This window comes from Crinia signifera, chromosome 6 (assembly GCF_055691185.1).
Source record: "Crinia signifera chromosome 6, ASM5569118v1, whole genome shotgun sequence".
Lineage (NCBI taxonomy): Eukaryota > Metazoa > Chordata > Amphibia > Anura > Myobatrachidae > Crinia > Crinia signifera.
In genome coordinates, this window is record NC_139222.1 from 206738318 (window position 1) to 206882496 (window position 144179).

The following is a 144179-nucleotide window of genomic DNA, read 5'->3' on the forward strand; positions in this document are numbered from 1 at the left end:
AATGTGTTTTGTTCAATTTATCTGAAGTAACAAAACATATTGAGATTTATTAGAGTATTCACTTATTACTTTGAATAGTTCTGGTAATGGGTGAGGTACGTGATACTGGTGCTTGGGTTTCTGGTAGTCATTGAAATATTAGGGACATCTCAATGCTCACAATTCTGACACTTGCTAGGTAAGCCTTCTAACTTTCAACATCAGCCCCTAACTCTAACACTGAAAATACCTGCAGCCTATCCTTAATTCTTTTCCTTCCAATGCCTACCTCAAAACCTCTTTGTATCTTACCATGACACTCCCTATCTGTAGCATAACCTTAAACAGTTTGATGGAGGATTGTACCCCTATTACCCCCTAACTATCTTTTTTGTAATTGATCTATGTTGGGGTCACTTGTGGTGAAATTGTGCGTTGGTCTGCTGGAGGATCCATTCCTGTGGAGGACAGCTGTGCCACATTTTTATTTGTTTCTCATTTTTACGGGTTTCAGTACGTTTCCCTCTTGTTCACTCTGGAGGTGTTGGGCACCTTGTTTCCCTGCAAAGTCCTGGTGGGATTGGGGTTGGTGTGAACCTAATTTACCCCTTCAAACGTGGCTATTATAGGTGAAGATTTAACTCTGCAGGTGCCTATAACCTCTGAAGGGGTTAAAAGAGTTAGGGTTGGGATCGTGGCCTGTCCTTCCCAGTATTCTCGTGTCTGGGATCCCCTCAGATTCCTAACATGGACCTACTATGGTGGCTGCTACTAAAAGGGATGCTACTATGGAGGACACTAATATGGGGGACAACTAGTATGGGGGCTGTGTCAGACTGGGGCATGAAGGGCCCACCTGGGAAATGCACTCACAGCTGCCCATCAAGGGGTGTGGTCTTTTTGAAGTGGTGTAGCCACCTGACCAGAGAGGAGTGGCTATACACTATGCGATTTTGGGCCAATTTAATCCGATTTCGGCACTTTAGGCCGATAATCGGGCAAAATCGGCCCAAAATCGCAGGTGCGTGACATCTGATCCGTAAATCCCTGACCCTGATAATAATGCACATAGGTCCCACAGATAATAATACAACAAATAGCCCCTCCCAGAAATTACAGCACATAGGTCCTCCACACACAGATAATAGTACAGCACGTAGGTCCCCGCATATATTATACAGCACATAGGTCCTCCCCACCCAGATAATTGTACAGCACATAGGTCACCTCACATATAATACAGCACATAGGTCCTCCCCACCCAGATAATAGTACAGCACATAGGCATCCCATTTAATACAGTACATAGGTCCCCCCACTCAAATAGTACAGCATATAGGCCCCCCATATAATACATCACATAGGTTCCCCCACTCAAATAGTACAGCACATAGGCCCCCAATATAATACATTACATAGGTCCCCCCACTCAAATAGTAAAGCACATAGCCCCCCCCCCCATATAGTACATTACATAGCCCCCCCTCTCAGATAATAATACATCACATAGGCCCCCCCATATGGTACATTACATAGGTCCCCCCACTCGAATTTTTGCTGCTTAGCAAGCCAAGCAGAATCACACACCCCAGTTTCTTCCAATTCTCCTGCCTTTATGGACCCCAGTTCTGGTTTAGATAATTTCCTTACACTTTAATTGATTGCTGCGGGGAGAAGAGGCCACCATTGCTGCCACCTCTGCTGACACTGTCACCAAGCACACTAGCGCCCTGTGCTCAGCAAGCTGGAGGCCACTGCTACACACAAGCCCATAGTGGCTGGCCTTAACATGACATCACACATCATGATGTTTTAACATCCCCTGTGCAGGCCCTGCCCTCTCAGAGGGAGGATAAATTAAGGCAAGCCTGTCATGCACAAACACAAGTTTTAGAAAAAGAGAAAAGTTATCTTTTTTTATTTCAAGGTAACAACTGAAACACACAAAAAAGACACAATGCTTCTAATGGGGTTCTTTTCATGGAGGGGGTTCTCTCTCTTTCCCCCAAATAAGTCTCTTCTATTTCTCATGTCTCTACCAGTTCCTCCCATGTCACTCTATTCTTCCTTTTTTCTACTATTCTTCCTCTCTTCATCTATTTCTCCTGTCTCCCCATAATTTTTACACATATTCCTCGTATTCACCATTATACTTCCTTAAAGTCACCCCATCTATCACTGTTATTCCTGTCATTCTTTTTTCACATTTCTTACTTTATTAGTATTCTTCTATCCTCCTCTTCTGTCTTCATTTTTGATGCGGCTGCTGGGTGTGTGTGTGTGCAGGGTTGCTACCTGGATGGTCCTGGGGCTGAGGCTGGTTGTTGTTTCCTGGACCCAGCAGCTACTCCTAGCACAGATTTCCGAGTGCTGCGCCGGGCGTGTCCGCCGTGCGACGTCATGATGCTGCAGACGTCAACACACATGACGTGACTCCGCAATGCTCTGGGAATGGAGCCTGAAAAATGTCAGCAATTTCTACAGCCTGCTGCTGCCGGGTCAGTCAATAGCTGATGACTACCCGGCGGCAATAACTACTATGCTGGCTAGTCTGCTGTAGGCCCTGCCCCCTTGCACAAGGGGGCATGGTTATAAGCCAACGGGGCCCACCGGGGAATCCCCTGGTACCCCGCTAGGCCAGTCTAAGCCTGCGTGGGGGCAAATACTAAGGCTGCGTCTACACATTGCATTTTTGCAGGATGCAGTGGAACAGGATCTGTTTAGCAGGATGCAGCTTCTTGTGTCAACACATTGCATTTTAGAAGGATGCAGTTTTAGGCAGGAATAAAATAGGGTCTATCGTATTTTCAGAACCAGTACCGGGCATTTGGAGCCACGCCTGGTTCCCAAAATATGGGGGGAAAAGTGAGTGTGGGTCCCCCGTATTTTAGGGACCAGCTCTGGGCTCCACAGCAGGGGATGCAATCAGGGCAAGATTAAGGCGGTGCTCAGGGGGGTCAGTATCCCTGGCCCCCCTCTATCTAGGGCCTCCTGTGGCTGGCATTTTTTTTAGCTAAAGGTTTTGTGCATGGTAGTGCTGCAGCTTCACCTATCTGCTGATGTGACAATAATTAATGGTGCTGATAATCAGGAGCTGAGGCACAAGTCTGCAGTGCATTACTGGGAGTTGACCAAGGCCCTTATTCTGGTTCACTTGCAAAGGCAAACTCCTTCTCAAATGGACAAAATCATGTGCACTGCGGGGGGGGCAGATGTAACATGTTTAGAGCACATGGTTTGGTCCATTTGAGAAGGAATTTGCCTTTGCGAGTGATGTCCATTGGTGGTGCACAAAACAAAAATGTATTCATGTCATAAAATCTGTGAAATAGAAAAAAAAGACCAATGAAAATGTAAGAATAGTGAAAGATATTTTAAGCACTATTCTTCCATTTTCACTTGTCTTGTCTGTTTTTTTTTTTATATATATATATTTTGCAGATTTTATATGTCATGAATAAAGGTTAATTTTAATTAAATTGTCTAAATGCACCACCAATGGACATTATTTCCTATCTTTGTATTTTAGCTTGAAGAAGTATAATACAAGTAAAAAAAAAAAAGAAGGTGTGTACCAAACTGTTCTGGACTTTTTCAAAATTTGGTGTATTTCTAATAAAACACATAGTTACTATTTTATAAATATGGTATATAATTTTATTTACATGAACATTGCTAGTTGTTGAGGGGGTTATTGGGAGGGCGAGGAAGTGAGTATTGGGTATGGGGGGTATATTGGGTGGGTGGATCTCCAGGAATCGATGATGCATGAGGTGCAACTCTAGGTGGGGGGTCCCAGAAACTTTTTAGGCAGGAGGGATGCAAAACATATAAGTACACCACTGACCCTCAACATGGGACACATATGAACTGCATTGGTTCTGTGGCTGACTGACTTCAGGTCTTATTTCAGCTTGTTAATCAGCAACAGAACTTATGTTATTCATACATTAAAGAGTTATTGGGGTAACAGTGATTGTACGGCTGAAATTTTACTCACCTGAGTAAAATCCCTCCTTGCAAATGAATGTGCAAATGGATGTTTACATCTTCACATCTTTTCACTGCTATGCAAATATCTTCAAAGCACATCGTAACAGGCTCAACATCTAATGAGTTTTACACTGGGCACAAGTCATTTTAGGCTCAGAGTAGCCAGATACTTAGTGGTGTGATGGAAAAAGGCATATCCGGCCTGGGGCTGAAGTCACACACCCTTCCCTTCAGGACTAGCACATACAAGTATTTGTAAATTTGTCTCAAGAAGACCTGCATTTAATCTCACCTTCATGCTCCAATTTGACACAAAGTTTGATAACTAGCAATTATATCCACTTCCACACCCCCCAGCAATTACAAAATAGGTAGAGGGACTTCTTGCCCGGCTATTGTCATGCACTCTGGAAAATGGTGTGTGGCTTCATGGACATGATGCGATTGGGAAGTCACTCCCCCATTTTCATCACTGTTGTGGACATGGTCATCACTCTGAGAGTTGCTGGCGTGCTCTCTGTCCCTCTCTCCCAGTGAATAGATGCTGTGCACAATGGCAGCAAGTGATGGGGAACTCCAAAATGCCCCCCCCCCCTCACCATGGGACACTGCTGCATGTGGGTTGCACATGATAAAAAAGTTACAAAAAATCATGACTGTCCCATGAAAATCCGTACAGTAGGGAGGTATGCACCTCTACTATACTCATGGTAGCGGCTAGTTCCTATTACGTAAATGTAATTTGGACCACATGATAGATGGAACATACCATGTGGCAGCAGCAAGATTGGTGGAACACCAACTTTACTATCCATGACTCCACTGGTTTCTTTCAGTAACCAGGTGGTGAGCGAAGCAACCCGGACCAAAGCGTGGCAAGCAAAGCAAGCCTGCGAGGGTACACTTTGTGTGTCCTCTTAGCTACTTTCAGGCTCCCGCTGCCATCCCAGCTCACATGGTATGTTCCGTCAGTGGGAACATATACTCAGGAGGATACATACACAACCCTATATTCATACCAGCAACAGACCCTCCAACATGAAACCTTCCTACAAGTAGCTAATATTCTGCTCCCAGACTTCCCACTTTATTTTTGAGAATCCGTACAGATGTTGCATTGATGAGAACGTTGTTTCAGTATAGGTGACAGCAATCAAATATAATTGGAAAGGGAGCAAAACATTTTCAACCTGATGGGAGAAATCTGTGTAATGGGTGTGATGAAACGAGATGGACCTGGACTGAGAACCTTTATATTCACCTCTCATTTCTCACAGTGTAATGTACTTTTTAATCCTTGTCCCATTTTATACACTAGAGCAGCTGTGCGTTATGTGTATTGTTATGTACTGTTATCAGGTAATTCTTGCAATATCATATGTATTGAAGAGAAGCAGGTAATTGCCATAGTGTGTGTGACAGGGGGGAGAGCCAGGCAGTAGGGCTAGCTAAGTACCATGTGTATCACTTATGCTAGTCCATAGTGTGAGGTGTTATAGGTGTTGCTGGTAATGTATCAAGGGGATAAAGGACTGGGGAGGTACCGGCGCACAAGCCATTCGCACTGAATATCAAAAGAAATAGAGCATTAATGAATATAAATGTCCACAATATTAAGAATTGGGTGCCCAGGTAAGTATTATGGCAAGTGGATGTGCTCCCCAGAGAGTAAATGGTAAGTAGTACTTGAAGGAAAGAGAAAAGTACTCTTGAGCTGGCGTGGTTTCTGGGAGCCGGGAAGGCTGTGCAGGCTTTGCTGGTGTGGGGAGCGCTGCTGGAGAATTGAACTGCCTCCTCATAGAAAGCCGCCATTCAAAATGGCATGGACAACGTTGCGTTTGTTCTCCTGCTGCCGGGGGTGGACTGTGATTGACACTCCTGGGGAGGAGGAATGGTACCCTTCAAATTCGGTGATTGACCAGCTGAGCGCTAGGGGGCTGCAGAGACATCCTATACCTATCGAGGTCCCAAGGCTGTGACCCCTATTAAATAAGGTATATTGATAGTGCTGGGGGGGCCGACCACTTGGACCTATGGACGGTGTCTTCAACTGCTTTCCTGTATCCAGCCGGGAGTGGTAACTATTCATACCTACCTTCAAAATTTGGGCGTAATAGGAATGGACTCTCCCTATATACATGCTGCTAATTTGTGGATAGGGGCAAAGTTTGATTTGAAATTGTCTTACTATGTAATGTTTTTAGACTATGTATTAATTTCTCTTTATTTATTAAACATAAACATATATGTACAGATCATCCAATTCTAATATTTTTTTGGACAGTAATTTTCATTTTATTTGAAGCGCTGCTATCCTCCCTTTTTCTCTTCTCCATATATTGATAGTGCTGCTCTGAAGAAATAGTGCTGTGACCGGATCCGATATGATTTCCCGGCGGTCGGGATCTCGGCGGTCAGAATCCCGACACTGGAATCCCGACCGCTGAAATCCCGTCAAGGGGGGGACATGGATCGCCCCCCCTTGCGGGCTCGCTGCGCTCGCCACGCAGCGGGCCCGGTGCCTCGCTACGCTCGGCACGCTATTTTATTCTCCCTCTATGGGTGTCGTGGACACCCACGGAGGGAGAAAGTTTTCGGGATTTCGGCGGTCGGGATTCCAGTGTCGGGATTCCGACCGCCGGGATCCCGACCGCCGGGAAATTAACCGCATCCCCTGTGACCTGATAGAGATAGTGCTATTTTAAAATATGGGCATTCTAGCCATAGTACTGGTTCCTGAGTGAAAGGACAAATGCTGATTAAAAATACAACAGAGTTGAGTGCTAAAAAAAAAAAGAGAGAGAGACAGCGCAGCTTTAAAATCATTTGGGAGTTCTCTTCAAACACATTACTGGCTTCTGAAGTAAAAGAGACAGTGCTGTTCTGTAAACATTAAAGCACAGTATTATATAAAGCAGTCTGCTACTTGAACAATAAAAGGAGATATAATTGTGGTGCATGGGATTGTGAATATCCTTCTACCTGTAACTTATTAGTCATTTATTACGACCATGGGAAAGACGGGACAAGCATCAGCGTACATTTATAGCTCGGATGTTACACTATAAATACCGAGACACTGTGCTTCGTTTGGCACGGACACCGGGGCCTTTGATGCCTAAATGATGCCCTAGGCAAGATTTTGGCTGGTGCCCCCTAGCACCGCCACTAGTTCCACCTCTGACCCTGCTTCTCTTTCCCAGCACCATCAACCCTCATCATAGCAGTCATCATTTTGGTGCCCCTACAGTACCTGCAATATTTTAAATAGAAACAGTGCACACATTCGGTGCGCAGCCCAAACAGGGGTGTGTGCTTGCTGGGAAGGGGCATGGCCACACAATAGTACCCCCAATTCAAATTATGCCACACAGTAGTGCAACTTGATTCACATTATATAATGCGATGGTGTCCCTTATTCACGTTACATCACACAGTAGTACCACTTTACCTTATATACATTACTCCTCACATTATTCACATTATACCAGGGGTTCCCAATCTTTTTTGATTCACGGCACCCTAGAGTATCAGAATTTTTTCACGGCACCCCTAGGCCCAAAAAAAATTAATTAAAATTGGGTTTATATGTGATTCTTAGGGTCAGTTATGTGGGAAAGGGCAGGATTTGCTTCTGTTTGTACACATTTTATTATTGGCAGCCACCAGCATTGCTTTTGATCATAAATAATTAACCATTAATGATTTGAGTTGGTCCTGGACTACCAACCCAGGGCACCCCTGCATGTGTCCCGAGGCACCCCAGGGAGCCACGGCACACAGTTTGGGAACCACTGCATTATACCCTTAGAAAAAGATCCTGAGAAAATATTGTATTTTAAGCACCTCCATGGCCACACTGCAACCCAGCACAAAGCAGTGTGTGCTGGGCAGAGGAAAAGAGCTGCAGCTGCTGCTGTCACTTAAGAGGAGGTGCCCGGGAGCCTCACTGATTTTGGCCTGGGTAATTTGTACCCCCTACCCCTTTCTCTCGGCACCCCTGATAATACCACACAGTAATGCACCTTACACATGACACACATTAGACTTTCTGTGTTCAGGGAAAGGGGGCATGTTGGGTGGACCAGTGCACAGGTAATGAAAATTATATCGCAGTTCTACAACAGTATGTTCAATCTACAATAGCTTAAGAATTATTGAGAAGAGAAAACAACGCTCTCTAAACATTAAGGGAAGTGGAGGTGCGCCCTTGAGAGTAATTTGGAGTATGAAAAAAGAAAAGACTCTCTTTTTTTGGGGGCACTCTTGATTAAATCTCTAACCTAGGATGATCAGTAGATCATTAGTACCAGGTTTGCATATGGTTAAAGTCTGAAGTGGGATGTCCTCATACAAGCTTGGCTATCTGAGTTGTGGTTTGAGGGGCTAGTAACACAATGTCTGAGGGGTGGATGATCCCCCCGGCAAATGGCAAGGGTTAAAAATTAGCTTTTATTATTCACTTAAAATAGGTACTAGACAAGACGTTTTCACAGAAATTGACACACAAACATTGAAACATACTGTATAAAACAAAAAATGATGATAATCACACTAGTATATTGTTGCCTTGGGATGTGTGTAGTCCTCTCAGGCCCTGGCACCTATTCTAAATATTTTGTAAGGGTTAATAAGGTGTCCCAATTAGATAATACGAGGAGAAAGGGAAAAAGCAGAGAAGGAGACAATATGGGGGACATTTACCAAAATGGATTCGTAGAAAAAAGGTGTATTCGTAGGGAGAAATACACCTTTTTTTTACGAATTTGTATTTTCGGGATTTACAATCCCAAAAATACAACAATTCGTAGTCCTAAAGATGGAACATTCGTATTTGTAGTTACAAATACGAATGTCTACACCATCGATAGAATACGACAGAAATCACCATTCAAAGAATGGTGGTTTCTGATTTACTAAGCAGCCGTACTGATAATACGGCTGCTTAGTGGTGTAAAACACCCACGCAAATACGACAGGAAAATAGAACACCATTTTCATGTCGTATTTGCGTTTTAGCCTGCACGGATCAGTCAGATCCGTGCAGGCTACAGTGTAAAAAAATAGAAAAATTAAATAAATAAAAAAAAAACCGGCGTGGGGTCCCCCCCACAGCCGAAACCAGCACCAGGCTGACAGAGCCTGGAGCCGGTAATTAAAAATCAGGGAACCCAACAAATAGGGGTTCCCCGATTTTTAACAACCAGCCCCAGGCTCCTGCTCTGGGGCTGGTTCCCAAAATACGGGGGACAAAATGACTAGGGGTCCCCCGTATTTTAAGAACCAGCCCCAGGCAAAACCAGCCAGCAGGCTAATGCCACAGCCGGGGGGAGACTTTTTATGCAAGTCCCCCCGGCCAAAGCATTAACACTACCGACCAGTCAGCCTGGCCAGGGGCCCTGGGGGAGAGGGGACCCCCCCAATAAAGGGGTCCCCCCCTCCAGGACTTACCTGACCAGGCTGAAGCCTGGTGCTGTCCTCGATGCCCCTGGGCGGTGGGCATCGAGCTGATGGTATGGTGTAAAAAATAGAATAAAAACCATTGTCTTTTACTGGTGAACTATGAGTCCCAGCAAGCCTCCCCCGCAAGCTGGGACTTGGAGAACCACAAGTCCCAGCCTGCGGGGCATTAAAGGGCCCGCTGGGTCTTGTAGTGCAACAGTAAAAGAAAGAGTTAAATAAACACACTGACACACGTGAAAAATAAAAGTTTAATACATACATAACACATACATACTGATACTTACCTTTCTTGATCCCGTAGGTAGCCCTGGTCCTGATGTCCTGTGTCGTCCATGTCGGCTGTCTGCGTCGTCCTCCAGGTCCATGTCGACGGTCCGTGTCGTCCTCCAGGTCCATGGCGGGGTCCGGGTCCGAAGAAATCCATGTTGGAGCTGTGGAAGGAAATCCTACTCACCTGTTCCTGCGCTGAAGAAGTCTTCTCTTGATCTGACGTAGTCCAGGTAATCTTCATGCTGTCGCCGGTCCCCGCTGTCTGCGCTGTCTCTGCATCGCGCTGAGGAGAGATGCTGAGATGTTTCATATTCGGCGCCTCTCCTCAGACTGAATTCTATTGGCCGCCTAGCGGGCCAATCAGGAGCCGAGAAAGTCGGCTCCTGATTGGCCCGCTAGGCGGCCAATAGAATTCAGTCTGAGGAGAGGCGCCGAATATGAAACTTCAGCATCTCTCCTCAGCGCGATGCAGAGACAGCGCAGACAGCGGGGACCGGCGACAGCATGAAGATTACCTGGACTACGTCGGATCAAGAGAAGACTTCTTCAGCGCAGGAACAGGTGAGTAGGATTTCCTTCCACAGCTCCAACATGGATTTCTTCAGACCCGGACCCCGCCATGGACCTGGAGGACGACACGGACCGTCGACATGGACCTGGAGGACGACGCAGACAGCCGACATGGACGACACAGGACATCAGGACCAGGGCTACCTACGGGATCAAGAAAGGTAAGTATCAGTATGTATGTGTTATGTATGTATTAAACTTTTATTTTTCACGTGTGTCAGTGTGTTTATTTAACTCTTTCTTTTACTGTTGCACTACAAGACCCAGCGGGCCCTTTAATGCCCCGCAGACTGGGACTTGTGGTTCTCCAAGTCCCAGCTTGCGGGGGAGGCTTGCTGGGACTCATAGTTCACCAGTAAAAGACAATGGTTTTTATTCTATTTTTTACACCATACCATCAGCTCGATGCCCACCGCCCAGGGGCATCGAGGACAGCACCAGGCTTCAGCCTGGTCAGGTAAGTCCTGGAGGGGGGGGACCCCTTTATTGGGGGGGTCCCCACTCCCCCAGGGCCCCTGGCCAGGCTGACTGGTCGGTAGTGTTAATGCTTTGGCCGGGGGGACTTGCATAAAAAGTCTCCCCCCGGCTGTGGCATTAGCCTGCTGGCTGGTTTTGCCTGGGGCTGGTTCTTAAAATACGGGGGACCCCTAGTCATTTTGTCCCCCGTATTTTGGGAACCAGCCCCAGAGCAGGAGCCTGGGGCTGGTTGTTAAAAATCGGGGAACCCCTATTTGTCGGGTTCCCTGATTTTTAATTACCGGCTCCAGGCTCTGTCAGCCTGGTGCTGGTTTCGGCTGTGGGGGGGACCCCACGCCGGTTTTTTTTTTATTTATTTATTTTTCTATTTTTTTTTACACATTGCAGCCTGCACGGATCTGACTGATCCGTGCAGACTGCTAGAAATAATTCGTATTAGCGGCCGTATATACGGCCGCTAATACGAATTCCTACGACATCGGTGGGTTACAAAGCAGTCGTATATGACTGCTTTGTAAATCCCCCTCCGGAACACGACTTTGCATACGACTTAAACAGTCGTATGCAGTCGTAGGGAAAATACCAATACGAAAAACTAGGTTTTTCATATTGGTAAATTTCCCCCTATGTTTCAGATACACAGTCTATCTGGCTGTCTCCCAACAGGTTGTATGTGGTGAACCAATCTTGAACTGAGTCAAATTGGTGACAGTTTCCCTTTTCAAGTTTCTCTTGGAGAAGAGAGGATGATATTACACAACAAAATGTATCTAGTTACACTGAAAATATTTGCGACAGTATCAAAATAGTTTACACTGGAAATATTTGCAACATTATCCCAGGTATCACAATATCGTATTACAGCTCTAGAAAGTCTGGTGTAGCGTTCCAAATCTAGAGGTGATCATACTGAAGAGGTGAAGAATATAAACAAAGATATCACATAAGTATCTCTTATATATTTGACTACATCTGTCACTCATCCCCAGAGTGTGTCTATAACGCTGGGCGGGGTCACACACCACCCAGTCTTATAGACACACGCCAAATAGCCAAATATATATGAGGAAAAACCCTGTACGCCACACACTTAACCCCTGCAAAACAACATCACGCTCCCAGACCCGATATGACACACATTAGGCTTAGGCAAATGACACATTACGCAAATTCAGCCTGATACGCTCCCGGACAGTCTGCCCCGGCTCCGGCACTCAGGGCAGCCTCGCGTCATCACAAGTCTCGCGGGACACAGACTGTGCCGTTACAGACGTGCGCCCGCTGCCTTCTGCTCCACAAACTCTGTGCTTAGCCCCGCAACGCCGCTTTGAGCCTGCACACGCTGCCTCACACCCCTGCCTGCCTGCGCCCGCAGCCTGCCACCCCCGCTAGCCTGCGGACGCTGCCTGCCACACCATCCGGACCCACAACGAATGTGGCTGATGCCTGCCACCACCTGCCGCCTGCACCCGCTGACTGACACCCCCTCCTGACGCAAAACTACTCTGCCCGATGCCTGCCACCACAGCCCGCCTCAGCACGCCACCATTGCCCGCTGTGGACACCAACAGGCCACTCCCCTCTAAGCACCATGTCTGCCGACACCAACCCAGCACTATAACAACAATGGATAAAAGGTACTGTCGACACACAATTGTAACACCCCTTCATGCACACACTACACACACACACACTTTCTTGCCACCACTATAACACCAACCCATGCACTTTACACCTACCTACACTTACAACACAGCAACCAACATCCATAACACAACATACCCCCCACCCCACAACACCACCACCACCGCTCCCATTAGCGCCCACAATTGCTTTGTAAACAAAAAATTTGTGGCACCTATGCATACCCGCATGGATGCAGGAACAGGGTTCCTAAAGGAGCCTCTCCTTGCGATGGACGGAGCATGGAGGTGTGTGCATGCACCGTTACGCTGTGAGCCACACCACTTCCACAAAACACCCTCACCGCACTGCCCCTCGCCCACTGCCATGTGTACCCAGAGCCTACAATTGCCTATCCCCATCCCAGAATGATCATAGGCCCCGACTGCTACGCCTCGAATTGCATTGTAAAATGCACACATTCTGCAACAATGTATAACCTGCTGGACGCAGGGACATGGCTCCTAAAGGATCTTGTCCGTGCAATGGACGGAGCCTCGCTTTTCGGAACATGCGCTCTTATGCGCTGACCCACCTACCTCCCCCAAACCCACTCACCGCACTGCCCCTCGCCTACTTACATGTGTACCCATAGCCTCAAAGCTATCTTTCAACCACTATAGCAACAACACCGACACTCTACAGCCAGGGAAACTAGCATACACCAACCCACCAAAGTCACCCACCCAACACATCACTTCCCAATAACACTATCGCCCCTATCTAAATATTTTCAACACTCTGTTACCAACACTATAACAAACACCACACCACTCTACAGCTACACAAATAATGTAACACAAAACAAAAAAAATCTGCAAACACAAAAACAACTTACACCCCCAACACCATCACACACCCACACAAAATTGGCCCCACTACCAATATCTTAACACCACTCTATCAACACCCCCTGCACTCAACACCTACAACAACTACCCAACACAACCCTTCACACATACACTATCCACCCCACACACCAAAGTCAAAGCACACTCACTATCTTTGCAACACTATACCAATAACGCATCCACTCTATATTTATCAGTCTAAAATCAAAAAACACGTGCCCAACATCCCTAAAAACACAACCCTTAACACCAACATCTTACACAACCCCACCACAACCTACAAACACACACAATCTCTTTACACCACTATTGCACAAACGCAGACACTGTACACCTATGCAAGATATGCAGCACAACACTCATTATCTAACCCACCTTCTATAGTACAACAATTACACCCTACTTTAACACGCTAACAAACACTTGGAAAACGCTCACACGACAACTAGCAACTAACATAACACTTCTCTTACCCCCCCACACCTCCATTTCCCACACACACCTACTTACATACAATAAATTATACACACATACACCCAACTAACTACAAATAAAAAATAACAACACCATCATACACAGAACACCGTTACAACATTTGTTTCATTTATAACACACTATCAACACACACCACCCCTTACACTTACAACTACTGCACAACCACCTCATCCACCAAAAAAATACACACACAGACCACACATTTATCTACATCTTTACAAATACATTACTAACATCCACACTACAAATATACATCACTATTCTTCAAATATAACACTTTACAAAGTTACATTTAATGACTATGTACACCCACCAATTGCATCTCTTTTCTATATTTCTTAAACAAACCACACCTACACCAAAATCATTAACACAAGCTCACTAACATAAATCACATACACTTCACTATCCACCATTCATGCAACTTCTTGTAATGTTTAACTGAGGGTTGTGCACTAGTGCACCAGGGAAAAGGGAGTGGGAGGTCAGGCGTGAGCCCGTGGCCGTGACCGCTGTTTAGGACGGCGAACCCTACACTCTCTCTGTTGAGCCCCTCGGACTGATGGCAAACCCCTGCAGATGCTAGTCTTCACCTGTTGCCGCCATGTCCGAAGGAGCGAGTTATGCCCGCTCCAACCCCGATGCAGCTAGGTCTATGTTCAGACAAGGAGCTTGCAATCGTCAGAGGTGGGCACAAAAGGACAAGACTAACTAACGGGCCTAAGCTGGTAATAACCCCTATCTGCGGGCACCAGGCCAAGGACGGGGGTTGCGACCCAGTCGCAAACACCTGAGAGAGTAAAGGGAATCTCCAGGGTAACACTACAAAAAGAAGGAGCGAATTCCCAAAACCAAAACACACAGAAAAACCCTGCCTACAGAAAGACTAAAAGAAAAAGAATAACACAGGGAGTAGAACCTGGTAACCACCAGGAAGGGTGACAGGCAGGACCCACCGCGGGGAAGAGGCCTGAACCCACAAAATGAAACAGACAGGCAGGTAGTCAGACAGGTGATACAACGGTCCACTAACTGCTAATGAATAAAGAAATATATACTGGCTCCACTGGAGCACTTACACGAGTTGGAAGGGATATAGTGGATCTGAAGGCAACAGCTGGAAAAATGCCTGAACGAATAAGTCCCATATACACCAACCAGGAATAGGGTCTGGAGACAGAACACCAGGGAGGCAGCAGGCACACGGAAGAGCCTCTGCCAGGAAGACCAGGGAGCTGACAACACCGGAGACCAGAGACAGCTAGGTAGAGCTATAACCGGCTTCTGTGTGCAGCAGACGCCGGCTTTTTATTTGAATCTGGTGCCCACTTGATGACGCCGGTGTGTGCCGCTGTCAGCTGCCGGGCGGAAGTCCGGGTGCGTTGCCTAGCAACGCCCCGACGCCCGGCGTCAGCTTGCGGCCTGGGACGTCGCCTAGCTACGTCCCCCGGCCTGCTGTAGTGCACGCCCACTGCCGACCGTCCGGAATCCCCCGCATCCGGATGGCGGCTACTGCAGCGAGGAAAGCGCCGGACCGCGTTCCCAGCGCTGCTGCGGTGAGCCAGCACCACCGCCTGTCCGGGATCCTTGTCACCCGGGCGACGGTGTCTAACACTTCTACAATTAACCACAACACACCTTCATCTACTATACTCCTAATACAACACAGCATCTTGACATAACACAACCACAATTAAGTCTAAGTCTCCTTTATGTACATCATTAGCTACAATTACAATCACTATCTTGCTAAACCACTCCGCCACACAACCAAACAATATACTCCACACATTCAACACACACACACAACAAAACACACCACTATTACACACTACAAACTCCCTCAAACACACTTCACACACACACACACACACACACACACACATTACACACTTCAAACAAACATGTACAAGAGTACTCACCATACACCTAACCAAACACCCACTACTCTACTACACTTTATATACACACATACAAACACGCTTTTCAATATATACAATCACTGCATCTACAGTCTCTCTACAGTCTCTCTACAAATAAATATGGTGTGCTTACACAGCTTCTACTGCCCCCACTAAAACCACACAATGTAAGAGACTTTACACACACACTCCACTGCAGCACTCAATACTGAACTTATCAAATACATCTCTCAATTACTACCACTATCTCTTATATATTTAGCTACATCTGTCAATCAATTTGTGAGTGTGTCTATAACGCTGGGCGGAGTTATACACACAGTCACAAATTGAGCACCTGGAGCAGCCCCCCCCCCTCATATATAATTTGCATACATTATAGCTGCACACATTACAGCCCAGATCTAGCTAAATATATAAAATATTTTCACTTGCATACTCCCCAGGGAAGCCGCTGGAGCTCCTGTGATGTCACCGCACCCGTACCCTCTCACCCATCAGGGGAGCGGAAGATGGAAAGGTCAGAGCTGCCGCCATCATGTCCGGCCCACTGGCTACAGCTGCCCAAGTGTCCCCATTGTGCGCACTGCTGCGCCCTCCCTCAGCCGTGTCCTGCTGCGTGACCGGGTCTCTCTGCTCTCTCCCTGCCCGGCGGTGACTGCGGAGGAGGAGGATAAGCAGCACAGTGTCTGGCCTACAGATGGCCGCCACCACCGCTATTGCCGCTGCGCTGGTTATGCTGATGCCACCTGCCTGCATCAACCCTCTCCCAGCCCACCCGTCACAGCTGATGCTGCAGTGGAGGAGCGCAGACTCCTGGCTGACAATGCCGTGACAAGTGTCAGAGATACGGGGGGCAGCCACAGTATCCACCCACGTGCCACTACCCCACCCACAATACCACCAAGCACACTACCCCACACACAATACCCCCACACGCCCCCTCTACCACGCGCGGCATACTCAAGCCCGCCCATGCACCACCCACACCCCACCAGACTCACCCCGTTCCACATCACACCCACACCTTGACTGTCACCAACGCACACCACACAACCCCCACTCCTACGCCCTTCCCCAACCCACACACAACCATCCCCCACCCAACTAAACCACCATCGGACCCACCCCTCCATCTCCAAAGCACTAAACCAAAACAAGACCACACACAGGGCCCACCTCCACCCCTGCAACTCTACTACCCGCACCACACCCACACACCCCCCTCACACACCAATAACAAACACTCTCCCCCACCTGCCGCAACCCCACACCTGCCAATAACCCCCACCTGTGGTACTAAAGCTCACACCCATGGCACCCCGAAGCAAGTCCTCCTCAACCTGCAGTACCCCCCTACCCAGCTGCACCAACATCGCATCCCCCACATGCAGTACCCATGCATCCATTCCTCCCCATACACACCACCCCCGCTCCTACACCCACAGCACGCCCCCGCACCTGCTATTCCACCACACACAGAGTATCCCCGCACCTCCACTCCCCCACCCACACCACCCCCAAGCACCCTTGCACCCGACCCTCACCTACCCACCGCACCCCCACCCGTAACAACACCGCCCCTACCCCTCCACTACCCACAGAACCCCCGCATCCACGTGCGGCAACACCGCACCCGCCCCTCTCCATCCTGCAGTACACCCACACCCTCCCCTACAAAAAGGGCCTCACGGGTTAAGGGGGCGGAGCCCTTTACGACGGCGTGAAGAGCGCCCGTAGGGCGCGATGAATCACCTAGTATTTACATATGTATCACAGTGTGTCGTTTCATAATACCCCTGAAATGTGCAGACCAGCGCAAGAAATTGTGTGTGCTGGTTTCCTTAATCCTTATTGTGAATGCTGGTTTAGCTCGCACTGTTCATAATATAATTTTTTATGAGTGGTTTAATCTCCCTTTGGTTTGACCTTTAAATCCTGGCACCGGGTTCAGGAGTAGGCAAATGTTTAAACTGTGTCCTACTTTCATTCAAAAGTGTGTTTGGGAGTAATGGGCCCCATACATCAGCAATCACAATTAATGGATTTCCAGATCCAGGGATTTTTTGGCCAGATAAATGGATTTTACAATCTATCTGACTTGCCCACACATTACAGATTTATTTCAGTGATCGGCAGATTTTTCCATCTAAAGATTGCATCTTCATATCTGGAAATTGCCCAATCGATTGTCATTTCAGCTGTTCATAATGTAAATAGATGAAGACGAAGAATTGGGAATGCCCACATATATAAAAAAGATCCGCAGATAATACCAGATTATTAAGCATGTTTAAAAATCTGATTAAGCAATCGATTGGCGATTTTGATTGGGATTTCCAAAAGGGGGAGCCCACACATCTAAAATAAATTGTGGCAATCATCTCCATATCTGAAAATTGTCACAATTAATTGCTGATGTATGGGGCCCTTAACTTTAGAAAAGGTAACGGCAGTTTCCTGCCTCCCTCTCCCACAAGGAAGAGAGGGAAAGTTTGTAGAGGTAATCTGGGGAAAAGGATTTGAAAGAAAAAGGAGAAAAGGAGAAAGAAAAAACTGAAAAAATGGAGAAGGAGAGAAAAAAGGGGGCGAGCGATAAAGTGGAGAGAGACAAATGGTTTAGACAGAAATGGTCTATATTAATGGCTACCCAGAGTGAGTCTGTAGGCCAGATTCTCCCACACACCCTGAAGAAGCCCGATTAGGTGAAACGATCATTGGTGGGATCTAGTGGAGTGACGCTATCAGACAGCGCTATCAATATCAGATATCAAAAATATTTTTACATGGTGGGAATCCATTGTTGATGTGTTTTACTTTTTGTAAATAACGGCTGAACCACTCTGCATCTTACCAAAGGACTCACACAGTAATAATATATCAGATTAATAGCTGCTGAGCTTCTAGTGTAGCTGCAATGTGGATACATTTGTTGCCAAACAGACAAAATATCACTCTGGTGAGTTTGTATCAGACTATCATATAAGAATTCTATTGGAGTGGATTGAGTAATTAATACCAATGTATATGTATCCTCCTGAGTTAAATATGAAGAGATCTGAAAATCAGGTTCAAAATAGAAAACAATACTGTAGAGAACAATCTTTGAGGTGATATTGGTGATGCAGCCTGGGAGCCGTTAATACGGGTTTGACAGGGAAGACAAGTGTCTTTGTAGTACAGAACACTGCGTATAAAAAAATATGCCGGTGGAAGTGTGTTCCCGGCACAAGTGCGCCGCGTGTAGCAGAATATATTATCTGCCAGCAGCAGTTTATTCCGGGCACGTTGTACTTATCTTGCTGCAGAGTACAGTGTCTGCCAGTGGTGGCAATTCATTAAATAGAAAAATTGTATTCAAGGAACCAGAAGTGTAAGCTTCACAAAAGCCGGGTGCTGTTAGGCTTTCTCATACCGTGTGCAGGCGAGACTGTGATCGCTGCCTACAGTGGCTGAATGGAGTCAAATGGCCGTTTCACATTTCTTGCCTCAGTGCTGGTAATGTAACAGAACAATACCTGAGTAACTGATAAAATAGCTGCCAGACAAAAGGATATATCTAGGTCAGCAGGTAATCTGGGAGATAATAGGTTAGACCTCCCAGAGGACTGGAGCTACAATAGGTTAGACCTCCCAGAGGACTGGAGCTACAATGGGTCTCTACCGCACTATACTGGCTGACATAGCATGGGGATATCTGACCCTACTCCCAGAGTAGACTTTATGGCACCAGGGGGGATTTGCCAGCCAGGTATATAAGGAGGTTTTTTGTGGGGGAAGAGGACGGGGGAATATGGGAGGGGGAGGGAAATGGAGTAAATCCGCACTGGTATTTATTTGGTAATTAAAGAAGGTGATGAGTGATCTGTAACATTAACTGACTAAATTCCTAATAACAAGGAACAGTGGGTCCCAGAGCACTCAGACAGTATATGTCATGTGGTGCCTCTGTGCGGGACAGTCAGTGGTGCACCCCGGAGTAATAATTGTAGTTAAACAATGCCAAGGGAGGAGAATGCCAAGCGTAGCTGTCACACGCAGCCGCGGCGGTGTGCGGCGGGCTTACTACTCACCCGTTCGCGCCCGCCGTCGGCTAGCGTGTAGTGGTCTCCAGGTCAGCGGCAGCAGGCAGCGGCAGTCTGGTGGGCAGCAGGCAGCGTGGGACGCCAGCAAGTGTAGCGGTATGTGCTGTAGGGGCACCGGGAGGCCGGCGTCGCCATCTTGAGTAAGGGCAAATAGCAGATTGGTCCTTGTCTGAGGTTTCCGCCCATACTGACCTGACAGCCAATGGCAGCCGCCCTCTAGGGATATAGGGGATCTGCCTAGGCCTGTTCAGTGTCAGTACAAAGAGTCTCCAGAGGCGTTCACAGCTCCCAGCTGACTCCGGCTCTCTGACTCACCTCTCCTGACTTGGTGCCTTGCTTCAGTGCTCTGTGTTGGTCTCGATTCAGCTTAACCCCATCGCTGCCAGATCTCTCCACAGTCTGGTCTCTGCCTGCATCCCTGAGCTTCCTGGCCTAAGTTCTTCAAGTCGTCTGCTTCCAAGCAACTTCCCATTCTTCTGTCATCATCCATCTTCTTTCAGTCTTCAAGGATCCCTCATTACCATCAAGTACATTCTCTTTCCGGATTTCTCCATTTCCCAAGACCCCAGCCTGCAGTCCGCAGTGCCTGAACTGTCATTGTTTAAATGAACTTTTTCTTCTTTACAAAGTGCCGTGCCGGCTCAATTCTTATTACTGCTAAACTGCCACTTAACAAAGTATTCAAGCGTGTATTGTTCTATTTATGAATTCTATTATTAAACCTGCACGATTTAATCCTTCCTCCTCTGGTCCGTCTCCGGTTGCTACACACCACACGACTTCATCCAGCCCTTCAGTCGTGACAGTTTGTACTGACCCGATGGAGTCGGGTGAAGAACAGGCTTCCATGGCGGACGCACTTCACAGCATCATGGCTCGTCTGGAGCAAGTGGAGGCTACCCAACGTCAAGTGGCCCAATTCCTTCAGGTCTTGGCTCCGCCCCAGGCGGCTCCCTCAGTTTCTGTGGCTCCAGCTCCAGAGGTTCCAGTCCCTGTTCCTACACCTGGACCAATAGTTCCTCATCACATGCAATTACCAACCCCCAGCAAATATGATGGTTCTCCGAAAGGATGCCGTGGGTTTCTGAACCAATGCGATGTGCATTTCACCTTACAGTCTTCTCACTTTCCTACTTCCAAGGCAAAGGTGGCTTATATTGTGTCTCTCCTAGCAGGGTCGGCTTTGGACTGGGTGTCCCCTCTCTGGGAACGTGCTGATCCCCTGCTCAATGACTATGAAGCTTTTATTACCTCTTTCCGTCACATCTTCGACGAACCTGGCAGAGTGTCGTCTGCCGCTACTGAGATCCTGAGAATTCGCCAGGGTAGTCGCTCAGTGGGACAATATGCTGTGCAGTTCCAGACTCTGGCTTCGGAACTAAAGTGGAACGAAGAGGCTCTCGTCTCCGCCTTCTGGAATGGGCTGGCAGGTCGTATCAAGGACGAATTAACTACCCGTGACTCTCCTGCTACTTTGGCTGAACTCATCTCCTTGTGCAACAAAGTAGATCTACGGATGCAGGAGCGTCAACTAGAGAGAAATCGCTCCGACCGTCTCCGCCCTCGTCTCACCACCAACGCTGTTCCTGTTCCTAGACCTGGGTCCTCCACAACCACACCACCAGACGAACCCATGCAGATCAACCGCTCTCGGCTTTCCTCTGAAGAAAAATCCCGTAGACGTCGTGAGAATCTTTGCATGTACTGCGGTTCTTCCGTTCATCTGTTGTCTTCCTGCCCACTGCGCCCGGGAAACGACCGCTCCTAACCTCCCCGAGGGAGGCCAGGTTAGGAGTTCTGCTTTCATCTCCCTCTTCAACTGTGCCCACCATTCCCGTTACTCTTGTTTGCCCTCAGGGAAAAATCAAGGTCCAGGCTCTACTAGATTCCGGAGCAGCCGGGAACTTCCTTTCTTCCTCTTTCGTTCTTCAACATTCCTTGACGGTGCAACCTTTGGCCCATCCGTTGGCTCTCACTGCAGTAGATGGGAGTCGCATCAGCAGCGGGCAAATCACCCTTCAAACCGATCCAGTGACAGTTCTCGTCGGTGCCTTACATCAAGAGACTCTAGAATTTTTTGTCCTTCCTCAGTCCTCACACCAGGTAGTCCTGGGCCTACCATGGCTTACTAAGCACAACCCTCATATTGATTGGACCAGTATGGAGATCACAGCCTGGGGTACGAACTGCCTAACTACTTGCATGCCTCGTGTCATTCCACTTCATCAAACCAATCCTCAAGAAGTAGGAGGTTCCAGTCTTTCGTCTTCACCAGCTCCACCCTTGTCGTTACCCACACCATATCTTTCTTTTTCTGACGTCTTCAGCAAAGGAGGTGCCGATACCCTGCCGCCTCATCGTTCCTGGGACTGTCCGATAGAGTTGATACCTGGGAAGTTCCCACCACGGGGTCGCATCTACCCCTTGTCTTTGCCAGAGACCAAAGTCATGTCTGACTACATTCGAGAGAACTTGGATAAGGGGTTCATTCGCCCGTCCACTTCGCCAGCCGGAGCGGGGTTTTTCTTTGTGAAAAAAAAGGATGGAACCCTCCGCCCGTGTATCGACTACAGGGGCCTGAACGATATCACGATCAAGAACCGCTATCCTTTGCCTCTGATCACTGAATTATTCGACAAAATCCGAGGGGCTTCCATATTTACTAAACTGGATTTAAGAGGGGCGTACAACTTGATCCGTATACGATCTGGAGATGAGTGGAAGACGGCGTTCAACACCCGAGACGGCCACTATGAATACCTGGTGATGCCCTTTGGTCTTTGCAACGCTCCAGCCGTCTTCCAACAATTTGTAAATGACATATTTCGAGATTTATTGTATCATTCCATTGTGGTGTACCTCGATGACATTCTCATCTTCTCATCGAACCTCCATCTCCATCGGCAAACAGTAGCTGAGGTCTTGCGGCGCCTTCGCCAAAATAAATTATTCTGCAAGCTAGACAAGTGCGTCTTTGAGGTTACCTCCATTCCATTCCTTGGCCACATCCTCTCCAGCACTGGGATAGAGATGGATCCAGAGAAAGTAAGAGCCATCTTAGACTGGACAGCGCCCACCACGCTCAAAGGCATCCAGAGGTTCCTGGGCTTTTCAAATTACTATCGTCGTTTCATCCGGAACTTCTCTACCCTTGCTGCACCTCTTACTGCTCTAACCCGTAAGGGTTCTGATCCAAGTCAGTGGTCACCTGAAGCCTCTCAAGCCTTCCAACAACTAAAGGATGCTTTTGTCTCCGCCCCAATCCTTCTCCAGCCAAACCTCGACAAACCCTTTATTCTTGAGGTGGACGCATCCTCAGAGGGGGTAGGGGCAATCTTGTCGCAGAGAGGGGAGGACCAGGTGCTTCATTACTGTGCCTTCTTTTCCAAGAAGTTTCTTCCAGCGGAGAAGAATTACCCCATTGGAGAGCAGGAGTTACTGGCAGTCAAATCAGCGTTGGAGGAGTGGCGGTACCTCCTGGAGGGGGCACGACATAAAATTACGGTGTACTCCGACCATAAGAACCTCTCATTCCTCAAGCAGGCCCAATGTCTTACAGCTCGTCAAGCCCGCTGGGCCATGTTCTTCGAACGCTTCGATTTTCAAATCAAATTCAGACCCGGGACGATGAATGCCAAGGCCGATGCCCTTTCACGCTCTTTTGAAACTTCCGCTGATCTTGAGACTCCTCCTCGACCCATCCTCGATCCTCTGGTCTTTGCTCAAGTAACAGTCCAGCCTTCACCTCCACCAGGCAAGACCTTCGTTCCTCTCAATCTCCGGAAGAGAGTGCTGTCCTGGGCACACGCTTCCCGTTTCGCAGGGCATACCGGGGCACAGAAGACCTTAATGTTCCTGTTGCGGTCATACTGGTGGCCTACCATCCGTCGCGATGTAAACTCCTTTGTCGCTTCCTGTGTAAAGTGCGCCCAGCATAAGTCCTCCAGAACGTCTCCTGTCGGTCCTCTTCTACCTCTAGCCATACCAACAGAACCATGGTCCCACCTGTCTATGGACTTTATCGGCGAACTTCCTCCCTCCAAAGGGCATACAGTAATTTGGGTGGTGGTCGACCGCTTTTCAAAGATGGTGCACTTCTTCCCATTGAAAGGTCTTCCATCTGCTCCAGTGTTGGCTCAGCTCTTCATTTCCACCATCTTCAAACTCCATGGGTTGCCCAAAGAGATTATTTCTGACCGTGGCGTGCAGTTCGTCGCAAAGTTTTGGAGGGCCCTCTGTTCTGCTGTTCAAGTCAAGCTCAAGTTCTCCACTGCTTTCCACCCACAAACCAACGGGCAGACAGAACGAGTCAACCAAGACTTGGAGGCTTTCATTCGTTTGTTCATCTCTTCCTCTCAAGACGACTGGGTAGACCTTCTGCCTTGGGCGGAATTTGCGCACAACAATTCTTATCATTCTTCCTCTGGCACCACTCCCTTTTTCACTGTCTTTGGCAAGCATCCCCGATCTCCGGAGTTCTCAGATCTATCATTGTCCGAAGTCCCTGCAGCTGCTTCTTCCCTACAACGGTTTGCAAAGATCTGGTCAGACGTCCATACAGCTCTCCTCAAAGCATCCGCTCGATATAAAAGGATGGCGGACAGGAAAAGAAGAGCGGCTCCTAAGTTGAAGGTCGGAGATCGAGTATGGCTGTCTACCCGCCATATACGCCTTCGGTTACCGTCCATGAAGCTGGCTCCTCGGTTCATCGGGCCGTACCCCATCACTCAGGTGATTAATCCGGTGGCCTACAGACTACAGCTCCCTCCTTCCTTAAAAATATCAAATTCGTTCCACGTGTCTCTTCTGAAACCTTTGCGTTTGAACTTATATCAGAAGAAGGTGCCTAAACCGCCCAAGATTGGCTCGGAAAGAGAAACAGAGTTCGAGGTGAGGCGCATTATCGACTCACGTTGCCGCAATACCCATCTTCAGTATCTGGTAGAGTGGCTTGGATTCGGTCCTGAAGAGAATTCCTGGGTTGATGCTGCAGATCTTCATGCTCCTCGTCTGGTGAGACAGTTCTTTCAAAGAAATCCACACAAGGTGCGTAGGTGCCCTGGGGTCACCCAGAAAGGGGGGGGTACTGTCACACGCAGCCGCGGCGGTGTGCGGCGGGCTTACTACTCACCCGTTCGCGCCCGCCGTCGGCTAGCGTGTAGTGGTCTCCAGGTCAGCGGCAGCAGGCAGCGGCAGTCTGGTGGGCAGCAGGCAGCGTGGGACGCCAGCAAGTGTAGCGGTATGTGCTGTAGGGGCACCGGGAGGCCGGCGTCGCCATCTTGAGTAAGGGCAAATAGCAGATTGGTCCTTGTCTGAGGTTTCCGCCCATACTGACCTGACAGCCAATGGCAGCCGCCCTCTAGGGATATAGGGGATCTGCCTAGGCCTGTTCAGTGTCAGTACAAAGAGTCTCCAGAGGCGTTCACAGCTCCCAGCTGACTCCGGCTCTCTGACTCACCTCTCCTGACTTGGTGCCTTGCTTCAGTGCTCTGTGTTGGTCTCGATTCAGCTTAACCCCATCGCTGCCAGATCTCTCCACAGTCTGGTCTCTGCCTGCATCCCTGAGCTTCCTGGCCTAAGTTCTTCAAGTCGTCTGCTTCCAAGCAACTTCCCATTCTTCTGTCATCATCCATCTTCTTTCAGTCTTCAAGGATCCCTCATTACCATCAAGTACATTCTCTTTCCGGATTTCTCCATTTCCCAAGACCCCAGCCTGCAGTCCGCAGTGCCTGAACTGTCATTGTTTAAATGAACTTTTTCTTCTTTACAAAGTGCCGTGCCGGCTCAATTCTTATTACTGCTAAACTGCCACTTAACAAAGTATTCAAGCGTGTATTGTTCTATTTATGAATTCTATTATTAAACCTGCACGATTTAATCCTTCCTCCTCTGGTCCGTCTCCGGTTGCTACACACCACACGACTTCATCCAGCCCTTCAGTCGTGACAGTAGCGAAACGTACGTCAGAGGACACCGCCGGGACACGTGGTGTACACACGCGACCGGCTTTTTCTCCAGGCAGGGACACCAGCAGCCAGCAGCGAGCGCACATAACCCGGCACAGCAGCAGACTTCACTCCGGTATTCATACACCACACCGGTGGGGTCTCTTCAGGTAACCACTGGTCTCGACCAGTGGATCTTTCCTTCTCCTGTATCATTGTTATTTTCATTGCCTGCTGTACCGCTCATATCCATACCACACTCTTTTCACATGCTCCTACTAGTCAGCATATCATCTGTCATAAATTACACAACACACTGCTGCTAATCCCTGCCTTGTTGCGAGACAAACACCTGGTTCAGGAAAAATCCAATGATTTAACACTTTTTCCACTACAAGCAGACCATAACCTGGTGCCAATCAGGGGATTAATGAGGATTTCAGTTGCCTTGAGCCTGACCAGGGTCTCTATATGCTTCTAATATTTTTGCTGCGCTTTTTTATATTTAATTTCCTTAGTACAGGAACTCTTGTATTTTAAAGCATACCTAATAAAAGCTATATTTTATTGTTGAATTAACCCTCCTGATCTGTAACACCAGGTATATAAGGAGAACAGTTTCTCAATTGAGGAAAATTATATTCTGGTTTATCCTAAATATCAGACATCAGAGAAAACCCTACCAGGGCAGGGTCTGTGTGAGCCAGTACCCCAGGCTGGGGGGGACAGGACTGTCTAGCTAATGGTAGTGGTAAGGCTGCAGGTTACTGAGATTTCTATTTCAGGGTGCTGACTGCAAGAGTCTGCTGGAGGATCTATACTACCAATTATCCTGTACCATGTGAGCATCTTTTTCTGTTGTGCTGTCATAATAAAGACCTATTTTTTATATAGTCTTGTATGCCCGAGTGATTTTAGATCACCGAGAATAACCATTTTAAATAGAATTTGACAGCAGATGAGAACCACTTGGCTTATCTAGTCTGCCCCTTTTTTAAACATGTTACCTCAAACCATATTTGATCCTTATTCTTTTGTAAGGATATCAATATGCTTATACCAAGCATGTCTAAATTGTTCTGCTGTATTTGCCTCTACCACCTCTGATGGGTGGCTATTCCACTTATCTACTACTCTTTCTGTGAAGTAATTCTTCCTCACATTTCCCCTGAATCTTTCTCCCTCTAGTTTCAGTGCATGTCCTCGTGTTCTGTTGCTCTACTTCCTGTGAAGAATGTCTCCCACCTGTACCTTGTTAAAACCCTTGATATATTTGAAAGTTTCTATCATGTCCCCCCTTTCCCTTCTCTGCTCTAAAGTCTACATATTAAGATCTTTTAGTCTTTCCTGGTATGTTTTGTGATGTAGGCCATGCACCATTTTAGTTGGACTTCTTTGTACAGTCTCTAATGTATTTATATCCTTCTGGAGATATGGGGGGGGATTTACTAAAGGAAATTTGTAAAAAATAGGTGTATTTGTATCCGGAAATACACTTATTTTTGACATTTACAATCCCGAAAATACGGCAATTCGTGTTCGTACTGATAGCACATCAATACGAATACGAATTGCCATATTTTCGGGATAGTAAATGTCAAAAATAAGTGTATTTCTGGATACAAATACACCTATTTTTTTTACAAATTTCCTTTAGTAAATTTCCCCCATGGTCTCCAGAACTGGACACAGTATTCCGAGGTCGTACCAATGACCTATATAATGGCATTATTATTATTATTATTATTATTATTATTATTATTATGGCTTTATTTCTACTGCTGATACCTCTCCCTATGCAACCAAGCATCTGACTTGCCTTCTTCATTGCTTTGTTACAGTGCCTACCTGCCTTTAAGTCCCCTGAAATAGTGACACCTAGATCCCTCTCTTCCTCAGTAGTTTCCATTATAGTGCCATTTATACTATATTTAGTCTTTGGATTTTTGAGACCCAAGTGCATGATTTTTCATTTTTTGGCATTAAACTGTAGTTGTCATGCTTTTGACCATTCTTCTAATCTACCTAGATCATCAATCATTTTTTTTTACCGCTACTGGTGTGTCTACCCTGTTGCATAACTTTGTGTCATATGCAAAAAGTCACATTTTACCCTTAATTCCATTTGCAATATCACCAATAAAGATATTAAAAAGCACTGGTCCAAGTATAGATCTCTGGGGTACTCCACTTGTAACCTTTCCCACCTTTGACTGTACTGCGTTTACTACAACTCTCTGATTTTTGTGTCCTGCAAGATCTTATCTTTTCAACTATCTTAGAATCCAATCAAAAGCTTTCAAGTTTATTTAACAGTCTGTGATGTGGGACAGTGTCAAAAGCCTTACTAAAGTCTAGATAAGCTATATCTACAGCCCCACCTCAATCTATTACTTTAGTCACCCAGTCAAAAACGTCAATAAGAGTTGTTTGACATGATCTTCCCCCAGTAAACCCATGCTGTTTCAGATCCTGGAAATTACTGGTTTTGAGATATTCTACAACTCTTTGTTTTAAGAGTGTTTCCATCAATTTCCCTACTAGTGATGTAAGACACACTGGTCGATAGTTGCTTACCTCTTCATTGCTTCCACTTTTTGTGCAGTGGGACTACATTCGCTGTTTTCCAGTCCTCTGGGATTACTCCAGTAGCTAGTCACTGGTTGAATAATTCTGTTAATGGTTTTACCAGCTCCCCTTTAAGGGCCTTATTCAGATCTGAGCTCAGTACAATTTTGTTTAGAAAATGGGCAAAACCATGTGCACTGCAGGTTGGGCAAATGTAACATGTATAGAGAGAGTTACATTTGGGTGGGGTGTGCTAAAACTGAAATCTAAATTGCAGTGTAAAAATAATTTGTAAAAATTTGTACTGAGCTCAGATCTGAATAAGGCCCTAAGTTATTTTAGTATCCTTGGATGTATCCCATCTGGCCCCATTGATTTATCCACTTTCAGTTTTGAGAGTTCTATGAGGATTTTCTCCAATGTAAATGTACTTGTTTCTCCCTCAGTTTTCTGACTATACTTGCAACTTAACTATGGCCCCTTCCCCTCTCTTTCAGCAGTGAATACGGTGCACCCCTGAGAGTAAATAGTCATAGAATTAATGAAAGGAAGAATAAAGTACTCTCCTTTGTTTGGGGGCACGCTTAGAGAAAAAGATTTCTTAGATTTATTTAATGGTTACAATATTTAAAACATAACTTTTATTATTTATCTATAAAAAAATTGTTTTTTTTACAAACTGACAAACAAAACAAAAACAATTAAATGTGGAGTGCATCAAGGACACAACTCAAATGAGTTCATCCAGCATTGGGTAGCTGATAGTAGTTAGAGATGCACTCCACTACCACCTCAAATCTGAGATAATAAGTACTGTATAAATTTAGCCCGTAAATTTGGGTATTGGTACAGAGGTCTTGTCAGTTGGTGATAGCAGTTTGAACACTGTTAAGTCACATCAGAAATTATTATAATGGTATGTGGGTTAGACCTCAACACCTATTGTGGAGGTCGGCATTACACAGTGCAGACAAAATGTAGCAGCGGCAGCCTATGTCGATTTATAGAGGAATTGAAGAAATTGAAAAGCAAGTAGAAAAAGCCCAGTTGTATTTGCTCGGGTTGTAGTGACCTTCTAATAAGACAATGGGTAAAATAGTTGTTTACTAGTTGTTGCTTAGCACTAGGACCGTTTCTACAGGCAGACAAGCCGTGTAACTGCACAGGGCATTGTACCTGCGACCACATGACTGGATGGCTTGTCTGCTGCTGACTGCCACTGCCATCGCCACCAGGACACCAGCTCCCCGTGACACGCTGTTGAAACGGGTAAGTGGGGTTTACTGCTCCTGATGAAGACGTGCTGATACGTCGAAACGCGTTGAGCCATTTCGAAGACCCTGACATCTATTGAAGCCCTATCTTCCACCTGGGCCTAATTGAGAGCCCAACACCACCTTGCACCAGGCTCAAAAAGCAGTGAACTCACCCCGGACCAGCTTCCACCATCCTGGGCCTACAGGTCCACACCTCCTCTGGCAGCGATTCACGGCGGTGGTTACTCCATCATCCACCCACCATTCCTGCTCTATTCCATCTGAGGCACAGGTCCACACCTCCTTTGGCAGTGATTCACGGCGGTGGTCAATCCTTCATCCACCCACCACTCCTGCTCAATCCACCTGAGGCACTTTGGACCAACAAGCTGGGAATTTCACCGGAACCATCTCCAGGTCCCCAGATGAGACCCTGATGCTTTTATCATTAATGGTGGTAACTATAAACCAGTTTATTGGCCCATGAACTACCTCATTCATTCTCTGGAGCCATGTGCATGCATTGACCATTTTTGAAAATCCCCCCCTTTTTATTCATTGCGCAATATATATTTTTTAAGAATCTTTATTATACATTTTTTCTTAGAGAGTACTCTCTTTATTTGTTGTATGTGAAATAAATGCATTTGTATTTTATTATATAAACTGTGTTTGGTCATCATTCAGAATAACCCAGCGCTGTATACCCCCTCTTTTCTGTTTCAAATTACAGGGAGCCTTACACACTCCCATATACAGCAGCTTTAACTGGTTTTTAGGGTTCACCTTTCTCTTTCTAGTAGTTAGAGATGCACCCCGCTACCACCTCAAATCTGAGATAATAAGTACTGTATAAATTTAGCCCGTAAATTTGGGTATTGGTACAGAGGTCTTGTCAGTTGGTGATAGCAGTTTGAACACTGTTAAGTCACATCAGAAATTATTATTATGGTATGTGGGTTAGACCTCAACACCTATTGTGGAGGTCGGCATTACACAGTGCAGACAAAATGTAGCAGCGGCAGCCTATGTCGATTTATAGAGGAATTGAAGAAATTGAAAAGCAAGTAGAAAAAGCCCAGTTGTATTTGCTCGGGTTGTAGTGACCTTCTAATAAGACAATGGGTAAAATAGTTGTTTACTAGTTGTTGCTTAGCACTAGGACCGTTTCTACAGGCAGACAAGCCGTGTAACTGCACAGGGCATTGTACCTGCGACCACATGACTGGATGGCTTGTCTGCTGCTGACTGCCACTGCCATCGCCACCAGGACACCAGCTCCCCATGACACGCTGTTGAAACGGGTAAGTGGGGTTAGCATGGGGGATGGGAGGCGCTCACCTCTGCTGGCTTTCATTTCTATTTAAGTGGCGAGTGCACAGTGCACCTGTAAACCCCTGGGCAATGAGCATATATACCCTCCCCATGCAACGATCATGTAATCCCCCCTTCCAAGTATGTAATCCTCCCATGGCAACAAGCATGAATCCCCTCATGACAATGTGTAACCAGGGCCGGCTCTACCACTAGGCAGCTTTAGGCAGCTGCCTAGGGTGCCAGGATCTTGGGGGGCACCACTGAGTCTGAATCCTGGGATAAAGCCAGTTATCTATGAGGGTGCAACACAGAGCTCTAGTGGTAGAGCAGCAGTCACACTAGGATCCCACTGTCAACTGCACAGGTGCTGCTGTACATGCAGTTGCCCCTCCAGTGCTATTATTCCAGAGGATGGCGTCTCCATTGCCTCTGGGAGTTATGTCCCTGAGTGGGAAGAAAGTTGATGCTTTGCCTAGGGTACAGAGAAACCTTACACCGGCCCTGTTTGTAACGTGGCGGGTACGTGCGTACGGTGGTGGTGGGCAGAGCCCACAGCCGGGACCGCTGTTTAGAACAGCCACGGCGCACCCTACACTGACTCTTTTGGCCTTCTCGGGCAGGTGACCATAGACTGTGGATTGCTAGGCTTCTCCTGTAGTCGCCGCATTTGAAGGAGCGAGTTATGCCCGCTCCGACCCTGATGCAACCAGGTCTTGCGAGATGACAAGTCTACGGCGACCACCAGAGATAGTGCCAAGAGGAGATATAACTAACGGGCGCTAACTGGATAGAACACCCTGACTGACAGCACCAGGCCAAGGACTGGGAGTGTGACCTAGTCACAGACACAAGATATAAATGTAACGGGGTGCCACCAAACAAAACATGCCAAAGCAAATACTGAATATACATAAACTGACGGTACCCCAAAACAGGCGTAAACCCACAGCCGTGGGCCTCTCCGTATCAAGGAGAGCTAGACCAAGACAATAACTAGAACCAAGGGCAGCTTGCCCACCAAAATAAAAGAAAGTAACAGAACCGGCAGCACGGGATGGAGAAGTGCAGGCCGGGAATGTCTGGCAGGACTGGACGACAGCAATGCTGACCGGGACCGGACAAAACCAGAACAGGATAGGACCAGGTCGGGACTGGATCAAGACAGGACCAGGACGTGACCAAGACAGGACCTAGACGTGCCCGGACAGGACCAAGACGTGACCGGACAGATCCCAGATGTGACCGGACAGGACAGCAGTGCAGCCTGCATGAAACAATATCACCGGCGGGGCTGAGCTGGGCCAGATCCCTGAAAAGGGATCCTCTGTCCAACCAGCCCCCGCCATGAGGCGCTGCCCGGAGTCCCCTGGTTGCATAGCAACCACCGGGCGACACGGCCTGTCTGTCCCCAGTGTCCCCGGCCTGGCGGAAGTGACGCGCCCCAGCCCGGCGGACATGACAATCCCGGCACTGGTGCCGCCGGGCGGAAGTACCCGGGCCTCCCTTCTCAGGGTGCCGGGACTCTGCCGCAGCACTACTCATGTCGGTGCTGCTGACACAATGGTCATGTTATCCCCCCTCCCGCACAACAAGCATGTTATCTCCCCCAGGCAACAATTATGTAGTCCTCCCATGGCAAAGAGCATGAATCCCCCATGGTGATGAACATGTAACTCCTGGCAATTAGCATGTAGATAAGTGGCACTTATGTGGCATAATGTGTAATGGGCATTACAATGTGTGGCATAATGTGTAATGGGCATTATGGTAATGAGCATAATGGTATGCGTTAGGTATAATGTGTAATGGGCATTATGGTGTGGGGCAAAATGCGTAATGGGCATCGCGATGTGCAGTATAATGTGTCATGGACATTACGGTATGTGAGGCATAATGTGTAATGGGCATCATGGTGTGGCATAATGTGTACTAGGCATTACAGATAAGCAGTGTATATTGATTTAAGTAATCTGTCACTATTTGTCTTGGGGGAAGGAGGTGATCTGTATGCCTACTGGGTCACTGTGTGGGTGTCATGGCTCGGGTCTCTGGTGTTTCCAGTTGTGGCAGCAGTGAGCCAGTGGAGGGTTCTGGTAACCAGAACACAGGAGGTCTCAGGTAATTGTAGTTCATATACACTGCGCACTACAAGCACAGCTAGGTGGGGGAGTTGACAAGATTCTAATCAGAGGTGCGGAGTCTAACACCCCCGACAGTTTTCACCAGGGACCCCTGCAAGGAGGTTTGGACTCTGCTACATTTGGCAACAAGGTTGCAGCCCTCTCAACGAGTTTCGAAACCTAATTGGGCAATCACAGGACATGGTAAGTTATTAGTGATTGTGTACTTGAGACAGTGGTACTTGGGACTTGGACCGGATAAACTAGGAACTGCTGATGGTTTGTCTGTATGGACTGCGTCGGCATTGGAGCCGGAGATGCTGGTCGACGACCTGGGAGCTGGAGGGATGTCGATGGCCAGGGAGCCGGAGATGCTGGTCGACGGCCTGGGAGCCGGAGGAATGTCGACGGCCAGTAAGCTGGATATGCTGGTCGATGGCCTGGGAGCTGGAGGGATGTTGACGGCCTTGGAGTCTGAGGGATGTCGATGGCCTGGGAGCCGAAAGGATTGTTGACGGCCTGGGAGCTGACAGGGTTGTTAACTGCCTGGGAGCCGAAAGGGTTGTTGACACCCTGGGAGCTGACAGGGTTTTTGATGGCCTCGGAGCCGACAGGGTTGTTGACTGCCTGGGAGCTGAAAGGGTTGTTGATGGCCTGGGAGCCGACAGGGTTGTTGACAGCCTGGGAGCCGCAGACAGACACTGAAGACTTTTAGAGTCAACGCCTGGAATCGATGATGGTAACGGCTTTGGGAGCCAATAGCAATGTCTGGAGCCTTAGTCCGCTGACTTCTGGAGGTACTCAGGGATCAGACTAGTTGTTCAAGATGAGGAGGAAGGACCAGAGGCCTCACCTATATCCCTCCTGCCTGTCTGTGATTGGTTGCAAGTTGCAGCATCAAACAACTCCAGGAGGTACCTGTGCACACATTGATCACGTGATTCAGTTCACAGGTCAGAGTGTCAAGGTCACAGGGAAACTATTGGGAGAGTCAGTCATGTGACTACAGGTGTCATGGCGGCACTCATGCAGCGTGGGACTGGCTTGGGATCGGCGTGGGATGCTGTCTAGGTCCCAGGGAAACACCATGCAGATCTTGCTACAGAAAACACTTGGAGACAGCGCAGTACAGGGACTTGCACCACAGGACGTACCAGCGCGCTGGTAAGCAACGCGGTCGCGGATTTGAACACCTGCTGCGATTTCTGATAGTGAGCCTTCATGCTTATATGTCACTGTGTTGCCTTCAGCCAGCCAATTTATGCGAGGGAAAACAATGCCCACTCCTGCAGTAACCAATGTCTGGTCTTGCAGGTTACAAAAGTGGGGTGTACAGTAATTATTTTCCTGCTAGACCACACTCTTATAATTAGACCATGCCCCATAATTAAACCACGCCCCTTTTGTATGGGGGGGTTTGGCATTTTTAACTCTTCCTACTCGGAGCCGAACTGTCTAGAACAGCTCTTAGCACACATTGCTAGTGATCACTCACCACAAAGCTCACATGTGTAGACCCCTTTGGGATTTACATTGGAATATGACAATACCGACAATATCGTGCAAGGCCAAGCCCAATTTTTTGTTGCTGCTGCCCCTCTGCCTGCGGGGAATAGATGCTGCGCCCCCGCCACAGGACACTGCTGGCCCTGTGCGGGCCTTGGGAACGTCCCCAAAAACCGGGACGTTCCCGCAGTAAACACGACAGTTGGGAGGTATGTGATGGTTTTAAAACCATTTATGTTTTTTATTTGTTGTTAGTGTTTTTCCGATTCGATGGAGGCATTCCGATGTTTGCCATCATTGAATGGTAAACATTCAGTGGTGTTTCAATGCTTACACTAGGTTCCGCACCAGTCCCATGAGTGGCCAACCACGCTGCAAAGATTTTGCAAATGCTTAAAAAATGTATTGCTAATACAAGAATCAAATGAATAGTTTTCTCTATACTCTATAGAATTCCTTTAATACGATGGTTAGCTGCCATTCATCGCAAAATTCAATGGCGGAAGCGGCCTGGGGGGCAGATTTATTAAGCTTGGAGAAGAGATAAACTGGAGATAAAGTGGAGAAAAGGTAAAAGGAGATAAAGCACCAGCCAATCAACTCCCAACTGTCTTTTTCAAACACAGCTGATTGGCTGGTGCGTTATCTTCTTTTACCTTTTCTCCGCTTTATCTCCAGTTTATCTCTTCTCCAAGCTTAATAAATCGGTAGTGTCTAGATCTGCCCCTGGGTTCCGATGTTAATCTCTATGTCTACGGTAGTAAAGGCATTAGACCACTAGATGGCGCCCGACCTACTCATAGCCGCTCTATGTGACTGACACTTTGTTATACTGGTCATGTGACTAGAAGACCTGCCCGTCGCATCGGCGCTTGTTGCTAGGTGGGGTGACGTCACAGACACTGGGTGACAGCCGCCTCTTGCTGGGGTTATTTTCCGGGACGGAGCGGGGTCAGCGGAATCCGCAGTAATCCTCCGTCACCGAGCGGCCGGGGAGTGCGGGAGAGGTTGGGACACCGACCGCAGCCCTTGCGCCGTCTCTCCAGCCCCGTCTTGTGAACTCATACAGCGGATGGACCCTGTGAGCGGATGGTGAAAAGTGCGCCGGAGGTCAGAGGCTGATTGCGGCAGGAGGAGCGGGCCTGAGCGCTAATATGGAGCTGAGAGTCGGGAACAGGTACCGGCTGGGCCGGAAGATCGGCAGCGGCTCTTTCGGAGACATTTATTTAGGTGAGAAATTAAATTGCGGATTAGGAGATGACGGGGGGGCCCATAGGGGTGTTGGGGCCCCTGTGTGACCCGGTGGTTCCGGGGTACTAGGTGGAGGTCGCTGCTGGTTATGTGTTCCGTGTAGTATTGCTTTGGGTTAGGCCTAAGCTCAGGATGCTGGTGGGGGAGGGGTATGCACCCTCCCCTACTCCTCACTCTGATGTGTATATGGGGTACATGGGTTTCCCAGTGTTACTTTTGGGCTGGGTCAGGTTCACTGACCCTCACTGTATATGTGGTGGGTGATCCCCGCACTCGGTGTATGATATGTGGGCGCACATATCAGACAGAACGATTCCTCTGACTTCTAACTAAAACCTTTTTGGAAGGAATAGTGCTGGTTATTTGGGGGTGATGTTTCTCCTTTTATCTTTGGAGAGAGGAGACTTGTGTTTCTGCAGAGGTTGGCTAATGTTTTAGCTATAAGATATGTGGACATAGAGTATTTTTCTTGGACCTTTTATACAATTTATTATAGTCTGATAATTTGTGATTTCTTTCTTTTTTTTGTCTTTGTGTGTGGACCAGGCCCTTCATTTTATCTGCTACATTGGTGAAGTAATAATTCATAATGTGTGCACCAGACTTTTAATCTAATTATTGCCATGAGCTAGATCAGATTTTCTATGTGCTGTTGGAGTGTATTTTTTTGTATAGAAAAGGCCTGGATTGGTTGTCAACTGTAATGCTAGGTACACAACAGAACGATCATGAGCAAATCGTGAGACGACCATACAATGGTCACACGATCTGCATCCAATATAATTCTGATCTGTACCCAGTTGAAGGGTTTGTTTTCAAATCCTGACTACAGCAGGTATGATCTGAAAAACAACCAGCGAGGACGCATATTGGTATTGGATCTAAAACATGACAAATTGACATACAATTGGTCAAGATTGTATTGAAATTGGTGGAATTTAGGCCAAATCGTTCTGGTGTGTACCCAGCATAAGAAGTCTGACAGCGGCATCCTGCTGAATGGAATACCTGATAGTGACTGAGATAAGTATACTTGCTCTCTTCTGCCACAAACCTCCCTGTTAGTGTCTGCTTCCCCCCTCCCTCTAACCCTAACTCCCCAATAGTACCTAAAGCTGGCCATACTTCGGGAACTGCCCGCCGGTGACTGGACTGCATACGTTACATCAGGGCTGGGCAACACCGGCCCCCCAAATGTTAGTGAACTACACATCCCAGGATGCTTTGCATTAGTTTTGCTATGTGGCCATGCTGAAACTGATGCAAGGCATGCTGGGATGTGTAGTTCATCAACATCTGGAGGGCCGGTGTTGCCCAGCCCTGCGATACATAGTATGCCGTCCTTTAGCATATGATGTATTGTATGCAACACCAGCAAGTGCTGCCAGATCCGGTAAATCTTGCGTGCGGCATTTACGATCTCCGGAATCTAAAGGCAAATACAATGTACGCACTTCTCACCCGATTTCTTGGTCTGGTGCATCGGTATCAGGTCAAAAGGGCCCAAATCATATAGGTTTATGGGCAGTTATCACCTTACCAAGCCAACAGCGCCACATACCTACGATCAGGATACAGGCTGCCATTATTCTGGCATCAGTGTTGCAACTGCCTGTTGGGATTTTGACCACTGACATGGCATCCCCTAGGGCAGGGCTGGGCAACACCAGCCCTCCAGATGTTGATGAACTACACATCCCAGGATGCTTTGCATTAGTTTTGCTATGTGGCCATGCTGAAACTGATGCAAGGCATGCTGGGATGTGTAGTTCATCAACATCTGGAGGGTCGGTGTTGCCCTGCCCTAGGGCCTAGGCCTTATTTTGTATCATTAGTGCAGACAAGGGCTAATAAGGCTCACACACACTAGAAGATAAAGTGAAAGATATCTTTCAAAATATCCTCTAGTGTGTACACTTAATGTCGTTAACGATGTGCGCTCCCGTACATCGTTAATTCCCTCCTCCAGCATGTTCAGGCAAATGAGGTACCCCCTGCCGCCGGTAGCTAGCTTCTGAGCCAGCATCGGCAAGTGTGTATGGACTTCAGTGGTGTTGACCCTTTGCAAATAATTATTTTGTTGTTTAGTCGCTGTTTGCGACTGCATGATTTCTGCTTACATCCTCCAGAGGCAACGGTATGGGCACATTAACCAGGAATTTGCATGGATTTATCTGATTTAAGGCCCATACACACTTGCCAATTTTCAGGTCAAAATCGCCTAGTGTGTATGGGGCAGAGATCACCCACTAGCGATGGTGCACGCTCCCGCATCATCGCTAGCATGGTGGTTCATCTGCTGGCCACCAATGTAATATATTTAAGCCAGTACATATACACGTCGCTGGCACAGGCCAGCAATGTATATATTATTGGCACCACTGCCCACCAAATATAGTGTTTATTCTAGCACCCGCTATCTTTGAAAACCCATGCAGTTCCTCTTCCCTGCCTGGGGTGTCGCTGTCTGCTGTGGTTTTTCTAGCACAGGTCTGGTTTGCATATCTGTGCTGATATACAGACCACACTGTGCTAGAAGAACTACAGCAGACAGCAACACCCCAGGCAGGGAAGAGGAACTGCATGGGTTTTTTGCCTTTAAATATACATTGGTGGCATTGGACATATAAATATAATAAGCAATCAGGGCTGTTGCCACCACTAGGCATCTTTATGCATTTGCCTGAGGGCGGCACTTGGTAGCAGGTCAGTGGCGTGGGGCAAGGTGAGAGGCACCTGCACCCCGTCCCCCCTAAAGACAGATGAGCCGCACCGCACCACCGCTGACTTGCACCGTCGCGGCCAGTAATGTAAATATGGAATTCAAACCAGCCCATTATGTAAATAGCCTTTTATTATGAAAGATTTTCAGTAAAGTCTTTCGCCTCCTGAAAATCCCTTGCTCTTTGGGGAAAATCAGTGTGTATGCACTACTTTGAAGATAGATAGAACTATCACATATTTTGGCAAAGTCTTTTGAAATGAAAATCTTCTAGTGTGTATGGGCCTATCTTAATCCATTTAGTTTGGCCACTATAAGTAAAGCATTTACTCCCTATCAACAACCAATTGAATAGCTCCGTAGGATGCCCATTACATATTGCCAGCCTAAAGGCCCATACACACTTAACGATTTTCACCTGAAAATCGGTCAAAACTGCAGTTTTGAGTGATTTTCTTCTGAAAATCGCCTAGTGTATATGGCCCGCCGATGGAAGACTAGCGATGATGCGGTTTACCAGCATGCCAGCGATGACAGCTGCTTTCTCAGCCATCATCACTGAGTGTGTACAGCAGCCAGGCTGAAAGCTGAGCTGCTTTCAGCACGACTGCTGCCCTGCGCCCTCCCCCAGCTCCCGCCCCCGGCTCTCCCGCGCTGTTGATGGAGCATACTCACCGTCTCCTGCCCTGCTCTGCAGCTGCCACATACGCCGCTCTGCCTTCTCCCACGCTGGCGCCGGCCTGCAGCTCTGCTCCCCCGGCCTCACATCCCTGCGTGATGCCCCGCCCCCTGCACTGTGTGGAGCATACACTGAACACCAATGATTTTTCTAAAAGCAGTAATATATACATGGCTGACACAGGACAGCCATGTATATATTACTGTCACCACTGCCCACCAACGATAATTATAAGGCAGTAATATATACGTGGATGGCACATGCCAGTCCTGTATATATTTCTGTCACCACTGCCCACCAATGATATATATTGCAGTAATATATACATGGATGGCACATGCCAGTCCTGTATATATTTCTGTCACCACTGCCCACCAACGATAATTATAAGGCAGTAATATATGCATGCATGGCACATGCCAGTCCTGTATATATTACTGTCACCACTGCCCACCAACGATAATTATAAGGCAGTAATATATACATGGATGGCACATGCCAGTCCTGTATATATTACTGTCACCACTGCCCACCAACGATAATTATAAGGCAGTAATATATACATGGATGGAACGTGCCAGTCCTGTATATATTACTGTCACCACTGCCCACCAAGGATAATTTTAAGGCAGTAATATATACATGGATGGCACATGCCAGTCCTGTATATATTTCTGTCACCACTGCCCACCAATGATATATATGGCAGTAATATATACATGGATGGCACATGCCAGCCATGTATATATTATGGTCACCACTGCCCACCAACGATGTTTATAAGGCTGTAATACAGATGGGACCGCTCTCCCCCTTGCCGCCAGCTTGCCATATTGCTGTAGCTGGCAGGAGATGGTGGACGGTGGGACGAGAATGTTGCACGCGAGCGTCTTCTGCGCGCACGCCCCATTCTGGCAGGCAACGCGGGACGGCACAATGGGAGCCGATCCGATGCAGCGGCCCCATCTGTATATACATTGTTGGCACAGGCCACTGCCCACCAATGTTTATTTTTATGGTGGCAATGTATACATTGCCAGCAATGTATATGTTGCAGCCACTACTGCCCACCAATATACATTGTGTAACGTATACATTGCTGGCGCAGGCGAATGGATTTCTCCCTATGTACAAGGCTGCAAATACTCGTTGCCATGCACATGGGAGGGATTTTGCCTGACCGAGGTGGCGTTTACCTGATCGCTGGGCTCCGAAAATACGCAGCCCAGCGATCAGTTCTGAATCAGGCCTCAAGAACAGGAATGCACAGAATAATATGGCCGCTGTTCCCACCCTTGGAATTCAAACCCACCCATTATGTAAATAACCTTATACTGAAAGATTTTCAGCAAAGTCTTTTGCCTCCTGAAAATCTTTTGCTCTTTTGGGAAAATAGCTCAGTGTGTACGCACTACTTTGGTGATAGATAAATCTATCAGAGATTTTGCCAAAGTCTTTTGAAATGAAAGTCTTCAAGTGTGTATGGGCCTTAATATACACTTACACTTCTCACCTTTTGAGTTTATTTAATTTATTAATGATGCAGTTGAAACTTTGGTCTGGAATTATTTTTGATCTCGGTGTGTGTGTGTGTGTGTGTGTGTGTGTGTATATGTACAAGTGTTATGGTGCCTATACACTTGTGCAATAGGATGCAATGCGATTTCCCATCACATCCAATCGCAACTTAACTGCTTTTTTCCAGCAACCGATGTTGCGATCCATCTGCAATGACCCATTAGGTGCTGGAAGAAGGCGGGGGCTGTGTAACGGCGCAGGCAGCAGGAGGGTGGTGTTAGGGTTAGCAGAAGCTGCCTGCAGTCTAATGCCGGGCAGCTTCTCAGCACCCACTTCGAAGCTGCCCAGCTGTTCCCGACCCCGGCGTGCAGCCTGCTCAGCGTGACCTCTGACCATCGTGCTGTGCAGGCCGCAGCGTCCGGTCACATCTGACCGCTCCCGGCCACACTGTAAGCCCTGGCCGGGCCAGCTGATGCTGCCACTACCCACTCGGAGGCGCACCCGCACGCTGCTCTCTGTCACGCTCCCACCAATGAAAGTAATTCTGCGGGGCGGCAACAAGCAGCGCTGCTCTCTTCCCCGATCCCGGCTGCCGTGCGCCCGCGCATGTAATAAATCTGTGGGGTGGACGGGGCGTGTCCCCTCCCTTTTTTTTTTTTTAAATGGAGGCCAATCCTGAAAATCCTGGCATTGAGCGTTTTTCAATCCCGGAACCTGGGGTTGAAGAAATGCTCCGGGATTGGTATCCCTAGCGGTGGTAGACAGTGGAGCGGTGGCGGGCAGCAGAATTTAAAGGGGAGAAAAAAAAACATGAGCTCTCTCAGCCAATCAGAGGGCCACCCAGTCTTTTTTTTTTTTTCTTCTGCCACCAGCTCCACTGACTACCACCGCCCAACAGCCCTCCTGCCGCCAGCTCCACTACACCGCCAGCGCAGATCACATTGCAATCGCACATGCAATAGATGTTATGTGCAGCACATAATATCTGGTGACGCAAGATTTGACTGGTGGACCCTTGCATCGCATCGGGTGACACATGCGATTACATGAGATTCATGCAATTTGTCAGGTGACTTATCAAAATCTCCTGCCATATCTCACATGTGTATGTGCACCATTTTAGTTCCGCTCTGTATATATAGGCAGGTGTAGTTTTTATTGGGACACTGACAAGGTTGTAATCCAGGTCCTGTTGGTCTGAGGGTGAGCTTTGCACATCCTGTGGTAGGTTAAATTAGAGCTACTGAAACAGATCAAATAGTTCTCTTGCTTTTGCACTTCCCTGTCGGCTGCACCCCTTTTGTATTGTTCTGTTTGTAACTTGGCTACTATGCTATACACTAATGAAATCTGGGAAGTAGTTATGATTCAGTCTTATGATGGGTGGTATTTTTATAGACTGCTATGGAGTTTGTTCATTGGAAATGACACAACTTAATGGTTGTGTGTAATCTAGCCTATAGCCTGTATGACCATATCCTGCTCCGCTAATAATGGCTTGTATATCTAATTTGCAGGCACTGACATTGCAGCAGCTGAGGAAGTTGCCATCAAACTGGAATGTGTGAAAACGAAACATCCACAGCTCCATATTGAGAGCAAGATCTATAAGATGATGCAAGGAGGAGGTGAGTGTTAAAGGTGACCTGAGGCTGTCATCTGTCACTTCACTAGAACCTTGTGCACTCACTGAGGTGTGAGGTACTTTGTGCCTGATACCTCAGTTATAACGCAAGTTCCTAGTGGATAGTGTGAGTCCAGGGTATGTTACTCACTACTATGTATGTTTTCTAGTGGGAATCCCGAATATAAAGTGGTGTGGTGCAGAAGGTGATTATAACGTCATGGTCATGGAATTGCTGGGACCAAGCCTTGAAGATCTCTTTAACTTTTGCTCCAGAAAATTTAGCTTGAAAACGGTGCTGCTACTTGCTGACCAGATGGTAAGAGATGGTAGAATGGCTCTGCTGCTTTTTATGATAGTGTACATTTGCATTTACTGAAAATATGCCGTAATTTCGTAAGAGGCTAAAGCTTAAATTGCCGTTTCTGGATATAGGAGGTGATTCTGGTTAGTTTGCAGAAGCAAACTCCTTCTTTAATGAACAAAATCATGTGCACTGTTGGTGGGGCCGATGTAACAGGTGCAGAGAGAGTTACAGGTACTTGTGTATTATCACGGCGCCCACAGTTTCCATCGTAAGGCATTGTACAACCAAAAATCGATGCAACGCGATGGGACCCGATTTTTAATTGTACAGGCACCTGGATGCCTGATTCCTATGTTAAATACCAGCCCCCCCCCCCCGACCCGATTTTTGATTGCACACCCACCCTGATTGGTAATGACTATTTTAAATGTCCCCCCATTGTTAACGCCACCCCACTCTCAACGCCAACCCGAAGCGTGGCGAGCGCAGCGGTACGCGTCCTCTGACCTTTTCATACCCCCACTATCCACGTCGGCGTGGAGTTGATTATATATAGTATGGCGAGCCACCGAGCCCGAAGCGTGGCGAGCGGACGTGGATGACTTCACATATATTCTGCGTCCCCGCTGCGCTCGCCACACTATATAAAATCAACTCCACGCCGGCGTGGATAGTGGGGGTATGAAAAAGTCAGAGGACGCGTACCGCGGGCTCGCTGCGCTTGCCACGCTTCGGGTTAGCGTTGATAGTGGGGTGGCGTTAACAATGGGGGGGGGGGGCCATTTAACATACTCATTACCCATCAGGGTGGGTATACAATTAAAAATTGGGTCTGGGGGGGCATTTAACATGGGAATAAGCCCAAATCGGGCATCATCGCATCGCATGCAACTCAATATTAAAATTATATTAAAAGTATACTCAGCCTGGGGAAAGGCTCAAATCGGGTCCCATTGCATACCTTAATTAGTGGTATGCGATGGGCGCCGTGATAATACACAAGTACCGAGTTACATTTGTTTAAGTTATTTTGTTTGTTTAGAGTAAATACTGGCTGCTTTATATTTATGGTGTGTACACACGGTCAACATGCCGTGCGATGCGAGTCCCGATGCGATCTGATCGCATCCCGACTCACACCCGGGGCCACGACACAGCAACAGCTTCCCGCCGCTGCCCCCCCATGCATACATCAGAGGCCACACACACACACCCCCTTCCCCCTCTATACGGCGGACTTCTGGGTCACTGTGCATCAGCCCTGCAGCCCCAGGAGAAGCCCTTCTGGCCGCCGGAGCTATGTAAGTATAAAGGCACAAAGACTATATAGTACAGATCTGCACTATATAGTCTTGCCTGCCCTCACTATGTCGCTTCGGATTTGCGCTCACACGGGAGCGTGCATCGACAGCACATCGGGCTCGCAAGCCCTAAAAAGTACACAATCTGCATGCGATATGGCTTCCGATGTTCACTATATCGGCAACATCCGAAGCCATATCGCACCGTGTGTACACACCATTACACTGCAATAAAGATTTCAGTTTGAACACAGCCCATCCAAATCTAACTCACTCTGCACATATTATATCTGCCCCCATTTGAAGTACACATGGGTTTTGTCTAATAAAGAAGGAGTTTGCTTTTGCAAACCATCCACAATCATCCCCATATTTATTTTCCTTTTAATTACCATTCTCCTAGCAAATTTGTACTCCGCTTTATCTTGTTATAGATTCTCCTTTAACAATAGAAAAGGTTTATTCTTTCAATTATTGTGGTTTTTCATTTGTCATTTGCTACTGCCAATATACAAAATGTAGTGATGCTGGTGATTTTGTTACTGAGGTGTAGGGGGGGGGGGAATAATAATACATGCCAGTGAGTTGGTACACACAAGTAAACAAAATGATTACTCCGTTTTACAAACCTGTATGTAAGAGCTTCAGAAGATTATCCAAATGTAACATATTTGAGATAAGCTTGTGATCCTGGGAAGAGATTTCTGTTGGGTAAATCAGCTTCCTGTTTGGTAATCCCATTAAAAGACACTGCAGTGTCTTATTCTCATGTGACAGAAAATGGCTGCTAGTGGTGAACAATAACTAGCAAACAGCATGTCAAATAATTAAAATTCATTTGAGGTGAAGAAAATGTTTTTTTCTATAATATATTGCCTCAATCTGAAACTTTTATATTCAGGGTTACAATTTTAGAATGTGTTAGATGGAACAAGTAGCTAAAGGATTAGAGCTGTCGTGTGGGTTGGAGAGTTTCAGCTCGCCGACTCCTGTAATGGTGAGCTGAAATGTGCAGTGTCCCTTTTTGGGTGCCAAACTGCAATTTTTCACAACGCAGCCTGGACTTTAGTCGGGGGTACTTGTGTATTTTGGCGGCGCCCCCGATGTCCATCGCGCAATGTGTACATCGCATGCCATGCGATTTTTACCCCCTATGCGATGAAAGATTGTATAAGCACCCTAAAGGGTGCTTTTAAGCACCCTAATGGGTGCTTACAATGTTAAATGCACCCCCACGCCACCCCCCCACTATAAACGTGAACCCGAAGCGTGGCGAGCGGCGGCGGTACGCGTCCTCCGACCTTTTCATACCCCCACTATCCACGTCGGCGTGGAGTTGAGAATAGAAAGTGTGGCAAGCCACCGAGCCCGAAGCGTATCACAGGTATCCGCGTCCCCTCGCGGGCTTCACAGGTGTCCGTGTCCCCTCGCGGGGCTCGCTGCGCTCGCCACACTTTCTATTCTCAACTCCACGCCGGCGTGGATAGTGGGGGTATGAAAAGGTCGGAGGACGCGTACCGCCGCCCACCGCGGGCTCGCTGCGCTCGCCACGCTTCGGGTTCATGTTTATAGTGGGGGGGTGGCGTGGGGGTGCATTTAACATTGTAAGCACCCATTAGGGTGCTTATACAATGTTTAATCGCATCGCATTGTATGGCATTGTATGCCATATACAATGGCATACAATTTAAAAATTGTATGCCATTGTACAATATCGCGTTGCATCGTATGCCTTATGGTATGCGATGGGCGCCGCCAAAATACACAAGTACCTAGTCGGGTTTAACAGATTTGTGTGGGCAATCGCGGTGCTTTTGAGTGTGTCAGACACAACCGTGGAATTGCTGCAACTGGCACACGCATGTGCAGCCCATTCGCATAGATCAGCCTGTTTGCATAGACTGCAGTCATGCCCATTGGAACGCCCAGCTTTTTGCGGGCGTTCCCATGCTAATGCACCGATATGGTGGTGGGGGGGGGGGGGGCAGCTGACGTCAGCGCATGTCATCTGCCCACCCGCTTTCCATACAGGCACTTACAGATCTAAGACACCAGAGCGGTGTCTTAGATCTGTGAGGGCTTGCAGAATCATTTGATAATCAGCGACCATTGAATGATTTTGCCGCCGCACGCGAGGCTGCTAATGGATGTTTATGCTAAACATGACAAGGTTTGTCTGTAAACACATTGGTCCAGCCGACGCTGTGTTGTAACAGAGGTGGAATTTAGGAAGAAAATTCCATAAAAGCTGCCTCTGTAGAAGAACATTGGTATGACATTTGTGACAGATAACATTTCTTCCACACACTGCACCCAAACAGCAGGATGAAATGGCTGCCAAATTTAGAGACAGTGGCGTTTGAACATGATTGTTTGGTGGCTTAGTGTATGGCCTTAAGGAAGGGTCATATGCTTGTGTTTTTTTTTTTTGTTCTGCTTTCAAGAGGAAGTTTGCACTATATTTCAGTGTGGCTAAAGTGAATAGATGATTGTGTGTTTTGGTTTTATGTCTACTAGTAGATAACAAGTTTTACCTCTTTCTTAAAGGTGCCCATAGACTGTTTTATGCCCATGCAATGCGTGCTCCAGCACACATCGCATAGCACAAAAAAGAATGTGCAGCACATGCGATGCCATCTAGTACAAAAAGCAAGCTGCTGTGCCCATACACATACCGATTTCAGTGTGCTGTGTGTTTTGAACTTTATTGGTGCCGTGTGGTTTTGGCACTTGTAGGGGATGCGATGTGATGTACTGTGCGATTTTAGCCCTTTTTTTTTTTTTTCAAGTTTATAGTCACCTAATGGACATCGCATCTCATGTACTACAAAAGTGATGCAATGTAGCACAAAAAGTACTGCCAGCACATACTTTTTGTGCTATACAATATTGTACCTGCGGGGATGTGCGTTGCATCCCCGAAGGTACACAGTGCGATTCTAACCAATGCGATGCGTTTTGAACTTTAAAAGTTCAAAAGTAAAATCGCAACTTGTATGCGATCTAGTTCAAAACACACATAGCACATCGCTCCGTGTATGGGCACCATAAAGCAGTGCCGACGAAAAAAAAATATTTATATATTTTCCACATCTGCCCTGTAACTTTAGTGTACTGTTATTATATAATATACATTATACTTCAACTTACATATAGTTTAAACAATCATGTTATTACTCATCTGTTTTTACAACTACAAATATACTTTATATTTTAGAATGTATTCTACTATGACAAATTTCTGCTCTGGCAATCTGTATTTATTCAGTACCCAGCTGATTCTTACATAAATAACGTAAGGATTGGATGAACATGCCAAAAAACAATTACGTTTGGGTACATTCAGGGGGGCAGCACAGAAGTTGTAACATAGCAACATAGTAATTAAGGTTGAAAAGAGACATTAGTCCATAGAGTTCAACCTATTGACTTGTAACTACTGAGTTGAGTAAATCCTATATAGGATTCCTGTTAGTGAACAAGTCATATCCCAGTTCCTTATGATTCCCAATCCTGTAATTGAACATACAAATCATATCACCTCTCAACCTCCGTTTCACTAGTGAAAACATATTCAGACTGGTTAACCGATCTTTGTATTCTACAGCATATAATAACTCCATTTAGCCTATAAGTAGCTTATTCATTTTTGTTCCCATAATGAATTACTTTACATTTGGCAACGTTAAACTGCATTTTCCACCTTTCCAGTTTACTTCAGTCACTGTAGTCTATCCACATCCTCTTCTGAGTTCATTTCCATACTCAATTTGGTCTGTTTTACTCACTATGTTACTTCCTATTTTTTTTAATGAATATATTAAACAAGGTGGGTCCCAATATTGAACCTTGTGGGACTCCACTTTGGACACTTTGGACCTTACCCTATCTGGAATGTATGCCATTTACCGCCACTCTCTGTCCAGGATTGTGCAACCAGTTTTTAATCCAATGACAAATTTTATCTCCTATCAGTAAATTACTTAGTTTTATTAATAACCTTTTATGAGGCACTGTGTTAAAAGCTTTAGTGAAATCAAGAAGTATTGCATCAACAGATTTCCCTAAGTTCAGCCCCCTACTGACTTCCTCATAGAAGATAAGTAAATTAGTCTGACATGATCTCTTTTTGATGAACCCATGCTGAGCCTTACTTATCACCTTCTCCTGTTCTAAGAAATTTTGGATACTATCTCTTATTCCTTCTAAGATTTTTCCCCACAATTGATGTAACGCTGACCAGTCTTTCAGGGTTAATTTTGCTATCTTTCTTCCATATTGGTACTATGTTAGCTATGCGCCAGTCCCTTGGTACTGTCCCCAAGTTTGATTCCTAGAATATCAGATATAACTGTAATGCTATGACTGAACTCCATTATTTTAGTATCCATGTGTGTATTTCACCTGGGTCAGGAGATTTGTTACCATTTAGGATCTGTAATCTATTTTTGACTATTTCCTCACTCAAACATACAGTTTGGGAGCAATCAAGAGCCCGAGCATTTAATCTGTGGGAGATCCTCTGAAGATTCTTCCCTTGTAAATACTGAAGCAAAAAATGAATTGAATAATTCCGCTTTCTGTTTTCCTTTTATAACCAGGGTACCCTGCTTGTTTTGTTTTTATTGGGCCAATATTTTCCTTCCTTAACCGTTTCCTGGTCATATAACTGTAGAATGTTTTGGGTTTAGATTTGCTATCTCTGTCTATTTTACGTTCAGTCTCTAATTTAGCCATCTTGATTGTATTTTTACATTTATTACATTCTTTATATGCAGCAAATGCTTCAGGTGTCCCTTCTTCTTTAAATGCTTTGAATGCACTCATTTTGTTTTTAAGCTATCTGTTTTCTTTTGACATTTATTCTTTTTTTTTACCCTAGTAATAAATGTATCAGTGCACTCCTACAGTATTTTTTAAAGTTTGCCACCTTTTAGTCGTATCCATACCTCTAAATAATTCCTTCCAGTTTATATCCTTTAAGGACTCCTCAAACTTACCAAAGTTTGCTTTTCTGGAATTTAAGGATCTAGTTGCTCCAATATAATTATATTTGTTAAAATTTAAATTAAATGTGATCATATTGTGATTACTGTTCCCCAATGTCTCCCTTATGTTTATGTTAGTAAGAATGTCCCCATTGTTGCTTTTCAAGAGATCCAGGATATTGTTATTTCTGGTTGGACTTGAAATAAATTGATACAAATAGTGGTCATTCAGGGCATCTAATAAAAGATTTCCCTTAGCAGTACTACTTGGCCTAACTTTTCAATTATTTCTGGATAGTTAAAGTCACCCATAATCATAATAATGTCCCTTAAGCTGGCCGCTTTTCTCACCTGTCGCAAGAGGTCTTTTTTATCCTCCGTGTTTATGTTGGGTGGCTTATAACATATTCCTACTATAAGTTTTTTTTACCCCTTTTTGAGATTACCTGTGGTTTCTATTCATACCAATTCTACTGACTCCATTGTGCTCTTGTATATGTCTTCTCTGTGTATGGTTTTAAGGATGGTTTACATATAAACATACTCCCTCCCCTTCTACCTACTCTATTTCTAAACAGACTATAACCTTCTATTGCTGCTTTCACACCACAAAACCTGCTTAGACCCGGTATTTAAAACATTACTTAAAACTGGTTAATGTCCCTTTCACGCCGCACATATTACCCGGTATCATACGGGGTATAAGCCGATGTGAGGTGTGAAAGCAAGGGGCCACTGATCGGCAATGATGCCGTTTACCTGATGAGGTTGCCCCGGGAACATGGTGGAGTCCGGCGTGGCCGCTGGGCTCCGGCACACTTATTGCCACTGAGCTCCCGCTCTGCTCATATCTAATGAGCGAGAGCCAGTTCAGTGAATATTTAATGAGCAGGTCCCGCCCCCGGCATATGAAATGAGCGGGCCTGCTTATTACATATGCCAGGGGCGGGACCTGCTCATTAAATATTCACTGCACTGGCTCCCGCTCATTGCACAGAGTGGGACCAGCTCAGTGATCACTACTGCCAGGGTCCTAAATACCGTTTCAGACCCTTTCACACTGCCAAAAAAACAGGTCTGAAACAGGTAGGACACTGCTTTTTACCCATTTAAGAAATACCAGTATTTCTTAATTGGGTAAAGCACCCTGGAGCTTTCACACTGCATCTCTAAAAGTTTTTTAAAAGGCAAAAAAAAAGTCAATATGCTGTTTAAGAGCTGCAGTGTGAAAGGGGTATGAGTTAGCCTCCCACTTATGTGATTCGTCCCACCAAGTTTCGGTAATGGCTATGAGATCAAAATCTTCCTCCAAAACTAGGGTCTCTAGTTCCCACATTTTACCAGTTAAACTCCTAGCATTCAGATAAAGTCATTTCAGATCTTGTTTTTCCTTTGCCCTCGTTGTGTTACCTGTTTACAGATGCAGAAGGTTCCTGAAATGATAAATCTGTATCATGGGAAATATTTGTATTTGGCTGTTTGTCTCTCATACACCTTCGTATACCTTGTTCCCTTCTTCCTCCCTTCCACACTACACTGACTTTGTCATTGATGCCAATATGCACCAAGAACCTATGCACCAAGAACCTAATGGTTAGCATTACTACCACACAACACTTAGATTATGGCTTTAACTCCCACCACAACCCTAATAGTGTGGAGCTCATATATGTTCACCATGCGTGTGTCAATTTTCTCCAAATACTATGTTTTCCTCCCACAATCTTAAAATATATGGGTAGGCTTATTGGCTCCCTACAAAATTATTCCTAGTGTGAATGTGTGTAAATATCGTATGGAATATAGATTGTAAGCTCCCATGGGGGGAAGGACCAATGTGACTGGCCAAATATTCTCTGTAAAGCGCTGTGGAATATGTGTGCACTATATAAATAAAATCCACAGGATGATTGAGAGTAAAGGCGCCTACACATGGGGCAACTTGTACTTAGCGATGTGTGCTAAGCGATCTAGGTAGGCGACTTCCCTTGAAATTCTCGGTGGCTACATTTCCCATATACATGAAGCCATGTGTGCTGAGAGATCTGTGCTAATCAGTGTTCTTTATGCACTTCTAGGAGAGCTATCTAGATTTTGCCTGCATGGGCCAAAGATCTGAGCAGGCGATGGCGACTCGCGGTATCACGCATTGCCATCTCTATGGGGTGTACACAGAGCAATTTGTGCATTATTTATTATTCTAGACAGATCGCTTAGAAAGTAGGCAAAAATCACTCCATGTGTATGGGGTATGTGGTCTAGGTCAGTGATGGCTAACCTTGACAGTCCAGCTGTTAAACTACACATCCCAGCATGCCCTGCATCAGTTTTAGCATGGCCAAATAGCAAAACTGTAGCAGGGCATGCTGGGATGTGTAGATCATTAACATCTGGAGTGTCAAGGTTAGCCATCACTGGTCTAGGTCAACCACTAATGGTTGGCTGTGACTAGGTAGACACCTGGAAATGGTCGGCATTGACAGAAGGTCAACTTAAGGTTGACACCCACAAGTTCGACATGCATTTTCATTGTTGTTGTTTTTTTTGTGTAGACAGACTTGGTTCATACTTCACTATCCAAGTGGGCATAGAGTGAGAAATATAGTAGTGTGCTGAGCGCAGTGAGCATCGTACCCGAAGAATGGCGAGGAGATGCGGTACACTCATATGGTGTTCGTGTCAACATAGACCCCAAGAATTTTTTTTTTTTTTTATTGTGTTGACCTTTTGAGTGTTGGCTATGTAGGCTTATGGTATGTAGACCATTTTCAGATGTTTACCTAGTCACCGTCGAGCTTTACTGGTCATCCTAGTGACTGTCGACCTAGACATTGCCTACCCACTATACTGTAACCATGTATGGACCTTCAGGCTACTTCTCACAATGGGGCAGATGTATTAAGCCTTAACAAGAGATAAACGTCCAGCCAATCACCTCATAACTGCCATGTTACAGGCTGTGTTTGAAAAAAGTCAGTAAGGAGCTGATTGGCTGGACTTTTATTTCTCTTTATCACCCTTGCATTTATCTCTTGTTAAGGCTTAATACTACACTAAATACACTTGCACTTAGCCACTCAGACCGGCTATGGGGGTGTTTACGGCCCACGTGCCGCAGGTTCCCCACCCCTGATAGAGTGCATCAATCATGCACAAAAAAGCATGCCACATATAATTGTAATCTGCATGTGACTTGTGCGCCCTATTGCCATCATTTTAAACACCTTTTGCTGGAGGGGAGGTTTACTGGGTAGGGTAGTATTCATGATGGATACATGTTGGATACTAGTGTGTTTCGTATATGAAGGGTCTAGTTAGAAAGGCTCTGCTTAAAATCAGTAGCGGCATTAAACTGAAGGAAAACCAAAGGCAAATAACAAACCAACATTACTACAGAAGGACTGCATTACAACCACAAAACTCAGGATCATTATGTTGCCTCTCCTCCCTTTTCCCATGAGAACAAAAGGACTGTTCCCAGGCCTACACCTCATGGTGAACAGGGAGCTGTGAAGGAAAGCGCCAGGGCCAGTCTACGTAGCAACACTTCCAGTGAATGTACTCCCCACTTTCTCTCACTCACCAGTGCAACCACGATGTTTAGGACTTTATCAAAATTATTCTCATATTTTCCCCCTTTAATTTGTTCTCTGCAAAGATGTTTTAATCATGTCATCATATTTTATTTTACCCTCCAGCAGTGTATTGCACACCCTGCCAGCAGTGACCTACGCAGTGCACCCCAGCTTGTGGTCTCTGATGGTTCCTCTGCGGGCAGGATCTGCTTCATCTGGATGTTTGCATACACTGTATATCCTACTACTACTACACAAGCTCCTGCTTTCCCATATGTGCATTGGGTCACCTCCCACAGTGTAACCTTTTGTAGTGCACCCAACTTGGCTGCCTCATCTGGTACACCTGTGGGTGGGATGAAAAATACATGAACCTGGCTGTCGTATTGGGACCCTACTCGACACAAAATGGGTGATTGCAGTGTAATTTCTTCTAGGGGTAACCTATTCGACCCAGGGTGCAGTCCGGTGCGCCCAAGATGGCTGCCTCCACAGGTACCTTGTTAGGGTGGAATACACAACTCATGGAAGTTATCCAAAATGCTTCCCCCAACACTATATTGTGCCTAGCGTGCTCTCAAGACTTTATTTTATGTCTGTGTGGCTTATCTATTGCTGTACTTCCCAAATCCTATGTATTATGTGCGTTATTTTGATGCCTGTAAAGCACATTGAGTCCTGTTGGAGAAAGTGTGCTATATAAATAAAACTTAAAGATAAAACCTGTTTGCTTTTTGTTAATCTCTAATCCTAAAAGTACTAATTTTAAATGGATTAGAATCTAATTTTTAGAATTTTTTTATTTTTTTTTAAACTCCTTGTAATTCTTCTGTTTTACAGATAAGTCGCATCGAATACATTCATTCCAAAAACTTTATCCATCGTGATGTTAAGCCTGATAATTTTCTGATGGGACTTGGAAAGAAAGGAAACCTTGTCTATATCATTGACTTTGGTCTTGCAAAAAAATATCGAGATGCTCGAACACACCAGCATATACCCTACCGTGAAAACAAGAATTTAACCGGCACTGCCCGATATGCATCTATAAACACTCATCTTGGAATAGGTAAGTATGTAAACTGGTCTCCAATGTAACAGCTAGAATACTGTGTAGATTAAATCTTCTAATTATGCACGCTATTACTTGGTCTTCTCTGTGAAAAAATTTGTGGATCCTGAGGACCTAACACTTTATACAGTTGGGGTACTTAGCCAATGTTTCTGGGTCCGATCACATAGTATGCTTTTTAACTACCCCACCCCCTACTGTCACTAAAATGCCCCATATGCACCTTTTGAGATCACAACATTAACCCGGTTAATTGCCAGGTAGCTGCTGGGTCAAGGTGCTGTGTGGAAGCACCGCACCTAATAACCCTGGCGATTCGACCTGTTAGAAGAAGGGTTAAATGCGGGTTGCCCATTAATATGAGAAAGTGTCATAGCCTTGTCAGAAGCAGGTTCAAGGTCCTGGGTCCGACCTTTTATTGTGCTCTGAAAGCGGAATTGGGGGGAGGGCTTCATGGAAAGAGGTGCGAGAGAGAAAGGGGGTAGAGCAAGAGGGGGGTTGCAAGCAGGAGTAAGAATGTCAGGCAGAGGCGAGATGAGAGAGGGTGTCGGGGAAAGAGCGAATTAGTGTTTTGGGACGAGAAAGGGGTTTGAGAGTGTCAGAGGGGGTGGATGGTCGAGAGGCAAAGCCTAAATTAGAGGTGTGGAGAAGAGAGGGATAAAGAGAGGTGTGGGTGAGAGACAGAGGGGGCTGGGGCAAGAGCATGGGGAAGAAAGACAGCAGGGGTGAGAGATGGTGGCAGGGACAGTGTTGTAAGAGAGCACGGGGGAAAGGTAAAATAAGAGAAAGAAAAGGGGACAAGGAGAGTGAAAAAAGAGGAAAGGGATGGTGAAGAGGAAATAAGGGAGCTGACACATGTGAAATGACGAGAGGCGAAAGGTGGTGAGGCAAGGGGGTGGGGGTGCACATCTTGTTCTTGCCAGCGTTTGCCTGTTATCTGGCCATCGGGATCCCCTACTCCCTGACCATGCTGCGAGAGTTGGTGAGGCGAAAGGGAGTGATGTGTTCTACGTGGACCCCAAATTCACCTGCTGCCCGGCCATTTTGTCCCCTTGGACCCACTCATTTTGGAAAACTGAGTCCCTGGGCCGCAATTCAGGGGAAAATTCGTTATAGCATATATGTGCAATCACTGTTTTACAACATTTAAACTACTGTAAATTAAAATCTGCTTTGTCGAAAAACACCCACTAGATTGTTGAATCTGTGGCTGTTTTGAACAGTCCAAGATTGAATACCGACTGTCGAATTGGCTGGTATTTCCAATTGTCGGAAATAACATTAAATACCCCCCATAGTAACACCCTTTTGCTTTCTGATGGTTAAACGCACACAAACTTGGCATGCTGCATAAAATTATATTTGTATTGAGTGATCTTCAGGCTGTGTGTATATGAAACCTAAATGTATTCTGTGTTTACACTTGAGTCCTGTCCCTGTGATGTCTCTATTGGATCTGGCTTGTATAGACCCTTTATAGACACTGGGAATTTATTTTGAAGCGTCCGATTCTAAAACCTATCGATTTGGATCGTGTTTATGCTCTAAGACAGCCTGTAATATGGCAGTTAGAGAGATAAACGTCCAGCCAATCACATCCTATCACCATTGCATTTATCTCTTGTTAAGGCTTAATACATCTGCCCCTTTATCTGTTCAGAGCAAGTTTAAAAAAACACATATCCACATGCATCAAGTAAAATGGAATGGTCATACCACAAATTACCTGCAAATTGTTTTGTTTACGTATTCGTTTTACTTTCTCTCTTAGAGCAATCTCGTAGGGATGATCTGGAGTCCCTGGGCTATGTGCTGATGTATTTCAATCTGGGTTCCCTTCCATGGCAAGGGCTAAAAGCCGCCACAAAGAGGCAAAAATATGAGCGCATCAGTGAGAAAAAGATGTCAACACCCATAGAGGTTCTGTGTAAAAGTTATCCTTGTAAGTTATTAAGTGGAAAGACGTACCACTCTCACGTTGTTCTGAAATCACTGTTAAACCTAATCCCCCACACAGCATTACTAATGTATGTGTATCTGTGTACTGTTATGTGCGGCTATCGAGGTTACGGATTTTGCCTATCTGAATCGTCCTTATCCCGCATTTTTAGTTGTGGGTTAACTGTGCTTCAGAGTCCAGCCCCTTTAGAAGCATCGACTACTTGAATGGAAAATGTGGATAATTCTACATCTGGACACATTTACAGTCAGCTGGCCGCACTAGTACCAGTGAATATTGAAGTGAATTGACCAGAACTCCAAATTGCTGGAGCACATTCAATTTAAGCACCTACAGTTGTGCTTTAATGGATTCTGATTTAGTCATTCATACTGGGTCTGTATTGGTTATTGTATTCTCTGCTTAATAATTGTCAAACAGCTTAAGGAAAACACTTGATTACTCATTATCAGATGGGTTGAAAATGTCCCAGCTGCTTTTCTCCGTTCAGTCATTGGTCTCAGTTTTTGTGTAATGCCACGGAAGATTCTGGTAATTTTGTCCACACCCATCTTCACAATTACTTGGTGGTGTGTTTTTTTTTTTATGTAATCTGTGTTCCCACAGCTGAAGATGAAGGAGCTTTCCAAATAGGACATTGTGCAATGTTTTGGAATAGTTCCATGTTCACATTTGACTTTATTAGTCTCTAGATGGAGCTAGAGACTTATGGCTAGGCACTGCATTTTGTGTTGGTGGCCTCGCCTGTTGCTGCACAGATACATGGGTCACCAGAAATATCAGAAATATTGGGGGTGATTCAGGTTAGTTTGCAAAAGCAAACTCCTTCTTTAGGTATGGGTCGACACAACTAAGGTTGACATGCATTGTTTCGACCACTGAAGGTCGACATGGGCTTAGGTCAACCGAGCCATTAGGTCGACACAAACATTATGTTGACGTGGACAAGGTCGACAGTCAAAAGGTCAACATGGGTTTTTCTGGGGGGTTTTGTCCCAAATGTCGACATGGACAACATATCGGTGCACCGCCTGCGCTTGCCATGCTTTAGGCGTGGTGCCATGCTACGCTTGGCACACTATATTTTATTCTACCTCCATGCTCTAGTGGATGGTAGGGCATGAAATACCGCCTGTCTGCTCCCAAAATGCATTCATCCTTAGGTGTGTCGACCTGATGACCATATACACCTTTCTTTAATGGACAACACCATGTGCACTGCAGGTGGGGCAGATGTAACATGTGCAGAGAGTCTTCCATTTGGGTGGGGTGTGTTCAAACTGAAATCTAAATTGCGGTGTAAAAATGAAGCCGCAGTGTTTACTCTGCACAGAAACTAAATAACTCTCCCAACGTAACTCTCTCTGGCACATGGTTTTGTCCCTAAAAGAAGTTTGCTTTTGCAAACCAACCTGAATCACCCCCATTGTACGTAATTCACCAACTCTATCTTTGTAATTGAAATATTAACACTATTACTTTAAGGATTTGGAAGTTTTTCCTTTTTAGTTCATTTATTTTTGTTTTTTCGTCCCTCTGTTTCTAGCGGAGTTTGCCACCTACCTAAATTTTTGCCGGTCTCTACGTTTCGATGATAAACCAGACTACTCATACTTAAGGCAATTATTCAGGAATCTGTTCCACCGTCAAGGTTTCTCCTATGACTACGTGTTTGACTGGAACATGTTAAAGTTTGTGAGTAATATGCATTCTATTTGCTGGGATGGGTGTCCGCTAAGGCTAGAGATGGTACTGCTCCGTTTGTAATTGCTTCTATTCTCTTTTAATGCTCTAGTCCAGGCATGTCCAACGTTGGCCCTCCAGATGTTGTGAAACTACACATCCCAGCATGCTTTGCAATAGTTTTAGCATTATCTAATATTAAAACTTGAGCAATAAAGTGACTGAGTGCAATAGGTGCGCAATAATAACTTTTACAGCAGCAGGTGAAACAATCTAGAGGTGTTATTCTAATACCACCTCAACAAAAATGGATAGACATGTGTAAAAAGAAGAATGTCACACTGCGCTAGAAAAGGTTCTCCTTATAGTCACCAAACAAGGGCACAATTCCCAATTAGAGTATATGCTGAAGGATTTTCTTCACGACCCAGAGGGTCAAAGTTCCAATAGAAATGCTTGTTGCTAAATTCCTCCAGACATGCAAGAAAAAGAAGGTACACTAATAGTGCATAACGTTTAAGCAAGACACTATTTAATAAAGATGTACACTTACAATTTAGCTGGGGGTTAAAAGCATATAAAATAAGCCCGGGACACTGTCAGAAACTCGCTTGTCCAATGGAAAAACAGTCCAGATCCGGAGCTGGAGTTGCCGTCCACAGGGGTGCTGAAGTGACTGGAGTCCAACGGGGTGGGTGAACAAAGTGTGGCAAGACACGCCAAACTAATTTCGGATCACAGCGGATCCTTCATCAGTAGCGTGTCTTTGCCTTGCCACAGTGCGGTATAAATACCGTCTGATGTTTAAATTTCCTGCGCATCCTGCTTCCGTATTGACCGGAAGCAAGATGTCTGTGCGTTCCACGCGTCATAAAGCGTGCGTTCCACAACAATAAAGTCCTCCGTTATCGTCAGAAAATGGCTGTGCGTTCCATACTGCATAGCGTGTGCGTTCCAACCCACGCATGCACTCCAAACAAATGGCTTGCATAGGTGGACCAATTAAGTCTGTGTTTGTCGCATTGCTGTATTAAAACCATATTAAATATATACAGACAAACACTACAGGATGACAAATAAGTGTTAAAAACTCCATAATTCATACATTTATGTAACATATAAACAGATATGGGTAAAACAACCTTATGGAGGGACGGTCATTAAAATTAAGATAAAAACATAGATAAACGGAATTCAAGATAAAAAATCAGGATAAAAAATGCTTTAATTCGAAATCACCGTTTAAACCCTTGGGAACAAGGGTGTTCAAACGGTGTATCCACCTCATTTCGCTCTGGGCTAGGCGTTTATCTAAATCTCTTGTACGCCATTTGGGTGTAATTAATTGAATACCCCAAAAGTTAGTGATAAAGCATTCCTTAGAATTATGACAGTCTTTAAAATGATTTGAAAAAGTATGGGTCACTAAACCTTTACGGATATTGTAGATATGTTCCGCAAGGCGAGTTTTTAATGGTCGGCTGGTTCTCCCCACATAAAACAATGAGCAAGAACATTCCAATAAATATACTACATACTTTGACTGACATGTTATAAATTCATTTATTTTAAAAATCTTTCCATTAACTTTAAAATCAGGTATTTTTTTAATAGTTCCTTTCACTGTTTTGCACATAAGGCAATCGCCGCATCTATGAAACCCTTTTGTGCGTATGCTATGTCGGGGGGCCTCTTCCAGGGTACTTTTAACTAGATGATTCCTTAGTGATGTAGACTTTCTGTAAATAAAAACAGGTTTATTTGGTACCAAGTCGCCTAAAATTGGATCTTGTTTAATTAGGTGCCAATTATTTTTAAAAACACGTTCAATTTTAAAATGGAGATTATTAAATTGTGATATAAAAGCCCATTTGTATTTATTATCATTCTCAGTTTTTGGCGTTTTGACTTTTAGAAGTTCGACTCTCTCTACTTGTCCAATTTTGTTTTTAGCGGCTTCAAGGGTTTCTTTGGCATACCCTTTTGCTGATAATCTATCAGCGATCTCATCTATCTGTTGATTACATATCTCTGGGTTAGAGCAATTCCTTTTTGCTCTAGTGAATTGTCCAAAAGGTATTCCTTTTAACCAATTTGAATGATGTTGGCTGTTGATGTCTATATATCCATTTGAATCAGTTGGCTTCCGGAATATTTTGGTGTTAATTGTTTCATCTTGGACATAAATAGTGAGATCTAAAAACGAAATTTCTTGTATGCTAGAATTAAAAACCAAATTTATAGAAAGGTCATTTTTGTTAAGATCATCACAAAATTTTAAAAGACTATCATGACCGTCCCTCCAAATAAATAACACATCATCAATAAAACGTTTCCACAGTACCAGACCCGCCCCCAGCTCTCCGTCATGCCATACCTGGGAATGTTCCCAGAAGGACATAAACAGATTAGCATAACTGGGGGCGAATCTGGTACCCATGGCAGTTCCCACACACTGCAGGTAAAAACAACCATTAAAATAAAAATAATTGTTTGACAGAATAAAATCAATACTTTTCAAGATAAAATCCTTCAAATCATGTTCTAAAAGTGATTGATTTAAAAAGAAGGAGACTGCGCGGAGACCAATATCTTTCTGTATAATCGTATAAAGTGTGCTAACATCCGCGCTACATAGAATGTCTCCTTCTTGCCAACAATATTGGTTCAAATTTCTTAAAACGTCTCCGGTGTCTTTTAAGTAGGCGTTTGTTTTCAAAACAAGGGGTTGGAGATAAAAATCTACAAACGTAGACAAATTACTAGTAAGGCTGTTACATCCGGAGATGATAGGTCTTCCCGGAGGGTTTGTCGCATCTTTGTGCACCTTCGGGAGGACGTAAATAGAAGGGATGGATGGCTCTTTAATGTTAAGGAATTCAAATTCTTTTTTACTGATGACACCTTTTGCTAAACCATCAGAAGTTAATTCCACTAGGGCTTTAGTTATACGTAGTGTGGGATCACTTTTGAGTTTTTTGTAGGTGTCACCTGTGGAGAGTTGTTTTTCAATCTCCTTCATATATGAATCTTTTTTCATAACCACAACACCACCTCCCTTGTCGGCCGGTTTTATAATAATAGATTTATCATCTTTCAAAGTTTGCAATGTTTCCATTGGACAAGCGAGTTTCTGACAGTGTCCCGGGCTTATTTTATATGCTTTTAACCCCCAGCTAAATTGTAAGTGTACATCTTTATTAAATAGTGTCTTGCTTAAACGTTATGCACTATTAGTGTACCTTCTTTTTCTTGCATGTCTGGAGGAATTTAGCAACAAGCATTTCTATTGGAACTTTGACCCTCTGGGTCGTGAAGAAAATCCTTCAGCATATACTCTAATTGGGAATTGTGCCCTTGTTTGGTGACTATAAGGAGAACCTTTTCTAGCGCAGTGTGACATTCTTCTTTTTACACATGTCTAATATTAAAACTGGCAAAGCATGCTGGGATGTGTAGTTTCACAACATCTGGAGGGCCAACGTTGGACATGCCTGGTCTAGTCCTATATATTTAATAATGTATGTTGGGTTCAGTCAACCAACTATGTTGGTGTTTTACTTTTTTGTTCTGTTTTAGTGGAATGGTATTTAACAAGTCTGTCCTAAGACTGACCTGATGAACTGTGAACTTATGAACTGTTGCATCAAAGACAAGTAAAACTCTTCTGATTATGGAGTCCATTAACCCTGGGTGTTTTCTGAGCCTCCATCTGTATGTCATCTGCAGCATTTTGAGGGGTAGTCAATTCCGGGTCACGACTGTCTGTACGTTCCGACAGCCATGACCCTGGCCCGTTTTAGTTTTGCTCGACTGCAAATCGGCAGGCATGTCCACACAAACAGACGTGGATTGTTTAGATCAGGCGGTGATCGCGACAATTCACAGCTGTTCTCTGCAAAACGGGACCGACAGCTTTTAAAGTCGGGCTGTTCTGTCGATCTGCCTCTTCGATGCTGTCGGGAAAGACTGTATTGAATAGGCGCCCGCTGCTATTTCCCCTGCTCTTTAAGGGAACATGTTATGCTTGCTGATTATTATATAGGTGGGTTCTAGGTACTGGATACGCCATAGTTAACTTGCTGTGTTCAATATCCTTTTACTAATTATAGTTAACATATTCTAATGTTAATCATTTTAGAATTTTGATCCAGACCTTTCTTTTAAAGACGTGTGCTTCAGCAATGTGGTGGATATCCAGCTACTAATGTTTTGTTTTCTAATGATTGCCCCATCCCTTAATTTCAAATCTTATACAAAGCACATGATCCTTCTGTCCATTTGGAAAATACCCACTATTGTGGTGTGCATGTGAATATACTGATCATGCTAACTGGGCCCCATTACACTGGCACGTTGTTTTGTTTACATTTAGACATTTAATTGTGCGGCCACTGATCTCTTAACTTGACTACAAACAGCAAGTCATGTGGTCGGTTAATGTTTCTAGCAAACTTGTTATTTTGTCTTTGTTAGTTCGTTCAGTTTAATCAAAGGTTACTAACCAGTAAGGTTGGTTTAAGGAAGAAATAATTAATGAGTAGTCCCTTTTGTATGAATTGTCCAAATACATATAGTTCTTGTAAAAGGGGTGTGTGTGTTCTTATTTTTTTCTTCTTTTCTCTTCTCTTAGGGTGCAAGCCGTGCTGCTGAAGATGCAGAGCGCGAAAGGCGAGAGCGGGAAGAACGGCTAAGACACACACGAAATCCTGCAGCTCGAGGTTTGCCCTCTACTGCTTCAGGTCGACTAAGGGGTACCCAGGAAGTAACTCCTCCCACACCTCTCACGCCCACCTCCCACACAGGTATGTCCCACACAGTGATGCATAAACTCTGCCTGTCCTGGATTTGTGAGGCATAAATAATGGCTAACCAGAGACTCTGCATTTCATTTTACTACAAAAAAGTTCAGTTTATCCATTGTCTTCATCATACTCCACATCACATAATCTCCACATACACTTTTGAATTCACCTAAAATGTTTCAATTTTGAACACACCGTAACTTTTCTTTTTCCCTTTAGTCTGTTTTCATGTCATGTATGCAGGTTAGTGTCACATCATTGTTGCTACACATAACCATTTTATTGTGCAACCAGTAAGTGTTTGCCTAAGGCAAATATTCATTAAACACACAAAATAGCTTATAGCTAACACATCTTACAGCCATACCATGCGCAGCAATTCATATGCATTAGGGCTACGGAGACATTTCTGCCATGCTCCTTGCATAGGAGTGGTTATAGCTCACTGTTACCTGCTGTTTCCGCTGGGGCACAAATGGTTAACTTTCGGAAACATAGGCTCCTTCTTCCCTAGATCTCAACCTCTGCTTTGATGTAAATATTTATTTTAGTGCCCTAAGGAGCTGGGCACAGCGCCTGTAGCTTTGTTGATTTGCAGTGTAAACTGGTAACCCTGTTATGTATGTTGGCATCCAATCAGTAGCTTGGTGTAGTCTAGGAGCTACCAGAGTGCTAAACCCCCCGAATGATGTAGAGCACAATCGTTGAGGAAAAAACTGGTAAACAGTTTTTTACCAACTGGTGTTCGTATGCTGAATGACTAACACTGAGAGGGTTGTTCGTTGTTGTATCGTTAATGACAAATAAAGTATTCTATTCTATTGAGGGGGATCATTGGAGGAAAAGTAGTATTCTACTGATATGCATGGTTGGATCTGCTGTGTGACAAGGGAGCGGTGTGCTTTCAGTAATGCTGTGTACACACTGTGTGATTGACTATATAGTCAAAATCGATAGCACGTTAGCAGATGGGTTTGCCGCACCCAATCACTGTTCGTCCCTGCAGCATCGGAATTGAAAGTAGAAATAGATGGTGGAGCACCGTCTATTTCTACTATGTCAAAACACGGGCCATGTGTATGCCTCCCTGCCAGATCGCCACCAGATCCGCCTGTGTGTAATCACCTTAAGTTTGGTCTGTCATTAGTTGTTATTTTTTTTATAGTTTGCACAAGTAAATAGGATGTTCTGTTATTAATCTGAATTACTGTGTAACGGTCTTGCTGCAGCCTAGAATCTAGTCCTATATGTTGATCACATGTTTTAATGTATATGGGGGGGGGGTTGAGGATGATGGGTCTGTCAGAAAATCTCCTGCTCACTGTCTAACAGGCTGTATTGCTGTCAGCAATTCCCCACTGGGAAAATTCCTGGAAATATGTATATTTCATTATATGGAATTTCCCCAGGGTTGGAGGAAAAAATTGTATGATTGCTCTTACTTAATAAATTATTTTTCTCTGAATTCCCTGGGGGTCATTGTACTTCTGTCCCTTACTGTTGCTTGAAAGTTGTTTTGGCTGCTGTCAAGCCAGGGCCTTAGATCTCCTCTTTTGTGTGTCTGTATGTTTGCTTAATTTTCTTCTCTCCTGTCCTTAGGTCTTTGTAGTATGAACTGCCATCTCAGGGTTATAGGGGAGGGGGAACATGTGCTTCTGAAACTTAACTATTATTCAACCAATCTCCCTCAATTAATTCCCAGGGAATTCAGGGTTTAGTCTCTATCTTGTGGTATTTATTGGTAAGAAACAAAATCCCAATCTTGTGCTAATATCTCCAACGCTGCTACATACTTAGGCTACATTATTCTGTATATTTTCTTCCTAAATTCATTTTTGTTGATGTTTGTTTGGAAAATTTGAAAATGGTGGATTGCTGCTCACTTAATACTATTGTTTTAGTTCCTTTTCATCTGAACACTTTGTGATTTTTGAGGATCAATAAAACCTATTTTGAAAAAGAAAAAAAAAAATCCCACAATGTGTAGTGATGATTGCATTTTTCTCACACTTACTCCCCAAATAAATATGGGTTTTTCGGTCCTTTACCTTCGCCAATATGGAGATCCAAGTATACAGTTAATAAGTGGAGGTTGCGATCCCTTCTGATGGTATAATAGTTTAAGCCACATCTCAACCTGGAAGCTGCGGAAAAAGCTATTTTATTATCCATTGGCGGTTGAGGTTTTGGGGCACGAGCTCTTCTGATGTAGATGAGCTTATGCTGTATTACAGATTGAGTCTCAGATATCCAAAGTACTTGGGACTAGAAGTATATTGGATTTTTCCATATAATGTAACCTATGCATACCTTATTGAGACCCAAATCTAAACACAGATTTAATTAATTTCATATACAGCTTATTCGCACACTAGCCTTATGGTAATTATATACTTGTTGTGTATGAAACAAAGTTTGTGTACATTGAACAATCAGAAAGGTCATGATCAAAAAAACTTTTGATTTCAGATTGTCAGAAATTTGAGACTCAACTTCTGCCTCGGTTGATCAGGATGACTTGTGGTTGGGATTGCGTAGCTGTTAATACATTACACAAACAGATGGAACTTTTAAGAACAGCACTTAGAATGCACATGTTTTAAAGTCGGATCTGTGTTTTTGGAATCTGCCTTTAATGCTGTTGGAAACTGAGATTGTATACACCCCCCCCCTTAATCTTTCCTACTAGCACTTGGTGCCTACCTTTTAGCCACTGTTGTGAAATGTTTGGTCGCCAATCTATCTCTCATCTAGTTGTTTGGATTACAAGGTAGAGTTTCCCTGCGGTGTAATCACTAAGGTTTCTGTAAGTAAAGTCCACAAATACAAGGTAGTGATTATGTGACTAGAACTCTGTAGTTTGTCCTGCGGTGGCGATGTACAGGTCCCATGGGTTTAATCACTACCTTGTGGCATACGTAGATTGTCTGGCTACAGTTCTGCATCTGGTTAGTTTGGGGTTACCTTATAGTTAGTGGAACAGGTGCGTGTGGTTTTTTTGTTTTTTTTTTATACATTTTAGAGGGGGGGGGGTGTTTTTTGTTTCTTTGCAATTGCTTTAACATGTATTGTTTTACTTTTAATAGCAAACACCTCCCCCCGACCTGTGTCTGGTATGGAACGTGAACGGAAAGTGAGTATGAGACTGCATCGTGGTGCTCCTGTTAATGTCTCCTCGTCCGACCTAACTGGGCGACAAGATACCTCTCGCATGTCAACTTCACAGGTATGAAGATCCCCTGTCTGCTAGACTAGGGGAATAGACGCTTCTTGCTTTTGAGCTTGCTACCTGGCCCAGGCGTGACTGATTCCTTCATCTCCGCAATGCTATCCTTTTTATTGCCAGTGGTTAAAGAAAAGGCTTGAAGGGGAAATCTAACCCCCTTTTCTAAGTGTGTTTTTGCTTTTCTCCATAATCCTTGCATGTAGAGTTTCTGCTTCTTTTCATTCATACCTATTTATTAAAGCTCTTCTCAGCAGTTAAAATGTATTTGCCAATAAAAGTAAAGCTCTCTATAAAACAATGTATATAAGAAAGGTAAATCGCTACCAAAACCTCTCGTTTTTAACTTCTATAAGGTGGTTCTTTTTTCTTTTGATTGACCCTTTTTATTTCAGCTTGTTTTTACCTTTTTAGAATAGTGTTTTTATGTTTAGCCCATTCTCTTGTGCATTTTTAACCGGTTACTGCTTTAAATCCACAAACCTTTTTTGTGTATGGATCTTGGACATTTTCAACACCGACTCTCCCAATAAATAATCATTAACTTCTGCCACTGAATATGCTCATAAAAAAATATGATAAACATAGAGAATGGACTAAACATTCGTCTTTTTCCCTGGGAATTTCTGCTGGCTTTAAAACCGTTTTACTGGCCATGTAAATATGTTCTATATTTACTGACCTGCATGAACAACATGTGCAGTGCTATCCTCACGGACAATATTTGAATTCTGGTGTGAGCACTATTGATGCAAATATCAATATCCTTTATTACCTGTCAGATGACTTAAGTATCTGTTGCTATTTTAATTCTAAATACTGGTAAGGGAAAACGAGCGAAACATGTGAGGGGAGATCTGTATACCCTGTAGCAGCTCACAGATGGCAACCTGCTGCCTTTCCACTACACGCTTGCATCCATAGTTATCACATAGAATTTTGCAACTAACAAAAAAGCAAGTTTAATTTGAACTTCCTAGGTTTGGGGCTAGGACAAACAGTATGCTTTCCTAGGCAGAGCATGCAACCGGAGATTTGGTTATTAGGGGTATGGTGCTACCATGAATTATTGGGTCTTTTGATAAATTCCATTTACATGTACTTCATGCAGTTATGAGAAACAAAATGGAGACTAGTCTTAGATCCTCCATTTCTTGGCCACTGCTTCACACTTCTTTCTGGCTGGCGCTCTGTGGTGTATGCTAAAAACACAAAGCTTATGTACAACTTAAGCACAGTTAATGGATTGTTGGGACAGTGACGAGCAGCTGTCTTTTCCCCCACCTCAGAATAGCATTCCTTTCGAACATCATGGCAAGTAGCTGCTCGCCCCAGTCTTTCGGTTGAAGGCAGCACTGGGTGAGTGTTCATTAGAAAGCATCGCTATGAAATGCAGCCATTCCACTTAAAAAACAACATAAGAAGTGCAGTAATCCGACTTGATTTAAATACATGACTTAACCACATAACCAGATGTGAATTTTGTTGTTGGGAAAAATAGTTTGTATTTATACTGTGGGGTTTTTTTGTTTTAGTTTTTGTTTTTTTACTAATATATTTTGGCTTAATTAATTTTTTTCTAGAGATTGAATGCAATCATTATACTACAATATAATGCAAACATGGTGTATGCTGCTAATAATACTAAATTAAAAAAAACGGTACATTTTCTGACTGAGTAATCAAAAGAATAAAACTCAATCTATTAACAGTGCTGGCCAACATTTTGGAGGGCCAGATAGCTCAGGGCATAAATACATACATGTAGGGCCGGATTCAAATAGTCTCATTAATTAGCAGTGTGAGTAAAAGGGTGGTAGCCTGGGTTATTAGGCATGCGGCTATCCAGTTACCCCTTTTCTATGGCAATATTGCAGCTAATGGGGGGTTAATTGAAGTAATTCTACAGAAAGCGACATTAATTGCCCTTATTGCAGGTGCCGGAAATGCAATAAGCCATAGCACCAGATACTTTTTTTTGGAAGTTACAGGTTAATGCACATTGGGGGTTAGGGGGCCTCTCCAATGCCTCTGCCTGGCTCATCTGATTCTCCAAATGTACTATGTCCACCTCCTCCCTCTTACAAGCACTACACTGGCTCCAATTCAAGCTCCTTGCCCATTCCTCTCCCTCTGACATAACTGATTGTATCGCTCTTTAAGGGGCATACACAGTTTACATGTGGGCTAAACTTTTGTGCTGTGCGATTTTAGTTTGGGCAATTTCCTGTTGTCTAGATTGCCTATAGATCACCCATACACATGCATCAATTTAGCTAAGCAACGCAAGAGGAGGGCTCACACGGAGAGGCAGAAGGGTGTTATGAAGCTCCAGATCAGTGGTTCCCATCCCTGGTCCTCAAGTACCCACAACAGTGCACATTTTCAAGGTCATCCAGCAGGTGCACTCCTTATTCAGACACATTTTAAAAGATCCACAGGTGGAGCTAATTATGTCACTTGTGATTCTGTGAGGAGACCTGGAAAACGTGCACTGTTGGGGGTACTGGAGGACCAGGGTTGGGAACTACTGCTCTAGATCCCTCATTCTGTACACAGGGAGCAATGTGACGTTACTTGCTCAGCAAACAAATAGATTTCCCTTTCATCCATAGGGGATGCTGGAGTCTCTTAAAACAATGGTATATAGATGGGTAATTAGGGGAGCTGGCACTTGTGACCGGGAAAGCCGATCACTCACTCTGGAGATCCAGAATTTTCTTTTTTGCTTTCACTTTTCCAAGTTCTGCAACAGGCTGACAATTAGCCCCTGTCAGTCTGCTACATGTGAGCTTCCAGGGAGACTCGGTCCCACCCTTCGGGGTCTGGAGCCTGCGTCGCCGGCTGCAGGGACATCATTCCCTGGGTGTCTCGCATCCCACAATTCACTGTGAAGATGGAACCCCAGCAGCCCGCCATCTCCGGCAGCATGGCTGAAGTTTGAACCCGGGCTATACATACCAAGCTTCCAAAGGTGTCTTTATACAAGCAGGAGGAGAAAAGGAACTTCAGCTGCGCTATTTCTCCTCAGCAACAACTGCTATATGTGGCTGTTCCACCCACCTCCTGTTAAATGAAGACTGAGAGGGGGACAATCCAGTAGCAATTAAATGCTGCTGGTCTCATCCAACTGCTTAGTAGACAAGATACAAGGATCAAATCCACTGGGTTCAGATCTTTAAAACCTTTTATGTGTTAGTCATATAATCACTATAACTGTCAATACTTGCTGTGTTTATAGAGATATATATCTGCCTATTTTAGTTGGGTATCTGGAGCATCACATTTGTGGGTTTGATTTATAGTCCTGGCCAGAAAAAGAGAGCGGTCACATGAAACTCGAGAGTTGATTCGTGTTCTTCGAAAGAGGGCTATTCCATGTGAGAAATTGCCAAGAAACTGACATTTTCCTAGAACGGTGTGTACTACTCCCTTCCGAGAACAGCACAAATAGCAAGTACATTAGAGTCTCTAATTTAAGAAATAGACAGCTCACCGGTCCTCAACTGGCAGCTTCATTAAATGGTACACGCAAAATGCCAGTGTCAACATCTACATTGAAGAGGTGACTCCGGGATGCTGGCCTTCTAGGCAGAGTGGCAAAGAAAATCCCATATCTGCAACTGAGCAATAAAAGAAAAAGATCAATATGGGCAAAAGAACAGGACAGAGGAAGATTGGGAAAAAAAGTGTTATCGAAAGACAAATCCAAGTTTGAGGTGTTTAGATCACACAGAAGAACATTTGTGAGACACCAAACAAGTGAAAAGATGCTGGAAGAGTGCTCAATGCCATCTGTCTAGCATAGTGAAGAGAATGTGATGGTCTGGGGCTGCTTTGGTGCTGGTAAAGTGGGAGATTTGTGCAAGATAAAAGATTTTGAATAAGGAAGGCTATCACTCCATTTTTCAATGCCAATTTCCTCTGCCAACAGGATAATTACCCAAAGCACACCTCCAAGTGATGCAAGCACTGTTTAGGGGAGAAGCAGGCAGCTGGTATTCTATCTGTAATGGAGTGGCCACTCACCAGATCTCAACCACATTGAGCGGTTGTGGGATCCGATTTGAAGACTCCAACTGTATTTTTTCTTTTCTGGTTGTCATCACACTACCTGATTGATGTATATATTTTCAACCTAGACATAACTTTCATAAATTTGGCTCTATAAGCCACTTGATATGCAATTAATCATACTACTGATATGCAAATTTTCAGCTTTAATTGTAGGTGCTAAGTAAAAAATATTGTATGATATCTTTAGGATTTGCAACCAATTTCATAGAAAGTCCCCTATTTTAAGGGGCTCAAAAGTAATTGGAAATATTAACATTATCATAAATATTTGTAATACTTTTTGAATCTATTGCAGGCAATGCCTGCCTCAAGTGTGGAACTCGTGGACTTTTTCAGATGCTGGCTTTCCTCCTTTCTTTAGAAAACTAGAATACAAAGCCCCTTGTTTTAATGTGGTCCTTCTGCATACAATATATTGGGGATGTGCAGCAGGTTCGACCCCCAAACGTACATCGGATGTCAAACAATTCCAATTTGGCCACTTTCCACCTGACTTCTCGGCACGATCCGTCGAAATCTGGTGAGAAGAGGCCAAATCGGACAATTGAAAGGGTGCCTTTATTCTTTGCCAGGCCTTTACTGCGGATGTCCCTGGTTGTAGTTATGGTTGTTTTTATGCCTTTAGGATTGTCTTCTGCATGTAAAATGCATGCTAGATCGGGTTGAAGATCATCCTGTTATGGGTGTGAACCATAAGCCGAGAAACAGGCCCAGGAGACGCTGACGCATGCGGAATGAAATGCCGGGTACTGCCATCTGTCCAGAAAGGAGGAATGGCGACTCAGCCGCCCGCCTCTGAGTAACACAGCCATTGCAGAATATTCTACTTTCTGGTTTGCTTTTGCAGTATCATTGTCCATCTGTACTGTGAAGCACCATCCAATCAGCTTTGCAGAATTTGTATGACTCTAAGCAGACGGTATATTCTTAGATGCTTTTGAATCCCTCCAGCTGCTTATGTGCTCTGTCAAATAATCAATAAACACTAGTGACCCAGTGCCATTGGAAGCCATACCTGCCCATGCCATCACACCGCCTCCACAGTCTATTACAGAAGATAAGGTATCCTTAGGATCATGAGCTATTCCAATACTACTTTTTTTATTATTTTTTTATTTGTTATCATTCTGATACATGTTGATTTTTATTTAATCTGTTTAAAGTTTGCTGTCCATGAACTGGGCTGGCTTCTTTTTAGATTTTTTATTTTTTTTTTGCCAATGTTTAAACAGGCTTTTCTGTTCTTCTAACCTTAATGGATTTGTTCACGTGAAGCAAATCCATTTTGTTTCTTTGTTTTGTTTTTGGTGAACTTGGATAATATCCCTACTGCCTGGGAATTGTTCAATTGGCTGGATGTAATAAAGTGTTTCGTTTTTTGTGTGATCGCCCACCACTGTTGTCTTATGTGGATGTCCACTTCTTTTTATGTTGCCAAGCTGATTGTACATCTTTGCTTTCTCTACTAAACTGTTTAGACTATTTATATTTGCTGGTATCTCTGATGGGTTAGGTTTGCTTTTGCAGCCTAAAGCACCATACACTCAGTTTTTTGGGGTCAGCACAATGACTCGGCACACATCGCACACACAGATTGTGCTGAGCGGGGCTTTGCATATTTTTGAAGCATTGTGAAACATTTTATTTTTCAAATTTGGTTACATTTTATTTGCAAGAAAGACATGCGGTGCCTCATACAAACTATAATATTAAGCTCTACTATCGAGCAATAAAGAGCATATAGAGCAATAAATTGAGGTTCTTGGAATATTTGTTGCCCAAGAAATACTAGCCCACCAACCACGTCAAGGTAACCTCATCAATTTTCTGGTGGGTCCCTAATACTAAGTTTGAACCCGGGGCACAGCACTCCAGAAAAGCCAGTCGCCTCAGATGCAGGCGCACACAAGTGAGAAGGGATGCAGTTACAATCCCGGCGTTCAAAATCCCGACCACCGAAATCCCGACACTTTCTCCCTCTATGGGTGTCGGGATTTGAGTGGCAAGCGCAGCGAGACCGCAGGGGGGGTGTTTCACGTACACACACACACACCCCTGTGCAGTCTGTGGATACCAGGGACCAGACTGGTTATACCATTTTATTTGCCATGTTAAATAAAATACTGGCATTTAAAAAAAAAAAAAAATTGCCTTGTGAAAAACATAAGGCATCAATTATACATGTTGTTGCTTGACTATGATGGGCACAAACAAAAAAAATGGCTTAGCACAGGGCTGAGTTAGAGGACAAGGACGGCATGCATTCTTCAAAAAAAATTGTATTTCATTTTTTAAATTGTTACACTGTTATAACTGTTCTACCCCTAGGTAAGGAAAAAGTGGAGCGCTATATAAAGGAGCAATTAGATATTACATTTGTTAATATTTTATTAATAAAAGATTATAATCTGTAAAAATTAATAGAAACAAGTGTACTATACAATTTACAACTATTAATATTCTAATTAGTGGACAGGTGAGGTTGTATACTTATTTGTATGGAGTCCTCCCACTTCTTGTAATGTTCTGTGGAATGGTGAATGCGCAGTTCCCAAAGTATGATCCATACTTTGAGTTGTGAATCTTGAGGGAGTCCATTAACCTTGCAGGATTATTTGTGCCACTGGAGGGTATTGCAGTCCTCAGTCACAGAGGTATCCTCACGAAGTTGCAATATTGTAATCCAAAATTAGGCAGGTGGCAAAAGATGTACAATTTGCAGAGTATTCCGGACCAAAGCAGGAAGCACCCTCTCTTTAACAGTTGTTGGACTTGTTGAGGTTCTATTAGAATTCCCCCATATTATACCAGCTCTTATCTGTCTCAGCCCTGGTTTTTGGTCCAGAATACTCTGCAAATGTTATAGCTTTTGCCACTTGGGATGGGTGTGGATCGTATTATCGACCACACTTAGGTCGACACCGTTGGGTCGACAGGGTTCTAGGTCAACGTGGATGATGGTAGACAGGTGTTTAGGTCGACAAATGCGTTAGGTCTACATGGGTTTTTTCACTGCAACACCCTCCAGAGGTACAAATAATCCTGCAAGGTTAATGGACTCCCTCAAGATTCACCACGGATCCATATCGGGGAACTGAGCATTCACCATTCCACAGAGCATTACAAGAAGTGGGACTCCATACCTGTCCACTAATTAGCATATTAATAGTTGTAAATTGTATAGTACACTTGTTGCTGTTATTAATTTTTACAGAATTATTCATTATTTTTTATTAATAAAATGTTATTAACAAATGTAATACCGAATTGATCCGTAATATAGCGCTCCACTTTTTCCTTATCTATTTGGGGACTACACACCCTAGTGGGAGCTGTTTGGCAGAGCACTCCATTAGGTGCCTGTTCTTTTTAGCCATTATGCTTAAAAATACACCTTTTTCAGACTGTTATACCCCACCTTCACCTATGTCAGTGGTTCTCAAACCCGATCCTCTGGACCCCACACCGTGTCAGTTTTCCAGGTCACCCGACAGGTGCACTCATTACTGACTGACACATTTTAAAAGATCCACAGGTGGAGCTAATTATTTCACTTAATTCTGTGAGGAGACCTGCAAAGCATGCACTGTGTGGGGTCCTATGGACCGACTTTGGGAACCTGTGACCTATGTCATTATCAGTCTTTGTAGCAAATCTGCATGCAGTAAAATGATTTTGGTTATTCAATGAAATAATAATCCTAAAGCCATAGGTTTTCCTTGGAGCATAATCTGCATTTAGAGCAGACACATGTACGTATTCGGGAATTTGCTGTGGTTTTATCTTTAAGCACCTTTTTGAGTCGGTGTAGACGTGCAGCCATTCAAACTCATCAGAACCCATTCCGATCATTCTCTGGCAGCTGTGAAGTAGTTTCTCTGACTACCTTGCTCCTGGTATTTATCCAGCCCAGACATACAGTTAAGCTGTTATCAAAGCAAGAAGAGGGGTATTAACTTGGCCTAAGTAACTTATGTGAACGTGACAGACGGCATCATGCATAAGTAGGGGGTTAACCTAAAATGAACTGTTGTGAATTCCAAGAATTGATGACGCCATATGCTGTAGTTATTACAACCATGCTGACCGTTCTATTGTATGGGTGGTTTCTGCTATTGTTTAGGTGTGTGTAATGATACAATGCTCACTTGGATTTCCCTGTATAGCCTTTGGCTCTTAGTGCAAGCTATTGTTTTTGTACAGACTTTCAATAACTAATCTTAAACTGAAGTGCTCTCTGGCAAATGTGCTTTCCCCTTCCTGTTTTCTCCTGTGATCAGGACATCACCTGTTTGGTAACAATGAGAAAAAATAAAACAGGGCTTGTTTGTTGTGTATGCATGTTTGTGTATAGCTGCTTACACATCAATTGGAAAAAAGCATGTTTGCTGCATCTAAAATAACAACCAATCCTGCAGGTACAGCTGCTTTTGTCTTGCATGTATTTTATAATTGTCGATCCCTCTGTCAAGGTGAATTGTAATTTTTTTTTTTTTTTTACTTCTAACGTTGGGTTGATGGAGGCCAGACACAATATGTAACAAATGTTAGCATTGCATGAAATAGCGCATTCTATGTACCAGCGGTACTTATAGATTAGTTGCCCGCTATAGTTAGTATGCTCCATGTCCATGTCGGCATGGAGTTGATTTTATATAGTGTGGCGAGCCACCGAGCCCGAAGCGTGGTGAGCGGACGTGGAAAACTAAGCAAATATATTAGTGGGTGCCCAATTAACTTATAAGTACCGTACCAGCACCCAGTCTATTACTAAAGAGGTGCCACCTCTGCTGTAGCTTTATCAGAGTAATAGTGTATCTAACCAATGGTAGAAGATAGGAAGCTTCTCAGAACTAACCTCACACTTGTTTTATGATGATGTTCACTCTAATTTAGAATATAAAAAAAAAAATGATCTGTTATATAACACTATTTAAATGCCATAGTAATGAGTGTTTTAGAAAGGTGTGAAATGCCATGGCTTGCATCCAGTTTTTAATGTTACACTTTCCTAATGTTGGTTTGTCACCAATGCATATTGGAGTCCTCCCTTTTCTGGTTCCACTAGGAATTGGTGGCAACATGGGGATGTGATGAACAAGCCTGTTCCTTCTGTAGGAGATCATTTCTCTGCCTCGACTGTGTATAAGTGACATACTGTTAATTTTGTTTGACTTTTATTAATCCTATTATCCATGTTTTGCAGATTCCCAGTCGGGTTGCATCCAGCGGTTTCCCTTCTACAGTCCACCGATGAACACATTCCCTGTGGAGGGTGGTTAAATGCATGGCTAATCTTTCACTAGCAAAAAAAATAAAGAAACCTAATTGGGAAAAAGTCACAACCAGAGCAACAAAACCCTGAATTTAAAGCAACCAAATCAAAGTGGAGCTTTACATGCTTTTTACCAAGATTATATTGTGAGCAATTACCAGCTGGTGAAGTGGCGTTATTGGAGGAGTGCAATGCTCTTAGCAGAACTTTTGAGCACCAGTTCAAGAGTAGACTTTTATGCGCCAAATAAAGAATTGCCATTTTATTTTACTTTTCAGGGGCCCTTTTTATTCTTCTGTATCTATATATGGTTTTGTATCTGTTTTTTTGTTAAACAACTTTTACTTGTATAAATGTGCCAGATCTGTCTGTCTTTGCTTCTGCATGTGAGAAGAACGGAGGTCCAGTAGCAGTGATAGTACTGGCGAGAGAACATGTAAGTACAGATGGGCTTTTGTTGGGTTTCGTCCCTTTTCATTTTAGTTGAGCAAACAACAAGCTTTTCCTTTTTTGTTTTTTTGTGTGTCTTTTATGTCTATATTGTTTTTCCTTTTTTATTTTTGTTTTTATTGGTTATTAAAGCATTCCTATGCACAACTAAATAACCATTTCTTCAAAAAGTTCAGCAGAGCAATGTTCTCGAATCACTGGCATTCATTTATATTTTGTCAGCATTTTTGTGTTCTTTGCATTTTGTTTTACTGAAATAACTTTCAGTGCTTTTCGGAGGGTTTAGATTTGTCGCCCACCTCCCTTCTTAAATGGTGTTCCTTTTAGAACATATTATTGGTCTTGTATAGAAGATGCCTATGACTCCACATTGGCAAAAAATCTATATTTTCTTTTCATTTTGTAGCATTGCCATCCTGGAGGTATGGTATTAGAGCATCGGGTTTATCGCCTTTAGCAGGTAAAAGGTGAGGGCCACTAAGTGTTTGTAGAAGTAACTGAATTGTTAAACTTGTTCATATAATCAGCACAGGCCCTTGATAAGGTTATGTCATAGGACCAGTTACCCATCCGTGGGTTGTGCAATATTAACGAATGTCTAAATTTTGTGAGGTGGGTGGGAGGTGGGGTGGGTTTCAAATGTTTGATGTGGTCTTCAGCTGTGATTTTAAAGGTAAGATTCCTTCATTCAGTAGACTTCACAATACTTTAATGGTACAGGGTGCAGTCTGGTAGATGGGTATTTACAATAGGTAAGGCTTTGTGTTTATTACTGAGTATTTCTAAAATGTGAGGATTGTAATGGAAGGAGTTGTCTGTGTATGCTAGTTAACATGTAATACTTTACGCATGTCCCATGTTCTCTGTACAATTCTTCACAATGTGCTTTCTCTGTAAATATCTTTGAATGTCCTGTTAACTAACCAACTTTTTTCTAACCACTGTACACAAGAGGTCGTCTTTCTCTACATACTGTCTGAAAGCATAATAAATTACAATTGAGGGGAGTGCCCATTTCCCCCATATGCCATAATGACAGAACGATTTTCCTGGAGACTTAATAAATCCTGTACATTGATACTTACAGCTCAGAAAACAACTTGTATCACTACTGTATTTGTGTACTTTACAAAGTGTGTAAATAATAAATTCGTAACTTCTACATTTCTCTTGCATTTTTTATTTATAGTGAAGGCTCTTTTGATTATTATATGGTTATTAAAATGGAACCCGAGGATCGCATTACCAAAATGCCACATCTGTGGACTGTTTAAAAGTGTGTAAATGGTAATTGATTAGATGCAGGCTAGGTGGTATTTATTACCCCATGCTAAAATAAACGAGTACATGACTATATGAATAGTAAAAACTCATAGTTGTATCCAATTTTGTTCCATAGATTTAAAAGTAAATCAAACTGCATATTTAAATTAGATTACATATTTTAATTTTCTGTTATATAACAAAAGGGCGGAGCTGGCTTTAGAATTTATGGGGCCCCAGGCAAGATACCAGATTGGGGGCCCACGTTTTAGCACTATATTTTTATTCTGGTTTCATACTACTTTTACATTTGTTATTTTCCTCCTTTTTTTTTTTTAGTCAACATTTTAAATTAAAACAATGAACACTCATCCCAGCCATCTACTTTCAACCTCACGTGCATGCTTTTGACCTATCATTGGGAAAAGTTTGTAGATCATAAAATGCCACACATCACATTAAAGGAAAGATTTGAAACCAAGAAATTGTCAACATAATGTACCTGTTGAGCTTTATGACTGTCCATTTATTATTTCACACTACTAGTCAGAAGGTTTTGTAGTCTGTCAATAATAAGAATTTTTGCAACATACAGGTTTTGACTCTAAGCCAAAGGTAGGGCACCAGGAAAGGGAAGGCAGCCACCACAATGCCTGTGTGTGCCTTAACTGACCATTCAGAGTGCATAACTGCAGTGTTTGTAGAGGAGGTTTGGAGACTTATCATGACTGCAGCCATTAATCATTATTCTGCTGAGTATACAGTAAAGCTGGCCATACATCTACAGATCGATTGGGCTGATTGGAACAAAATCCTGGTAATGGCTGAGAGCAAATGACAGTTGACCATTTGCTTTGAAATGCTGGAAAACTGCTGAAAACTCTTTCAGATATTACCAGGTTTTTGTTCCAACAATTCGATTTGGGGAATACACACTGCGCTGTCAATAGGAGAGTAGATCATATATATATATATATATATATATATATATATATATATATATATATATATATATATATATATATATATATATATATATATATATATATATATATATATATATATATATATGAAGTAGTTAAATCACGCTATGCACAATAATGGAGGACACGCTGTATTAAGGTTAAAAGGTTTTATATAGACACAAATAATATAATAAAGGTAAGGTGGGTAAAAAAACAGAAATTGGAATATAATTAACACACAAACATGTATATATTGCACTTATATGAGACAGTAAAAAAACTTTGTATGTTTAAAAGCAGACTTGGCACAATTCCTGTCAAAATGTCTGCTGGCGTCCCAGCAGATAACATAAGTCTTGATCTATATCAATAATCCACTCAAAGAGGGCTGCTGGATGGAACAAACAGTTAATAACCTTGGGCAGCAGAATAGTTAGTAAGCCAAGAAACCTGGGTTAGCAAGTAGGCCGACAAGCAATGTATTCAAGCAGGTATTGGCAAATATGAATTGAACTGCTGATGCCTGCGTGTTAGTATAAGCAGGGGAGGCAAAGTTAGTGGTGTGCCCACAATGCAGGAGTCCCGGTATGCCACTCGTGAATGCGGGTAATGGTAACACTCACTGATTGGAGAGATATTGATGTGGCACCTCAGCGGGTTGTTGGAAATCCGTGTACCGGGATATTCCACGCTGCAAGCGGCTTCACGTGTGGTTTGTAGTCGCCCAGATCCATGGCAGCGGTGGAGGAGGAAGTACAACCGGATGTGGATGCGGCTGGTCTCTGAGTGTGAGGGCGGAAGTCTGGGCCAAGTCTGCAGTTAGCACTGGCGGAAGTGGGGCAGCGCGTTTCGTCTCCCAAACAACTGGAGACTTTTTCAAGCTTTTTCACAGAAGGGGGGTAGGCTAATATCAATATATCCTACTCACTACTTATTCTGATAGGTAATACTGATAGATCTTTCTGCTGCATTTGACACTGTTGATCACACTTTTCTCATACAAACACTGCACTCCCTAGGTCTTAATGATACAGCCCTTTCTTGGTTCTCATCTTACCTATCTGATCGCTCTGTCAGTGTTTGCTTCTTGAATCTACCTCTGTCAGTCGGAGTTCCGCAAGGCTCAGTCTTAGGTCCTCTGCTTCTCTATCTATACCTCCTCTCTTGGTAAACGAATCAGCTCTTTCAGATTTCAGTATCACTTGGATGTGGACGATACTCAAATCTATCTATAAAACCCCAGAGTTGTCACCAGTGGTTTTGGGCTGAGTATCTGAATGTCTCTCTGCCATCTCATTCTGGATGTCTTCTCGCCATCTCAAACTCAATATTTCCAAAACAGAATTACTTATATTCCCACAGCCAAGAACAGTTAAAATCCTGATATCTCCATAACTGTTGGCATCTCGACAATCTAAGACTGACAAAACCCACTATATTCTAGTGTATAAATTGGGCGCTAATTTAATTAACACAAATATAATATATATATATATATATATATATATATATATATCCTCTAAGAATTTGCTAATGGTGGACTGTATATACATCAGCTGCAGTCCTCTACATGTACAAGTGCATGTACACAAATCTGTTCTTCACCTGGACCTACAATATATAGGTGCAGGATATAACAGAAAGATTGCAAAACCAAAGAAGAATTGAGTTTCTGCGCTATTTAATATTTATATAGCACCATGGATGAATGTACTCACACAAAAACACTGTTTATTAATAATATACTGTATTTATTTGTAAACCTATATCAGACATTTATCTAGGTGGCCACCTAAAATACAATATAAAACATTCAAATATTATAAAAAATGAAAAACCTTTAGATATGAGCCTTTAAATTGTATCTTTTGTAAAAGAACGAAGAAAGCACCTGGTCGCTCAATCCAGCAACAATATATTTTGTGTCCATATACCATAGTAAAGTTCACAATTATGTATGGATTTTTCTGCAATAAAGATTTAGTTCAATATCCAAATCATCAACCCCTGTGGTATCAATCTGCGGTACTCACAGTAGGAAAGTCTTATTTGTATAATACTTATCACCAGGACAATATAATATGTTTATTTAGTGTTGTATATGCATGGAAAGTGCGTCTCTCGCCTGCACTCCCGTGCGTGTTGTACTGTGGCCGGTGAGACAATTGCTATAGAAGATACTTTCTTGCTTGGAGTAACAGAGAGACCACTTGATCTGAAAGACCCTTTTGTTTTAGATAGTTCTGCTCAATTTCCATGCAGTCAAAGCTAAGGCTGCGGGATCTGGATGCAACATCTGCCCTTGCAATAGGAGATCTGGAACTAACGGCAATGTCCATGGCTCCTGTACTGCCAGTCTCAATACTGTCGCAAACCAAGCCCTTCGAGGCCAAAATGGAAGGATTATAATTACTTCCATCTTATCAACCATTATTTTCTTTAGCACTATGTGAATTAGTGGAAATGGGGGAAACGCATACCCCAACTGGCATTTCCATAGAATGGAGAAAGCATCTACAGCTGAAGTTTGAGGGAGATATCTGGAGAAGAGAACTGTTTAAGTGTGTTGCCATCAAATCTACCTCCTGAAGTCCCGAATCGGATGGTCAATTCTTTGAAAATTCTTCCATTTAGTTCCCATTCTCCGGGATGAACCTTGTGTCGACTGAGAAAGTCTGCTAGTATGTTCTGTTCTCCTGGTACATATATGGCTGTCAATGATTTCAAGTTCTCTTCTGCCCAGGCTAGAATCTTTGAGACCACCATCATGAGAGACTTGCTCCTGGTGATATATACGTCACTACTGAGGTATTGTCTGAAAAGATTCTTAAATGTGTCTTTTTGATACTCTGAGAAAAAGCCATTATCGCTTCGGCCTCTCTCCAATTCGATGAGTTTCCACTCTCTTCCTTTGACCAAGTGCCTTGGACTGTTTCTCCCTCGCAATGAGCTCCCCAACCTAACTGACTTGCGTCGGTTGTGATTAGCCAAAATCTTGGCGACTGTAAAGGCGTTGCTCTGTCTTTCAATGCTACCCTGGTCCACCAGTATAGAGACTTTCTTACTTTTGAGGACAGATTTTACCTTTTTGTCTGGGCCACACTTTTCTTTACAAGTGGTAGAATTGTCCACTGTAAAGTTCTCATCCTCCATTGTGCCCATGGAATGATCCCTATTGTGGAAGACCTCATTCCTAGTAGTCTTACACATTCCTTCAGAGATGTCAATCTTGTTTTTGTTAATGAGAGAGAGAGCTCCCTGATCTTCACGCATCTCTCTTCTGATAGTGAAATCTCGAATTTCACTGAGTCTATCGTTACCCCCAGAAATTTGATTTTGTGTGGGACTCAATTGGCTTTTCTGTAGATTTATTAACCAGCTGTGTGCCTGCAGGCAGTTGATCACCGTCTGTAAATGTTCCATTAACACTTGTCTTGATGAGGCCCCTATGAGGATATCGTCCAAATAAGGCCAAAGAAGAATCCCTCTTAAAATTGCCACCAACGCCACTAGCACCTGCGTAAATACCCTCGGAGATGGAGCGAGACCAAAGGGTAGGCACGTAAATTGGTAATGTTTCTCCTTTATGCAGAATCTGAGGAACTTTCGATGTTGCAGATGAACAGGTATATGGTAATAAGCATCCTTTAAATCCAGGGACGCCATGAAGTCCCCTCTTCTTATTCCTGCCGTAATGGTTCTCATGGTCTCCATACGAAACTTTCTTACTATAAGTATTGATTCAGACGTCTTAGCTGGTTAATAATGGTTCTGAAACCACCCGTGTTTTTTTCTACAAGAAATAGATTGGAATAGACTCCTCTTCCCATCTGGTTTGTTGGAACTGGCTATATTGCTCTGATAAATAGTAAGTTGTTTAGGATCTTCCTTAACTTCTTTACTTCTAGTGCAGATCTTGGTTTACTTGATACCCTGAAGAAATCGTTGCTGGTAATTTGGATGAACTCCAGAGAATAACCATCTTGAATTACCTTCTGTACCCATCTGTCCTGAATTGAAGTGTCCCATTTGTCTGGAAACTGAGAAAGACGGGCTCCCACCGGGGGAAAATGTTGATTGTCACTGTCTTCCACTTCTTCTATAATTCTGTCGAAAGGACTGTCTAAAATTAGCAAATGAACCTCTTTGACTGCATGACCTACCAGGCCTGTATGATTTGGCTTCTTTAAACGCTTGACTATAAGACCCTAGATATAGAAATGTATTCTTCTTATCTTGAGGGAGCTTTAGGGATTTCCACCCCGTAAGCCTGTGGATCAGAGCATCTAACTTGGTGCCAAATAAAAAGGACCCCTCAAACAGCAATGAGACCAGATGATTCTTGGTATGAGAGTCTGCTGACCAGGATCGTAACCACGGTGCCCTCCTTGTAGCCACACCTGCTGCCATGGATCTAGCAGCAAAAGATGTTAACTAAGGATGTCTCCCAAAGAAATTCAACTGATTTTTGAATAACTTCTAGACACTTCAAAATGTATTGCCTTGAAATGTTTTCTTCAATATCTGTATGAAGCGTTGTACACCACATTCTTAAAGCTCTGGTTACTGAGGCCATGGCTACTCCCGTCTTTAAAGACACTGCTGTGGAAAGATGCAGTTTTTTCAATGAAGCCTCCATCCTTCGATCCATTGGATCCTTGAATGAGGCACCATCTTCAAGGGGTAGCGTTGTGCGAGATGTTACCTCTGCCACAGCCGCATCTATCTTTGGTATACCGCACCATTTAAGAAATTCCTCATCCTTTTATAGGATACATTCTGTCAACACGGAATAATGTCCCTTGTTTTTGTTCCAAATTTGACCATTCTTTAACAATAGTCTCTTTCATAACACGATGAATGGGAAAAGATCGACCTTTCTTAGATCTGTCTTCAAACAACAAATCTGCCCCTTCTACTGGTTTCACCACTTCTTTGTAATTCATAGATTTATATATATACTTTAAAATATATTCCACGGTTTAAAAATTAAATGCCCTCAAATCCTCTTTAATCTCTCCAGGTTCATCAGAAGAATCCTTAAATTCATCCACATCATCAGAAGAGATCCCTAGATCTTTTAGACCCTTGTAGTTCCAAAAACTCCTCCTTGGATACAAAAGATTGCCTCATCCAATCCATAAGATCCTTCAATATTTTAGACTGACTGTCACTAAATTCCGGTTGAGGCTCACAGCTCTCACATATAGTTTTGCCAAGAGTTGAATCAATCACTTCATCGCAGGCCATACAATTTATCTTGGTATGCTTCTTCTTAATAGTTTTCTTTCTAGTTTCAGAAGGTACACAAAAATAATAAGTAAAAAAAAGCCTATCACTATTACGGAAAATAAAATACCTAATACTTCCTATTAAAAAAAAACATACAAGGCTCACCTCCCAGGGGCACTATCCTCTCTAATGGGGAAAGGCATATCCATCTCAACAACACCAGATATCTGTATAGACCTAAAAACCCATAAGGTATGTCCAGACATAATATTTTTAGACAAGATGATTACCCCATTGTCCTACCTTGTAGCCGCTTCACCAGACTCCTGCTGCTGCTCTGCCTCTCAGATGGAAGTGAGACTTTCCTTTTAAACTCAAGCAGAGTGCACTTAGGAAGTGTGCAAACGCTGTTTTGCCGAAATCGGAAGTGCGCGTATACGCGGAAAGTATTCTGGACTATGTAGTCCTATCCCGGCAGTCCGTACTGCCAAAACCGGAAGTACGCGACTAGACGCAAGGTATCCAGGATACTGTAGTCCTGTCCCTGGCGTCCACGCTGCCGCAACTGCCAGAGTATAGGCGGTGATAGCGGCGTTAGTTTGAGCCTGTAATGCTGCCATATGCTGTCTCTTAGTACCAGCTTAGGAGTTGAATAGGAGAAAGTAGACTTACAGAAATCATGCTCCATACGACCAGTTCTCCAGATGACATGGACAGGAACCCTAAAAGAGTCACACTCCCATGCTGCAACCACCCAGAGTGACCTCCTGTATCTAAAGGTGAGCCCAAAAAATAAAGTAACCTACCTGCCTCTAACTAAACAAGGAGACAGGAAAAAAAGACACCAGGGAATGGGAGGCGCAAGGGATTTATACCAGAAGGGGAGGTCCCTGGGAAAAAAGTAACCTGTCTAACTACAAGGAATGGGATGATATGTAAATGTGAAGGCTGCCATGGGATCGTAGAAGAAATCTCTTTACTTATCACAAAATATCTCCCATCTCAACCACTCCGCTCTGCACAAGGTCTCTGTTCTGCGCAGATCACTAGCTCCCATTCGCTATTACGGGACTTTCGGCGGTCTGCTCCCATCCTAAGGAATGCCCTTAACAATGCACAATAAGACTCTCCACTAGCCTCCAAACTTTCAAGTGTTCCCTGAAAACTCACCTCTTCAGGCAAGCCTATCATATTTTAGTTCTATACACATAACCCTCTGAGGCACTTAGCTATGATATAGCTTTTCTTCTGGACTGCTATTACTTGTGCCTGTTCTTGTGTTTTCCTCCTATGTCCCTATAGATTGTAAGCTTGCAGCAGGCCCCTTTTTACCTCTAAGCTTATCTGTTGTTACCCAGTTTTGTTTTATCTCTGTTTACAATTGTAAAGCGCAATGGGGTGCCGGGCTGGATTCCGAGAGTCATTTACCCGACGTCGGGATTCCGACGGCCACCGGCTATTCTCCCTTGTGGGGGTCCACGACCCCCATAGAGGGAGAATAGAATAGTGGTGAGAGTAGCGAGCCCACAAGGGGCTTTGTTGCGCTCGCCATGCTGTCTGAGTCCGGCCAATCAGGATCCTATACCACACCCAGTGCAATGGAATCTGCAGCGTTATATAAGAAACTGTGGTACTTATGTATTATCTGGACTCCCATGTTAAATGCACCCCATTTTTTCATACCCCTTCTATCCAACTACGCATGGAGTTGATTTTATATAGTGTGGCGAGCGCAGCGAGCCACCGTGCCCGAAGCGTGGCGAGCCCCGCGAGGGGACACGGTCTCATAAGAAAACCAGGAGTCCAGATATTACATAAGTACCGAAACTGTTAATGAATAAATTAATATTCCCTAATTCTACATGCATTGTGCCAATAGTAAAGTATTGGTCACTATAATTTCAATCAAGTGTTCAGTTTATTTTATTTATTTTTTTATATTTAAAATTAAACTGTTTGGATGACTGTTATTAGTACATTTTATGTTAGTAAAAGCCTAAATCAGAGTAAGTACAATGTCCTCAACCAGTCCACTAACCACCCTTGCTCAAATTATCTGGACTTCAGCATGTCTCTCTGCCAACTGGGTACCTACAGTGGACACTGTTTCCTGGATCTACTTGAAACTAGGAGGTGCCATTACAACTTAGTACAAGTCCATAGCTGCAGTTAGGTACATGAGTTGCTCCTGCAAAGCACCTTCTGGGCTTCCAGGGATAAGAGATTTGCAAGTGGTTTCTAGGACTATAAGCAACATAACCATGAGAATGGGGTGGGTGGGGGTCAGGGGTGGAAGGGAAGACACTTGTTTTGGGATTTCTTATTTTAAGACCAACACAAGAGCGCTGATAGTGCTGTAGAGCAAATAACCGGAGGATAGCAGTGAGCCCAGTAGAACAGAAGCATCCTACAGAAAAGGAGATGCGGTACTTATGTATTATCTGGGCTCCCATGTTAAATGCACCCCATTTTTTCATACCCCTACTATCCAACTACGCATGGAGTCAATTTTATATAGTGTGGCGAGCGCAGCGAGCCACCGTGCCCGAAGCGTAGCGAGCCCCGCGAGGGGACGCGGTCTCATAAGAAAAACGGGAGCCCAGATATTGCATAAGTACCGGAGATGCCAACAAAAATATAGATGGCAGTGTTGATCAACAAGTACCAATAGTTAGTGCCACCATAATGGGTTGCAATGCAAATTGTATATACTAGTAAAACAAAAAAAGAAATAGCAGAAAAAAGCGCCCACTGTTAGGGAATAATGCTTACGTTCCGATATCAATCTAAAGTCCCAAAATTCTTCACCCGCTCCTCTCCAAATGGAACATATATAAAGAAACACAATAAAACAAACAATGTGTAGTCCTGCTTGTAGATCAATTCAATATTGTTGGTTTTCTGGGACGAAATTGCTTTCTCCTTTTCCGCAGTGTTTGTATAACATTAGAGGTTCACCATGTGTCATCAAACACAGACAGGTTTTCGTACATGTATGCTTACAAATAACGGGTTGTTAAAAAACACTTCAAGGTATCTTTTAAGCCGATTTTCTTACTTGTATGCTTACTGTTCTACAGGCTTGTCTGTAATGCCAATGCTTGGCTTAGCTTGGCACGAATTTCTGCTTTGTACATGGTGGCCAGACGCACTCACTGGTTTAAATTGTTTGAGGTAAATGCTGGATCTGTTCTTTGCTACAGGTCTTGATGCCATCAATGCTGAAACTACATGAGGTAAGAGTTATTTCCCTCCTATGAAGCCTGCTGTGAAAACCAGAGAACAATGACTATCAGTTTGTCTTCAGCAAGATGCGAGGAGCTCCACAACAAGACTACTTCTTGGGTACCCATGGTGGATACCAAAGAGGAGTCAGTTTAAGACCAGTCAGATGCTGAAAAGCAGTCAGCATGAGCAGGCTCTTCCCCACCAAATCCTGTTTTCTTTTTGTGACAAACTGCTGGCTACTTCAGCAGATCAGTTGGTATTATTGAACATGGGTATATCTTAGACCACTTCAGCTGCTTCCACAGGACAAGACCAGATGTCATGCCCTTCAAAGGTCAATATCTTCTCTTGTACAGTCAGGGGTGATTGTTCCTGTTCAGCCAGACGGGGCAAGAAAAGTATTTTAAAAGTATCTGTTCTTGGTCCCAAAATCAGACTTGTCTCTTTGGATCATCCTGAACCTCAAAAGCTCAACATTTACATTTGAGAGTTGCCAAGTCCATCTATATATGGTCATGCAAGTGGTTCATTTCAAGATGCCCACCTTTCTTCCAGATCTTTCTGGGACTTGTCACCAGGTGTCTCAAAGTATTCTTGCTGTAGTTGAAGATCCTAGCTAGAAGGAGGTCTGCAGGGGTGTGTATGGTTGATATGGTCAAAATGTCAACATGAGGTTTTTTTTTGGGGGGGGGGGAGTAGACACAATGTTGACAACTGTTGACATGTACATACAGATAGTGGTAGATTCTCAAATACTGAGTAAGTAACAAGACATAACAAGACATTGGTTCCCCCAGCACACTGAATAATATTAGTAACCAATCTTGAAGACTACATGATAATAGAATTTCAGAGATATTGGTTACATATACCTGCGCAGGTGTATGACATGCCCCCAAGCCGCCTCAAGGCTTCTCTGTATATTGGGGGTCCCTAGCGCTATACCTAGGTGCAGGGTGTGGCACCCCAAAAACTATCATAAGCTAGGAAGCTGTTGACATGTAACCCAAATTAGTGTAGCGCGTACTCTTGCTTCACTTGCTATTATATTCTTTATCAATGGACGGTGAAGTAAGAACAAGCCTGTTTAAAAAAATAAAAATTCAAGTCAACCTTGTTATGAGTGGAGATTTTGACCCTGTTAACTTTTTTGCATGTCAACCTATTGAATGTTGACCTTTTGGGGTAGACCTATTAACTGTATCTAGACACTGTAGATCTATCCATTGTAACAGGTCTGCAGTGCATGAAGGTACTGGGCAGGATGACATCTTGCTTCAATTCCAAATGTGTGCTTAAATTCCACATGGGTCCTGTTTAATGATAGAAAGCAGACAGAAGGCAGTTTCAGTGCATTCTGAACCACTTTAACTTCTGGTCATAACTTTGCAATGATTTTTAGCCCAGAGCAGAACAGTTTGGGGGCTTGTTTACAGTATAGCAGGGGGATTCGCCCTGTTATAGTGGGATACGGTCAGTTGGTCGATCTAAAGATGGTCAACAGTCATTAGGTCGATACTACTAGGTCGACATACTGGAAGGTCAATAGGGGTCTAGGTCGACATGGCACAAGGTTAACCGGTTGTTAGGTTGACATGGGGTTTTTCATTGATTTTTGACCCGACGTGCCGATAGGTGCTATTTCATGCCCTACCATCCACTAGGGCAGTGGTTCCCAACCCTGGTCCTCAAGTACCCCCAACAGTGCTCGTTTTGCATGTCTCCACACAGAATCAGTGAAATAATTAGCTCCACCTGTGGATCTTTTAAAATGTGCCTGAACAATCTGTACACCTGCTGGGTGACATGGAAAACATGCACTGTTGGGGGTACTTGAGGACCAGGGTTGGGAACCACTGCACTAGGGCGTGGTGTGAGAATAAAATTGTGTCGAAGCATATCAAGCAGACACGGAGCACTTAAAACTGTGTCCATGTTGACATTTGGGTAAAAAAAAAAGTGAAAATCCCATGTCAACCTTTTGTCTGTCGACCTAACGACCTGTCCAACTATACCCATGTCTACCTTCCAATATGTCAACCATACAATCCATACCCGTTATAGCATAAGCCCCCTGTTGGTTCAGCAGCCTGGTGCGGTCTATTGGGAAAAAAGGGGACCCCATAGTTTTTTTGTTGTTGTTTTTTTCCTCCAATGTTCCCATTCCAGACGAGGCTAATAGGCTTGAATCTGGTTATGGTTTGGGTAGACACATGCATTTATTTATTTTTTTAACCATTTCATTGCTTTTAGCCCTGAGAAGACTGGAGAGATCATAGTGATCTGTGCAGTGCTTCCCCCCAAACTAGGCTACTCCTGACAAAACTAATCGGTTGGCTGTTGTTTTTCCGACAGATTTTGGTCCGTTTTAAAACCAATCTTTAGAAAATCAGTGAATCCTATTCTTAGTGTGAAAATAAATTGTTGGGTCGATGTTTTAACATCATGTTTTTAGTCAGTTTACCTAAAGGGTCAATTTGCATAACCAACAGGAAATTGCCCAAATAAACAAATTTGACACTAAACATACCCCTTGATGATTGAATGTGTACACTTTTATATGACACTTAACATACCCCTTGATGATTGAATGTGTACACTTTTATATGTATTTAGAGAGATGTGGGGGTAGGAAGATATAAATGTCAGTGCAGTGAATTCTGAAAATGTTGCAAAAACAGTCCACCTAAATTATATAATACTAACATGTCGAGTTTCAGTTTACAAACAGGTCTAAAGTTATTCAGGTAGAGTCAAATGTATTGTATTATTATGTACGGTTCAAGGTTGGTATGCTATATCATATGTAAAAATGTCACTGTACCTCTGCAATCATCCCACATTCTGTTTTGGTCTGAATATAATCCATTTTATAATCCCCAAATCCCTTGTTGCACTTATACTTATGTACAGTGTATCAGCTACCATCTGTCACAGCACCTCAAAAACACAGGCCAATATAAATTCTAATGTGGGACACTTCAGTGCGTGTAAAAGATAATGATTTGGGCGCATTTTCTCCTCATCAGTTAATTACAAATAAAAAAAAAAAAGTGTTTTTCCTAAAACTTGCACACAATTATTATTTTTGTTATTAACAGTTCCTTATATAGCGCATACATATTCTGCAGCGCTTTACAGAGAATATTTGAACATTCACATCAGTCCCTGCCCCAGTGGAGCTTGCAATCTATATTACCTACCACATGTACACACATTAATTCTAGGGTTAATTTTGTTAGGAGCCAAATAACCTACCAGTGTATCTTTGGATTGTGGGAGGAAACTGGAGTACCTCGGAGGAAACCCACGCAATTACAGGGAGAATATACAAACTCCACACAGTTAGGGCCATGGTGGGAATCGAACCCATGACCTCAACGCTGTGAGGCAGTAATGTTAACCATCACACCATCCTTACTGCCCCAATTGAATATGCTTCATAACCAGAAATAATGCAACTGGTGGATCCAGGGTTCTATCATTTCATTTCTGAGTTTTTTTTTATGCTATTTTATATTGTTCTTAATGTACAAGGTTAGTGAAAAGTAACCCACTTCACTTTAGAGTGCTATGGAGAAAGTCATTCTGCTTTGATGGAAATTTAAACTACAAATAATTCAAATGATGTGCTAATATATATATATATATATATATATATATATATATATATATATATGTTTTTTGCATAATGTATCAAGACATTGTGCGTGCTTGTGCTGTAAAGTCACCTATGCTAACAATAGCCTAGATATGAATCATAGTACATATCTGTACTGTGCGTGAGGCATGGTGTAGCGTGGTATGGGATTAAATAGAACTACCCATTTTAAAGTCTTCATTGAGACAGTTGAGACGAAATATTCACTGTAATTCCCTCTGAAATAATATTTTCTCTTGGTCGTCCCCTCTATTGAGAGGAGGGATGTGGTCTATTAGTGAACATTTTAGGTCACTAATCTTGTGTTGCTTCTCCTGGAAGTGTCTTGCAACTGGTAAGAATTTCAAGTCCAGGTCTGTGGTAGAAGGTGATCAACTCTTTTCAATAGACGATCTGTGCTGGCTTATTCTTTCCTTGATCTTCCGCAAAGTTTTGCCTACGTAGATTAATTTACATGGACAATCGAGTGCATACACTACAAACTTGCTGTTACTATCCAATTCGTGTCGTATCTTGTAGGTCTTGCCATCCTGTGGGTTGGTAATGTTCTCGCCTGTTGTAAGGAAAGGACAATTTGAACATCCGGAACCTTTGTAGACTCCATTTCTTCTGGACAGCCAGTTTACTGGCGAGGATTTGCTGCGTGAGAGATCAGTGACCACCAATATATTTTTTTAAGTTGGGGCCTCTTCTGTAGGCAAAACGTGGAGGAGCGGGAAGTACAGGTGCTAGAATAGGGTCGCTAGCAATTAAGTGCCAGTGTTCAAGTATTTTGTTTTTATAAATTTTGAAGCTACTGTGTAAGTGCTACAAAAATTCAATCGGTCAGTTTTTCCAGGTGTAGGGCATGCTTTAGGCTAAAGTAGGTCTTCCCGTTTCAACAGCGTGACTTTGCGAAGTGCATCATCTATGTCATCCATATGGTATCCCGTGTCTAAGAATCGTTGGCCCATTTGTGCCAGGGCACTGGGTAAATTGGTTATGTCAGAATTAATGCAACAGCCACGCATCATCTGCAAATACGGGAGGCCCCTTTTCAGGGCTGCTGGATGGAAGCTCTGTGTTTTTGTCTGTCGATTTGTTATAAATTTTTGTGGAGAACTTGTGATTGTCCAGGATAATGGTCACATCAAGGAAATTTATCAACTGGTTGCTGAAACCGATGGTAAATCTGATGGTGCCTGCAAGGGAGTTGAGATAGTCAAAGAATTCTAGTAGTTGGGTTTCACTTCCACTCCATAGCAAAAACAGATCTATGTAGCGAACATAGAACGTTATATATTTGTGGAAGATTTGATTGTTCTGGTGAAACTTGAAGAGTAGAGTAATCACGCTAAGCTTGACAATTAGTGTACCTTTAAAGGGTTATTTGAAAGCACCGCCGGGTGCTGAGATAGCATTGATGTATAAAAAACAGAATCACAGCAGTATGCATGACACAATGAGTTAATTGTGCTGTAATCATGCCATTTATTATACAATGGTTGTAACAGTGCCCAATTTTCACTAGAAATGCCTCCGTATTTGCATATTGTAGCAACATTAATTTAAAGTTCCATGTTCTGCAAATCACACAATGTAGGTTTACATTGTGCAACATCAGCCCTGCTTGCTGTATGACACCCACCAGTGAGACCAGGGCCGGCAACAGAAATCTTGGGGCCCGGTACACTTATAATTTCTGGGGGCCCCCCCTACACCCTCCCCTAAATCCCAGTACTGAATAAAGCTGTAATGTACACTGTATTACTGTACTTAGTGCAGCATGCTTACGTGATTGTATTTGTGGCCTACACTATTGTATCATTGCGGCTCCATTTTAAAAAGTAAATAATAAATGTACTTGATCATTGGATTCACTACCAGCCAACACACGCACACACACGGGTCACTACCAGCCCCCACCCATACACACACAGGGGTCACTACCAGCCCCCCCACACACACACACACAGGGATCACTACCAGCCCACACACACACACAGGGGTCACTACCAGCCAACACACACACAGGGGTCACTACTGGCATGCACACACACACACACACAGCTGTTACTTAAACACAGTCCCAGCCAGTATGGAGCTACTGAAGCAGAACCACATGCACTAACCTGGGAGCACTCCTGCTCCTCCCCAGCCTTTCCTCTGAGCTCCTCTTCAGGTAAGCCTATCATATTTAAGTACCACAAGCATAACCCTCTGAGGCACTTATGTATTATATAGCTTCCCTTCTGGACTTGCAACTTGGTGGGACTGCTATGCTATTACTGGTGTATGTCCTTGTGTTTCCCTCCTACAGTATGTAAGCTTGCAGCAGGGCCCTCTTACCTCTAAAGCAGTGTACACATGGGGGCTGAAATCGCTGGAAATATGGTCGCAGGCGACCATATTGCCAGTGATGGGAGTGTGCCCCGGCGATAAAATCGCAGGGTGCGCACTCCCGTTTTCAGCCCCATTCTAATCGCTGGTCGCAGGAGCAAGCTGATTACCAGCTGATTACCTCTGCGGCTCCCCCGGCAGAGGTTCCCTTTCATCAGCGACCATCTCTGGTCGCTGATGAAAAGGAGAAACTGAGCAATATATCTCCCCTGTGTGTACAGGGCTTAAGTCTGTCTGTTACCCAGTTTGTTTCATCACGGTCTACAAATGTAAAGCGCAACATAATCTGGTGCACTATATAAAAGAAACTGTAAATAAATAATTCACAATTGTCACTCAAAAGAAGCCGACTCAGACACACACACACACACACACACACACAAAATAGTTTAGAACAGAATGAGCATTCTATCAAACATTCATTTAGCTTTTCCCATGTGACCATAAATAAATTATATAACAGCTTGTTTAAAAATATGTGTTTATATGTACATATAATTTACTCACTTCTCAGTGCAAATACAGGTACAAACAAAATCAAATATCACAAAAAAAGAAATTCCATAAATAAAATGATAAATATCAGCAATAAACAACGTAAAAGATAAAAAGAACAAATCTAAATAAAAAATATAATATAAAAAAAAAAAAACGCAACAGTTTACAAGTAAAATCTTAATAAAAAAAAATAGAGAATAAGCTCTGCCATACTATGTGCCTAATTTATGCATTGGCTGATGTTTATGCAATTATCAGTGCCGAGATTGCAATGTGCACAAGACAAGGTGTCTTTACTATCACTCACAGAAAGGATTTCACCGCAAAGCGATTGACAAGAAATTACATTGTTAACATTTGTAGAGACAAGTAAAAATAAAAACAGGTGTCAGCCATTTTTTTGGAGCCTGCGCCTGCCTTCATATGTGATCATGTAAGCAGAAAATCATTGCACCAGTGTCACTACTGTCTTGGCCAGTCTGTGTAGCCATAAGGGTACCCTTAAACTCGATGTTCCTGGTTTTTGCATTTAGGCTGCAAATGTGTATGCAATTTAGTTTCTGTGCGGCAGTTTCACCAACATTAGCAGCTCTAGAAAATTGCGTCTGCTTTCACACATGAATTAGGCCCCAAGCATGTATGGTTTGGCTGATCAATAACTGGCACAGCTCTAAAACTAATCTAGAAGATTTTTTTATATGTCCATCAACCTTCACACACATGTCTCTGGGTTAGTCACGACTTCACCATTTTTTTCTTTTTCCTCCTCTTTCAAAGACTCTTCTACCTCTGCTGTCTCTTCCTTCTTGTTCTCAGGTGCTTTGTCTTCTAATTTAGTCATTTCTCCTATTTCTGCCACCTCCTCGTTACAATGTGGTTCATCAGGTTTTTTCTTGATGCAGAAGAAATTGCCAGTTACTAAAACCAGTGCAGAAGTGACGACTTCAATACCAGCAATGATAAAAACGAACGTGTATCTTCCAGTTGCATCCAAAATTTTACCTATAAAATGACCAGGGTAAAAATTAAATTATCAGTGTTTTTTACAATAATGGTAAACACAAATGCTATATATCCATTATATTAAAAATGCCAGGGCCTTCGGGGAACATGAATCACTTTAGATACTGCCAGCAAACAATTTTAAGTCAATTAATTGAAGTTTAGTTAAATATCCCCCCCCCCCCCCCGCCCCAATTTTTTTTTTTTATTAAATAAATAAAAAAAAAGTCGCCATGAGCGGCACTGCCATTTTTAGCTAATTTTTGCACACCTTTTTACAGCAACATTGGCACTCGAAGGGTTAAGGAAGGAATTTAAGCCAGCATTATTTCTTGCTGTTGTGAGACACTACTTGGTATCCAGTTGCTCGGTCTATAGCAGACATGTCCAAACTATGGCCGTCCAGCTGCTGTGAAACTTAAAGTCCCATAATGCCTTGCCACAGTTTTGCGATTATGGAATGCTAAAACTATTGCAAGGCATGCTGGGATGTGTAGTTTCACAACAGCTGGAGGGCCATAGTTTGGACATGCCTGGTCTATAGTGTCTTGGTTGACATTGTCAAAATGTTGACATGTAAAAGGTAGACATGAGTTAATTTTTTTTTAGTTATTTTTTCTCCTTTGTTTCATATTATGGACTTTCCACACAGATTCCATTTGGGAACAGAAACATGGCATGTGAAGTGAGCCATATAGGTGTACGGGCTACTGTGGAGTTCATGTTGGCAGTTCCCAACATTGACACAAAAAAATAAACATTCACGTAGACATTTTCATTTGTTGAGCCTTTTCATGTCAGCAATCTGCTTGTGTCAACCTTTCGACAATAGTCGAACTTCCCATCCACACCCACTCGATCGCTAACTCTCATGCTGGCCTCTATTCCCACGCTCACATGACAGTCCTTTTTAGTGAATGGGATGTGGTCAATAGTTAGGATGCTGATGTTCACAATACCGACAGCGACAACCCGACTGTCAGAATCTCAACACATTCTGCCGGTTGGCATTACGTTTAAGCTTAGGCTGTGGGAAGGGAGAGGTTAGAGTTCAGTTACAGGGAGGGAAGGACAGAGTAATGCCCCCCATACACGGTCCGTTTTTGCGGTCAGTACTGTACTTTTAAAATTACACATCGTATCAGATCGCATCCCTTGTGCATGCACTGCGATCCGATACGATGTGTACCTAGTACAAAAAGTATGTGCAGCACATAATTTTTGTGCCGTACTATGTGATGCGCGGGAGCGCGCATCGCATAGTACAGAACGGAGCCGGCAAAAACGGACCGTCTATGGGCTCCTTTAGATTAAGTTAGGCTGCACTTACCAAAATGTGTCAAGATTGTATTCCCTACCCCAGTGAACATGGCAATGATTAACGCATGGGTCTTCATACTGTGGCCCTCCAGGTGTTGTGAAACTACAAATCCCAGCATGCCTTGCCACAGTTTTAACACTCCCTTATAGCAAAACTGTGGCAAGGCATGCTGGGATTTGTAGTTTCGCAACATCTGGAGGGCCACAGTTTGAAGACCCATGGATTAACACAAGATCAGCGCATTTACCTCCTGAAATCATCTGTGCTCTTCTGTGAAATTTAAATCTGATCGGCTACAGGTTTTTCTATCCTTGGCCACATCCATAAAGGATACACATGGGCATGTAGGAAATGAAGCCCAATAAAATAATGTTCATGTCCTATATACATTACACGGTTAGATTTATTACTATACTGTTATGCACATCTTTAACACATTTCAAATCTGAGTGTGCTTGTAGGTAAAATAGCCTCATGCAGGTTTCATTGTTCTATTAACTAAAAACATAACTATTAGAGGACAATCATAAATTAGTTGTTTGGATTATTATTATTATTTTTTAAAGCACACAAAAAAACACCCATATGGGCTCAATAGAATGCTAAATCATGGAAAAGAATATAAAAAAAAAAAAGTTAAACTAGATAACATTGCCTTTTATAAAAGATATTTACCTGCAGATGGCGGTCCAATTAGGACCGCTATAGCTTCCGCCATAAGCACTAGTCCAATGGCACTGGAAAACTTTTGGGTGCCAACAATTGCCATGAGGACTTCAAATTGCAGAGCACCAACCATCCCATATGAGATCCCAAAGAAGATGCAGAACACAGCAAGTCCTCCGTAGGTATTTGCCATGGAGCCCATCAGATCTGTGAATCCATTAAAAATCATCGCAAATCCAAAAAAATAGACACAGCGTGGTCGGACCCACTTTAGTCCAGCGAGAATACCACAGGTGGGCCTTGCAAATATATCAATAAAACCAAGAATGGAGAGGAGGAAAGCAGCCTTTGTATCTGGGTTTCCAAGGTCTTTTGCATAGCTCACCACAAATACTGGTGGTACAAAGAGTCCTAAAACCATAATAGAAGCAGCTATGGTGTAGATGACAAAGCCTCGGTCTTTGAACACTGTAAAATCTAGAAGCTTTTTAGGTTTGGTTTGTTTTACTTGTTTGGTCTCCTCCTTTTCGTTCTTCGGAGGTTCCAGTGGCCTCATTAGGGCACCACATACACAGCAGTTAAGAAGCAGTCCTCCAAGTATAAGAAACCCACCACGCCATCCAAACTCATGCTGAAGAATTTGCCCCAGGGGAGATAGGGCACAGAGGAATACAGGGCTCCCAGCAGCTGCTAATCCATTGGCCAACGGACGGCGTTTGTCAAAGTATCGATTTAACATGATAAGTGAAGGCTGGAAATTCAGTGCTAACCCTAAACCTATTGCACAGCAAAAACAGAGGAAAAATAAAAAAAAAAATATAAATTAGCAAACTGGTAAACTTTTTAAAATAAATTTTACTCAACTCTCCCATTACAGTCCACGTTTTAAGGATATTCCTGCTTTAGAACAGATGCATTAATTGGTTACTCAGTTAATTTGATTTAACCATCTGGACTCAGGCATGGAGATCCTTAAAACCTGGACTGTAATGATGGTGTTTGGGAAAAAGTGTATAACATTTCACACAAGTATGTAAAGCTAGGAATTTGATTGTTACATTTGTATAGTTGAAGATCTCTATATTACATATAAAATAATGGTCTGGGTACAAAATGACAGCAGTCCGGAACCTAACGCACAGAATCCCGATGAATTGAGGTAAGTATTTTTACCCTACCCCTCCTACAGCCTAACCCTTACCTCAGAGCCTAACAATAACTACCCACTCATGCAGCCTAAATCTAACTGAAGAAAAAAACTAGTTCCACCATTTGCATCCTGCCCCATCCTTATCGCATTAGCTCAAGTTTATGCTTGCTGACATTCGTCACTACCCACCTTCCAGCTAATAAAATTAGTTCAGCGCTAAGAAGAGTCCTGAAGCACAGATACTTCACTCCCCATTGTCCCATCTCTTTCTTCCACACTAGAAATGGCACTGCCCATCTCAAATTTTCTATTTCGCTAGTACTCATGGTAAATTGTAGGCCTGAGTTTACACAACTAACGAGGTGAAGGTGGGTCAGGTAGTGAGTGCAGAACATAACATTCTTCAGATTGACTTCTGACCAAATCCCTGCACAGCCTTTGCCAAATGTAAACCTCCATCATAATAATAATAATAATAATAATAATAATAATAATAATAATAATAATATATAAAAAGGTATGGATCATTAGATAGACAGCAACTAGGTCGACATGCCTGAAGGTCGACATAGGTTTTTTTCAAATTTTTTGTCCCGAATGTCAACACGGACACTTAAACGTAGCACCACATACCCTATTTCATTCTCCCACCACACCCTAGTGGATGGTGGGGCATGAAATACCGCCTGTCGGCACATGTCGGTTCCAAGAAAAAAACATGGGGAAGGTCGACCTTTTGACTGTCAACCTAGTGTCGTGACTGCATCCCTATTATAAATTCTAACCTACAGTATACAAATTACACTGCACTTCACAGGCATACTGGTAGAGGGCGCGCAAGCCTACATCTGCACAACAGTAAACAGCTAGTTTACCATTGTGCACCACCGCTAGCTTTAATTTATTATACTTTGTTACTCATGTAAATATTAAAAACCTTTAAGTATGAGATCTATTAATATTCTATATTATTATTACAGTATGTCTTCTTCAAACACAGACATCTAATGGTAATCTACAAAGCAAATTCAGATTTAAAAAGGTCTAAGTGAAATAAGCATAATTACAATAATCTAACATATTTTTCAGTGGCGTAACAATAGCCTAGGCCGCCTCTGTGGCCGGAGCACGGGACCCACTTCTGGGTTCTGCTTCTAATGCCAAAAGCCGCTGTAGCAGTACCTCTGTTGTCCCGGCTCCCCTGTCCCCTCCTGGCTACTACAGCTTCTAATCTAAACGGACCAGCACAAAATGTCCGCCCCCATACTTCAGCAGAAAACTGTCTGCTGTACGGGGGCGAACATTTTGTGATGGTCCGTTTGCCTTAGACGATGTAGTAGCCAGGAGAGGACAGGGGAGCCGGGATCACAGAGGTACAGCTACTGCGGCATTTGGAGTGGGGGGGGGGGGGCACAACATTTTTAGTTACGTCACTCATATATATTTATAGAATACCCTCCACAGCATGTACAGCACATATGATCTAAACTAAGGGGGTATTTAGCCAAGCTTAATTAGAGATACAATTGGGGATAAGTACCAGCCAATTAGTTTCGGACTTGCATTTTACACAAAAATGACAGGAGCTGATTGATTGGTATTTTATCTCTCACAATTGTATCTTTATACAAGCAACAATGCTGTAACTGTACTAGTTAGATCTCACTGCTCATCAAAAAGGAGGCATATAACCTAGTACTAATCAGGCATTGTGGACATCTGTAATCCTATAATGAGCTTCTCGATGGACATTGGGCCTAATTCAGTGTGGGTTGCTAATCAGAGAATTTACAGTGGACTACAAGCAGAAAGCCACCACCCAGTCTAAAAGAAAAAGAAGAGACTTTGCCATCTGTTCAAATAATTCTGAGGCTTCCACAAAAGCTGGAAGTGGTCAGTGCTGATGTCACAGACCAACTTTAAAAAATGCATGATCAGGCCTGCAGTTTTTCAACCACATCCAGAAAATGCCACGTTTCCTTCCCCAAATACCAGCTTCCTGTCAAACTGACTGAATTGTAGCTGCAAAGCATTTGAATTTTCAGTTGCTATTTGGACCCATGCATGTGTGATGCAGATGCTGCGCATGCACAGATAAATTGATAATTGCTCAATTAGAACATTCGGTACTTGTGAGTTATCCGGGCTGCCGATTTCTAAATCGGGTCGGATCGGGCACATCGCATGCGACCATCGGATGCGATGCCCCGATTTTTCCATAGGAATCAATGTTAAAATGGACTGAGTCCATTTTAACATGGAATTCAATGGGAAAAAGGGGTCCTTTTCATACCCCTACTATCCAAGTGGGCATGGAGTTGGATATAAACCTGTGGCGAGCGTAGCGAGCCACCGAGCCCGAAGCGTGGCGAGCCCCGCGAGGGGACACAGAATACCGTCCGCTCGCCACAGGTTTATATCCAACTCCATGCCCACTTGGATAGTAGGGGTATGAAAAGGACCCCTTTTTCCCATTGAATTCCATGTTAAAATGGACTCAGTCCATTTTAACATTGATTCCTATGGAAAAATCGGGTCATCGCATCCGATGGTCGCATGCGATGCGATATCGCATCGCATCGCATCTGATTGTATGCCTTAACTTAAGGCATACAATCAAAAAATCGGCAGCCCAGATAACTCACAAGTACCGAACATTCTTTAATTGGTGATCTATGCTGAATTAGGCCCATAGCACGATAATGTGTTGCTGTAACTTACCTGTGAGGACTCCAGCAGTGAGGTAGATAGTAATAATACTTGTACAAAAAGATGCACACACCATACCAAGTGAGGCAAAAAGACCTCCAACCATCATTACTGGTCGGCACCCAAACCGGTTTACACAGATACTACACAAAGGACCTGCACAACAAGAAACATGAGAAATCAATTTTAGCCCAATAAAAGGAATCATTACACATTATAGTTTATTTAGCATTCTTTTAACACGTGACAGGATGATGCGTTCATGCCATGAGTCTTACTAATAAAAAAAAAAAACTTGTATAACTGTGCTTCTGTTCCACATCGTTACAAACAAGGCTCCTGTAACATCCTGATCAGCCAATGCAACAGCCACGCCCTAATAGTAAAGCCATTTGTTTACAGGTAATAAGGGTAGATTATACTTGTATACGGTTTTTGAACGGACAGGTTAAACCGGTTACTAAAAGATGGATTAAGTCTGGTTACTGCATGGTGTGTGTGACTGAGGTAGATTTATACCCGTTAACCACATCAAATAAGCTGGTAATGATAGATTTAGCCTGTATTTTAGTCAGATTTGCTTTTGTTTTCTAGACTAGACAAGGTATAAAATACCTATTATTTTACTTCTACATACTAGCTGCCTGCTTATGAGATAGGCGGCCAGTCCAGCTGTTCAGCTTCCAGGCTTGCAATACAAGCAGTCTGTCACCACTCAGTAGCCAGACACTATACACAGCCAGATTATATGACCTTTATCCTAGCTTGGCTCATCCAGCTCTGTTAGAGTAAATAGCATGCAATCTTCTGCAATACACCTTCACCATAAAATAAGAAATTAATTATATGAAATTCATGCAGTAAATTATATATTTCATGAATTATACATGCAATTTATAATACTGTTTAGCACAGAGGTTCCCAAATGCAGTACTCAAGGCACCCCAAAGGCCTAGGTATTCAGTATATGCATGCTTGGCTACAGGTGACTTAAGTAGTACTTCAGCAGAGGGCAGAACTACCATTGGTGCAGCAGGTGCATAGCACCGAGGCCCCTGGGGACTAAGGGCCCCATTTCTGCCCAGACCAGCAATGAGTTAGCCCATGGGTCCCTCACAGACCATGTTGAGTAATGGGAGATGAATTGCCAAGTGGAAAGCGGATCCCACTGCCAAAGGAAACTGCACCTTACCTTAGGGCTGCAGGGCTAACCTTTTCTGTGCCAGCTGATAGAAGAGTCCTGCCACCTCTCAGCACTATTGATTACAGCCATATACTGCCTCTAGTTCGTGAATTAAAGGCATCTCACACCTGGAAAGCAGGAAGGGCATGGGCCCCTGTCACAGACAGAGTATAGACCATTGTGTTCCTTCCCCCACCAAGGTACATGCCCCCATATTCTCTGCACCATGCAGGACATTTTGCTTGTACTCCTGCCACCCACTGCCTCCCCATCACACTCTGCCTCCCCCTGTCTGCTACTGCCACCTTCTGCCTCCCCTGGCATTTTGTGGTCACTGTCTTCCTATATGTTTCAACCTCTCCCTGCAATAAACTTCACCCTCTACCTCTCCTGGACACCCAGTGCTCCCCTGCCAACCTCTGCCTCTCCCTGTCATGCACTGCTGTGTCGCATATGGTGGAGTAGGGATGGAGTGGAGGAGGGTGTGTGTGGGGGGCACCTGGACCTGGGCCAACCACTCAGAAGTTCTGCCACTTTACCTCAGTCAATTTGATTTAACCCTCTGTGCTGATTAATGGATATACTTAAAACCTGAACCATTGCGGTGCCTTGAGGGCTGCATTTGGAAACCTCATGTTTTAGCATCCCCATTTGTTACATAGCAAACCCCAGCTCTCAGATCAGAGGTTTATATGTATTGGTTATGCCACATCTCATCAGCATGTCCTTGTGTAAGACTTTTGAGAACTTCCACATGGTCCCTAAATTTAAGTGGCAGCCATACTGCATATATACAGTTAGATTACAGTCACACCTATCCAATTGTTCCGAAGACTCACCTGTTCCATACAGCATAGCTAGTAGGATAGAAGAGATCCATGCTGTGTCACTGTAGCCTATGCCAAATTCCTTAATAAGTTCCTTAAAAAATACACTGACTGCTTTGGGGAAAGCATAGGAGAAACCAGTGATGACGAAACAGCCAAAGAGGACTGCCCAGCCCCAGCCTCCATCAGGGGCCTTTACTGTGGATGGGTTGTCATCTATAACCACAGCTCCCATGGTGCACTAATCTGTAATGATGAGAAACAGAACATTACTGAATGGATGCTGCCATTCTATAGAGACTGGCATTGCCCAGGATTCAGGGTAGCCGACATTTGAATAGGCAGGACTTTAATACTTTCATGAAAGCAAAGATTTACTTAACCTAAAGGTCCATACATACTAGGCAAATTTTGAACTCAAAGTTGCTCACTCAACCCCTTTTGTGATACTTTGAGCTCAAACTCTCTTAAACATGTATGCAATGAGCCCTGAGCATTGATGTGCGCTTCCGCATTAATCGCCAGCCACTGCCATCCTTTGGCCTGTATAGGATGTACTCAGCCTGGCCTGTATATCCTTTGGCCAGGCTGAGTAATACAGGCCGAGAGAACCACTTTCCATAGTCTCCTACTATGGAAAGTTGTTCTCCCCGCATGAAAAAAATCACCAGGCCAGGTGAAAATGAGTGATTTATCAGCCAGCGATTTTCATAGCATCGCTCAACTGCAAAAACGCCCAGTTAGTATGATAGAGATATAGATATTTTTTTTTTACAAAAAATAGTATCCAGCGCAAAAGTCCTTAGATGTATACCATAAGTCCACAAATTTTCTGCAGTGTGGTCTTTTTCAAAAGGATCGTACCATAGATCCGTGGGAAGATACTTGCAGAAGAAAACAAGAAAGAAACACACCAATGAGCAATAATATTATAGGCGCATTTACTGACCAATAATGCTCACATACATTGCAGTTTAAAAATCTGTGCTTACCAGCTTGATGAATAACACAATCACAGCAGGAGCTCCCGACAGATTAACCGGGGCACCGCCACTCAGCCGCCGACCATAGGACCTTAGATGGAGATGCCGGAGCCACACGAGAAGCCAGCTGGATCACAGGTGGAAGGAAGACTTCTTCCTTCCACCTGTAATCCAGCTGGCTTCTCTTCTGACTCCAGCGTCTCGGTCTAAGGTCGTTGGCTGAGTGGCGGTGCCCCGGTTCATCTGTGGGGTGCTCCTGCTGTGATTTGTGTTAATCATCATGCTGGCAAACACAGATTTTTAAACTGCAATGTATGTGAGAGAATTATTGTGCCACCTAGGTGGAACAATATTACAGGCGCTTTGAGATTAAGTAGTTTGGCAAGCTGCTACCACCATGGTTGAGGTCAGCCCCCAAAAAGAGAAAGGCAAACACAAAATAGGGGTGGTGGAGCGCTCAAAAAAAAAAAAAAAAAAAAAAATGTACAGAAGTGACCAATTGGGTATCACAATTAATTTATTAATTATAAGAATTAATGTTTCACTTTAAAACCAAAAGACAATTAATAACATTAAAAAATGAGGCTTAAATAGGCCCAATTACAATAAACATAGATAATGTGCAGCCTGATATAATGCATGCATGGGATATCAATAAGCAAAGACAGTTTTTCTCACTTGTTCCAAATGTTACCTCCCAGATGGAAATGTACGTGTTCCCAGTTGTTAATGGGGGAGACTGGTGTGGCTTGTGTCCATAAACCTGACTGGAGGGAAAAAGAACCTTGATCCTGATATTTGTAAAGGATGTTGGTCTCAGTCCTTGTTGGTAGTTTCCGGTGATTCTCAGGTGGTGGTGTCCCTTGTAATGTCCAGTTTGGTAGCCCAATTTGGAGAGGGCTTGGGGGAAAAAATGAGGAAGGGAGGTTGGTCCGAGTGAGATGGTGTCTGTCTGGAGTCCCAAGATATTCAGAGCTGCACTGGTTAGTCTGACGCGTTTCGTTGCCCACAGGCAACTTTATCAAAGGTGAAAACCATTGATAAAGTTGCCTGTGGGCAACGAAACGCGTCAGGCTAACCAGTGCAGCTCTGAATATCTTGGGACTCCAGACAGACACCATCTCACTCGGACCAACCTCCCTTCCTCATTTTTTCCCCCAAGCCCTCTCCAAATTGAGCTACCAAACTGGACATTACAAGGGACACCACCACCTGAGAATCACCGGAAACTACCAACAAGGACTGAGACCAACATCCTTTACAAATATCAGGATCAAGGTTCTTTTTCCCTCCGGTCAGGTTTATGGACACCCGTCACACCAGTCTCCCCCATTAACAACTGGGAACACGTACATTTCCATCTGGGAGGTAACATTTGGAACAAGTGAGAAAAACTGTCTTTGCTTATTGATATCCCATGCATGCATTATATCAGGCTGCACATTATCTATGTTTATTGTAATTGGGCCTATTTAAGCCTCATTTTTTAATGTTATTAATTGTCTTTTGGTTTTAAAGTGAAACATTAATTCTTATAATTAATAAATTAATTGTGATACCCAATTGGTCACTTCTGTACATTTTTTTGATCGCTCCACCATCCCTATCTTGTGTTTGCAATGTATGTGAGCCTTATTGGTCAGTAAACGTGCCTATAATATTATTGCGCATGGGTGTGATAGAGTAGATAGATATTCATCACTATGGGGGCATAGCCACCACTCTGAGATCTGCTGGCCATGCCCACACCCACATTTCCTCGGTCTCCGTGCATAGGGGGTTATTCTAGTTCACTCGCAAAGGCACAATCACTCTCTAATGGACAAAACCATATGCACTGCAGGTGGGGCTGATGTAATATGTGCAGAGAGAGGTAGATTTAGTTGTTTTAATGTTTCTGTGCAGGGTAAATACTGGCTGCTTTGTTTTTACACTGTAATATAGATATCAGTTTGAGGGACAAACCCCACCCAAATCTAATTCTCTCTGCACAAGTTACATCTGCCCCAGTGCATATGGTTTTGTCCATTAGAGAGTGTTTGTGCTTTCGCAAGTGAACTAGAATAACCCCCATAGTGTCTGTGCACAGTGGGTATCCCAACTGCCCCCAACCACCACCACAGTGGGACAGTCACATAAAAATTGTGATTGTCCCACAAAAAACAATCGAGACAGCTGGGATGTATGCTCTGTGCTAAACAGAGTTCAAAGGAATAATTACAAGGACCTACTGAAGTTGCTAAATAGCACATATGCAGTATTTATAATGAAAAAAAATAAACAATAAAACATGGACAATGAGTAATTATTTTTGTGCTAGTAGGGGCAAGCCAGGGCAATTGGGATAGATGTAACTTGAAAAGACTTGGTAATAAAATACAGTTTTATGTAAAATTTGTGACAAGATTCAATACAAAAAGCAGCTCAGTGATTGGGTGTATACAACAATTTCATTGTGTTTGCATAAAGAGTGTTCCTGCTTTTTCACCCAATGCCCAAACCACCTTGCAGCAAATCAGCTTGATGCTTGTAAACAGCTTCCACATCAATAATTCACACTGTTTGCTCTGTAACATTTCTGAGGTTTGTGGAGCTGAGCAGCCATTTGTGTCAGAATACAAAATAAACTACCAGGCCTAAAAGAAATCTAAAGGTTTTTACAAACTGTATGAGGGTCACACACAGGCCTGGTAAAAATGTAACCAAACACCTATCCCCCGTACCCTGTGGTGCATCACCTCCCCTGCTGTGCCAGCCTAGCTGCCCTCTTTTGAAGGGGGAAACCAGGAAATCGACAACTATGGGATAGATCAGTGGTTCTCAAACTCGGACCTCATGGCCCTACACAGTTTAGGTTTTCCAGGTCACCCGGCAGGTGCACAGGTGCATTCATTACTCATTGACACTTGTGATTCTGTGAGGAGACCTGCAAAACATTCCCTGTGTGGGGTTCTGAGAAGTTTGAGAACCTGTGGGGTAGATTTACTAACGCTACTAAAAATGAAAGGTGGTCTGTCTTTCATTTTCTAAGTAGTAATATAGAAATGATAGTGAGAATATGATAAGTTGCTATGGGCAACACCACCACTGCATTGAGAGTACCACATTTTTTTTTTTTTAAAGGTATGTAGTCGGCAGGACAACAGTAATAAGACTGTCAGTCATGTACAAGTCGACATACTTTAGGTCGACATGGTCAAGAGGTCAACACAAGCAATAGTATACCTCTGAACATGACCCATTCTAGGAAGGACAAAATGCTTCCTCTCCGGTGGCAGTTGTAGAGCTATAGCTGCAGCGCAGTCCAAAATTCTAATTGGAGAACCACATCAGCTGCTAAACAATGCCAGCCAGGACTCCGTGGCAATTGGTGTGGGTCCCCTATTAGAATTGTGGACTGTGACGTAGCTCCAGATCTGCAACTGCCACTGGCAGGGAAGTTCAGGAACAGAGCATTCGGTCCCTCCTGGAATGGGTTGTGTTGAGAGGTATGCAATATAGTGTTCATTCTAGCACCCGCTATCTTTGAAAATCCATACAGCGCCTCTTCCCTGCCTGGGGTGTTGCTGTCTGCTGTAGTGCTCCTAGCACAGTGTGGTCTGTATATCAGCACTGATATGCAAACCAGACCTGTGCTAGAAACACCACAGCAGACAGCGACACCCCAGGCAGGGAACAGGAACTGCATGGGTTTTCAAAGATAGCGGGTACAAGAATGAACACTACAATAGGTCAACGTGGAAAGGGTCAACATGAGTTTTTCCCAGGGTTTGTTGTGTGTCTATGTCGATATAGGCCAACATTGACACTGTAAAAGTGTACCACATCCCCTGGCATGGCTCGCTTTGCTCGTCGTGCTTCGGGCACGGAAATGATGGATTACTCGCTTTGCCAGCAGGCTGTGCAGCTACAAAGCCTTACTACTGCAAATCTGTCTTACCAATTTAAATGCCCCACTAAAGGAAAAACAGAAAAGTCAGTGCTTCTGTACTAGAAGGTTACATACTATCAACAAACTATTCTTAACCCATCTTAGAGCTGTCATTTCAGGAATTCTTCCAGTCCACTGCCAAAAAATGATCTCTGGGTCAGAGTGGGTGTCCTTTGAGTGACATTAACACCTCCAAAGAAATAATTCTCAAATGTACACTAAAAATAACTTGTGCCCTGTACTGATAACAACCTCCCTATTTTTGGGTGCTTGCTCTTTAGGCTGGAAAGTGGCCTGGCAGACCTTTACACTTTGTGGAGTTCATATAGACCCAAACAAAATTGAGTTGGTTTTTTTTGCTCTTTTTCCAACTGCGTGTGCATATCAAAAAACACATGGCGGGAAATACATTCTGCGCTTACAACTTTCTGCACATAGCGATGGCATAACAAGGGCTGGATAAACGTGTCCCATGCTGACCACAGGAAAGACTAAATCCATGCCATCTATGCTAACACTATAATAAATGTAGTTCTTGTAATTTATTCACTTGAAAAAGTAATATTGCAGTAAGGCAATAAAAACATATTTCCATTTGGACTAGCATTTATAACCAATATCCTCTGTGAGGACACACTTTGTGGTTTAAACCAGGCACAGGCTCTAAGGTTCTCTCCGAGGTAAAGAAAATGCTATTCTACTCTTGCCGTGTTAGACGCACCTTACTTATATTTTGTTTTACCACACTGTCTCTTTAAGTTGGTACACTAATGACACAGGTTATGTGACTGGCTGACTTAAAGCCTACATTTCACCTGGTTTTAATCAGCCACAGAACCTGTGTAAACTCATGAGTGTCCTGGTTTAAAGAAATAGTATGGTAAGCCTAATGAGTCATTATGCATGGTCATCTCAGCTGCAACTTTTGACTTTGGTGCAAACTCCATTTAACAAAGCTCGAATTTCTTTAATTGTTGTGTGTCTGTGGGGGAATCCAATTAATTGAGGGGTTTGCCACCCGGGGAAAACTCTGGTTTTCACAACAGGAGGTATTCAATTATCCGCCATATTCCCAGCACAGCAATGCACAATAGCCCATAGACACCACGCTGAAATCTATCTTCCCCCCCCCACAGATTACAATGCAGTTCACACTTTAATGCAGATTTTTGCCTCTGCAGAGTATTACATTTTTTTCCCCTCTATATCAGGGTTGCCTACCTGACCATCTCCTTCAGGGAGAAAATGCTCTGGTCCTGGGCTTCCCTGGTAATGTCTGATTGCCATCACCTGTGGTGAAACACTTTTCTTATCAATTACCTAGCTCCCCACAGGTGATTACCAGGAACAGAGCATTTTCTCCCTGAAGGAGAGGGTCAGGTTGGCAACCATGCTCTATATATTTTAACAATGGATGCAGGTTATGGTTAAAGATATTTTTTTACAGTATGGTGGGGTGGGGCTGTTTGGACATTGTGGCACTGTACTGACCACCTGCAGTGCGTAGTGACCGTAATCCTTAGCGAGGTGCATTTGATATTCACTTTAATTACAATAAATAGACATTGCTTAGGAAAACTAGGTTTATGGATTAGTGCTAAATGCACCATGGCTCACCAGAAAGACCGAGCATCGTAACCGCACAGGGCAACAGATGTCTTTGCCATAGCAACGAGTAATAACTTTTATGCAAATTAACAACCCCATGTTAGCTTTAGCTAAGTGACCACTGGCCACCTGTTACTTTGGGGGAGGTGCGACGGCTAGCATTGTTATGGGCAGTGGGGCTGTAGAGAATCAATCCAGTGATGTAACTAGACCCGTGTGAAAGGAGCAGGACATTAATCATTTATGATAATTGGTTACAATGTAGGGATGAGGCATTTACAGCTTCTGGGGCAATATTTTACTGAGACTTAGTGGCTGATCATAATTACCATTAGATTCTTCTTTCTTATTGTTAAGTGACAGCATATCATAGATACCATGCACAAACAAAAATACATACTGTAAAAAGTCATACTTCTCAAAAGATAATGCACACAATTAGTAATCTGCATAGGATAGATATAATATTATACACTGTATCTATGTATGTAGGTGTGGATAGATAGATGTGCATATTTTTCAACACTAAGATTTTCAAAACATACCAAATTATCAAATAAAAATCAGACACAGTAACAAATCAACAAAAGTGTACAATCAAAGCAAGAACAGGTATACAGATTATTATATTACTTGTGTTCACAGAACCAGAACAGCAAGGACAGAAAACGTTGTATCAAATCTCTTTATCACACACCCACCATTGCAGAACAGCCCACTCCCAGTACCCCAGCTCCTGCTGCTCTGTACCTTCTCTATGTCACTATCTCACTCCAGGAGCACAGATCAGCTTTCCCAGCAGCAGCACTTGGCATAGGGCTTCGGGTATACACTGTCCCAGTCAATCTATCTGCTCCTTCTAAGGATCACCATCCCCGGGCACCTATAGCAGATGCAGCCGCTCTCGCGTGTCTCTATCTTGCTCTGCTGGTGCTCCTGCCTCTCGGAGCTTTAACTCAGCACGTCCTCAAGTGACGTCACGGGACACAGCAGCAGCAGCAGACTAGTGTCACACAGACGGGAATCTGAAGGTCACTGATAATAAAGCAGCATCCTCTTTAGCAGGTTACACAGCATCTCCCTGAAATGAGGGCGGGGCCACACCAGTGACCACAGAAAATGGGGGTTGGATGTATCTGATTCTGGCCGCCCCCTGATCCAATGTGTGGGGAAATACAACTTTGGTAAGATGAGGGACACAGCTGTAGGTCAGAAGTTACCGTCTTTATATATGAATTACTATAGTTATTGTGATAGTAGTGGGTTATATATCTACATATATTAGGTAGAAATGTACTGCTAAGGAAATTGAATGAATTATTATTATTATTATTGTTACTACTACCAGGGCTGTTTCTAGACAATTTATCTCCCAGTGCAAGAAAACCACCCCACCCCACATACATACATAATGTTCGGCACAAAAAGGGTGTGGCTTGATTTAATCATACCTCCCAACTGTCCCGCTAAACACAGGAATGTCCCGGTTTTTGGGGACGTTCCCGCGTGCCGCCGGGGCCGCCAATGTCCCGCAGTGGGGGGGGGGGGGGCAGTTAGGAGTCCCCCACAGTCTGAAGAGAATATATTCTGTGCGCATAGCATCTATCCTCAGGACGCATCATCCTATGAGGCCACGCCCTTTTCACAAGCCACACCCCCTTTTCGGGCGCGGTCGTGTATCCCGACCTTGACAGCTGAAAGGTTGGGAGGTATGTTTAATGGCTGTGGCCTAGCTACAATGGGTGTGGTGTAGCAGGAAAACAATTACTTCACACCTCACTTTTGCAACCTGCATGACCAGACATTGGTTACTGCAGTGGTTCCCAAACTTTTTTGAATCACGGCACCCTATAGCATCAAAATGTTTTCAAGGCACCCCTAGACCAAATGTTTCTTATTGAGACATTTTGAAATTTTTTTTTTTTTAAATTACATAGTTACATAGTAGGTAAGGCTGAAAAAAGACTTGCGTCCATCTAGTTCAACCTGGTATAGATATCCATTGCTGATTTGGTTGGTTCTGGTATTTTACAGACAAATTATATTTCTTATTTGTACCCATGGATGTTTTTCTCCAGTAAATGTTTGTCCAACTTTGCCTTGAACGCATTTAATGAGCCAGCCGTTACCACCTCTCTGGGATTAAGTGCATTGTGTTTATATGTCACAGTTATCTGGTGAGGGACAGGATTTGCTTTTGTTTGTCCACATATATTATGACTGGCAGCCACCAGCACTAGTTTTGCCTGTTACATTGACCATTAATAATATGAATTGATACTGGTCCACCAACCCAAGGCACCCCTGCAAGTGTCCTGAGGCACTCAGGGAGCCTAGGCACACAGTTTGGGGACCACTGGGTTACTGTATAAATGGTCGTTGTCTTCTCACGTTAAAGTGGGCGGGCTGAAGGCCACACAGTGACATATAAACATAAAGGGCCTTATTCTGGTTCACTGTTTTTGGCAAATTCCTTTTTAGATGGACAAAACCATGTGCACTGCAGGTGGGGCAGATGTTACTTGTGCAGAGAGAATTAGATTTGGGTGGGGTTTTACTTCAAGTGAGATCTATATTGCAGTGTAAAAAGAAAGCAGCCAGTATTTACCCTGCACATAAACAAAATAACTCAGCCAAATTTAATCCTCTCTGCACATTTTACATCTGCCCCCCTGCAGTGCACATGGTTTTGTCCATTTGAGAAGGAATTTGCCAGAAGGAGTGAACCAGAATAAGGCCCAAAGGGCCAGATGTATTAAGTTTCAAAAAGTGATAAAATGGAGAGTGATAAATAAGCAGCCAATCAGCTCCTACCTGTCATTTTTCAAACCCAGCCTGTGACATGGCAGGTAGGAGCTGATTGGCTGGTTGTTTATCAATCTCCATTTTATCACTTTTGAAGCTTGATACATCTGGCCCAAAGACCCACACAGTGACCCATTACGCCTTACAAATTAAGCCCAAACAATAACAGGCTACATAAATCAATATACACTTTTTAGCCGTAATGGCAATTACACACAGAGGTGTAGCGAGCCCGGAGCCGGTGGAGCACACGCTCCGGGCGCAGGAACATAGCATGGCGTCTGAGCTGTGCCGTCACCGCTCACTCGCCCGCTCCCCTGCCCGCTGTGTGTGCGGGAGAGACGTCTGTGGCCGTGCTGCTATGTAAAATTAATTCACAGCTCCCGCTGGACCGCTAGCCAATAGGCGCTCGCGGTCCAGCAGCTACCAGTTGTTTGGCTGCTGGACCGCAAGCGCCCATTGGCTAGCGGTCCAGCGGGAGATATGAATGAATTTGACATAGCAGCAGCACGTCTCTCTCCCGGGGGAGCGGGGGCACAGCCACAGGACGCAGCACAGCGGGGGGAGGTGGATCACGCAGCACAGGCAGGGGGAGGTGGATCACGCAGCACAGGCGGGGGGTGAGTAAGGTCAGGTGTACTCCCACCCTGCTGCACCCCACCCTCGCACCCACCCTGCTGCACACTAGTGCAAATCCACCCTGCTGCACATTACTGTAACCCACCCTGCTACACCCACCCTACTGCACTCACCCTACTGCACTTACCCTCCCACACCCACCCTGCTGCACCCTACTGCACCCACCCACCCTGCTGCACCCACCTACCCTGCTGCATACTACCGCTCCCACCCTCCCTCCCTGCTGCACACCACCGCTCCCACCCTCCCTCCCTGCTGCACGCCACCGCTCCCACCCTCCCTCCCTGCTGTACACCACCGGCGGTGCATTGAATTGAAAATAGCGGCCGTGAGCAGGCCGCTGCACAGTTCTGTCCCCCTTGGCAACGAGCAAATTCAGTCCCCCTTGGCATCGAGCATGAAGCCCTTTGGCATCGAGCATGAAGCCCCTGGCATTGAGCATGTAGGTAAGTGGTACTTATGTGTCAAATGTGTAATGGGCATTATGGTGTGTTATATAGTATGTCATGGGCATTGCGGAGTGTTATATGGTATGTCATGGGCATTGCAGAGTGTTATATAGTATGTCATGGGCATTGCGGAGTGTTATATAGTATGTCGTGGGCATTGCGGAGTGTTATATAGTATGTCATGGGCATTGCGGAGTGTTATATAGTATGTCGTGGGCATTGCGGAGTGTTATATAGTATGTCGTGGGCATTGCGGAGTGTTATATAGTATGTCGTGGGCATTGCGGAGTGTTATATAGTATGTCGTGGGCATTGCGGAGTGTTATATAGTATGTCGTGGGCATTGCGGAGTGTTATATAGTATGTCGTGGGCATTGCGGAGTGTTATATAGTATTTCATGGGCATCATGTGTGGGCTTATGTGTAATTGGAAGTACAAAGTTCACTAATGTGCAATGGGCATGCCCTTGCTCCAGGCGCCGTCGCACCTAGCTACACCACTGATTACACATTATGCTGCACACTGTGATGCCAATTACACATTACGCCTCACACCATGATGCTAATTACACAATACGCTGCACACCGTGATGCCCATTACACATTACGTCCAACCCTGATGCCCATTACACCCCCCACTGTTATGGCAATCACACAATACTCGACACACCATAATGCCCATTACACATTACCACATTACACAGTGCCACAAGCGCACGCCAAAAGTTTGTTGTGGCCAATGAAAATGGGGGCGTGATATACATATGCCCCCAGTAGTGCAGTTCCAGATACACATATGCCCCCACAGTGCCAGATACACATATGCCCCCACAGTGACAGATATGTCCCCATAGTGACAGATATGCCCCCACAGTACCAGATACACATATGCCCCCACAGTGCCAGATATGTCCCATAGTGCCAGATATGTCCCCATAGTGCCAGATATGCCCCCACAGTACCAGATACACATATGCCCCCACAGTGCCAGATATGTCTCCATAGTGCCAGATATGCCCCCACAGTACCAGATACACATATGCCCCCACAGTACCAGATATGCCCCCATAGTGCCAGATACACCCTCACATTGCCAGATACACATATGCCACCCACAGTGCCAGATATGCCCCAACATTGCCAGATACACATATGCCCCCACAGTGCTAGATATGCCCCCACAGTGCCAGATACACATATGCCTCTACAGTGCCAGGTATGCACCCACCATGCCAGAATTTCCCACCAGCAGTGCAGCTCCCCATTGTTGCTGCTGCTGTTACCACCAATGTGCTGCTGCTGTTGTTGGGGGGGGGGGGGGGTGCTTTCCATAGCATCCTTCGATGGAAAGCCGTCCACCATCGGGAAAAATCACTAAAACAGGTGAAAAACACGTTTTTCAGCCCAGGGATTTCCCCCATCGTTTTCTATACGCTTGGGACAAAATTGCCCAGTGTGTATGGACCTTAAATTACTTAAAATATATCCACAATTCTATATTAGTGCTGCTATCTAAAAGATAGTTAGCCGATATGTGGGGAAAATCTATAAACAGTCAGCAGCATTGCCTGTCGCTATTAACTTCGACAGCTGCAGGGTAGAGATGCCCTATTCCCACAGCCATGTACCCATACCTCCCAACTGTCCCGCTTATCGCGGGAATGTCCCGGTATTTTGGGACATTCCCGCGTCCCTCCCGCCGCCGGCAGTGTCCCGCGGCGGGAGGGGGGCAGCTGTGAGTCCTCCCCTGTCGTCCGTGAATAGATGTTGTGCGCATGCTCTCATAGAAGAAAGAAGGGTGGGGCACAGAGTGTCCCGTGAGGGCGCCTATAAATGGGTGACTTTGCTAGAGCAGCGGTTTCGTAAGTAAGGGTAAGCCCAAACACAAAATATGGAAAGAAAAGGAGGTGTGAAACCGCGCTTTTACCTAATAGTAAGCAACAGGTAAAGGTAAAAATACATTTATTAAAAATGCAGTTATTAAAATATACCACATGTATGAATAAATGAAAGAACTGGTACTGAATGCTGATTAATAGGGGAAGCGGTCATCTATTAGAATGAACTTAGGTCTACAGTCATTAGGTCGAACCCAATAGGTTCACTGTCAGGAATGTCGACATGGGCCAAGGACGACATGACTTAAGGTCGAATTTGCATAAAGGTCGACATGTGGAAGGTCGACTGGTCATAAGGTCGACATTGGGTTTTTCACTGTTTTTTTAAACTGACATGTGCCGACAGGCGGTATTTCATGCCCTACCATCCACTAGGGCGTGGAGGAGGTTATTAAAGCTGTGGCGAGGGTCCGATTCTCATTGCCAACTGTGTCCATGTCGACTGTGTCGACATTCGGATTAAAAAACGGTGAAAACCCCATGTCGACCTTATGACCAGTCGACCTTCCTCATGTCGACCTTTATACAAATTTGACCTTAAGTCATGTCGACCTTGGCCCATGTCGACCTTAAATCAGGTCGACCTAATGGGGTCGACCTAATGACTGTAGACCTATGTTCATTCTGACAGATGTACCGATTCCGATTAATAGAATGTGGAGCCGTGATAGTCACCCAATTTTCTCAAAGGTAGGAGTCTCCGTGTCCGTTCCTATGAATGTTTCCTGGTATATCCCAATGGAGTTGGCCGATAGTGGACTTTAGGAGTGTTGTAATTCTCCAGCCTAGGGAGCCCCTGTTGGTAACAGGCTCAACCTGGTATGTATTTCTCCAGCCTAGGGAGCCCCTGTTGGTATAGGGCTCAACCTGGTTTGTAGGTGTAGTGTCCTGGTGAAATATGGCTGCTGGGATGTTTATTCAGGGAAGCTGGTCCGGTCACAGGGAGATAGCTGGATCTGGGTTCCACTAGTGGGTGTCAGGGCTCCAACACACCGACGCGTTTCGCTCTTAGGTCTTTTTCAAGGTGATCCTATTACTTAGACCCAGGTGCAGATTGTGAGGTTAGCAAACTGACCGTAAATCTGTAATTATTATATTTTATTAGGTGTAGTGATTAATGTACTATTTTAGTCCGTCTGTACCCTCTTATTCTCCATAGATGTTTCTATCCCCCAAATCTGTGTGTATTTCCAGATCATATAGTATTAGGCTGTAGAACTCCACAGTAATTAATGTACATTTTAGCCCTATTGTTCTCTATGTATGTCTATATTCTCCTGCTATCAACAGGAAATGTCCACAGGGGGTGATCCAATTACCCGGCTATTGTGCTGCTATTTACAGGAAAGAGATAGCAGAGGAACCATCTCCACAGGGGGGTTTACAATTCTTTGTAAACCTCTGGGCTCTAGCAGACTTTGTGGAACCAGGCACCACAGGGGGTGATCAAATGCCCCTGCTATCAACAGGAAGGTTGTCCACAGGGGGTGATCACCACATAATGTAATCAGACTGTGTTTTGTATCTTGTGTTGACACTGCATCTGCATATCCTGGCTACTTCCAGACTTACTGGAACCGACCCAGCAGGGGGGGGCTGCAGCAGGTGGCCAGCTGGATATTACCTGGGGGGATGTGTCTGATGCTTGAATCCACCAATCAGGAACTTGGGCAACCCCACAGATGATGCGATCACCGTGGGAAATTGGAAGTTTTTAAAATGACTTGTACACCTGCCAGCTCAGTATGTTAGTCGCAATCCGGTCTCAGGGGTCCTACCCTTCACTGGATCTTGTGGAACACATCGTTTGCCCGGGAAGGGGGCATCCTACCAAGCTCTGGTGTGGAGCGTCTGTGTTGTGTGGATTTACACAAGGTATCGTGTGGACTTATATGCTATCACTGCTGTGTGGAATAAGTGATAGTGTTGTGCTTTGGACTGTGATGCTACAAGGACTTTGCTACCCGGATGTTTTTATGCTACCATTTGAATCTTTTTCCTGTCTTCATCTACTTTCGTGTGCTGTGATAAAAATAAACCATATTTTGGTTTCATCTGCGCGGTGTCTGAGTGATTGAAGAACCTGTATCTTCACATTTGGCGGCAGCGACAGTGGGATCATTCAGACACCAACCATCGAGCACAGAAAGCGCAGAGAACAGAGGATCAGACCATATGTAAGGAAACGGAAAATGCAATAAGGTGATGTTCAGCAAGTGAGCAGGTGTCAGTCCTGTGAAAGGGAAAATGTTTCCAAGGAAAGAAAATCGATGCCTCAAGACCCCTGTAGCAGAGGAGCTCAGGGATGGAGGTTCTTCAGTGTATCGGCAGGCTGGGAAGCCGAATCTGTTATTTATTTTCAGTAAAATGCAGTATATCTGGAAGTACTGGGAAGAAGCTCAGCAGATGATCAGCGGGTGGAGAGTATCCAGCATACAGGACAAGTTGTGTTACCTGGGGGATGCATTCCTGCACTGTAAAGGTGAGGCCACCTCTTGGAATCTGCTGGGGGAGCCAGAGTTTGTAGAATTCACAGAGGAAGTGATTGCTACAGTTACCCAGATGCTACAAAGAGGACAATATTCTGAGGCTGAAGGACAAGTCCAGAATAAATTGATGCCCCAGATAGAACCAGAGGAAGGGTCTAGAAGGGGGCTACTGCAATCTGGGCAGACAACCGAGGGGTCTGCCACTGAATTAATTGTTACCGCAAGAGAAGGGTCGTTGTCAGGGGGGCCCCTAACTGCCCTTGAAGAAATGAGTATGGAGGAGCTGATAGCAGAATGTCAGCTGCGAGGTATACCCATCCGATCCTGCACTCGGAGGGAAATCCTTCAGCAGATCCTTCACGATCAGGGAGATCCTACTAATGCATTTGCTGATTATCGGGCATGTATCCTCCATTTCGGTGCACAGTTGAGTGTGTGGGAACAATTGCAGTGTCTGGAGGAGTGCTTCGTGGTGGCAGAGGAAGAGGCGATTGATCGGGGGCTCCTGGATACCCCAGCATGGCAAGATCAGTGTCGCAGGGGGCGTGATGAAAGGCACCGTTTGCAACTGCTTCTCCCCCATCCTAGGGAGGAAGCTGCTCCGTGTTCTATACAGGGGGAGGTTATCCCCAAAGTGAAGGAGGTTATTCAGGAGGAGCTGCACTACAGCTTCCCTTTTGCTGAGGTGGGAGATGCAGAATTATTAACCTGCTGCCAGGGGATCTATGAGGACTGCGTCCAGGAGGAGATCACCGTGGTTAGAGGAGTATCCGACAACATCCAGGCCACAAGCACACCAGTCGCAGATGATGTCGTGCTTCAGGCTGCCCAGCATATTCAGCTGGGGAAGGTGGTTATCCTGGAGACTGAGGACTGCGCAGAGGAAGCGGCAGGTGAGACCCAGGCTTTTGAGGGGGTAGGACTGGCCTTGGGCCAGCCTGCCCTGCAGCCACCAGCGGAATTGTTCCTGATGGAGGGTCCCTTCTCAGCCCTGGGCATTGAGACCAAATGCTGTACTGAAATTTGCCATGCCCCTAGTTTGGGTTTGAGGGAGGAAGGACTTGACAGAGTGGCGGAAGTGCCAGGGCCAGGGCTCCGATATTGGGCTGCCGTTTGGCAGATGTTCCTTGGGCAAGAGGGGGAGGTGGAAACTGCTCCCTGCCCCCTTGTGCCAGAGACAAAAGTAGTAGCACACCCTATAGGTGTGCCCGGTGTGAAAGTTTACGATGTTGCAGAGGGGGGGTACCCCACATTTGAGGACGGGGGATTGCTAACTCACTTGTTAGTTAACATGCATAACTTATATTGTGATATTGCCCTTGCTGCTTCTGCAAACCAGCCGCCTTTTACAAGATGGGTTTGGTATGATGTCACTCTGTGGGACTCAGGTGGTAGATCCAAACCTCAGATTCTCTGCTCTGCATCCCACTACAGGTTGTTATTGGTTCCAGAACAACTTGGTACAGGAACTTAAATAGTAGGGGAAGGAATGTGAGGTTAGCAAACTGACCGTAAATCTGTAATTATTATATTTTATTAGGTGTAGTGATTAATGTACTATTTTAGTCCGTCTGTACCCTCTTATTCTCCATAGATGTTTCTATCCCCCAAATCTGTGTGTATTTCCAGATCATATAGTATTAGGCTGTAGAACTCCACAGTAATTAATGTACATTTTAGCCCTATTGTTCTCTATGTATGTCTATATTCTCCTGCTATCAACAGGAAATGTCCACAGGGGGTGATCCAATTACCCGGCTATTGTGCTGCTATTTACAGGAAAGAGATAGCAGAGGAACCATCTCCACAGGGGGGTTTACAATTCTTTGTAAACCTCTGGGCTCTAGCAGACTTTGTGGAACCAGGCACCACAGGGGGTGATCAAATGCCCCTGCTATCAACAGGAAGGTTGTCCACAGGGGGTGATCACCACATAATGTAATCAGACTGTGTTTTGTATCTTGTGTTGACACTGCATCTGCATATCCTGGCTACTTCCAGACTTACTGGAACCGACCCAGCAGGGGGGGGGCTGCAGCAGGTGGCCAGCTGGATATTACCTGGGGGGATGTGTCTGATGCTTGAATCCACCAATCAGGAACTTGGGCAACCCCACAGATGATGCGATCACCGTGGGAAATTGGAAGTTTTTAAAATGACTTGTACACCTGCCAGCTCAGTATGTTAGTCGCAATCCGGTCTCAGGGGTCCTACCCTTCACTGGATCTTGTGGAACACATCGTTTGCCCGGGAAGGGGGCATCCTACCAAGCTCTGGTGTGGAGCGTCTGTGTTGTGTGGATTTACACAAGGTATAGTGTGGACTTATATGCTATCACTGCTGTGTGGAATAAGTGATAGTGTTGTGCTTTGGACTGTGATGCTACAAGGACTTTGCTACCCGGATGTTTTTATGCTACCATTTGAATCTTTTTCCTGTCTTCATCTACTTTCGTGTGCTGTGATAAAAATAAACCATATTTTGGTTTCATCTGCGCGGTGTCTGAGTGATTGAAGAACTCGTATCTTCACACAGATATACTATGAAATAATGAAGTTTAAGCTTTAGGGCCCCTAAAACAACTTTTTTTAACAAATGAAGTCTTTAACAAAATGAATGGAGTTTTTTAAGTGTGTGTGTGTTACAAAATATAAGGTTATTTGATACTTGTGTATTATCTGGGCGCCCGATTTAATGTAAATCGCATACGATATTGCATACAATTTATCAACTGATTTGCGGCCGATTTGCGGCCGATTCGATCCGCGATGCGATTTAGCGTCCAATTTTCTGCAAATTTTTCCTGACGATTTTGCATGCTTTTCCATCCTTGCAATCCCCCAGGTACTTGTTTCCTAGCACGGCGCCCATCGCATACCATGGCATAACATATGCGATGGTATGCGATGCAATTTTCGGGAAAATGCCCCTGATTGTACAATTAAATATCGCATGCCAGCAAGTGGTATGTGATTCGATGCGATTCCATTTTTAATTGTACAAGCTGATGGGTGCTTACAATGTTAAATGCACCCCCATTGTCAACGCCACCCCCACTATCAACGCCAACCCGAAGCATGGCGAGCGCAGCGAGCCCGCGAGGGTCGGCAGTACGCGTCCTCTGACCTTTTCATACCCCCACTATCCATGTCAGTGTGAAGTTGATTTTAGATAGTGTGGCGAGCGCGAAGCGTGGCGAGTGGACGCGGATTACTTTACATCTATTCCGTGTCCCCTCGCGGGGCTCGCTGCGCTCACCACACTATCTAAAATCAACTCCACACCGACGTGGATAGTGGGGGTATGAAAAGGTAGGAGGACGCGTACCGCCGCCCCTCGCGGGCACGCTGCGCTCGCCACGCTTCGGGTTGTCGTTGATAGTGGGGGTGGCATTGACAATGAGGGTGCATTTAACATTGTAAGTACCCATTGCATGCCGCTATATTGCATGCGATGCGATGCACTACGATGGAAATCAAGGGCGCCATGCTAGGAAACAAGTACCCACCCCCATTATCCAAGTCAGCCCAAAGCGTGGCGAGCGGATGCGGAAAATTGTCCTGAAGCGTGGTGAGGGGACGCGGAATACACGTCAAGTAATTCGTGTCCCCTCAAGGGGCTTGCTGCGCTCGCCACGCTTCAGGATTGTTTTACTCGTCCGCTCGCCACACTTCGGGCTCGGTGGCTAGCTGCGCTCCCCACACTTTATAGAATTGACTCCACGCCGACGTGGATAGTGGGCGTATGAACCGGTCGGGAGGACGCGTACCGCGTCCGCTCACCACGCATCGGGCTGACTTGGATAGTGGGGGTGTGCAATGATGGAATAGCATGCAAATCGGCCGGAAAACATGGAAAATCGGCCGCTAAATCGCATCCGATTTTTGCATGCGATTTGCCGCCGATTTCGTGGGCGCCCTGATAATACACTAGTACCGGTTATTTTAGTAGAATCGTCACTCGTCTCCCTTTTGCATTTTAACAGCAAAAAAATCAGATTTTTACCCCTAGTTTTTATGTACTGTATGATTATAGCTCGTCACCAATAACATCATGACAGCCAGGTATCTAGTCCACCCAAGGGCATAACTAGCTGAGGAGTCCAGCTGCTACGGGGCCCACCTTCCTTCTTAGTTACATGTGCTATATACTCTTTTTACCATTGGCTGGTACATAGGGCCCCTTACAAACTTTTGCTATGGGGCCTACAAATGACACCACTGAGTCCAGCATAGCTGCTTTTATTTGCATTGCTTAGTACCCTGGGAGCTGCTAGTAGTTGTAGTCTAACACCAAAAATCACGCTCAAGGCGTGGGAGCAGCGCTAAGAAACCAATTAACACACAATTGTTTAGTATAATGTATCAATTTTTACTGAATAAAATCAAACATAAAATCAATCACAATGTAGAGGCAATTGTTAGCTGACAAGTAAAATTGGTTCTTCATATCACAGGAATTGAATTGAATATGGATTAGGCCCAGTTGGGAAGTGTGGGATGTAAAAGGGATTGGAAGGAATGAGGGGGGGGGGGGGGGGGGAGAGAAAAAAATAGTCACAGGTAAGTGCACTTTACAAATTGGTCGGAGATCTTGATGTCCAATGGTTTCCACTCAAATGGTATTGTAGTCCTCACAATAATGTGCGGCACTTGTTCAGCCGTTGGAGCTTATATTGGTACCCCTCGTCTGTTTGAACTTGGGGGGGGGGGGGGTTAGAACACCCCAGTGGGATCCAGAAAGCAGTGACTTAGGTGATGGTATCTACTCACTTAGACATTGTCCTCCATGGGTGGCAAGCTGGAATTATGCCGCTGGGTAATTGGGAGGAGTAGTATCCACCAAACACAAGGTGGGATGAAATTCCCGGGGGAAGGGAGCAAAGTGAATCCGTGGGTGATAATGCACCTCAAGCTGGTGGGTCCAACCAGAGTGAAAGAGTCCACACTTAGGGTCCTGGAGGTGAAGAACAGGTCGTCCACCTGACGCGTTTCACTGCCAACTGCAGCTTTATCAAAGGTGTCTATCAGTGACTCAAGTATGGGTATATATACACTCCCTAATGGGCCAATGATCAGCATGTGTGTGTACCAAACAATAGCCGTGGCTACCTGTTCTTCAGTAAATTGTACTAAACAATTGTGTGTTAATTGGTTTCATAGCGCTGCTCCCACGCCTTGAGCATGATTTTTGGTGTTGGCATATCTTTTGGTGGGGACTGACTATCCCCCCTCTTTGAGCAGCAGCTAACACATAGAGGGACAGATCTTGTCAAGCGCCTGTATATTCCTTGGAAATATTCCTTGGAAACTCCCTTCCTTGTAGTTGTAGTCTAACTCTGTGATTTGTGCTCTGTAAATAGCGTTAATTATGTATATTTTTATACAACAATTCTCAACAGCCTGCAGAACTCAGGAATGGCAGAGAATGAGAGGTGACAAGGAACTGGGACAAGTAGACATCTAAAAAGGCAATTTTTTTAAAGTTAAGAATCTAAATCGCCATGTACTTGTCCTAGATTTTGAATAGTCACAGTGTACTTTGCAATATTTGGAAGGACATTGTTTCTTTTGTACTGTATGCAGTACTTGAAACTCTTGTATATTGTAAATTGTATGTCAAAAGTTTAAGTGAATAAAATATATTAACAAAAAAAAAAAATTAAAAGCCCATTTTTTTTTGCATTGAGTGGAATGTTCTGCCCTTGCAAGAGCAGCAAGTCCCTTTGGACCTTGTTGTACAATGCCCTATTATTGCTGGTAGTGGAGGGGCCTCATAACAGTTCAAGCTTCAAGGCCCCCGAAAATGTAGGTGTGCCACTGCTGAGACCCAGTCTAGGTCTTTTAGCCTACAATTCAAGGTGAGTTGGGTATGATTCGTTGGCAGTTATCATGTCAACACTCATCATGTTAATAGTGATCATGTCATTCCTCTGTTTACATATATATGTTAACATGATTAACTGTCAATAAACTACCCAGTTATCCTCCTCCACCAAGATGCCAGATAAACCACTCCAAAAAGCTCACAAGACCCCTAGATTAAGATTTACGTGTCTCAAGACCCTCCCTTCCCCTCCCTCACACTCCCTATTCATCTTCCCTTTTCATCCCTTACCCCCACCCAATTACAGTTTATGTCTGTTATTTCTATAAATGTTTAGATTTAGATGTATATGCGATACAGACATGCATTATGGTTACAGACCGTAAAAATATAACTGACAGGCTACCAGATGCTTCAATGCTATTCCTGCTCTAACTTCAATAGTATTTTAAGGAAATGTACTATCACCTACTCCAGAGCACTTACCATGATATTGACTAACATCAGCCTGTTAAGTTCTAGAGTTACCCTATACTGCTGTTTGACCGTACATGTGGTGCAAAATATTTTCATATTGTATATTGTTGCACATCGCAGACGCATTGCACTTGAAACTGTAATTTTTGAAAAATTTGAATAAATATATTTGAAAAAAAAAAAAAAAACTACCCAGTTGATCTAGCGGTGTCTTACCTTTTCCCAATTGCAGTGGCTGGTCAAGTGTAATCTTCTAGGTCCCAGTGATCACATGAGGATGCATCCCAGTGGCGGTGTCTCCACAGCAGCTTGCCAGTGAGTATAAAACCATTTATCCCTAATCATAATGGTTGATTGTACTTCGCTTCCATGCATTACCAGATTTTTGTTCCGACCACACAGATTGGACTGATAAATCTTTAGGCCCCCATACACTAGTGAGATTTGGTCCGATTTGACCCGATTTTGATGAATTGGGTCGATAAATTGGACCAAATCTCATTTCGTGAGGTCGGGCGGACTGCACATAAGATAAATTTTATGTGCTGCCCGGAGCCTGGTGGGCTTAATGGCTATTTTTGTGTGCTGAGCGATCAGTCAGGGACAGCAATTTGCCTAGATTTATCCTGCATGCGTACTGCCATTTGTGTTGTTATATGGGGGACACTGATGCTTTCTGTATTATAGTTGGTCACCGCCAGGGCTTAAAGTGGTCCTGGAGAGGTGATGGAACTCCTTTCCCCTAACATCAACACAGCCCCCCCCCCCCCCCCCCCCCGCAGGGAATTTGTGCCCTACCTCCCATAGAAGGATAATGATCCCAAAAGGAAGGGGTGTGGTCACACAATGGTAACAATATAGTAACATATAGTAACAATAGTAACTCCAATAAAAATGACAGCACACAGTAGCAAAACCATATACACATACACACATTACACCGCATGTAGTGCCCTTGATTCATATTAAATCACACAGTAGTGTCCCTTGTACACATAATGTCCACAGTTGTGCTGCTTATACACATCTGTCTCTGTCACTCCAGAAGGTCACTCAGCAGCTCCATGCCATGTGTCTCACCCGCATGTAACCTACCTCTGAGTCCCTCCGGCTCCCTCTCACCCTTTCTTCAGCAAGCATAGAGCCTGCTCCTCTTAGTGGCTCTTCACTTCAGTGGCAGTGGCAGCATGACATCACATACAACGTGCAAGAAGAAGAAGCCGCTGGGACAGGCTTTTCTGTTGAAAATACTGTTCGGGGCTGTGGTAGAAGTGGAACTCAGTTCCCCCTACCATTAGAGGTGGTGGAACTCAATTCCACCCAGTTCCCCATTACTTTAACCACTGGTCACCGCTGCTCTCTGTATTATATGGTTGGCTGAATAAAGGCACTAGCTGCAACCCATAATGCAGACCACAACCCTTTTGCAGACCACCACAACCCCACTCCACTAGTCATTCCTCAACACCATAGTTGCCTACCCTCCTGCATTCTGCAGGATACTTCCTGAAATAGCAGCAATCTCCCTCTCTCCCTCATTAGTCTAGCAATCTCCCTCATTTCACTTATCCCAAATTACACTGTTACATTTTTTGGGGAAAAAAAGGAATGAGAGACAGATACAGTTACATTGAATCATCAGCACCATTTCCCAGCACTTTACCAAGTATAGTAGCTCTTACTAACTGCTTTGGGGCTCATCTACATTTGGATACAAATCATTTTAAAAGATTCCTCTCAGATGTAGCAGTACACACCCACGCTTCTAAATGCCACGTTCACAATCTCTTTCCACAATCTCAACATATATGGAACTAGACACACCCTTTGGTGAAGCATGACACGCCCCCTCAATGGGGCGCTGTGCTAAATTCTACTACCAACTATAATCTCCCTGAAACTAGTGCTCAAAAGTAGGCAAGTATGCTCCACACACACTCCCATGCACACATCACTGGTTACACCTACCACTGCTGCATACAATAGGCTCTTCAGAAATATCAGCTCTAGGCCTGTGTGGGCCTTAATCTGCGACTGGTAAAGAGCTTAAAGCGCTGTGAAGCTATAGTGAAATGTTTCCCTTATATACAGTAGGAAGAAGAGCACAAGTTATATCTTTCTGACGACATCTCTCTGATATGTGTGGTATTGCACAGCTGAAGGAAGTGGCTGTGCAATACCATATACTAATATTGTAATTCTGCAGGAGTTGGCTGTAAAAAGGACTACGGGTGACATTTAATAAAATGCGATTTTGGATTTTTGGCGATAATTAGGCAACAAAATGGCATTATCGCATTTTTTGCTAAAATCGACAATTTAATAGGGTGCGCTAAGTCCCGATAATTCGCACTTTCTCACTTGGCGGTAAAAATGCGCATTTTTATCGCATCCAGATGTTTTCGCATAGAAAAGTATACAAATCGTTTATTTAATGGCATGCGCAAACAGAAATCTCACTTTTGAGGTGTCTAAAAATCGCACTTTTTTCAGACCAGGTTCTGACGGGCAAATTTGTCAGAGACATGCACAGATAGTTGCGATCTGTGCATGGTTCTGGTGTAAAAAAAAAAGAGTTAAAACAAAAATGTAAAAAAAAACCGGCGTGGGGTCCCCCCTCCTAAGCATAACCAGCCCCGGGCTAAAAGAGCCGGTCCTGGTTTCATAAAATCACGGGGCAAAACAAATAGGGGTCCCCAGGATTGGCTCAAGGGCCGGTCCTTGTTTCCAAAATACGGGGGGAAAAATGAGTAGGGGTAACCCGTATTTTAAGAACCAGCACTGGGCCCAACCAGCCAGCAGGGTAATGCCACAGCCGGGGGGAGACTTTTTATACAAGTCCCCCCGGCCAAAGCATTCAGCCCTCTGACCGGCCAGCATGGGCAGGGGTACTGGGGAAGTGGGGACCCCCCCAAAGAAGGGGCCCCCCCTCCAGAACTTACCTGTCCATGCTGAAGGCCGGGACTGTCCTCGATGCCCCTGGGCGGTGGGCATCGAGCTGATTATAGTGTCAAAAAAAGAATAAACCATTGTGTATTGCTGTGGCACTACAAGTCCCAGCAAGCCAGCTGGAAACACTCCAGAGGGGTTTGGGTCATTAGGTCGACCAAACTAAGGTTGACATGCATTAGGTCGGCCAATGAAGGTCGACATGCCTCAGATCAACACATGAAAGTGTCAACACGGCTTTAGGTCGACAGTCAAAAGGTCAACATGGGTTTTTCTCTTTTTGTCCCGAATGTCGACACCGTCGACATGGACACTGATGAAGTGCACGTCCTACGCTGGCCATGCTTCGGGCTCGATCTAGTCAGATGATTTAGAGATAGGGCTTAAATCACAGTGTGTATGCCCCGTAACTATTGCTGGAATCGCTACATAATTGCAGTTTAGCTTTGATAGAACGGAGCCTACATTAGGATACTAGATTAGTCTGCTTGTGTGTAATTTAAGTATTAAAAGGAACAAGTATCTGGAAAAGTAATTGCTGTAAACGAAGTTGGTTCTGAGATGTTCGATATATCATTCATTATTCATTGTTGCACTTTATTAATGAATGTTTGAAGCAGATAAAATGTTTACTTTGTTCAGCTTGGGCGGCAATGAAAAAGCTTATTTATATATTGTTATTATTATTCAATTCTCCTATTTTAACATACTGGCCAGTGTAACTACATATCTGGTAATTGTTTGTCGTATAATATTAAATAAACCATTCCACTAGCAAGGTTTATCTGTATTTTTTCTTATTCTGCTATATTGTAAAGGGCTTAGTATCCTTTATAAAACAGCTGCTGTGGAAAAGTAGATTGTCATGTGATCAACGCTTGGTCATCTGGTTAGTTAGCATTTAACTTGCATTCAGTTCATGTGAAGAGAGCTGCTGGTAAGACTCAGGAAGAGACAATTATGGTGTGATATTTATGGAATTATCTTGCAGCTGCAAAAGAAGATAAAAAAAAAACCCTTTTGGCAAACTCATTGTATAATGCAGTACATATCAGAGGTAAATGTGCATGGCTGAATATGTGTGCTATATAAATAGCTGGTAATAATAATAATAATAATAATAATAATAATGATAATAATAATAATCATATATAGGGAAGGGCCCTAGACTGCAAAATTATGTAATGAGAGGTGCTACCTTGATTAGTCTTATAGTAACACACACTGACAAGGAAATGTACTAAGCTATAATGGACACAAATGTACCCATTCAATCCCATGCCTGGCCGGGACCTGGTGGTTGACAAATTTTAGAATTGCCGAATTTAGCCGAGTTGACTACTTTTCCGAATGGCAAGCTCAGATGAACTTGACTATTCACCATACGCACATTTTCCATTTGTATTTGCAGAGCCACCGCATGGTTCTCCCTGATGCTTCTATGTGTAAAAGTAAGAAAGGGTTAAAATAAAAACTGGATGGGGTCCCCCCTCCCTAGCATGATTAGCCTCAGGCTCTTTGAGCCGGTCCTGGTTTACGAAATACAGGGGAAAAATTCAGTGTGGGCCCCCTGTATATCAAAAACCATCAATAGGTTCTTGGTCCATTCCTGGTTCCAAACTACGGGGGGGGGGGGGGGAGCAGGGGTCTCCGTATTTTGTAAAGCAGCACTGGGCTCCAACAGTCAGCAGGGTAATGCCACAGCCGGGGGACACTTAGTATGTAAGGTCCCACGGCCATAACATTAACCCTGTGTCACGTCAGTCCTTCCCGAAGTTACTGGGGGAGTGGGGACCCACCCGATAAAGAGGTCCTTCTTCAGGCCACCCAAAGTCAGGGCTGAACATGGGGCTATACTCGGCACCCCTGGGTGGTGAGTGCTGGGTTCATAGTAATAAAAGTGTAAACACACACACACACATACTCTATGTTCCCGCATAGATCGGTCCCATTATCCACATAGGATCCAGTAGGATTTTGGTTACACTGTTCCCCCGCGTGTTTGCATGGGGGAGTGATGTTTCGCATCTATGTATGTGCATTTATGCACATGTGCAGACACTGGTTGTGAGAGGGTCACCATCCCGTTTGCACCTAGCAGTGTGGGCGGGGGGCCCTGGGGCTGCAGTGATGGGCTGAGCCCATGGAAACACCCAGCGTTTCATGGATGTTCCTAAGAAAACGCTGGACGTTCCCATGAAAATGCAGGCATGACGCTAAATATCCATTCGCAGCCATGCGGGGGAACATGGGAAGCGAGGGGGCGGCCGTGCAGGCGGCATTTAATCCACACGCAAAGCAAAGTAGAATCCACATGGTTAAAAAGCAAACAAACTGCAAAACCTGATACATTGGGACTGAGGATCATTCTTTTGTTTTGAAAAATATGGTGGACTCCTACTTTCTTTTGTCCCACTTATTTTTGGAATCAGAACCAGTCCAAGAGCCCGGGGCTGGTTATGTTTGGGAGGGGCACACCATTTTTCTTTTTACACATAGAAGCTTTGCATGGATCTGACTGAACCGTGAGATGATTCAGGATCATCCGTGTTTGGCTGAGGGTAAACTTTTTGACTGTCGACCTAATGATACGTCGACCTTCCCATGTACCAACCTTGGCTCATGTTGAACAGTGTTCGACCCAATGCATGTCAACCTTAGTGCTGTCGACCCTATGACCCATACCCTATATAACACACTGCCTCCATCCATTACCTACAGCCAATCAGGGCTGAGCTGAGCCCTGATTGGCTGTAGGTGTCTCCATGGAAATGCTTAGAGACAATCAGAGCAGAGTCCACGTGACGGAGGTCACTGCGAATCCCTGTGACTGACGTCACTGGGACTCTGGTAAGTGCACCGGGAGAGAAGCCACTCCGTAGGAGGATCATGGATAGGGTTAGTATGTAAGTATGTGTTAGTGTGTATATTAAAGTTGTACTTCTTTATGTGTGTCCTTTTTTACATTGTTTTCACAGTAGAACTACAAGAACCAGTGGGCCAATTAATGCCCCACATGCTGGGAGGCCTTAAGGGGCTTGTAGTGAAATTTTTACACCACTCAGCCCACCAACCACCACCCAGGGTTGGTGGGGATAGCCCTGGAAGGGAGAGATCTGGGGGGTCCTTTATTGGGGTGGTCCCCCTCCCCCAGGTAAACCCGTCTAGGGTTGACCAGCCAGGGTATTCATGGTTTGGCTGGGGGCCAGGGACATGCAGTCAGGGGAGGAATTGCCTCACGTGTTATAAATTATTTAAAAAAAACCCCACAAAGATGATATTTATAACGCATATACCGTGTCATAACTATGGCCCTTATTCTGATCGGTGCGGCCAGAGCCGATTATGCGGCCAGGACCGTGCGTGCGAAACCCCGCCTTCCATACGGATCGCCAACTCCGTCCGTATGCGGTAAGAAGCTGGCCGAACGGACCGCTCGTGTATTTTTCACGGAATACGCCTCCTCCATCTAAGGGAACCTCCCCCATCATTCGATGGTCGCAGACCATCGAATGCAGGACCGAGTGCTCCACCAGCACCCGCAACCTCAGACCACACGGGCATTTTTCCGTGCAAAAGCAGGGATCTGGGCGGGCAGCTGACATCCGGCGATGTCATATGTCCGCCCCCTACAGGTGCGTCACGGCCGCATTACCATACGTACACCCAGCGTTTTCATGGGAACTCCCATGAAACGCGGGGCGTATGCATATGGAAATGAGCCCAAATAGCCCTTCACGCCCCTCTCCACCCCCTGTTCGGAGTGTTCACATATCATGCGGGATTTGGCCGTACGCCCCGCTCGCACATGCGCAGAGACGCCTCTGCACATGCGCAGACACAAAACATCGGCGGCCCGAACGCAAGCGGATATATCCGCACCGATCAGAATAAGGGCCTATCTTATTTGTATTTTTTAAAATGATTTATGGGGTGAGACACTGTTTGGGCAGGCTGAGAGGCAGCCTGCGGGGATAAGCAGCAGGGAAAAAAAAGAGTCTGAAAAGCCCATTGAAAAACAATGGGGAAGCAGCACCTACTCCTCTGCCTCAGTGTCAGGGACATGCCTTCAGCTCACATCACTGAGACAGATATGATAGGACAGCGGATTAGTCTGTCACACACTGAGAACCTGTATCCACTGTCACTGCTGCTCAATGTCAATCTGACAGCATGCTCATCACTACAAGTTTGATGGGCAGGTTGAGGTGCGGGCAGTGGCGCTGGGGGTAGCGGACAATGGCAGTGAGTACCGCTATTGCTTTTGCCCACTACCGACAATGCCTGGTACTCCCTCCGCTGGCACCGCCAATGCCTGCTACTGAAACGGGTATTGGCGGCAGGGGTAGCGGGCATCAGCAAAAAAATTACATTTCAAAATGACTGCGGCCAGCCAATCACAGCTTGCCACATCATTGCCCCACCCCCTTGAGCTGGCTATATTAGCCAGTATGAGACAGGGGGCAGGCAGTCTGATGGCGGAGGAGAAGCAAAGAAGAGCTCCTGAAGATACCGAAGTCCTGGGAGGTGGCTTAAAAGGCCACTGGCCCCAGGTGATGACACAGCAGAAGCCACAGGGGGGTCAGGGCCCCCTCTGGGCGAAGAAAGAAGATGTTTAATAAAATATTTGGTAAAAAAGTGTTTGTGTTTTTATTTGAAGATTTCCTTTACAGAGGGCTATAGGTATCAGTGGGATGCAGTCAAAATCCCGACAGGGTCAAAATCCCGAATGGGTCAAAATACAGACAAGGATAAAATCCCGACAAGGACAAAATCCCGACATTTAAAATCCCGACAGGGTCAAAATCCCGACATATAGAATGTACAGGTGAAACAGTCTACATGACTTTCAGTCGACAGGTGCGAGGTAGACATGGTTTTTTTCACTGTTTTTTGAATTGACATGTGCCAACAGGCGGTATTTCATGCCCTACCATCCACTAGGGCGTGGTGGGAGAATAAAATTGTGTGCCCGAAGCATGGCGAGCGAAGCAAGCGATGTGAGGGGCTGCGGTTCACTTCCAGCAGTGTCCATGTGACTGTGTCGACATTTGGTTAAAAAAAACAGTTAAAAAAACCATGTTGACCTCGCACCTGTTGACCGAAAGTCATGTACACTGTTTCACCTGTACATTCTATATGTCAGGATTTTGACCCTGTCTGGATTTTGTCCATGTCGGGATTTTGTCCTTGTCGGTATTTTGACCCATTCGGGATTTTGACCCTGTCGGGATTTTGACCGTCGGGATTTCATACCGAATCCGTATCAGTGGCCTTTATTGCCCCACATGCTGGTACCTGTGGTTCTCCCAAGTACCAGCATGTGGGGCAGGCTTGCTGGGACCTGTAGTCCCACTGTAAAGGACATTATTACTTTTTTAAACCAGCTATCAACCTCGCCCTACCGCCCAGGGATGTGGGGGGGGGGGGGGTAGCACTGAAGAGGGGGGACCCCTTTATTTGGGGATTCCCCACCTACACAAGAACTCTGGGCCTGGGCTGACTAGTTAGGGTGGATAATGTTTTGGCCATTGGACCCCATCAAACATGCCCCCTGGCTATGGCATTGCACCCCCTGCTAGTGGAGACCGGGGCTGGTTCTTAAAATATGGGGGACTCTTACTTATTTTGTCCCCGTATTTTGGGGACCAGGGCCGGCTCGGGAGCCCGATGCTGGTCCCTAAAATACAAGAGATCCCCAATTCAATTCAATTGGTGACAAATTTTCCGCCTAGGCACTCTTACAGCACTCTTTTATGTTTGTTATGACAGTGAAGACAAAACTTGACTATTATTATTATTATATAAAATATGTAAAGACAAATGTATGTATTGCATATTTTTGCATTGAAGCATTGTGAGGCACTGGAATGTGGCATAACATGAACTGAAACATTACAATGTTGCATGATGTGAATTAATGATACAACAGTTTGGCATAATATTAATTGAGTGCACTATGTACATTTGGCAGAATGGGGAAGATGTATTAAACTTTAACAAGAGATAAATCCAAGGGTGATAAGGAGAGATAACTGTCCAGCCAATCACCTGCCATGTTACAGGCAGTGTTTGAAAAAAGTCAGTAAGGAGCTGATTGGCTGGACATTTATCTCTCCTTATCACTCTTGCATTTATCTCTTGTTAAAGCTTAATACACAGGTTCTCAAAGTCAGTCCTCATGACCCCACACAGGTTTGCAGGTCTCCTCACAGAATCAGGTGAAATAATTAGCTCCACCTGTGGATCTTTTAAAATGTGTCAGTCAGTAATGAGTGCACCTATCGGGTGACCTGGAAAATGTGAACTATGTGGGGTCCTGAGGACCGAGTTTGAGAACCACTGGCTTAATACATCTGCCCCAATGTGCACTGGGGAACCACAATGTTGCTAATGTGAACTGGACATACTACATTTGGCATACTAGGGCAGATGTATTAAGCCTGATAAAGTGGTGATAAAATGGTGAAAAAATGGAAGGTGATAATACACCAGCCATTCAACTCCTAACTGTCATTTTTCAAACACCGCTGATTGGCTGGTGCCTTAGCACCGCTTTGTGTCTTTACCAGGTTGATAAATCTGACCCAATGTGTACTGGGGCCGAAAAATGTAGCTTAAGGTAAACTGGAGGCACTACATTGCTCAAACTGGGGCTGATGTATTAAGCCTGGCGAAGAGATAAAGTGGAAGGAGATAATGCACCAGCCAATCATTTGTGGGTTGATTGGCTGGTGCGTTATCTCCTTCCACTTTATCTCTTCGCCAGGTTTAATACATCTGCCCCAATATGAACTGGGGCATCACAATGTAGCTTGGTGTGAACAGGAGGCACTACATTTGTCACAATGGGCCTTATTCTGGTTGGTGCGGTCCGTTCCGAATTCTTTCGGAGCTGACCGAACGCCACGTTGTGCGGACATTGTAAGAACAAATGACCACAGGTCGTCCGCATTCAGTCGGACTGACTCTCTAAGAAGAGGGTGTGTTTTCGGACTACATCCAAACCGTGCGTGTGCGGTGGGACCACAAAGATTCTGCAGGGTCTTACAGTGTCCGAACGGACGGGAAGCTGCCTGTACGCACCGATTCGGTGTATTTACGCAAACAACACTACTGTAATCGGAACTCATACATCTGCCACATGACACACTTATGCAATTAGGCAACCTCATAAAAATGGATTGTTTTTTATTGTAATCAATTACTTCCTAATGGATACTTAAACACATTACTACCACTTTAGATTAACCCTTACCTCATGTTAAGTGGTATGAATTCATTGATGCCCCTTTACCTATGTTTTATGTATGCATATTATATAATAATTGAAGTCATATAACCTTGCGTTCTGGTGGAATCGATGCAATAAAGAATACAGTGTCAGTATGTATCAATGCCTATTTCCCTATAGATTGTAAGCTTGCGAGCAGGGCCCTCCTACATTTTGACTGTCTGTAAATACCCTGTTTTGTTGTATCACTGTCTGCTATTGTAAAGCGCAACGGAATATGCTGCGCTATATAAGAAACTGTTAATAAATAAAATAAATAAATAAATATATAATTGCACGTCAAATGCAATATTCTACAATGTGCTAATTATTACTAACACATACTCACAAATTTCTGTCCATTGCTTGCAGTGTAAATGTGTGTAAAATAGCAACAATGCAGTCGTGTTTGCAGCATATATTTTTGTATTTAGTAATGGGCCATTTAGGCAGCAATGCTTCCAATTGAACCTGTGCAAAGAGTGTAATTAATCACTAATGAGTAGAGGAGTGGATTGTATTGTGTTCAGCTGAGAGTGCTTCAGGTGCGGGCATACTAATTGGGCGAACCGAATTCCTAGCGCATGAACAAGTGGTCTCCGCAAAGTGAAACTTGCTTATGAAGACCTCATATTTCATGCGTGTTGGTTCGTTTGTAGTCTGTGTCGTGTCCGAATGCACGCCTACCAGAGTTTGTGCACTCCCTCGTGTACACCCACATTTACGACCAGTTTTGCCCACTTTGAAACCACGCCCTTGTGTAGGGCCGAATGACGCCCATATTACACCCATATTACCCGAGTCAATTCGGTGAACATTTCTGGACGGTATTAGTGAGAACGAGTACGGAGACCATGCGTGGCACACGCGCATTGTGTTGCCTACGCGTGTGCAGACGGCTAAAAAGCGCCCTCCGAAAGAATTCGGAACGGATCGCACCAACCAGAATAAGGCCCAATGTGTACTGGGGCTGCTGGCCATCTCATTTTTCTGTCCCTTCATGGTAATGTATCTCTGTTTCCTTCTACTACCAGTAGCTTCATTGGCTTCGTGCCCCATTCAAAGTTAAACCTCTCCCTCCCCTACAAAGCCCTCATCCTCCGTGCTTTTACGTACATCTCCAGCCTCAATTCTGCTCACACAGCTATGGTGATCTTTATCAGCTATGGTGATCTTGGTTTGAAAAATTGATTCTAGCAGTATTAGTCAATAAGAACTGGTTTCTTGATAACCAGCTAAATCCATAAAGTGTGATGAAGAGAGATGGGAGAGCTAGGGGCCTGTCTTTTTCAGCAGACAACAAACACCCTTTCTAACCTCCATAAAATAAGACAGTCATTGTTATATGTCATAAGCTAAGTAAAGCATCAAGACTGAATTTTAGTACTTCGAATACGAATGAGAACCTCTTAATGGGCCTTATTTTGGTTCACTCTTTCTGACAAAATCCTTCTTAGATGGACAAAACCATGTGCACTGCAGGGGAGCATATACAAAATGTGCAGAGAGAGTTAGATTTGGGTGGGGTTTTACTTCAAAGTGAGATCTATATTGAAGTGTAAAAATAAAGCAGCCAGTATTTTCCCTGCACAGAAACAAAATTACTCACCCAAATCTAATTCTCTCTGCAAATGTTACATCTGCCCCCCTGCAGTGCACATGGTTTTGTCCATCTAAGAAGTATTTTGTCAGAAAGAGTGAACCAAAATAAGGCCCAATGTGAGGAATCAGATAGGAAGGAAGCATTAGGTCAGACTTCAATTCAATCCTATTTTTAACCCCTTCCTGACAGAGCTAGTTTTTGCGTTCCTGACAGAGCCATTTTTTTCAAATCTGACATGTCTCACTTAAGTGGGGATAACTTTTTTTGGTACTTATGTAGTATCTGGGCTGCCGATTTTTTGATTGTATGCCTTAAGTTAAGGCATACAATCAGATGCGATGCGATGCGATATCGCATTGCATCGCATCGCATCGCATGCGACCATCGGATGCGATGACCCGATTTTTCCATAGGAATCAATGTTAAAATGGACTGAGTCCATTTTAACATGGAATTCAATGGGAAAAAGGGGTCCTTTTCATACCCCTACTATCCAAGTGGGCATGGAGTTGGATATAAACCTGTGGCGAGCGCAGCGAGCCACCGAGCCCGAAGCGTGGCGAGCGAACGGTATTCTGTGTCCCCTCGCTACGCTCGCCACGCTTCGGGCTCGGTGGCTCGCTACGCTCGCCACAGGTTTATATCCAACTCCATGCCCACTTGGATAGTAGGGGTATGAAAAGGACCCCTTTTTCCCATTGAATTCCATGTTAAAATGGACTCAGTCCATTTTAACATTGATTCCTATGGAAAAATCGGGTCAACGCATCGCATCGCATCGCATCGCATCCGATGGTCGCATGCGATGCGATGCGATGTACCCGATTTAGAAATCGGCAGCCCAGATACTACATAAGTACCCTTTTTTTTGCTTTTACTTATCCCAGTGATTTTGAGATTGTTTTTTCGTGACACATTGTACTTCAAATTAGTGGTAAATTTGGATCGATACAGTCTGTGTTTTTTTGTGAAAAATACCAAAATGTCGTGAAAAAATGGAAAATTTAGCGATTTGCAAAATGTTAAATTTTCTGCTTGTGAGACAAATAATCATACCACTCAAAATAGTTAATAACTAACATAGACCATATGTCTACTTTATGTTTCCATCATTATTTCAACTTCCTTTTAATTTTTTTGGACACTAGGAGGCTTACAATATGAATAGCAAATTCTCAAATTTTCAAGAAAATTTCAAACACTGATTTTTTTAGGGACCAGTTCAGTTCTGATATGACTTTGAGGGACTTGTATGTGAGACACCCCCATAAATGATGCCATTTCAAAAACTGCACCCCTCACAGTATTCAAAACAGCATTTTGGAAGTTTGTTAACCCTTTAGGTGTTTCACAGGAATTAAAACAAAGTGTAGGTGAAATTTCAAAATTTCATTTTTTTTGCAGATTTGCAATTTTAATACATTTTTCTAAGGAACACAGTACATTTTACTAGAGAAATGTGACTAAAAATTGATTCCCCCAATTCTTTTGTTTTCAAAAATATCCTATATGTGGCCCTAGTGTGCACGTTGACCAAACCACAGGCTTCATAATAGAAGGAGCACCTACTTGATTTTGGAGCCTCCTTTTTATGAGATTATTTTTTAGGCACCATGTAGGTTTCTAGGCACCATAAGATGCTAAAATTTAGGAACCCCCCCACAAGTTACCCCATTTTGCAAACTACACCCCTCAGGGAATTCATCTAGGGGTATAGTGTACATTTCAAACCCCCAGGGGTTTCACCAATTGTGGTACAACTGGGCAGTGAAAATGAAAAATTACATTTTTTACACAAAAATGCAGTTCTGGCTCAAAATTTTTCATTTTCACAAGGAATGAAGGAGACAAAGCACCCCAAAATCTGTGCCCCAATTTCTCCCGAGTACCGCAATGCCTCACATGTGACCAAAAAATACCAGTTGGGTGCATGGCAGGACTCAGAAGGGAAGGAGTGATTTTTGGATTTTGCAGCTCAGATTCTGGTGGAATTTTGGTGGGTGCTATGTCGCATTAGCAAGACCCCCCAAGCACCAATACAGTGGAACCCCCCCACAAGTGACCCCATTTTGCAAACTACACCCCTCAGGGAATTCATCTAGGGGTATAGTGTACATTTCAAACCCCCAGGGGTTTCACCAATTTTGATACAAGTGGGCAGTGAAAATGAAAAATTACATTTTTTTACACAAAAATGCAGTTCTGGCTCAAAATTTTTCATTTTCAGAAGGTATGAAGGAGAAAAAGCACCCCAAAATCTGTGCCCCAATTTCTCCCGAGTACGGCAATGCCTCACATGTGAACAAAAAATACCAGTTGGGTGCATGGCAGGACTCAGAAGGGAAGGAGTGATTTTTGGATTTTGCAGCACAGATTTTGGTGGAATGAATGGTGGGTGCTATGTTGCACCAATACAGTGGAACCCCCCCACAAGTCACCCCATTTTGCAAAGTACACCCCTCAGGGAATTCATCTAGGGGTATAGTGTACATTTCAAACCCCCAGGGGTTTCACCAATTTTGATACAAGTGGGCAGTGAAAATGAAAAATTACATTTTTTTACACAAAAATGCAGTTCTGGCTCAAAATTTTTCATTTTCAGAAGGTATGAAGGAGAAAAAGCACCCCAAAATCTGTGCCCCAATTTCTCCCGAGTACGGCAATGCCTCACATGTGACCAAAAAATACCAGTTGGGTGCATGGCAGGACTCAGAAGGGAAGGAGTGATTTTTGGATTTTGCAGCTCAGATTCTGGTGGAATTTTGGTGGGTGCTATGTCGCATTAGCAAGACCCCCAAAGCACCAATACAGTGGAACCCCCCCACAAGTGACCCCATTTTGCAAACTACACCCCTCAGGGAATTCATCTAGGGGTATAGTGTACATTTCAAACCCCCAGGGGTTTCACCAATTTTGATACAAGTGGGCAGTGAAAATGAAAAATTACATTTTTTTACACAAAAATGCAGTTCTGGCTCAAAATTTTTCATTTTCAGAAGGTATGAAGGAGAAAAAGCACCCCAAAATCTGTGCCCCAATTTCTCCCGAGTACGGCAATGCCTCACATGTGAACAAAAAATACCAGTTGGGTGCATGGCAGGACTCAGAAGGGAAGGAGTGATTTTTGGATTTTGCAGCACAGATTTTGGTGGAATGAATGGTGGGTGCTATGTTGCACCAATACAGTGGAACCCCCCCACAAGTCACCCCATTTTGCAAAGTACACCCCTCAGGGAATTCATCTAGGGGTATAGTGTACATTTCAAACCCCCAGGGGTTTCACCAATTTTGATACAAGTGGGCAGTGAAAATGAAAAATTACATTTTTTTACACAAAAATGCAGTTCTGGCTCAAAATTTTTCATTTTCAGAAGGTATGAAGGAGAAAAAGCACCCCAAAATCTGTGCCCCAATTTCTCCCGAGTACGGCAATGCCTCACATGTGACCAAAAAATACCAGTTGGGTGCATGGCAGGACTCAGAAGGGAAGGAGTGATTTTTGGATTTTGCAGCTCAGATTCTGGTGGAATTTTGGTGGGTGCTATGTCGCATTAGCAAGACCCCCAAAGCACCAATACAGTGGAACCCCCCCACAAGTGACCCCATTTTGCAAACTACACCCCTCAGGGAATTCATCTAGGGGTATAGTGTACATTTCAAACCCCCAGGGGTTTCACCAATTTTGATACAAGTGGGCAGTGAAAATGAAAAATTACATTTTTTTACACAAAAATGCAGTTCTGGCTCAAAATTTTTCATTTTCAGAAGGAATGAAGGAGACAAAGCACCCCAAAATCTGTGCCCCAATTTCTCCCGAGTACGGCAATGCCTCATGTGTGACCAAAAAGTGGCAGGACTCAGAAGGGAAGGAGTGATATTTGGAGTTTGCAGCACAAATTCTGGTGGAATGATGGTGGGTGCTATGTCGCATTAGCAAGACCCCCAAAGCACCAATACAGTGGAACCCCCCCACAAGTGACCCCATTTTGCAAACTACACCCCTCAGGGAATTCATCTAGGGGTATAGTGTACATTTCAAACCCCCAGGGGTTTCACCAATTTTGATAAAACTGGGCAGTGAACATGAAAAATTACATTTTTTTACACAAAAATGCAGTTCTGGCTCAAAATTTTTCATTTTCACAAGGAATGAAGGAGAAAAAGCACCCCAAAATCTGTGCCCCAATTTCTCCCGAGTACGGCAATGCCTCACATGTGACCAAAAAATACCAGTTGGGTGCATGGCAGGACTCAGAAGGGAAGGAGTGATTTTTGGATTTTGCAGCTCAGATTCTGGTGGAATTTTGGTGGGTGCTATGTCGCATTAGCAAGACCCCCAAAACACCAATACAGTGGAACCCCCCCACAAGTGACCCCATTTTGCAAACTACACCCCTCAGGGAATTCATCTAGGGGTATAGTGTACATTTCAAACCCCCAGGGGTTTCACCAATTTTGATACAAGTGGGCAGTGAACATGAAAAATTACATTTTTTTACACAAAAATGCAGTTCTGGCTCAAAATTTTTCATTTTCAGAAGGTATGAAGGAGAAAAAGCACCCCAAAATCTGTGCCCCAATTTCTCCAGAGTACGGCAATGCCTCACATGTGAACAAAAAATACCAGTTGGGTGCATGGCAGGACTCAGAAGGGAAGGAGTGATTTTTGGATTTTGCAGCACAGATTTTGGTGGAATGAATGGTGGGTGCTATGTTGCACCAATACAGTGGAACCCCCCCACAAGTCACCCCATTTTGCGAAGTACACCCCTCAGGGAATTCATCTAGGGGTATAGTGTACATTTCAAACCCCCAGGGGTTTCACCAATTTTGATACAAGTGGGCAGTGAAAATGAAAAATTACATTTTTTTACACAAAAATGCAGTTCTGGCTCAAAATTTTTCATTTTCAGAAGGAATGAAGGAGACAAAGCACCCCAAAATCTGTGCCCCAATTTCTCCCGAGTACGGCAATGCCTCATGTGTGACCAAAAAGTGGCAGGACTCAGAAGGGAAGGAGTGATATTTGGAGTTTGCAGCACAAATTCTGGTGGAATGATGGTGGGTGCTATGTCGCATTAGCAAGACCCCCAAAGCACCAATACAGTGGAACCCCCCCACAAGTGACCCCATTTTGCAAACTACACCCCTCAGGGAATTCATCTAGGGGTATAGTGTACATTTCAAACCCCCAGGGGTTTCACCAATTTTGATCAAACTGGGCAGTGAACATGAAAAATTACATTTTTTTACACAAAAATGCAGTTCTGGCTCAACATTTTTCATTTTCACAAGGAATGAAGGAGAAAAAGCACCCCAAAATCTGTGCCCCAATTTCTCCCGAGTACGGCAATGCCTCACATGTGACCAAAAAATACCAGTTGGGTGCATGGCAGGACTCAGAAGGGAAGGAGTGATTTTTGGATTTTGCGGCTCAGATTCTGGTGGAATGAATGGTGGGTGCTATGTGGCATTAGCAAGACCCCCGAAGCACGGTGAAATTATGAACCTAATATTCCATAGATGTGTGGTATATTTTAAAACACTCCTTTATACATAGGCCGGGTTTGTCGGGGCAAGTGTCACACTGGAAAATAGTTTGCTTTCTTATTCCCTTTTTATAGCAAACTTTGCACCTTTTTTGTGTCCTGCCCTTTTTTCCAGTGGAGGGGATTTCATCAGGAAAATGCTGCCCTGGTACAATACGGGGGCCAGTACTAGAAGTACTGGGGCCCTCTGCCTGCTGGTTCCCAAATATTAGGCCCTTTATGACTTCCTCTTGAAAGTGCATAAATGTCCCCCTCTGGCCGGTAGAACGGAATAGCACGTAAGCGTTATACAGTGCCATCTGGATGATATACACGGCCACCTTCTTGTACCAGATTTTTGTTTTCCGCAGGGCACTGTACGGCTTCAGTACCTGATCTGAAAGATCCACTCCGCCCATGTACCTATTGTAATCCAGGATACAATTAGGTTTTGAGGTGTGGGTACTGGTACGTCGTACAGGGACGGAGGTGGTACTGTCTCCGTGAATTGTTGTCAGTATAAGGACATCCCTCTTGTCCTTATATTTGACCAACAACATATTTTCGTTGCATATTCCCCTGCTTTCACCCCTTCTCATTACTTGGGCAATGTGCGTTTTTGGGAGGCCTCTTTGGTTCTTGCGCACAGTACCGCAAGCTGCTGTACCTCTTGAACCAAGGGCCTTAAACAGGGGGATGCTAGTGTAAAAGTTATCCACATAGAGGTGATAACCTTTATCCAGGAAGGGGTGCACTAAATCCCAGACAATTTTCCCACTAACACCTACGAGGGAGGGGGGGCATTCTGGCGGTTCAATTCTTGAATCCTTCCCTTCATAAACCCTAAACCTGTGGGTGTACCCTGAGGTGCTTTCACACAGTTTATACATTTTTATGCCATACCTTGCCCTCTTACTGGGAAGGTACTGGCGGAATTTAACCCTTCCTTTAAAATGTATAAGGGACTCGTCGATACAAATAAATTTTTCAGGGATGTACACCTCTTCAAATTTGGCACTGAAATGATCAATGACCGGCCTGACTTTGAATAGCCGGTCAAAGGTGGGATCATCTCTGGGTGGGCACTGTGCATTATCGGTGTAATGTATAAATTTAAGAATTGTCTCAAATCGAGTCCGGGTCATGGCCATACGGTAAAATGGAGTACTGTACAGAACATCTGTACTCCAATATTGCCTAATTTCTGGCTTTTTTACTATGCCCATATGAAACACCAGACCCCAAAACGTCATCATCTCTACTGCATCTACAGGGGTCCACCTAGCAAATGATGACGTGGGGTTTTGAGCAATAAACTGCTGGGCATATAAATTAGTTTGGTCCACCATTAAATTTATAAAATCATCAGAGAAAAATAATTTGAAAAAGTCAATTTCTCTGAGACCTGTGGAATCAAATTGGATTCCTGGCATGGCCAAAAACTCAGGAACCTGGGGCTCAAAATTGTCTGGTGGTGGGGTCCATACAAGATCAATTGTTGGGGGGGGGGTCTCAGCTGCTCTACGGGGGCGTCTTTGAGGGGGTCCCTCATCACCAGAGGAGGAAGAGGAGCTTAAGACGAATCCTTCAAATTCCCCGCTTGCATCACTGGCTGTGTCAGAGTCAGAAGCAAGCATGGCATATGCCTCCTCCACTGAATACATTCTCCTGGATGACTGGGAGGACATTTGGGAGGACATTTGGGAGGACATTTGGGATGCCATTTTTATTTTTGTGTTACTGGTAGTGAAATGTTTCAACACGTGTATAGTGTAGGGGGGGGTACAAACTTTATTTCAACCTGGGGGGAATGTAGTGTGTAATGTGTATGTAGTGCAGAAAAAAAAAATACTTTATACCAAAAAAGAAAATTGAAGGGGTTAAAAAAAAAAAATTGAAGGGGTTAAAAAAAAAAAAGGTCCTGCGCCAAAAATTGAGCACAGATGTTGGTCAGTAACGTCTGTCACTGAACAGCGCTCAAAGGCAACAGGAATTTGATCAAAAAAAAAAAAAATAGATCAACCCTGTGCCGAAAAAGCTGATCAGTGATGTACGTCACTGATCAGCGCACAGTGGCCACAGGACACCCACAAAATCACAGTGTGTGTAAAAAAAAAATTAAAAAAAGACCACACAGCACCCACAAAAAAAAAAAAAGGTGATCAGTGATGCGACACTGATTACCAGTGAGGGGCAGCAGGTGCACAACCTTTGGTGCAACTGACAGGTATATATAAAAAAAAAAAAAACCTCTGTACCCCCAAAAAAGTTGCTGATCACCTCAGATATAGTGATCAGCACAAAAGGCGGGGGCAGCAGACACAAAATTTAGCACTCTCTATCACTCTCTGTCACTATCTCTCTCTATCTCTCTATCTCTCACTATCTATCACTCTATGACACTGCAGCAGCAGCACTGACAGGTATATATATATATAAAAAAAAACCTGCGCCCCCAAAAAGTTGCTGATCAGTTAATTTATACTGATCAGCACAAAAGGAGGGGGCAGCAGTCAGTTATATAAAAAATATATAGCACAATCTGTCACTATCTCTCTCTATCTCTCTCTCTCTATCTCTCTCTATCTCTCTATAACTATCACACTGCAGCAGTACAAAATATAGCACTCTGTCACTAGGCCTCTCTATCTATCTATCTCTCTCTATCTCTCTATCTCTCTCTATCTATAACTATATCACACTGCAGCAGCACAAAATATAGCACTCTCTGACACTATCTCTCTCTCTATCTCTCTCTATCTCTCTCTATCTCTCTCTATCTATCTCTATCTATCTCTCTATCTAGCTATTACACTGCAGCAGCACAATTTCACAGCACAGTATCTCTCTCTATCTCTCTCTATCTCTCTCTATCTATCTCTCTATCTAGCTATTACACTGCAGCAGCACAATTTCACAGCACAGTATCTCTCTCTATCTCTCTCTATCTCTCTCTATCTCTCTCTATCTATCTCTCTATCTAGCTATTACACTGCAGCAGCACAATTTCACAGCACAGGAAGGCACAAGTAGCAACAGGATCCAGGAAGCATCCAGCACACTACAAGCACAGATCAAGCAGTGATCAAGCAGTGATGAAGCAGTGATCAGGTAAGTATGGAGCAAGGTTCTGGTCAGTATATGGCGGCAGGTGGGCACGGTGACCGCACTGCACGCTATTCCAGACCGGAATGGCGTCTGCAGTGCAGTCACCGTTAGTTTAAACCCCCCTCCATGGCTGTGATTGGTCCGTCGGTCCGACGGACCAATCACGGCCTTTGGGGGCGGGCGGGGTGAGGTGGGGTGACACCAGTGTCACCCTTACACCCCGCGGTGATTGGTGCTGTACTTTACAGCACCAATCACCTCCGATCCCGTGTCACCGGCGAACGTTATTCGCCGGTGACACAGGAAAACGCTGTGAATGGCTGTTCACACTGAACAGCCAATCACAGCGATCGCCGACGGGGGGGCGGCATCGCAGCCCCCCCTGGGCATGCACGGACATGTCTGCTGTCAGGGACAGCAGACATGTTGAAACTGTCACCGCGTCTATAGACGCGGTGACAGTTTAAATCCATGACGTACATTTACGCCATGTGTCGGGAAGTGCTTCCCGACCATGACGTAAATGTACGTCAAATGTCGGGAAGGGGTTAAACATGACCTCTAACACAAAATGAAAGCATTACAAGGACAGAGCAAATAAATCATTACTTGCCTTACATCATCTATTCTATTTACCAGGTTGTGGCAGTGTCTCTGTTGTGATAGAGACAAAATGATCGAGATGAGAAAAAGAGAGAATATCTGCATTCTAATTAATGCATGCTAAGGAATCTGTTTTTTAGCATCAGGTTTCCTTTTTTTAAGCTGGGCATACACTAGGTGACTTCTCCACTCGGATAAGTAGCCTGCAATTTGCCCGTGAGCTGTGTTATAGTATATGTGGCCATACACTGCTGTGACTTCTCACAGCAGTGTAGAGGCAGACATTCCCACTTGAGCCAGCCCAGGACCTGCCAGTGCTATATATTGCATGCTGCTCTTTTTCATGTGATATATAGCATGCCATCCCAGACAAGCTTGCCCGACTTGGAAGCCATCTAGCAAATTGTATCTGTAGCTGGTGTGACTCGCAGGCTTCAGTGGTCCTCACATCGGGCCTGCTGTCAATCACATGCAATTTGGTCACTTTTCATGATCCCCACAATCACATGAAAGTGCTCAAATTGCATGTAAATTGCCATACTGTATGGGGGCCTTTATTTTCTTGGATTTTAACAATTGAGGGCACAAGCTCTGGTGCCTCCATACAAGAAGCCATTCCATAGAGGCTCCATAGCAGTGAAAGATAACCAAATAAGGGGCAAATTGCATATTGCACTCAATACATCTCAACACTTAGGGATACATTTACTAAAGCTTCCAACAAAGAAAAGTGGAGATGTTGCCAATAGTAACCAATCACATTCTGTTTATCATTCTAGAAATCCCACTGGCATTTTCTGGACATTCCCCCAGCCATTGGTAGGGAGGGCCACTGTGTGTATGGTCCTATATCTATTGTCCAACTGCAGACCCTCCAAATATTCTGCTAATAACTTGCACGTATTGCAAATATAAT

At 44.2% G+C, this 144179-nt stretch overlaps 2 protein-coding genes across 5 annotated transcripts in view; one reads left to right on the forward strand and one right to left on the reverse strand.

Annotated features, from left to right (window-relative positions):
* Positions 1-35351: 35351 nt before the first annotated feature.
* CSNK1D (casein kinase 1 delta) lies at positions 35352-76172 on the forward strand. 3 transcript variants are annotated; one of them, XM_083148671.1, is made up of 10 exons: positions 35352-35730; positions 42188-42298; positions 42465-42613; positions 53306-53534; positions 55309-55479; positions 57044-57192; positions 61814-61985; positions 65072-65211; positions 66498-66567; positions 74492-76172. In XM_083148671.1, the coding sequence occupies exons 1-9, from the start codon at positions 35655-35657 to the stop codon at positions 66528-66530; spliced, it is 1230 nt and encodes a 409-aa protein (XP_083004797.1). In that variant the 5' UTR covers positions 35352-35654; the 3' UTR covers positions 66531-66567; positions 74492-76172. The 3 variants fall into 3 exon arrangements, with proteins under 3 accessions (XP_083004797.1, XP_083004798.1, XP_083004796.1); XM_083148672.1 differs by lacking the exon at positions 66498-66567 and having other exon boundaries at positions 65072-65118; XM_083148670.1 differs by lacking the exon at positions 66498-66567 and having other exon boundaries at positions 35353-35730.
* Positions 76173-92204: 16032 nt separating this feature from the next.
* SLC16A3 (solute carrier family 16 member 3) overlaps positions 92205-144179 on the reverse strand; it is a 55580-nt gene continuing 3605 nt past the window's right edge. Inside the window, exons 1-5 of one of the 2 annotated variants that reach the window (XM_083148673.1) lie at positions 108367-108712; positions 101107-101340; positions 99097-99240; positions 95235-96002; positions 92205-93238 (exon numbers count right to left, since the gene is read on the reverse strand). In XM_083148673.1, coding sequence (XP_083004799.1) covers positions 92949-93238; positions 95235-96002; positions 99097-99240; positions 101107-101329 — 1425 coding nt within the window. In that variant the 5' untranslated portion in view covers positions 101330-101340; positions 108367-108712 and the 3' untranslated portion in view covers positions 92205-92948. Of the gene's footprint in view, positions 93239-95234; positions 96003-99096; positions 99241-101106; positions 101341-108366; positions 108713-144179 lie in introns of those variants that run through there. The other variant, XM_083148674.1, reaches the window with a different exon arrangement.

Coding starts and splice junctions, on each gene's coding strand:
- CSNK1D (XM_083148670.1), top strand. CDS start 35,655: ATGGAGCTGAGAGTCGGGAACAGGTACCGGCTGGGCCGGAAGATCGGC. Junction 35,731..42,187: donor TTTCGGAGACATTTATTTAG/GTGAGAAATTAA, acceptor TCTAATTTGCAG/GCACTGACATTGCAGCAGCT. Junction 42,614..53,305: donor TGCTACTTGCTGACCAGATG/GTAAGAGATGGT, acceptor TCTGTTTTACAG/ATAAGTCGCATCGAATACAT.